Source organism: Chrysemys picta, chromosome 7, assembly GCF_011386835.1.
Source record: "Chrysemys picta bellii isolate R12L10 chromosome 7, ASM1138683v2, whole genome shotgun sequence".
Taxonomy (NCBI): Eukaryota; Metazoa; Chordata; order Testudines; family Emydidae; genus Chrysemys; species Chrysemys picta.
Genome location: NC_088797.1, coordinates 31777216 through 31919806, shown reverse-complemented (window position 1 = coordinate 31919806; position 142591 = coordinate 31777216). Strand labels below are relative to the sequence as shown.

General features: G+C 49.8%; 1 protein-coding gene, 1 long non-coding RNA gene and 3 pseudogenes across 2 annotated transcripts; 1 reads left to right on the top strand and 4 right to left on the bottom strand.

Moving 5' to 3' along the window:
• Positions 1-1743: 1743 nt before the first annotated feature.
• Positions 1744-17127, bottom strand: LOC101931373 (solute carrier family 22 member 6-B-like). The gene is made up of 10 exons (XM_065551116.1): positions 16269-17127; positions 14804-14907; positions 13216-13370; positions 11394-11562; positions 8960-9083; positions 8222-8337; positions 7058-7272; positions 6119-6227; positions 4696-4899; positions 1744-2542 (listed from the first exon to the last, which is right to left on the bottom strand). The coding sequence occupies exons 1-10, from the start codon at positions 16668-16670 to the stop codon at positions 2458-2460; spliced, it is 1683 nt and encodes a 560-aa protein (XP_065407188.1). The 5' UTR covers positions 16671-17127; the 3' UTR covers positions 1744-2457.
• Positions 17128-35166: 18039 nt separating this feature from the next.
• On the top strand, positions 35167-39720 carry LOC135972584 (uncharacterized). Its single transcript, XR_010589072.1, has 2 exons — positions 35167-35593; positions 38571-39720. It is a non-coding gene; the product is annotated as an uncharacterized LOC135972584 (long non-coding RNA).
• Positions 39721-42919: 3199 nt separating this feature from the next.
• LOC101950384 (solute carrier family 22 member 6-B-like) lies at positions 42920-60089 on the bottom strand (annotated as a pseudogene).
• Positions 60090-72062: 11973 nt separating this feature from the next.
• On the bottom strand, positions 72063-90934 carry LOC122172721 (solute carrier family 22 member 6-A-like; annotated as a pseudogene).
• A 38262-nt stretch (positions 90935-129196) lies between these two features.
• Positions 129197-139263, bottom strand: LOC101933043 (solute carrier family 22 member 6-B-like; annotated as a pseudogene).
• Positions 139264-142591: the final 3328 nt, after the last annotated feature.

The following is a 142591-nucleotide window of genomic DNA, read 5'->3' as shown; positions in this document are numbered from 1 at the left end:
GGAGCAGACATACCCCAGCTCGTTTTCATCTCGCTAGCTTGGCTCCCAGAACAGTGACGCTGCAGCAGCACATGCTTCAGGATGGGCTAGTCCTGTGACTAATGACCCAGGGGTCCAGACAGGCTTGTACAGCCTGTGCTGAAGTATTGCTCTGTTACCTGAGCTAGCGAGTGTAAAGCTAGCTCAGATATGACTGCTCAAGCTGTAGTCACCCCTTCAGTCGTGATTTATACTGGTGTAATTGAGTGGTCTGGTGGTTAAAACTAGGCATCAGGATTCTTGGGTTCCATTGTGAGGAATGTGAGGGAAGTAGGGTCTAGTGGTTAGAGCTGTAGGGGCTGAGAATCAGGACTCCTGGGTTTGGTTACCAGTTCTGGAAGGAATGGAGTTTAGTGTGTCTGAGCAGCAGGAATGAGGGTCAGGACTCCTGGGTTCCATTCCCAGCTCTGGAATGGGAGGGGAGGTTAGAGTGTGTTTGTGTTGGGGGGGTAGGGAGTCAGGACTCCCGACTCTGAGGGAAGTAAAATGTAGTGGGCTAGGGCAGGGGAAGCTGAGAATCAGGACTCCTGGGTTCCCTTCCCTGTTTTCAAAACTGAACAAAGGAAATATGCTTTCTGGCATGATGGTGTTAGATGGAGGAACTCACTGATACAGGATTGTTGCCAGCACAGAGTGCCCGAGGCAAAGCAACAGCGGGTCCGTTGCCCGGTGTGCTTCGCGTCAATAAACACACCAGGGGGAGAAGCAAACAAAGTTTATTTGGGATCCCAAAGCGGTGCAAGGAGACAGGCACATCTCAGATCAAGCACATTAACAGGAACAGTTTTTCTTCTTTTATACATTTTGCAGTTAAGCCTCACCCCCCCCCCCCTTTCCCTCTAGCCCTCCCTTTCTCCCCCCCCCCTTCCTCCCTCTACCCCTCCCATCCCTGGTAATAGTTAAGTCATTCTTGGCAGCTATAAGCCTAGCTTGTTAGTAACTTCTTTAAACCGTTATCTTGTCCTTTTTCCCTTCAGCCAGAAACATGCAGGCCTCATTATTACTGCTTGAGCAGGGGGTTGCACACAGATAACTGGTTGCTTACATATTCCAATTGCACCTGGCTTTTGAGGTTGATTAGAGTTTAAACATGGAAGGATAGAGTTTGGTTCACTTAGGCCTAGTGCAGGAAGGCTTCATTGACACTTAGTGGCCTTCCAACCTCCCGAGTTACCTAGGGTGAGGCCTAGTGATGTCAACAGGATGACATTGAGGCCACAACTTAGCAAGATTCAAAGGGAAACTGGACAGCTCTATAGGTAACAGGAATATCAATAATACAACAAAGAGTTTTAAAAGGCATATAAATCTCATGCTTCGGGCCTTAAGCCAATCTGTGACTAGCGGAGCTGTACGAAATTTGTCAACCGAAACTGTTTTGGGATGAAAAATGCAGATTTGGTGACACTGCAATGGTTCATGATTTCATGCTGGTTTTGCTGAATTGTTCGTTTCAGGGAGGGAAATCCCAAAGAAGTCTAAATGTTTTGATTTTTCGATTTGAAACAACTTTGTTTAGAAATTTCCTTGAATTGTTTTTTTATACTAAAAAGTTTAAAAGCAATTTGCAATCAAAGCAAAATGTTTAGTTTGAAACCAATATTTTACTCTTTTTGATTTCCTGAAAATGTTGAACAATTTCATTTTCAGCCAAATCGTGGTTTTCCCTTGATTTTTCGAAATTGCGAGTGAGCTGAAAAATCAATTTCCCCCCCAACTTTAATGACTGTTCGAGATCAGGATGAGACTTAATGTTGGGGTGATTATTTCATATCTGCCCACTGCAGATTTCTTACACCTTCCTCTAAGGCATCTATTGTTGACCACTGTCAGAGAGACTACATGGACCTTGGCTGTGATCAGTCCAGCAGTTCCTATATTCTGACACCATTTGCTGAGCTCTTGGGTACCATATGTTGGATCCCAGCAGAGTGCAACACCAGGTTTAGAACTACATGGAGTATCTAAATAGAGTAATTGATTCATGTCTCCAACCTTGCACAGCAGCAGGTCCCGTGGTATAAATTCCTGCTGTGATTTGGAGGTCAACATGCTGTTTGAAGAGGTTGATTCCCTGCATTAAGTGCAAAATTCAACCCCTATGGAGTTGTCACTGATGCCTGCATAGTACCTCTGGCATGATTAAAAGAGTAAAAGAGATAGGGAGGAGTCTTCAAAAGTGCCTAAGCCCCCACTTTCAAAACTGATTGGGAGCCACATTTTCCAAGGTATTTAGATGCCTAGAGATACAGATAAGTGCCCAGTAGGATTTTCAGAAGTGCTGTGGTAGATGAGGCACTTAACTCTCATGAGAGTGGCTAAGTCACTGGTGAAAATGGAACGTAGGCTCCTAATGCACATAGGCACTTTTCAAAATTGTACCCATAGCCCCTACAACAGTTGCTCATTTTATTTTCCTTAACTGGCTTCCTTGGCTGGGTCTGGCATGGTGGGTTTCAGAAGGATCTTCATTTGTTGTTCTTTATCTCTCAGATGCCTGGGTCTCAATGAAAAAGAATATCAGTAAATATTAACATTTATACAAGCATCAAAAGATGTACTTGGCTTAAAACATGCTTGGAGCTAATGGGGCCAGATCCCACCTGGTGTAAATCAGCCATAGCTACACTGGAGTCAATGGGATCAGAATGACTGGAGGATAGCTAATGTGATGCCAATTTTTAAAAAGGGCTCCAGAGGTGACCCTGGCAACTACAGGCTGATAAGCCTCACTTCAGTTCCAGGCAAATTGGTTGAAACTATCGTAAAGAATAAAATTGTAAGACACATAGATGAACATAATTTGTTGGGAAATAGTCAACATGGTTTTTGTAAAGGGAAATCATGCCTCACCAATCTACTAGAATTCTTTGAGAGGTCAACAAGCATGCAGACAAAGGAGATCCAGTGGATATAGTGTATTTAGATTTTCAGAAAGCCTTTGACAAGATCCCTCACCACAGGCTCTTAAGCAAAATAAACAGTCATGGGATAAGCGAGAAGGTTCTCTCATGGATTGGTAACTGTTTAAAAGATGGGAAACAAAGGGTAGTAATAAATGGTCATTTTTCAGAATGGAGAGAGGTAAATAGTGGGGTCCCCCAGAGGTCTGTTCTAGGATCAGTCCTATTTAACATATTCATAAACAATCTGGAAAAAGGGGTAAACTGGGGGGGGGGGGCAAAATTTGCAGGTGATACAAAACTACTCAAGATAGTTAAGTCCCAGGCAGACTGCGAAATGCTATAAAAGGATCTCACAAAACTGGGTGACTGGGCAACAAAATGGAAAATGAAATTTAATGTTGATAAATGCAAAGTAATGCACATTGTAAAACATAATCCTAACTGTACATATACAAAGATAGGGTCTAAATTAGTTGTTACCACTCAAGAAAGTGCTCTTGGAGTCATTGTGGATAGTTCTCTGAAATCATCCACTCAATGTGCAGTGGCATTCAAAAAAGTGAACAGAATGTTGGGAATCATCAAGAAAGGGATAGATAATAAGATTATTATTATATTTATTATTATTTATATATACATGGGTTATTATTATTTATATAGAGGCAATATGATTTATATAGAGGCAAGGGGGGAGGGATAGCTCAGTGGTTTGAGCATTGGCCTGCCAAACCTGGGGTTGTGAGTTCAATCCTTGAGGGGGCCACTTGGGGATCTGGGGCAAAATCAGTACTTGGTCCTGCTAGTGAAGGCAGGGGGCTGGACTCGATGACCTTTCAAGGTCCCTTCCAGTTCTAGGAGATGGGATATCTCCATTAATTTAATTTAATATGATTGCCTCTATATAAATCCATGGTACACCCACACCTTGAATACTGTGTCCAGATGTGGTCGCCCCATCTCAAAAAAGATTGGAATTGGAAAAAGTTCAGAAAAGGGCAACAAAAATGATTAGGGGTATAGAAGGGCTTCTGTATGAGGAGAGATTAATATGACCGGGACTTTTCAGCTTGGGAAAGAGGTGACTAAGGGGGGATATGATAGAGGTCTATAAAATCATGAGTGGTATAGAGAAAATAAATAAGGAATTGATATTTACTCCTTCTCATAATACAAGAACAAGGGGCCACCAAATGAAATTAATAGGTAGCAGGTTTAAAGCAAACACAAGAAAGTATTTTTTCACACAACGCACTGTCAACCTCTGGAACTCCTTGCCAGATGGCGTTGTGAAGGCCAATACTATAACAGGGTTCAAAAGGGAGATAGATAGATTCATGGAAGATAGATCCATCAATGGCTATTAGCCAAGATGGGCAAGAATGGTGTCCCTAGCCTGTGTTTGCCAGAAGCTGGGATTGGGTGACAGGGCATGGATCACTTGATAACCTGTCTGTTCATTCCCTTTGGGGCACCTGCCATTGGCCACTGTCAGAGGACAGGATACTGGGATTGATGGACCTTTGGTCTGACCCAGTATGGCCATTCTTATCTATCTATCTATCTATCTATCTATCTATCTATCTATCTATCTATCTATCTATCTATCTATCTAATCATGCATATCATTTCTTGTTTGTGCTCTCTCTCTCTCTCTCTCTCTCTCTCTCTCAGTGGACCCATGTCTATATCACAAAGCCTCCACAAGGTGCGTCATGGCTACTGTTCTTGCCTCCCAATAGATTCTACTAACCGTGTCTCCACCTCCTCTATGGTCTCAGGCAATGGCACGTTGAGCGTCTCGGGCAGGAAGGTCGCTGCAATGCCGGAGATGATTGGGGCAGCTCCATAAATGATCAGTGGCAGGAAGAGAATGTATTCCTCCAACATCTTCACCAATGGGGCAATGATGCTGCCCAGGCGCGCCATGGTGTTGCTCAAACCCATGCCGCTCTGCCTGTGAATTTGAAATCATAACAAACAGAGCTATTCGCATAAGCCACAGTGATGAGAAAAATCTGGGCTAAGGAGCTCACAGGCAATAAGCCAAGCAGTACCTCTCAGCCAGGTCCTGTGGACTAGTAGAGTGACTAGGGAATCAGGACACCTGGGTTCTTTTCCTTGCTCTGCCACTGACCCACTGCGTAACCTTGGGCAAGTCACTTCCTCTCTCCATTCATCTTTTTCTCCTCACACCCTCAGTCTGTCTTGTCTATTATGATTGTGAAGAGCAGAGACTGCTGTCACTATGTATCTGGGCAGCACCTGACACAATGGGGCCCTAATGTCAATTTGGGTCTGTGCAGTGCCTTCTACAATGGGGGCCCTGATCTCACTCGGGATCTGTGGAGTGCCTGGTACAATGGGGACCTGATCTCAGTCAGGGTCTGTGCAGCAGTTGGCACCATGGGGCTCTGGGGAGTTCTCTCAGTGCTAACTTAACAAATGGGATCTTTCCTGGGGGCAGGTTACCCCACAAGTGCAGGGTTTCTTGCAGCTGGGACTGGGCTAGCTAGATCTTTGATCTGATGTGGCAATTCCTAGTTCCTAGAAGGGCAATTTTGGGTGGCTAGACTGAGTCGTCTCAGAGGGCCCTCACTTTTCAGATGGCACATCCTCAGCAACTGCAGAGAATCAGGCCCAGTTGCGGTGTCCTAACGTGGGCATCCCCTAAGGTTCCCAAAATCACTAGCAGAGCTGGTCGGGAAATTGTTATCCTGTCCCATGATACATTTTGAGATTTCAAACATTTTTCCCATTCTGAATCAGGACGAACTATTGAAATTTCAAAAAATTTTGTGAATTCAACAGTATAAAAAAAATCTTGGTTTGGGTCCCTCACATCATTTCAACTCAATTTTGAGCATTATAAATTTGTACAAAAAAGGGTTGTTTTTTTAATACAGATTCCAAAACACAAAGTTGTTTCCAACCAGAAGAAACTGAAATTTTTGTTTTGGAAATGTAATTTCCAACCTCACCCCCATTTTTTCTAATTAACACTTTACCGTAAAAAGCTTGGGCTTTGCTTAAATAGCTTTTTCCATCAGAAAAATACGTTTTGATGAAAAATTTCCAACCAACTCTAATCACTGATCACTTGGCTCTGGTCTTTTCCTGTTCCACGGGGCTGCATGTGAAGTTTGAGCTGCACCCTCTGAGTTTGTTCTACATACCTAATCACTGTGGGGTACAGCTCACTCGTGTAGAGGTAGACACAGTTAAAGGAGGCAGCAAGACAGCCTTTTCCAACGACAGCCAAAACGGTGCGCAGGGTCTTCAGATCTTCGGAGAAGGACACAATGGAGGAGGGTTAAGCAGGTGGCAAAGGCTGAAATGCTCAAGAAGGATCAGGAGTCAGTGGGATGTATCCCCAGCCACTGGTGCCGATGGGGCCAGATCCCCAGCTGGGGTAAATCAGCATAGCTGCACTGGAATCAATGGGGCCAGATCCCCAGCTGCTCCTTTGAAGCCAAAAGGGGCAAGAAATCAATGGAGCTGGGCTAATTGACACCAGCTGAGGATCTGTGCCTCATTTTGCCATCTAGAAATAAGAGTGATAGTCCTTTCTGTGTTGTGTCTATTTAGATTGTGAGTTCTTTGGGGCAGGGCCTGTCTCTCCCTTTAGGTCTGTGCAGTACTCGGCACAATGGGACCCTGATGTCATCTGGGGTACGCGCAGGACCTAGCCCAATGATCAAATACTAATAACCATCTACCCAGATTGGTTTGTGAAACTGGGTCTGTCACCCCTCCCAGACAGCGGCTCATCCACTTCGCAACCATCTTGCAACAGGCCAGCCTGGATCAGGCCGAACATGTCTCTCAGGTTGCTTCATGGGGAAGTGCCATGGCAACTGGTGTCGTAAACACGTGTCAGCTGCTTTAATCCCTGGCAGCAGCAGGTGGTTCTGTACCCTCCAGTACCTCAACCACAGAACAGAGCTGTGACGTATCGGTGGGCTTGAGCCCCATTAGCCCTCATGGATCTGCTCTCCTGGCTCCTCTCCCTCCCCTGCAGCTGACCATATCAGCCAGGCTTTGGACCTTTGGTAGGACAAAGGCTTGAACACTTCTGGATCGAACCCTGAAAATCCAGGACACCAAGTAACCACCTTGTGGCACAAAGATGTTGGCTAGGATAGAGAGTCCAGCCAGGATGAGTGTGAAGGCCTGTGTGAACCGGCGCCCGATGAAGCTGATTGTGAAGACTGAGATGAACTTTGCTGGGAAATCAACAGCTCCAAAGACTAGCTGGATCAAGAAGATATTGACACCGAAATTCTGCAGGTCCATGGCCAACCCATAATAGGCAAAGGTGGTGGAGAACCTGGGATGAAGCAGACAGGTATTGATGCATAGAGAGTCCTTATCATTGAGTTTATTTGTTACAAGTGTGTTCCCTTTCAGCAATAGGCCCTGCAAATATGGGTAGACTGCACTAGTGGGTATACTGCACTGTGTTCTGTTCATGGTTGTGAGAGGGGATTAGGGTCCAGTGAGTTAGACTGGGGAGCAGCTGGGAGCCAGAACTCCTGAGTTCTATTTCAAGCTTTGGAAGAAGTGGGGCCTAATGGTTAGAGCAAGAGGGGACTTTGCTCTGTTGTTGAGTCCTAATCCTGCTTCTGGGTAGAATCACCTCCTGATGGTTTTCTCTACATGCTGTCTCCCAGGTGGGATTTACCAAAGTCTAGCTATAACATACTGAATTGTGATCTAGTGGGATATTCAATCAAGGTGAAATTGACTGTCACTGACATGCCATGGGATGAAGTGGAGCGTCAGTGGGGCTTAGTAGAGCTGAGCAAAATTTTTCATCTAGAACTTTTTTCAGCACAAAATGCAGACTCAATGACATCAAAATGCTTAGGGAATTCATGTCCCTTTGGCTGAATTGTTTCAGATAAAGAAAAAAGCCCCACAAAACAAAAACAAAACAAACCAAAATCTAAATGTTTTCAGTTTTGGTTCAAAATGAATGTTTGTCTCAAACATTTCTTTAATTTTATTTTAAAAAATCTTTAAATATTTAAAATCAAAACAAAATGTTTCACATGATTTTTTTTCAACTTTTTGATTAGTCAAAAATTAAGAAAAAAATGGTTTTCTGTTCAACGCAAAATGATTTTTTGTACTGATTTTTCGGAATTGCCTGCGGGTCAGAATATCCATTCTTTGCCCCATTCCTCAGCAAATAGTCGTGCCTGGTTTACTTGCTGCAGGCTGCTTCATATCATAGTCTCAGCTTCCTCTTTGTGCAAGCACAAGAGCCAACTAACCATACAAAGGAGAGGCAGAAGGAGATCCGGCGTACGACTGGGGTCCGCACCAGGTCGATGAAGGTATAGCTGCTCTTTGCAGAGGCTATTTCTTTCTGCATGTTGGATCTCAAGACCTGGGGAGAGAAGAGAATTCTGGGTAACGGCATGGGGCCTCCATCGTGGGAAAGGCCTGGAAACAGAGCAGGGGAATGGGAGGGAATGAGATCCTGGATTATCCAGTGGTGCCAAAATTCTAGTTTCAGAGAAGGCCTCAGTCTAGACAAAATAATGTGTATGTGTAGGAAGGGATGGATTGATGGATAGGGTGTGCATGGGGATGGATGGATAGTTGGATGGATAGAAGCATTTGTATGGGGATAGATGGATAGAGAGGTGTCTGGGGGGGATGAAAGGTAGATGGAGATGAATAGAGAGATTATGTGTATGAGTATATGTTTATAAAAGATGGATACATAGATGGCTGGATAGGTGGTTATGTGTGTACGACTATAGGTAGAGAGATAGATAGAAGATACCTTGTAGGTATGGGAATCCCATTGTACGAGAAAGAAGTCAGAGCATGGTGAGAATTCGATTGCTCAGGGAACACTAAAGCCAGTTGCGCCACTGGTGTACATGTGCAGAGTCCCCATGACATGAGTGCAACCACACTGATTTATATCTGCTTGTCTTGCGTGCCTATATCGGCCGCTGGAGTTGGTGGGAGCTCTCAGCCTCTCTGAGATCCAGTCTTACCTCTGTGTTAAGTTTGTCTCCTTCTTCTTTCTTCCGGTTTATCCGGGCCACTCTCTGGAGCTGCTTCACTGCCTCGTCGGGTCTGCCGGCTATTACCAGCCAGCGGGCAGACTCCACGAACCACCTGGGAAGCAGAAGATATGAAAACACACCTGCACAGAACACGCACATTGCTCTTGTTGAACTGGGATCAGCCCCACTGGAGTACGGTGCTGTTCTTCTACACTAGGGGCAGTGCCCAAAGCCAGTGCAGGGCACAAGCAGTGACAGAGGCAGCAGGGAGCATGTTGTAGAATAGCCTCCGTGGAACCTGCATTCTCTGGTCTATCTCCTCCCCCCCTGCTACCTGCAGCCCCCTGGTGACAGCCAAGTGTTACTGCAACCTGAGCCTCCATGACTGCCAGGAGACTGCCCAGTGGCAGCAGGTGGTATTGCACCTTGCCATGCATCAGGAAGGAAGGATGGTGATAGCCGAGACCTGGCTTCAATTCCCTGCTCCCCTGCAGACTTCTTGTGCGACCGTTGCTAGTCACTTAGTCTGTCTCTGTGTCTGAATCTCCTGATCTGTACAATAGGGTAATAGCACTGCTCTCCCTCAGAAGGGTGTTCTGGTTACAGCTGGTCGGCACTGTTCTGCTGAAATATTTTTCCATTGAAGAATGCGGGTTTGTTCAAACTGAAACTGTTTGCAGGGAGAGGTCGGTTTCAATGAATCTCTTGATTAAAAAAAAAAAAAGAACGTTTCAAAATTTGTCCTTTGTCAAAATTAAAAGTTTCAACAATTTTGTTTCCAAATTTTTGATCATTTACACTAAAAAAAGGGTAAAAAATAAACAAGCTCCAGATCAAAAAGAAAAATTTCAAAATTATCAAAAGGAAACATTTCAACTGACCCAACCGGAATATTTTTTCAGATTTTCAATTCACAAAAGTTTTCCTGGTTTTGACTTTTGGCCAGATTCAGAATGGGAAAACTTTTCAAAGTCTCAAAGACTCTCATGTTTGTTGCCAGCCAGCTCTAGCTGTGACAATAAATATATTAAACATTGTTATGTGCCTAGATACTATGGTGATGGGTGCCAGATAAATACCCATGATAGGTCAGTTCCTCATATTACCCAGCAGTGACATTATGGGTGGAGTAGAGCCCTCTTTGGTTTCACAGGAAATTTTTCACAATATTTTAAATTTTCTTCAACAGAACAAAAGTTTTCATTTTGCTTCCATTTTGGAAGGGGTTTTTTATTTTTTTTTATTTCCTCTCTTTTATTTTCTTTTGCTTTCATTTTTCCACTGGAAAATGGGGGAAAGTGAATAAAAATGGCTCCAAAACAATGAAATGAAAATTTTTGTTGTGTCAAAAAATTAAAAAACTTACAAAGAAATGGTTATTTTTCAGGAAACCCGCGCCTCCCCCGCAAATCCTGAAAACTAAAATAAAATCTTTGCTTTCGTTGCAAATTTCTGAAGGAATTTTGCGGGGAGGGAAAGTCATTTTTCATGGAAAACAAATTTAAGACATCAAATCTTCAATTCTCTCTATTCATACGTTATCCTCTTAGTCTTGCCATTTCCCTAGTTTGCTGAAACAATTCTAGGTATGAAACTCCACAGCTTTCATAGTTCTTTGTTCATTATTTGCATTACCGTAATGCCCTGAAGACCCAGTCATGGGCAAAACCCCATTGTCCCAGGCACTAAATAAAAAGACAGTTGCTGCCCCATACAGCTGATAATCTAAGGACAAGACAAGCAACAAAAGGTTGATACAGATAGAAGAGCACAAGGAAACAGTGAGACAATATTGGTTAGCATGATAGGCAATGGTCTCTGCACACGAGCAGCCTAACCTTCATCAGGTTTTTTTTTAAGCCACACAGCAAGGGAGAGTTAGAAGAAGGACAACGAGGTACCTTTGCTGATGTTTACAGAGGAACTCCTCCCAGGTATGAGGGGCAGCATGATAGAATGCACAAAGGTGCTTGTTTGAAAATTTAGCAAGCGGGCAACGGAGGCAGGCATCCTGGGCCAATCGGAGTTGGGAGTCAGCATTGTGCTAGTGAATGACAGATGGGATAGGTATGGTGCAGTAGGGTGTGAACGGCTTTGAAAATGAAGATGAGTAGTTTATGTATGATGTGATGGAGACCAGGGAGCCAGTGGAGGGCTGCAAAGAGAGAGGTGACATGGACAAAGCGATGAGACAGGGGAATGATCTTTGCAGGAGTGTTTTGAATGGATGTAAGTGGAGGAAGATTACATTTGCCAAGGCCGGAGAAGGGGATGTTGCAGTAATCGAGACGCAAGATTCTGAGAACCAGGATAAGAGATTTGTTTATTCTACATGCTTAAAGTTTTCCTCATTCCTGCATCCAGTGAGAAAAGCAGGGTGGAAGGGGAATGGATCAGAAAGGATAAGGGTGAGCTAACCTACCAGGAATAGATGAAGCAGATGAAATAGGGCAAAGACACCACAAGCTGCAGCCAGCGCCAACTGGGGATGGCGTAAGCCACCCCAGCCAGAATGAACTGCCCGATTGCGTAGCAGTATCCATACATGGTGACCACAACGGCCCGTGTGCGAGTGGGTGTCCATTCCACAGCTGGGGAGAGACACACACAAAGGGAAAATAATCTCTCTGTCCTTGTGCTGATGACCTCCAGTGGTGAGAACAAGCACGAGCGGAGGCAGCAGGAACATGTACAAACAGCCTTCCCCTGGCTCTTTGAGGCTGAGATGAAATAACTCCCCAGAACCTGCATTCCCCGATCCATGCCTCCTTCCCCTGCTAGTTGCATCCCACCTAGTGGTAGTAGGTGGTACTGCACCCTGCTGGAGGTGCTCCATTCCCCCTCGCCATAGCAGCAGCCAGTACTGCGCCCTGCAGGGTTGCAGCAGCTCGAACACCCCACAATGGGACACTTATGCACCCTGAAGTACATCAGCCACAATACACAGCTGTTATGTAATTGAATAAGCTGAGTCCCATTAGCCTCTGATACCCAACTGCCCCTGGGTCCTTCAGTTTCTAGAGAACCTGTATACATTGAATAGTGCAAGGGACTTTCTAGTAATGAGGAGGGCATTCTGTAGCTCCTGGCAGATGCACATGGCCTGTGCCTGTTCTGTAGAAGATGTATTGTGGAATCTCTTTTCTGTTGTGAATCATTGTCATCTGATGACGGCACTCCACTCTAAATAGCTTCCATTCCATTCTTGGGGACTGTAGGGGTTCGGCCGGGGCTCATCCCCCCCCAGGGCGGCTGGGAACTAGGCTGCCTCACTACAGGGACCTGCATGCTATTGGAAGCTGCCGTGTTTTGTAGCTCTCAGGAAGGGGCTGAGCAGACAAATAGGTTTAGGAAACCCACGTCCTGGCTCCGAAGGACCTGAGAGAGGGGGAGACTGCCATCCGCATGTTGGGTGGCAAGGGGGATGCAGGCCCACCCATTCCACTGGGTCCCTAGCAGCAGCAGAAGACCCGTTGCTGTGTTAGTGGGGAGCTAGGCCACAGGCGTCTGGCTTCTCCGGTGGCCGGGCCTCTAGTGAACTCTGGGCAGTGCTTCTATATCGTGATACCCACTTTTCCCAACCTAATGCTAAACATTTCCCAAATCTGGTGGAAAAATTCCCAGGTAAAGCTTTTTACAGTGCACTGGCTCTGGGGTTGGGCTTTTGTACTTTCTGTCCTGCACCCTGACCTCTGGCGGGGGGAGGGGCAAGCTCCACTGGCTCCGCCCACTTTGGCGCCGGAGGGGCTCGTCTCCCTCCGGGGCAGCTGGGAACCAGGCCGCGTCATTACAGGGACCTGCATGCTATTGGAAGCTGCCCTCTTTTGTGGCATCTCCTGTGCTCTGGCGCTGCAGAAGCACACGGAGGTGGGATTGTTCCAGAGAACTCAGTTCTCGTTTAGGTACCACATTTTCAGAAGAGCACAGGCCCAGATTTCAAGGTGCAAAATACCTCCTAAATAATGTGCTCAGGTCTTTGTCAGCTGTGGCAATCAGTGTTCCAAAGGGAGCTGCTGAGTGCTTTGGTAAATCCAGGTTGGAATGGGACCTAGGACTTTTGGAAAATCTAGCTCTCGATTTTTGGTGCTGAGACCTTGGACATGCCACCCATGCAGTGTGTGCTTCTGGTCTCTCTGTGCTCCCACCACAGAGTAATTTATAAGCAGCGGGAACAAGGCACTTCCATCCATCCCCAGTAACCAGCTCATCTTGTGTCTGGGATGGCAGGCGCCAGACACACTTACACAGAGAGACACCGTTCATCAGAATGCCCGAGAAGGCCATTCCGGTCAGGAAACGGAAGATGCAGTAGGCAGTGAAGCTGGGCGAGAAGGCAGTGCTGGTGCCCGTGACAGCCATCTGCAAGTAGCACCAGATCAAGGGAGACCTGCGGCCAAACCTGAACCAAAAAACCAAGAGAACAGGTGAGGGAAACCCAGGATACTGAGGCGAGTGTGTTCAGAGTAGGAGTTAAATCTGGTGCAAGGAAGTATTGGTGCCATTGACTGGCCTGGCTTCCTGGCTTGGGGAAGGGGCAAAGAGGCAGGAGGCCCCAGTTCTAAAACCAGCTCTGTGGCACATGACAAAAGGTTATTAATGAAAATACTTCATGTCAGCCGTGCTGTAGCTGCTATTGATGAGGCCTGCAGGGCTGGATTAAGGCAATCTAGGGCCCTGGCAGTAGGGTTATCCCCTGGCTGGTATTTGAGTGTTAGAAAAAATGCAATCTTGATTTAAAAATATCCAGGTCTGGAGAATACACCACAGCCCTTGGGCCGTTGTTCCAATGGTTAATTCTTTTTGCTGTTAGAAATTTGCACCTTATTTCCAGTCTGAATTTGTCTAGCTTCAATTTCCAGCCACTGGCTCTTGTTAGACCTTTGTCTGCTAGATGGAAAAGCCTCTTATCAGATTGTAGGTACCTATATAGAGAGCCCCATGTTTTTTGCAAATGTGAAATAATATGAAAAAAGGCAAAAAACTCACCCTGCAGTGGCAGCTCCTGTCCTGTGGAGCTCAGGCTGGCTCCCCACTCTGAACGGGGGGGCACCCCGCCAAACCTGAGCAGCACTGCGACCCCGTGTGCCAGGCCACAACATCCTGAGTCGAGAGCCAGGCCCAGCCGCACCGCACAGGACCCCAGGAGCCGCTTCTGTGGGGTGAGTTCAGGGCAGGTTCGGGGGTGCAACACTCACCTCCCTCAGAGCCTCCCAACCCCTGGTGGCAGGACTCAGCCCCCGTCCAGGGCCTCCTAACTCCCAGGGCAAGACCCAATCCCCTACATGGTTAACATTTACAAAACAAAAATAACAAGAATTTCCTCAAAAAATAAAATAAACAATTATTAAAAGAATTCAAGAGGCTCCACTTACAGACTGTGATCAAGTCACCCCTTAACCTTTGCTTCATAGATCGAGCTCCTGAAGTCCAGGGCTGCCCAGAGGATTCACTGGCCTGGGGCAAAGCAATTTCAGGGGCCCCTTCCATAAAAAAAAGTTGCAATACCATAGAATACCATATTCTTGTGGGGGCCCCTGTGGGGCCTGGGGCAAATTGCCCCACTTGCCCCCCCTCTCTGGGCAGCCCTGCTGGAGTCTCTCACTGTAAGGCACGTTTTCCAAGCCTTTAATCATTCTCGTGAGTCTTCTCTGTCCCCTCTCCAACCTACCAACATCCTTCTGGAATTGTGGACATTGGAACTGAACACAGGATTCCAGTAGCAGTCGCACCAGTGCCAAATACAGAGATACCATAACTTCTCTCCTCCTGCTCGAGATTCCTGATTCCCCCAGGAATCAGCCTTGCTCGGCTTCATACCGACGTTGCTCTCACCTGTCTGACAGTCCTCCAAAGATGATGCCTCCCGCCAGGACCCCAGCCATGTAGATGGACTGAGCCATCTGCTTCAGCTGCCGGGAGTCACACACCAGGTCCCACTGTAAGGGAGAGAGAAAACGAAGCTGGGCTCCAGGAGGAAGACTGGCATGTGGTTAAGGCCCCAGAGTGGGGCTGAGATTTTCAGAGCCATTGATGGCATTTAGACAGCCAGTTCCCATAGCAATCCTTACAATTCATTTTAATTTGTTAATTACAAGTCCACAGCTACCTACGTTTAATGGGAAATGTGATCTGCAGGGCATCACAGCCTGAATCTCTCTGAGCCTCAATGTCCATTATCTGTAAAATGAGGGAGGATCATCCTGGTCTCTAGCTTTCTCCCTGTGTAGCACCCAGCACAGCTGGGCCCCATCTCAGTTGTTGTCCACAGAGCACCCAGCACAGTCTCAGTTGGGGTCTGTGCAGTGTCCAGTGCAATGGGTCCCTGATTGGAGCTGGGGTCCATGCAGTATCTGCACAAGGGTTCCCCAGTCTGAGCTGGGCTCTGTGCAGTGCCAGGCACAAAAGGGCTCCACTCTCAGCTTGGGTCTGTGTAGCATCTGGCACAGTGAGTCTCTGAACTCAGCTACGTCTCTGCAGTGCCTGGCAGAATGGGTCCTTTCGATGTTAATGTAGGATCAAACATAATGATCCCATGCGAGGCGGATGGTTTTGAATGGACTGAGTGTTCAAAAGACTGGGATCCCTACTCCTAGCTCTGACACTGACTTGCTGTGACCTTGGGCAAGTCATGCTGCCTCGCTGTGCCTCAGTTTCCCTCAGCTGTGAGATGGGATAGTAAGGTTTAGTCACTATTGTAAAGCCCTTTGAGATCTAGGGGAGAGCAGGGCTAGGTCTTAGCATCATTCACATTCCTTTAATGCGGATTAGTGGATTATGTCCAATTTAATTGAGAGGAAACTGACTGCAAAATGGATGGGGGAACTCCTACCCCAACCAGTGCAACCACAGCTTCCTCCTACTCGTACACTGAAGGAATCAAGTCTCTGTGAATTGTAAAGGCCGTGTCCTGCTTTCCTTTACACCTGTGCAATGGCAGCCACTTGAAGCCGCATGGATTGAAGTCGCCTGAGGGGCCAGAATGTAACTGAGAACAGCACGTGGCCCTGGATGAAATTCTGCACTGACTTAGGCTGAAACCAAGTCGATGTCAATAGACATGCAGGGGCTGTTGCTTGGTGCAAATTTTAAGATCAGATCTAGGAAGAGGAGGATTGATAGATAGATACTCTGACCCTCTCTGCACAGAGGACAGTGAAACTTACTTGCAAAAATCTATGAAAAGGCATAACTCCAACAAAAATATTTTCAACTCATCCACCCCAACTTCCACCCCATGGTTTCAGTATCCTTTTCCCAGCCGGTTACCCGCGCTGCAGCAGGTCTTGCTCTCACGTACCTCTGTAATGATGGTGCTGGTGAAAATGCTCTTGTCGTACACCCACCCATCAGCGCAGGGTTCAGTCTCCAGCTCGGTTAGGTTTGTGACTGTGGCATTGGAGTCTAGGAGCTGCCACTGCATGGTGACAAAGCGGTGACACTTCTCTGGCTGCAGGTTGCTGTCCATGGGGACGGAGACCCTGATGAGGTTCTTGGCAGTGAGCTTTCCAGTGAGGTTGGTGTCAGGAGTGTTGTTGATGTTGATATGGACATGGCAGTGGTGCTCAGAGGTGGCAGCAGTAAAGTTCTGCAGGAGGTTATGGCTGGCCAGCATGAAAAATGGGATAGCCAGTAAGTTCACATAGATGATTTGGAAGCGACCCATCCCCCCGACATGGTCTAAGAGCTCGGCAAAACTCATGGTGCCAGATTGGAAGATTCAGCACTAACCTTCTGGGTTAAGCAAAAACGATGGGGCTCGAATAACGGACGTTACCTGAATAGGTCAATTACTTGTAAAAATTAAACGTTGTGCGATGAAAATATTTACACAGAAAGACGTTAATTTGAATCCAGCTTGTATTCCACTTCACAACTTCAAAGACAGCCATAAAGCGCAGCACTTCTTACAAAAAGTCAGCTGTTGGCAAATAGTGTCCATGGATTCTTGAGGGTGTAGTTTCCAAAGAAGAGGCATTGAGTTATATTCTCCCTAAATAACTGAGTGTGCTAGCACATTGCTTCTCCTTTGTTGCAAAAATTCCCATGCAACCATTCCTAGTTTCCTGTCAGCTGCGGGAAAACTCCACACACCTTTTCTATGAACTGTAGACGCATAAGGGAATGGTTTTGCCAAGCTTAATTCCACGTTGATCCTTGCATTTTACCTCTGGAAAAACAGGTGGGGTTTATATATCGCTCCGAGGGTTATATAAGGCCTTAAGCAGGTCACTTGGTTAAAATTTAACTTTGTTTTGCATAGATTAAGTCCAAAAAAGGGAAAGTCTGAAAGCGATGTGCTAGATACGGTGCTAAATGCTTCCAGTGCAGGGGTGACAAATACGCTGATCCAAGCTGCTAAACCACAATGCCTTTGGGTGAGTATATTATTCACACCACAGGGCTAGAAATTACCTATAGCTAAAAAGGATCCAGATTTAGCTGAGATACCACAAGCCCACCTCTGTCCTGAGTAGAGTGATCAGACAGCAAATGTGAAAAATCGGGATGGGGGTGGGGGGTAATAGGAGCCTGTATAAGAAAAATACCCAATAATTGGGACTGTCCCTTTAAAATTGGGACATCTGGTCACCATAGTCCTGAGTCATCACTATTCTTAAAATACCACCTGGATATACCCAGCTGAGAATGGGGCCCCGTTGTGCCAGGGATTGTACAACCCCATAGTGCGAGCCATCCCTGTCCCAAAGTGCTTACAGTCTAAATAGACAAGACAGACCAAAGGGAGGGTTGTAATTAGCGTAGGTCTGAAAAATTTTAGCAAAAGGTTTTTGCAGGAAATGTTCTGCAGGAAAGTGTCATTTTTGACAAATGTCTTGACTCTAAAACATTTTAAGAAAAAAGATTTGAAGATGAAAAATTGGAGATGACAAATTTCAGGTTTTCAGTTTAAAATGACTTTTTGTTTAGAAATTTGAGCTAATTACAGAAAAAATGTTTGGAAAATACAAAATGGTTGAAAGATAAACAAAATGTTTCAACTGACCCAACAAAAGTGGCGCATACGCTTGTGCTGGGCCCACTACACAGAGACACGGGGCGAGCCAAAATGACTTGCCCAAGTGTCTGTAACTGAGCTGGGGATGGAGCCCTGAATTCGTGAGTCCTCATCTTATGCATTAACTCTGAGGCCATTCTTCCTCACAAGGCGGCTCTTGCTGTGGTGTAGTTGTGATGTCTGACGAGTGACTTGGTATGTCCAGTACTGCCAGAGTCAGCCTAGTTGGCTGATTGGCTTAGTGGAGGTGTCCTTTGTTTCTTACATGCTGCCACTCATGCCTTGCAGCTGAAGTGCTGGGGTCTCAATCAAGCCATTTGGGGTTTTTTAACGAAGGATCATATCTGAGTAAAAAAGAAATGAGATATGATTCTAAGACTGTTGTGTTATGGGTTGTTGTTTGTCTTCGTTCCCAGGTACCAGTGACTGGCATAGATAGATTGATACATATGGGGATGGGGGGATGTGCATGGGGATAGATGGATGGACAGATATTTCTTTTGGGTCATGTCGTATGTTTGCTGGGGGGAGGGAAAAGCTGAGGAGCTCAGCAGAAGTGGGGCAGTTCTGTTCTGTGGGGTTGAGCAGGGCAGTGTGAGCTCACATAGCCAGTCTGTGCCCCGCCCGACAGCTCTGTGAGGGCCCCTGTCTGACCTGGGCAGACTCGGCGGCAGATCTGCAATCTGCACTGCAGAATCAATGGCTCCTGCAGCCTGTCGTGGGGAGGGAAGTAGGAGCGGAGGCTACTGCAGGAGCAGCTACTGAGTGCAAACCCTGGCCCAGCCCATTTCTTCCTCCTTCCTCCAGGGGTGCTGGAACAATTTCTACAGGGGGGTGCTGAGAGCCATTGAACCAAACTGTAAACCCTGTATATGATGGAAACCACTTCAAGCCAGGGGGTGCTGCAGCACCCCGCACAGCCCTAGTTCCAGCACCTATGCCTCCCGCCCTCCTGCAAACCATGGCCCAGCCCCTCTCTTCTTCCTCCTCCCCTGCAAACCAGGGCCTGGCCCCTCTCTTCCTCCTCCCCCCCAATTTCCACCCCTCTCTTGTTTCTGTGTTTCCCTGCAGGGGCCGGCCAGTGCTGCGTAGCTTGCAGGAGCAGTGGTTGAAGGTACAACTGATACCCTGGGGCCCACCACACTGTTGGGGGCAGAGGTGCCGGGATTGCTGGGAGTAGCCAGTGTCAGGGGCTCTATCTCACAGGGGGACTCAGGGACTAGCGTGCAATGTCTGGTACCCTGCAAGGCCAGGTTAGGGCTGGCATTGCCCAGAGGGCAGTGCGTGAGGGATGGAGCTGACACCCAGTTACCACAGGGAACGCCCTTTTGTTGGAAGCAGGGGTGACAGGGCAACTCACAGTCCTGAGCATAGTCCAAGAACTTGGGACTGAGGGGGCAGAATTGCTGTGGGGGTTTGGGACGGTACGTAACTCATTGCTGGGCTGGCCAAGGGGCAGATGTAGGGCTTGGGGTAGAGCTGGGAGGGGAACATTTTCCCCCATCCCTCCTGAGTCTTCAGGATTTTGACACTTTTTTCCCATCTCACGTTTGGACAAAAAATCGCAGTGTCCAAAAAGTTCACGGACCGATAAACCTAAGAAAAAAGTCCAGCTGGGTGACTCAAAACACGCCTTTCAATTTCCACCTTTTTCATCTATTGTTTTTTTCCAGTAGAAATAAAAAAAATGTAAGATGGTCATTTAGAAACTGAAAACAAAACGTTTCATTTTGAAAAGGGATATTCGGACAAGTTAGACACCCCGCCTCCCCCGATCTGTAAATCTGGGATAACAGTCCTGACCTCCTTTGTGAAGCGCTTTGAGAACCATAGCTGCAAAGCCCTAGGCAAGATCTAGGGATTATTAACAGTGGCCATCAAGTGAGTCCTCTTTTTTCCACCCTGTCCTTTATTGGGTCAGGGGGTTTCCTGATTGGTAACTGAAAAAATCACGATCTAATAATCTAACTAAAATCAATTTACAAAAGTTGAGCATAGTTCTGTATGAACCCAACATCAACCATGTGACAGTCTCTCTTCCTAAGAGATCTTTATTTACAAATCAGCTTCAAGTGTTGTTTCATGCTGCATTAAAACCAAAGACATGGGGTTCTCAAACTGTGGGTCATGACCCCATTTTAATGGGGTCACCAGGTCTGGCGTTAGACTTGCTGGGACCCGAGGCTGAAGCAGAAGCCTGAGCCCAACTTCCCAGTGCTGAAGCCCTTGGGTTTTGGCTTTGGCCCCCGTGCCCGGGACGGTGGGGCTCAGGCGGGCTCAGGCTTCGATCCCCCCTCCTGGAGTAATGAAGTTTGAGAACCGCTGAAAGACAATCACAGACTTCGCTAAAGCTGATGGGTGTGCCAACCCCCGTTTCAATTTGTGGAAGAAGCAATTAAGCCCCTCTGGAATCTCAGAGCTACACCCTGCCTGCTGAGGGGTTTCCCGGGTTGCAGACACAGGGGATAGAAGGTTGGTTTTGCAGCCTGAGTGTGCTGGAGGCAGGAAGCCAGAAACAGTTGTGCGAGCCTGACAGGACGCAGAGAGGCAGGGCTTCTTGGTTACAGAGCCTGTTGGTGGGGCAGACTTGGGGATTTCTGAGCAGGGAAACTGTTGACTGTTACTCTCTTCTGTACTCGGGGAAACAGGACTGTGTGCATTCTTTGTGATTTAACTAGATTATATCATGAACTCCAGGTGCGATGCTGGGGCCGAAAGGGCCAATGCAATCCTTAGTTGTATAAACAGGGGAGTAGTGAGTAGGAGCAGGGAGGAGATTTTACCTCTGTGTAAAGCATTGGCGAGACCCAGAGTGGAATAGTGCTTCTGGTGCCCACATTCTTGTAAGGATGTTGAAAAACTGGTGAGGGTGCAACTGAGAGCCAGAGAAACGATTCGAGGGCTGGAGAAGATGCCTGATAGTGAGAGACCTGGGCAGCTCATTCTGTTTAGCTTCTCAAGGAAAAGAAGATTGAGAGGTGACTTGACCACACTGTACAAGGACCTTCATGGGGAGAAAATCCCAGGTACTAAAGGGCTTTTCAGCCTAGCGAGAAAGGCAGAACAAGAACCAATGGCTGGAAGTTAAAGCCAGACACATTCCAATTAGAGGCAACAGTGTTTCCCAGTGCGGATGATTAGCCATTGGAACAAACTCCTGAGGCGAGTGGTGGATTCTCCATCGCTCGATGTCTCCAAATCCAGACTGGCTGCCTTTCTGGAAGATGCTTTAGCCAAACACAAGTTATTTGGGCTCGTACCGGGAATCAGACTAGATTATATAATGGGCCCTTCTGACTTCAAACTCTGTGAATCTATGAAAACCTACCAGGAACATACCTGTCTGTATCATCAATTTTTCCTGCTAATGGAAAAAACTCTACAAGGCCCTGCATATTGGCAAACCACTGGGGCCAAGGGGACAGCACTACAGAGAAAGCTTCACCTCACAGCTTCTCCATCTATGGAGCTTTGTCACCACAGAGCCTCCCAATAAGGAAAGTATTTGCAATTTACAGTGATGGGGTTTGAGCATTATGGGTGTCTAGAGACAGGAGAATGGGGCAAACATAGAGGAGGGAGCTGGAAGCAGCCAGTCGAACCACTGATGCCCAGTGCCATGTGGTCTGAAGGACAGTGTTGCCCTGTGACTTAGAAGACCTGGCTCTGCTGCTGGGTGATCTTGAGTAAGTCATTTTCCCCGCTCTGTGCCTCAGTTTCCCCACCTTTATACAGGGATAACGATACAAACTATTTGAGATCTGCTAATAAAAAGCACTAAGTGCTACATGTCATTATTATTACTATTGTTTGAGCTAGAAGAGCAGCTCAGCCAGCTGTTGTTGTGGCAAGGCCCACTTCTTGCATGTATTTTCCCCCAATCAGTTGCATCTCATGGACCAGCCCTGGGGTCAGAGGTTGAGTAATCACAAGACCCTGTGCTGTGAAATGACTGTGTGTTTATTATAGGGCCATGTTTGCTCCCCAGTGTACAAAGGCTTGTTTTCTCCAGTGCATAGGCTGAAACATAAGCTTTAGGATAGATTCATCCCGGCTGTATTTCCAGTGGGGTCTGTAATCTTTATCCCCCTCTTGTGACAGGCAGGTGCAGAGCATCCTTAGAGCAGCAGGGAGCAGCAGGCTGTAGTACCCCACTGGAGTCTGCATCTCCTGTTCTATGCCTCCTCCCTCTGCTATCTGCAGCCCTCCAGTACTGGTCAGGTGTCCTGCACCATCAGGGCATGCCCCAGTGGCAGCAGGCAGTGCTGCTGTACATCAGCCACATAACACAGTAACGATACCCATGTCGGTGCTGAGTTACATTGGCCCCTGGTCCCAGTCCCTATGCAGCAATTGTGTGGGTATTGGGCATCAAGAAGTGTATGGTTCGGAGTTTGTCCCTGTGCCTTTCAAAGCAGGGGGGAAAGGTTGCATTACAGAAAGCTGATGCCACCTAGGAGGTAAGGGGCATCATTTTACTCCTTGGCATACTCAGAGCATTGGTTAGCCCTGGGGGTGGAGGGTTCCTGCCTGTTCCTGAGAGCTTTGAATCAGCCCACACATTCCTTTCCCAGTAGTTTTCTCTCTTGCAACCCTTGCCCCAAGCTGCAGTGCAGATTTAACCCCCTTCCCTCTGAATCCTTATGTGCAAAAACCCACCTTGTGTGTGGGTCTGAAGGGACAAGGTGTTAACTGTGAGAGTATGTGTAATTGGATGGAGGAATATTTGAAACTGAGCTGCTGCCACCCCCCATTGGATCCAGAAGGCATCTGAGTCCGAGTGCCATCAGCAATCTCCTTGAGCAGAACTTTCTCCTGGTTCTGAAGGGGAATCTTCTCTTTGGGGTCTTCACCCCTCTACATTCGGGACCTTTGATGAAATGGGGGTAGAGAGAGAAATACTAAGGAAGCAGCGATGCAGAACACGCATAAGTGATTTTCCAACCAGCTTGAATACTAAAACGAGGCTCTGACATTATTCCCCAGGGCTGAACTGTGCTAGAAATCTGGTGGGACAGACCCTAGTTCTATGTCCTCTGATAGGTTAAAAAGTTAAATGGCCTGATCCTCAGCTGGTGTAAATGAATGACTCCAGTGGAGTTGTGTCCGTTTAGACCACCTGAGGATCAAGCCCTTCATTAAAGACTCCATTGGGTCTCTTTACCTCTGTGGTAATCTTCTCCCCTTTTTCCCGTTTCCCATTCACTCTGGCGACCCTTTGGAGCACCTTCACTGCTCTGTCAGCTTTACCTGCCAGAACCAGCCAGCGGGCAGATTCTGCGAACCACCTGTTGAAAAAGGATAGTCAAATGTTTCTCCTGCAGAGCCAAGGTCAGTGATGTGACCCACAACTTCAATGGGGTCGTGTAGGCTGGTTGGCCTGGCTCGTTCCCCCCTCCGGGGCGGCGGAGAGCCAGACCACCTCGCTACTTTGGTCAGGTGTGTTGGGGAATTAGCTTGGCTGTGCAGCAGTCACTAGCTCAGGCCCTCAGGGAGGAGCTGAGCAAAGAGGTTCAAAAGCAAACCCCCAGGCTCCTGGCTCTGATTAGCCAGGAAGAGGAGGAGACTGTCACCCGCGAGGTGGATGGCAGGGGGGACGCAGGCCCACCCACACCACTGCATCCCCGCCCGGGGCCCTATGAGCAGCAGAAGACCCGCTGCTGTGTCAGTGGGGGTCCTGACCGCAACACACTGACATTGGCTCTGGCAGTGTTGCAGTCAGACTCGGGTCGGCTGGCCCCAGGCTACTTCCTATCTCTCCCTCTAGAGGTACCTGGGTCTGGACGGCATCCTCCACGGGGTCACACACCATGGGCTCCTCAGGATAGCTGGCGAGCGGTAGGCTTGGCAGCATCTCTGGGCTCAGGCTAGCATCAGGCGTTGCCTGGTCTGACCAGTCCTCGGGTTGGCCGCCGATAGCTGTAGTCTCCCCACCGGGAGCTATGCCACAAGTGTCTGGTCGCTCCGGTGGCTGAAAGCCAAGTGAGTTCTGGGGTCGGGCTTTTATACTTCCTGTCCTGCACCCTGAACTCTGAGGGGCAGGCGCAGGGTTTGCTGGCTCCGCCCACTTTGGTGTCCAGAGATGCTCGTCCCCGTCCGGGGCGGTGGGGAGCCACACGGCCTCACTACAGGGGGTCAGCACGGGCGACCGAGACCAGCTGGAGCTGCCTCTCTCTCTGGCCGAGTTCTCGGAAGCCCTCCGTCTCATGCCCACCAACAAATCTCCGGGCATGGACGGGCTGACCGTGGAGTTCTACCGCGTGTTCTGAGACGTCCTTGGCCCAGACCTCGTCGCCGTCTGGGCCGAGTCCTTGCAAAGCGGGGTCCTCCCTCTCTCGTGCAGGTGAGCCGTGCTCGCCCTGTTGCCGAAGAAGGGGGACCTCCGCGATTTACGGAACTGGCGTCCCGTCTCGCTCCTCAGCACGGACTATAAGGTCGTAGCGAAGGCCATCTCGCTGTGGCTGGTGTCTGTGCTGGCTGACGTGGTCCATCCCGACCAGACCTATACCGTTCCGGGCCGGAGCATCTTTAATAACCTGTACTTGGTCCGGGACCTATTAGAGCTGGGGCGCAGGGATAGTCTGTCGTTCGCCCTCTTGTCCCTGGACCAGGAGAAGGCGTTCGACAGGATGGACCACGGGTATCTCCTGGGCACTCTGCGGGTGTTCGGCTTCGGGCCCCAGTTTGTAGGTTTTCTCCAGGTGGTGTACGCTGAGGCGGAGTGTCTGGTCAGGCTCAACTGGACCCTGACTGAGCCGGTCAGCTTCAGGGGGGGAGTACGGCAGGGGTGCCCCCTCTCGGGCCAGCTGTATGCTCTGGCGATCAAGCCCTACCTCTGCCTCCTCCATCGGAGGTTGGCGGGGTTGGTGCTTCAGGATCTGGAGCTACGGCTGGTCCTGTCGGCATACGCCGACGATGTGCTCCTCATGGTCCAGGACCCAGGTGACCTGGTGTGGATGGAGGCCTGCCAGGCCGTTTACTCGGCGGCCTCCTCCGCTCGGGTCAACTGGGTCAAGAGCTCTAGCCTTCTGGTCGGGGACGGGTGGCAGTCGAGCTCCCTCCCACCCACGCTTCAAGCCATTCGGTGGAGTGCGGTTCCGCTGCTCTATCTCGGCGTTTACCTTTCTGCCACGCATCCTTCTCTGCTGGAGAACTGGCAGGATTTGGAGGCCAGGATGGGTGAGCGGTTGCGGAGGTGGACAGGACTGCTCCGGTGTCTCTCCCTGCGAGGGAGGGCGCTGGTGCTGAACCAGCTTGTCCTGTCCATGCTCTGGCACCGGCTCAACACCCTGAGCCCAGCCCTGGGGTTCCTGGCCAGGCTCCAGAGGACGGCCCTGGAGTTTTTCTGTCCGGGACTGCACTGGGTCTCTGCAGGGGTTCTGGGTCTTCCCCTGGAGGAGGGAGAACAGGGCCTGGTCTGCCTTCGTAGCCAGGTCCATGTCATCCGCCTCCAGGCCCTGCAGAGGCTCCTTTATGGTGCAGGTAGTCCGGCGTGGAGCACGTTAGCGCACGCCTTCCTCCGCCGCCTCCAAGGGCTCCGATACGACCGGCAGCTCCTTTTTCTTCACCCGAGAGGTCTTCCGCGAGACCTCTCGGAGCTGCCGGTCTTCTACCGGGACCTCCTCCAGACCTGGAAGCTTTTTTCGGCGACCAGGTCCATTGTGGCCACTGAGGGCGCGGACCTCCTCGCGGAGCCCCTGCTGCACAACCCCGATCTCCGTGTGCAGGTGGCGGAGTCTCCCTCGGTGAGCCGGAGGTTGGTCCTGGCAGAAACCACCAGGGTCGGAGACCTCCTGGACTACGCCAGGGGGGACTGGGTGGATCCCCGCGCACTTGGCCGGCGCATGGGGCTCTCCACCCTTGCGACCCCTCTGCGTGTATTCCAGGAGGTGGGCGCTGCCTTGTCGCCCCCTTCTCTCAGCTTCCTGTGGCGGGCCCTGTGAGAGGGCGTTCCCGGCCCTGCCCTCACCCCGGGCCCTCCGGACCTTTTTATCGTGCCTCTGTTCTGCGATCCCCCCCGGCTCCCCCGCTCCCATGCTCCGAGCCGGCTGCACGCTCTGCAGGCGGTCCGGTTTCGAACCGCGCCCAGAGTCCATCTGTACACGCTCGTGCTCCACACGTTGCATCTCCTCACCCTCGCGTCCCACTCTGACACTAAATGGCGGGACTACCTACTACCTGTGGAGGGTGAGGAGCCCCGGTGGCCAGCCTTTATTCTATCTTAGTCCCAAGGCCCGCCAGGGACATTGGTTGGCGGCTCCTTCACGGAGCCGTGAGCACGGGCATGTACCTGGTGCGGGTCACCCCAATTCCTGAGGCCTGCCCATTCTGTGGCGTGAGGGAGACCCTGGCGCACGCCTACCTCGAGTGCGCCAGGTTGCAGCCCCTATTCTGGCTCCTCCAGAACCTCTTGTTGAGGTTCTGGCTGCACTTTTCCCCACTCCTGTTCATTTACGCACACCCTATCCGTGGCCCCACCAAGTCGCGAGACCTCCTCGTCAACCTCCTCCTGGCTTTAGCCAAGCTTACCATCTATAATATCAGGGAAAGGCTGTTGGAGAGGGGGTGCTCTGCGACTGTGGGGCCTATTTCCGTACCTCCCTGGTCTCACGTCTCCGGGCAGAGTTCCACTGGGCAGCGTACACTGGCTCCCTCGACACCTTTGAGGAGCAGTGGGCGCTGTCTGGGGTTCTCTGCTCGGTGTCCCCATCTGGCACCCTTATTTTGAACCTTTGACCCTCACTTCACTCCCTGTTTTTTCATTAGTTGTCCCAAGAGATTACTTGGTTCCTGGGTCCAGTGGTCCCTCCCGCTAAGCTGGTGGAGGGGCCTTTAGAAGTGGGTGGGCTTGCAGAAATGCAGAACTCCCCCCCACACCCCCCAGACCGGTGGCAGGACCCGGGCAGTGTGAGTGCAACTGAAAATCAGCTCACGTGCTGCCTTTGGCACGTGTGCCATAGGTTGCCTACCCCTGATCTAGGTGGTGGGATAAGGCTGTGTGATTGTTGCAGAGCCCTAGAGGGCAGGTGTGATGCTGTCTGCACAGAGAATGGCTGTCACACTGTCTCCTGGCAACTGATGGCCTGAGCCCCTCCCCTGCGAGGTGCCAACTCAAGGTGCTGGAGAACAAAGAGATCAGGTGGCCTCCTGGCCTGGGGAAAGAGACAAAGGACAGAGGAGGGGCTGGAGGGGGTTGCAGTTTGGAGCTGGCTGTGGAAATAGAGGGAGGCCCAGCACTGGTGTCTGGGCTTCCTTCCCCACAAGACGGACCAGACTGAGGGGTCCTGTTTTCCATACCTACAAGCTCTGCTTTGACTGTGTTCCCGTTGTCTAATAAACCTTCTGTTTTACTGGCTGGCTGAGAGTCATGGTGAATTGCAGGAAGTATGGGGTGCAGGACCCTGACTCCCCCACACACTGTGACATCCAGCAGCAGCAGGACAGGTTCTCTTCCAGCCCTCTGGGGTGGGTGTTGGGAGTGGGAGGAGCGGAGGGGAATGTGGTTACTCCTATTACCAGACTTTTAGGCCTGGTCTACACTACAACTTTAATTAGGATTTAGCAGCCTTAATTCGAATTAACCCTGCACCCGTCCACACAACGACGCCATTTAATTCGAAATAAAGGGCTCTTTAAATCGATTTCTGTACTCCACCCCGACGAGCGGAGTAGCGCCAAAATCGATTTTAGCAATTCGAATTAGGGTTAGTGTGGCCGCAATTCGATGGTATTGGCCTCCGGGAGCTATCCCACAGTGCACCATTGTGACTGCTCTGGACAGCAATCTGAACTCGGATGCACTGGCCAGGTAGACAGGAAAAGCCCCAGGAATATTTGAATTTCATTTCCTGTTTGCCCAGCGTGGAGAACACAGGTGACCACAGATAGCTCATCAGCACAGGTAACCATGCAGTCCGATAATCGAAAAAGAGCACCAGCATGTACCGTACGGGAGGTACTGGATCTGATCGCTATATGGGGAGAGGATTCAGTGCTAGCAGAACTTCGTTCTAAAAGACGAAATGCCAAAACTTTTGAAAAAATCTCCAAGGGCATGATGGAGAGAGGTCACAATAGGGACTCAGATCAGTGCCGCGTGAAAGTCAAGGAGCTCAGACAAGCCTATCAAAAAACAAAGAAGGCAAACGGTCGCTCCGGGTCAGAGCCGTGGACATGCCGCTTCTACGCCGAGCTGCATGCAATTCTAGTGGGGGGCGCCACCACTACCCCACCTGTGACCGTGGATTCCGAGTCGGGGATAGTCTCATCAGCTACACCTGAGGATTCTGCGGATGGGGAAGAGGAGGAGGAGGAGGAGGACGAGCTTGCAGAGAGCACCCAGCACTCCATTCTCCCCAACAGCCAGGATCTTTTCTCAGCCTGACTGAAGTACCCTCCCAACCCTCCCAAGCCAGTATGCAAGACCACGACCCCATGGAAGGGACCTCAGGTGAGTTTACCTTTTAAAATATAAAACTTGTTTTAAAAGCAAGCGTTTTTTAATGATTAATTTGCCCTGAGGACTTGGGATACACTCACGGCCAGTACAGCTACTGGAAAAGTCTGTTAACGTGTCTGGGGATGGAGCGGAAATCCTCCAGGGACATCTCCATGAAGCTCTCATGGAGGTACCCCAAAAGCCTTGCCACAAGGTTTCTGGGCAGTGCAGCCTTATTCTGTCCTCCATGGTAGGACACTTGACCACGCCATGCTTGCAGCAAGTAATCTGGTATCATTGCATGACAAAGCCTGGCAGCGTATGGTCCCGGTGTTTGCTGGCATTCAAGCAACATCCGCTCTTTATCTTGCTGTGTAATCCTCAGGAGAGTGATATCGCTCATGGTAACCTGGTTGAAATACGGGAACTTAATAAAGGGGACAGAGGTGGCCCTTCCTACTGGGCTGTTTGCCTGTGGCTGAAAAGAAATCCTTCCCTGCAGTTAGCCAAGCGCAGGGCGGGAAATTGGCCCTGAGCTTTTCGCGTTTGGCTAGCAGGGATCTTCCCTGTTACCAGCCACGCGGTGGGGGGAGGGGTACAGCGATCATCCCAGAGAATTCATGGCGGGAGGGAGGTGGCGGGGGGGTTAGTTTGGTTCCTGCAGGGATCTTCCCTGATACCAGCCACGTGGTGGGGGGAGGAATAAAGCAATCATCCAGAGAATTGGATGGGGGGGCTGGTTAGTTTGTTTTCTGCTGCTGCTGAATGTTAACAGGAAAACTGCAGCACTCAACGGGCTTTGCTTGGTATGTGGGAAAGGAGGGCGCAGAAGCCGAAAGACCATGGCTTACCATGGCTGCATGCAAGCCGAATTCTGTTGCCCGGACCTGTGATCTCTAGCAGCAAAGACACAGGCACTCAGTATTAAGAGGCAAAATGCGACCTTGCACAGAAATCACATGTGCTATGTAATGTGAATAGTGTTGGTCACCGTGAAAGAGTATAAGCATTGTTCTGCAAAATGTATCTTTTAAAAAAATTCTCTCTTTTTTCCCCTCCCTACAGCAGCTGCAAATTCCTCAAGCCTCCCTCCTCCGTCCCGAAGGCTATCACAGATAAGGCGTTGGAAAAAGAAGACACGAGACGAGATGTTAGCAGAAATCATGGAATCCACCCGCAGTGACAGAGCTCATCTGAATGAGTGGAAGGACACGGTTTCAAAGTATAGGAAAGAAGCCAGTGAACGTGAGGACAGGAGGGACCAACGTGAGGACAGGAGGGACCAACGTGAGGAGATGAGAGACGCTCGAGATGAGAGGTGGCGGCAGGAAGATCAGAGGAGGCAGGATGCAATGCTGGGGCTGCTGCGTGAGCAAACAGACATGCTCTGGCGTCTGGTGGAGCTTCAGGAACGGCTGCAGGAAAACAGAGTGCCGCTACAGCCCCTGTATAACCCCTCTCCCCCCTCCCCATGTTCCATGTCCGCCTCACCCAGACAAGTAAGAACGCGGGGGGGGGGGGAAGGCTCCGTACCCCTTCTCATTCCACCCCAGTGGACAGCCCAAGCAAAAGGCTGTCATTTTTTTAACCTTTTTTTAGTGGCCTTTTCCTTCCCACCGATCCTCCTCCCAAACCCCACCCGGGTTCCCTCCCTCTTTTTATAATCTATTAATAAAGAATAAATGATTTTTAAATGATAGTGACTTTATTTGGTTTGAAAGCAAGCTGGGGGAAGGGGGAGGGTGGGTTCCTTACAGAGAATGAGTCAATAAAGGGGGCGGGTTTTCATAAAGGAGAAACAAACAGATATTTCGCACTGTAGCCTGGCCAGTCATGAAACTGGTTTTCAAAGCTTCTCTGATGCACAGCGCTTCCTGGTGTGCTCTTCTAATCGCCCTGGTGTCTGGCTGCGCGTAATCAGCAGCCAGGCGATTTGCCTCAGCCTCCCACCCCGCCATAAAGGTCTCCCCCTTACTTTCACAGAGATTGTGGAGCATGCAGCAAGCAGAAATAACAATGGGGAGATTGGTTTGGCTGAGGTCTGAGCGAGTCAATAATGATCGCCAGCGACCTTTTAAATGGCCAAATGCACATTCTACCACCATTCTGCACTTGCTCAGCCTGTAGTTGAACAGCTCCTGACTCCTGTCCAGGCTGCCTGTGTATGGCTTCATGAGCCATGGCATTAAGGGGTAGGCTGGGTCCCCAAGAATAACTATTGGCATTTCAACATCCCCAACGGTTATTTTCTGGTCCGGAAAGTAAGTCCCTTGCTGCAGCCCTTTAAACAGAGTAGTGTTCCTGAAGACGCGAGCGTCATGAACCCTTCCCGGCCAGCCCACGTTGATGTTGGTGAAACGTCCCTTGTGATCCACAAGTGCTTGCAGCACCATTGAAAAGTACCCCTTGCGGTTTATGTACTGGGTACCCTGGTGCTCCGGTGCCAAGATAGGGATATGGGTTCCATCTATCGCCCCACCACAGTTAGGGAATCCCATTGCAGCAAAACCATCCACTATAGCCTGCACATTTCCCAGAGTCACAAACTTTCGTAGCAGCACCTGAGTGATTGCTTTGGCTACTTGCATCACAGCAGCCCCCACAGTAGATTTGCCCACTCCAAATTGATTCCCGACTGACGGGTAGCTGTCTGGCATTGCAAGCTTCCACAGGGCTATCGCCACGTGCTTCTCAACTGTGAGGGCTGCTCTCATCTTGGTATTCTGGCGTTTCAGGGCAGGGGACAGCAAGTCACAAAGTTTCATGAAAGTGCCCTTACTCATGCGAAAGTTCCGCAGCCACTGGGAATCATCCCACACCTCCAACACTATGCGGTCCCACCAGTCTGTGCTTGTTTCCCTTGCCCAGAATCGGCATTCCATGGATAGAACCTGCCGCATTAACAACATGATCTCCAAAGCACCGGAGCCTGCGGTTTGACAGAATTCTGTGTCCGTGTCCGTGTCCATGTCCATGTCCTCATCACACTTGTCGCTGTGCTGCCGCCGCCACTGCCTCCTCGCCTCATTTTTCTGGTCCTGGCTCAGCATAAACTCCACGAGAACGTGCGAGGTGTTTACAATGTTCATGACTGCTGTCTTGAGCTGAGCGGGCTCCATGCTTGCCGTGGTATGGAGTCTGCAGTGTTCACCCAGGAAAAAAGGCGCGAAATGGTTGTCTGCCGTCCGTTGCTTTCATGCAGGGAGGAAGGGAGGGGTGAGGCTGTACCCAGAACCACCTGCGACAATGTTTTTTGTCCCATCAGGCACTGGGATCTCAACCCAGAATTCCAATGGGCGCGGGATACTGCGGGAACGATGGGATAGCTATGGGATAGCTACCCACAGTGCAACGCTCCAGAAATTGACGCTAGCCCCGGTACTTGGACGCACACTGCCGAATTAATGTACTTAGTGTGGCCGCATACATTCGACTTTATACAATCTGTTTCCCAAATTCGAATTATATAAATTCGGATTAATCCCGTAGTGTAGACATACCCTTAGTTTCCAGTCAGCACTGCTAACCGGACACCTAGGTCCCATTTTCTACTTGAGTTTCCAGTCTAAAACTGGATAACTGGCAACAGGGGTGCCAGAAAAGCCTGACGGGGAGAGGAGGGGCAAGCAATCATTTTTAAAAGTGAGAGGGCTAAGCCTTAAGCGGTGGGAAGCAAGGGGTGGGTGGGCTAGAGAGTGGAGAGGAGCTAATGGGCAGGGCCATGTCTGTTGTCCTGCCCAGGTAGGTTGGAGACTGTGGGGATCAGCTGACACAGTATTCCCATCCAAGGTGACATGACAGCCAGTAATGGATTTAGAGTTAGAGGGGCCCCTGGGCCCTGTGCTCAGCTTCATTTTTGGGGCCCCTCCTTGGGACCCAGCCAAGAAAAAGAACATTCTCTCTTATCTCCCCCAACCCCGTTTTTTCATTTTTTTTCTTCATCCTCCTCCTATAATTAATAGCAAGTAAATGAAAATAAAGTGAGGTACCTTGATTGTTCTTGTAGTCTAACTTCTTTTTCCACAGACCACTTGAAAATCGCGGAAGGTCTCGATGGACCACTTAATGATCTTTCCAAATATTGTAAAAAAACATTGGGGTGCGGGATCTCGCCAAGAGCTACGGTGAGGAAGGGGGCTCACGGTTGGGGCAAGAGGTTGGGGTGTGGAGTGCTTACATGGGGCAGCTCCTGTTTGGTGCGAGGGGTTCAGGTGGGAATGCAGGGGGTGCAGGAGCTCCTGTTTGGTGCTCAGGATGGGGGTGGGGATGTGGGGGGGGGTTCAGGAGTCAGGGCATGGGGTGCGGAAGGGCTGGGTATGTGTGGGGGTGCAGGAGTCAGGGCAGGGGGCTCGGGGAATGTGAGGGGGTGCAGAGGCCTGGGTGTGTGTGTGGGGGTGCAGGAATCAGGGCAGGGGAGGTGTGAGGGGATGCAGGGGTCAGGGCAGGGGGGCTGGATGTGTGTGAGGGGGTGTGACGTTATTGATATAATCTGGGACCATATAGATCATTGTTGCAACCAAGGTCCTGTAGTGGCACGCAAATCTTGTATAAAGGGGGTCAAATGGGGTGTCTAAGACAAGGTTATGGTTTACTGGTTATGATTATGCTGTCTATATGTGTGTATCCATTTTGTAGTTGAAGTTATGAATATTGGCTCTATACTGTCTGTATTTCAAACTTATGCTATGCTACTGGGTGACATCCCAGACAAATTGGTGTTAGCTCTGCCTAGCCTGCTTGATGGCCCATTAAGGACCATCAGCTATACAATGGACCCATTGAGAGAAGGCAAGTATGCCTTGAGACTCAGCAAAGTATGCAGGAACTTGCCCATGTGACTCCAGACTCCATTTTGCTGTAATTTTCCACAGTAAGTACAAAGAGGTGTTCTTACACCTGGAAAAGACTATATAAGGCTGATGCCTCATCTCCATCTTGTCTTCAATCCTGCTTCATACCTCTGGAGGAACTTTGCTACAAGCTGAAGCTTTGAACAAAGGACTGAGGACCCATCCCAGCAGGGGATGTATTCCAGAGACTTGATTTGAACCTGCAGTTTATTCTATCGCTGCTGCAAGCCTGAACCAAGAACTTTGCCATTACTGTATGTAATTGATTCCATTTAACCAATTCTAACTCTCATCTCTATCTTTTTCCTTTTATGAATAAACCTTTAGATTTTAGATTCTAAAGGATTGGCAACAGCGTGATTTGTGGGTAAGATCTGATTTGTATATTGACCTGGGTCTGGGGCTTGGTTCTTTGGGATCAGGAGAACCTTTTTCTTTTACTGGGGTATTGGTTTTCATAACCATTTGTCCCCATAACGAGTGGCACTGGTGGTAATACTGGGAAACTGGAGTGTCTAAGGAGATTGCTTGTGAGACTTGCGGTTAGCCAGTGGAGTGAGACCGAAGTCCTCCTAGTCTGGCTGGTTTGGTTTGCCTTAGAGGTAGAAAAAACCCGAGCCTTGGGCTGTAACTGCCCTGTTTGAGCAATTTGTCCCGAGTTGGCACTCTCAGTTGGGTTCCGCCAGAACCGCATTGTCACAGGGGGTGCAGGCATATGGGGGCATGGGGGGGGGTGCAGGAGCTAGGGCAGGGGGCATCTGAGGGGGTGCAGGGGTCAAAGAAGGCTGGGGGAGTGTGGGGGTGGGCAGGGGGCTGGGGTTGATGGTGGGGAGGGCGAAGAAGAGCGGGCCGGGTCAGGACCCCTTTGGACCGTGGGCCCGGCACCATGGTAAATCCGGTACTGGTAATGGGGCAATAACCCTGCTCCTGCCCTGAAGGGTTAAAAACAGACCTGGAGAGGATTGTGGCTGGGGAAAGGCTGACTGGGGAAGCAGCCTCAGCTGGGGCCACGCCACAATTAGGCCACAGCTGGCCTTATAAAAGACCTGCTAGCCAGTGCTCAAGAGTCTCTCTCTAGCTGTTGAGGGAGATGGGCCTGGCTGCTGAGCAGGGGATCTAAAGTGGAGCAGGGCTGGGGAAAGACCAGAGGAGCTGGGGAGCTCCAGCCTGGAAAACCCCCAGGCTACAGGCCTTGTTAAAGGCTGAGAAGGTACAGGGGTTGCGGAGAGGGCAGCCCAAGGGTAGGCAGAGGCAGCAGGTCCAAGCCCTCCTTGCCGATGATGAGTAGCAATTATACTGCAGTCTGCCCCAGTGAGCGGGGGCTAGACGGTGACTGGCAGTAGCCCAAGACTGAGGCGAGGTGGGGTTGGGGGTTGGGGATTCCCTGGGGAGAGGAGAGCCAGAGAGAGTGTGGGATACTGCAGGGGGCAGAACCCCAAGAGAAGGGGCACTGGGGTCCTGGAAGGACATGGGAGGCCAGCAGCAAGCGAGACACCGGCCTGCAGAGGGCGCTCTGGAGGCTGGTGTTGGGGTTACTATGCCTGCCTGAGCCAGAGTTCTTCCATGTTTAAACTCTGTCCTTCCATGTTTAACTCTGATCGACCTTAACAACCAAGGACAGGAATTGGAATGTGTAAATAGCTAGTTAGCAATTACGACCTTGCTCATTTCAGGTACCAAACAATAATGATGAGGTTTGCATGTTTCTAGCTGGGGAAGGGGTAATAAACTAAGGGTAAACAGGACCAAATAACTGTTTAGAGAGAAGTTACTAACAAGCTAGATTTATAGCCCTAGAATGATTTAGTTGCTTAAATGTATGAACATGCCTTTGGTAGAGAGGGGAGGGGGAGTAGAGGAGGGGTGGTACAGAGGGGAAGAGAGGGGGGGGGCTTAGTTGTAAAATGTATAAAGAAGAGAGAAACTGTTTTTGCTGGTGTGCTCGATTTGAGACTTGCCTGTCTCCTTGCACCACTTTGAGATCTCAAATAAACTTTGATTGTTTCTCCACCCCGGTATGTTTATTGGCGTGAAGCACTCCGGGCAACGAATCTCACTGTTGCTGTCCTCGGGCCCCTGTGCCGGCAACAGTCTTGGTGTCCCTGGGTGGGCACGAGGCTGAAATTTAGCCTTGCCTGGATCCCTCCTGCGGCCGACGGATTACGACGACGACCGACGCCCAGAGCTCACCGGTGACTTCATCGGGGGCCTCGGCGGAGATGTGATTTGGTCGACCCCGGAGGGCACAACGGTGCAACGCACTTGATTAGTGGAGAAACAGCTGTGGGCGACGGTGCAGAACCGGACCCTTGGATAAGGTAGGAACAGTCCAGTGGGGACTTTACCTGTTTTGACCTGGGGACGCCCAGTGTCTCCCTAGAGTATGGGGCAGGGACAGAGTACTGCAGGCAGGGCAAGGTGTACGCCCTTAGAATGCATTCTGGTGAACTGGAAAGTGTTTGGATCGGATCCGTTGATTAAAAGTAAATTAAAAGATTCTGTACAGTAGACTGGCCTCAATATCAGCTAGAGGACCAGGAAAGGTGGCCACCGGAGGGATCACTTAATTATAATACGATCCTTCAATTGCTTTTGTTTTGTCAGCGTACGGGTAAATGGAATGAACATATGTATGTACAGTTGTTTATGTTGTTAAGAGAGAGATCAGATCTTTTGCAAAAGTGTAATTTGACTCCGACAGGTTCGGTAGTAACTATTGTTAGTCCTCAGAACCCTCCCCCGGTTGTAATGGCAGAGTCGGTGTCCCCTTCGGCTCCAATACCCCCACCAAAGATAGGGTGCCTGAGGTCCCAGAGATTGCCCCCTCAGTGGGATTCTATCCATTGATTACTGAGACTCGGATAGCCCGTCCTGGAACAGACAATCGCCCAGCCACTACAATGCAGGTTTATACCCAGGTGCCTTTTAACCCAGTGGACCTAGCAGCTTTTAAGGCACAGGCAGGGGAATTCTCTACGAATCCAAGCAAGTTTATCTCGGTCTTTGAAGGGTGTCTGGCTAGCCATAAGCCTGACTGGGATGACTGTAATGTCCTTATGCGGACCCTGCTGTCTGAGGTGGAGCGTAATCAGTTTGTGTCTAAGGCACGAGAGGAGGCACAGCTTAGACATGAGGCAAACGCAGCAAATGTTCCTGTTGCTGCAGTTCAGGTCCCTACAGCAGACCCCCGGTGGAATCCGAACATGCCGGCAGATCTCACCTGTCTCACTGTATACAAGGAGCTCCTATTACATGGTCTCCGACACTCAGCTGTCCGACATAACAATTGGGCTAAGCCGTATGAGCTAGTACAGGAGCCAAAAGAGAGTCCGGTTGCTTTTCTGCAGCGTATTCGGGATACTATCAGGCAACTACTAATGCAAACCCCGATGATCAGGCTACTGAGGCAATTATGAAGGGTATCTTTACCAGCCGTGCCGCCCCTGATATTAAAAGGAAATGCAGAAAAAGGAGGATTTGATGGGCATGATAATGGCACAGATTTTGGAAACTGCAAACAGGGCTTATAGCCTTAGGGAGGGAGAAAAGGAAAAGAGGCAAGTGAAAATGATGGTTGCAGCAGTACAGGCTGGTGGCAGGGGAAGATTTCAGGAAGGTGGAAGGGGCCGGGGAATGAGAGGATGTGGACGTGGGCGCCTTGGCTCACAGGAAAGGCGTCTGGGTCGCAACCAGTGTGCCATATGCCGAAAGGAGGGACATTGGAAAAATGAGTGCCCCGAAAGGGAAGGTACCCCTATGATGGCAGCGGAGGATCAAGAATAGAGGTGTCAGGGGAGACGGACTATCCTGCCCCCGGAACCCCGAGTAAAAATGCGGGTGGGAGATTCAGACATAGACTTTTTAATAGACTCTGGAGCTGCACGAACTGCTGTAAACCAACCCCTTCAGCTGCCTGTGGCAGATTCTCTCACTGTGGTGGGAGCCACAGGGAAAGGAACTAAGTGCCCAGTATATGCCCCAGTGGAGTGTGCTTTGGGAAACAAAACTCTATCTCACAGACTGGTTTACCTCCCCGATTGTCCAACGCCACTATTAGGACGGGATCTGCTTTGTTGCTTAGGTGCCACCCTGCATTTCACTCAAGATGAAATAACCCTCACCTTACCTCCAGAGAATGCCTGGATAATGACACTTGCAATTGAGCCCTCAGCCATGCAAGCCCCAGAGTGGACTCAATGGGAGAAGCGGGTTTTTCCTCTGGTATGGGCATCAGGGATCCCAGCAAAGGCAGCCCATCATACTCCTATTACCGTTCAGTTCTTGCCAGGAGAAGGTCCAGTGCGAATCAAGCGGTATCCGATCAAAAGGGAAGCCAGAGAGGGATTGCAGGAAACTATAGACCAGTTCCTAAAGTGCAGGGTACTTCGAGAATGCCAGTCAGCTTGGAACACTCCTATCTTGCCTGTACAAAAGCCCAATGGCACATACCGGCTGGTCCAGGACCTGAGAGCAGTTAATGAGTGGGTTAAGACTCTACACCCCCTTGTTCCAAATCCGTATACACTGTTGGCCTCTATAGGGGGGCAGTACACCCATTTTTCAGTCCTGGATTTAAAGGATGCTTTCTTCACGATTCCGGTTGACCCCCAGTCTCAGGATATTTTCTCCTTCGAATGGGAGGACAGAAGGAGGGTTAGGAAGCAGCTTTGCTGGACAGTGCTGGCTCAGGGATTTAAAAATTCCCCCATCCTTTTCAGCCAGGCCCTGGCTAGAGACTTGGAGGAGTGGGACAACGAGGACAAAGTCCTCCTCTTGCAATATGTGGATGACTTGTTAATTGCTGCAGTGGGTCTAACCTCTTGCCTTAAAGCCACTGTGAGCCTCCTGAACTTCGTTGGACTTCGAGGATATTGAGTAGCACTGAGTAAGGCTCAGATTGCTCCCCCAGTGGATGGAATCTGACAACGGAACACACTTCACATCCCAAGTTGTTCAGAAGATATCGGATGCCCTACAGATCCCCTGGAAACTTCACACGCCATGGCGACCGCAGGCCAGTGGGGTAGTGGAGCGTACAAATCAGACACTTAAGCCGCACCTCTCAAAGGTTTGCCAAGAGGCTTTCCTTAAGTGGCCTGATGCTTTGCCCCTTGTTCTGCTCCGCATTCGCGCTCTCCCTAAGGGCAGGTTAGGGCTCAGTCCCTTCGAGATTATGTTTGGAAGGGCATGGCCTATGAATGGTACACCGGTTCTGGCAGGGGAGTGGGAAATGGGGTGTGGCTTCTTATCTCAGTACATGTGCTCTCTGTCTGCTGTTCTCTGTTCTCTCCACAGGTATACCAAAGATTTGCAACCTCTCCCGCTGGATGCCCCAATCCACTCCTTGCAGCCAGGTGATTCCGTACTCGTCCGGACCTGGAAGGACGAGCCTCTCCAAGAGAAGTGGAAGGGACCCTACACCGTCCTGCTGGTCTCCCATACAGCAGCAAAGGTTGAGGGACGCAAAAGCTGGATTTATCACTCTCGTCTGAAAGCAGTGCCTGCTCCTGAACGGTGGACCGTCCAGCCTGCAGAGAAGACTGCCAGCGATGATTTGAGACTTAAGCTGTTATTCAGACGACAATAGTGTCTGCTGGGAATGTCCTGTGATCTCTTTGGACAGTCACAGCGCACTCCCTGCGAGACCTCTGAGTGTTGGTTGTGTTTGTTTTCACAGGACCGGCCTAACCTGCTGGCCTGGTCCCTTTTGTTTTTAATCTGCTACTATTGGTAATTGTTATTTTGTGGGTATTTAGGGAATTGTGATTGTTAGGCCCTAGGATCACCTGCCCAATATGAGTTCAGATCCAGGGTCTGCCACAGTGGTGCTCTTTGCCATAGGGACACTCCTCTTGTTAACTCCCGTTTCCCCCCAGGCACATGCGGGATGGAAAGGAATCCCTACTAACTTAGAGACAAACACATATGAGTCCCTGGAGGTTTGCTTTGCCCAAGAGTTTAACCTCTCCAACTGCTGGGTATGCTCCCAAATCCCACACCATGCTGCAGGGCTACCCTGGAGGGTGGTTCCCCAGAATTGGTTAGATATCTGTTGGGGATGGTTCAGTAGGGGGAAAAATGCCTCAGGTACCCCCTTGTCACAGAACTGTACCATTGAGTCCCAGTATGCATTAAGGGACGACCCCTGGAAGCCGCAGGCCAACTCAACATATATCCCTTCCCCTATTAGGTTACGGCCAGTAGCCCCTGGGTTGGTGTGCTATCGACAGTTTAAGTCCAGCAATCACACCTGGTTTGCTGGGAATAGCACCTGTCAGTATTATTTATCCCCTGACAGTGATGTTTCCATCCCTGTCTATGTTCACGGCAAATCCGACTCTACTGCCCGGTTCGGATCGTTTAATGACAGACAAGTAAATAGGTGGAGTAGCGGTTATAATGGCTTGGTAGGGAATGGCCACTCCTTTTATATTTGAGGTACCTCTGCCTGTAAGTGGCTACCGCATCAGTGGTATGGAAGCTGCTATCTAGGATATCTTGCCCCTCCCCTTCGTGTCCTCCCTAAACTGCCCCCTGGCCACGCCAGGCAGCGTAGATCTTTGTATGCCACCCCAGAGCCCATTACAGAAGGAGACAGATTGGGTATGATCTTTCTCCCATCCTATGGGGTAGGACGACAGGCTCAATTTTATCGTAGGCTCTCTGTGTTTCTCACCAAGTATGCCAATGAGACCTTGGCCATAGAGAAAAGCCTTAACTCAGAGCTTTACCAGCTCCGGTTGCTGTCCCTGCAAGATAGACAGGCCTTAGATTATGTTTTAGCCTCCCAGGGCGAGGTGTGTCCTTATTGGGAGTGAATGTTGTACTTATGTCCCAGAAAGCTCACAGGACATTAACAAGCACGTCCTGTCAGCCGAACAGGCTTTTGAGCAGTGGAAGGCTCAGGAAAGAGAACCCACAGTTTTTGATTCCCTTTGGAGTTGGTTGCCTAACCTGGGAGGACTGGGAAATAGCCTTGTGCATCTCCTCCTTACAGGTGTGGTACTGTGCCTGGTCACCCTCCTCCTGATTGCTTGTTTTAAATTGCTCCTCTGTAAGCTTTGTGCCCCCATTCCCCAGAAATCCCAGCATACTCTCTCATTGAGAACCCCAGCTCCATGGCACTCAATCGTATCTTGTCTATAGAATATGAGAACTCAGCCAAAAGCTTGTTGAGTATTCTCAAAGGAGGGAACTGTTGGGGTTACTATGCCTGCCTGAGCCAGAGTTCTTCCATGTTTAAACTCTGTCCTTCCATGTTTAACTCTGATCGACCTTAACAACCAAGGACAGGAATTGGAATGTGTAAATAGCTAGTTAGCAATTATGACCTTGCTCATTTCAGGTACCAAACAATAATGATGAGGTTTGCATGTTTCTAGCTGGGGAAGGGGTAATAAACTAAGGGTAAACAGGACCAAATAACTGTTTAGAGAGAAGTTACTAACAAGCTAGATTTATAGCCCTAGAATGATTTAGTTGCTTAAATGTATGAACATGCCTTTGGTAGAGAGGGGAGGGGGAGTAGAGGAGGGGTGGTAGAGAGGGGGGCTTAGTTGTAAAATGTATAAAGAAGAGAGAAACTGTTTTTGCTGGTGTGCTTGATTTGAGACTTGCCTGTCTCCTTGCACCACTTTGAGATCTCAAATAAACTTTGATTGTTTCTCCACCCCGGTATGTTTATTGGCGTGAAGCACTCCGGGCAACGAATCTCACTGTTGCTGTCCTCGGGCCCCTGTGCCGGCAACACTGGTGAACTAATTCCCTGAATGACCAGCAGGAGGATAATTTAAACAGTCTTTCAGGCTCAAAACAAGGCACAATCAAGCCCCTTTATATGGTGAAAACAGCTGCAGGCAATGGGACTTGCACGCAAGACACTAAGCCATGTGGCTAGGCCAATGTTAACCCTGGCAGATGAAGAGGGCTCTCCCTGGTTGCAAAGGAGAGGGCTAGGCTGTGTATGTTGGAGGCAGGATGCCAGGAGAAGCAGTTCTGAGTGTGACCCAGGGGAGGGCTTTTTGAGCATAGAGCTTGAGGGGTGAGTGGGGGGTAGGGGCAGATGTGGGGATTCAGGAGCAAGGACACTGCCTGTTGCTGTTAGTGTTCAGGGAAACAGTACCCTGTAAATAAACAAGGTTTCACCAAATAATTGATGTGACTTGTATCCTCCTGTAGACGTACGCTTCCTTGCTCACGGTACAAATTCACTGCAGACCACTCTTTCACACACTAGTGCCCTTTTATTTCCCTGTATTTTCCCACCACCCCGTATATACAGCTTTTTACAGTTAACTATCAGTCAGTTAGCCCCCTTAGGGAACAGCTTGCTCTTACAGCTAGCTGGGAGCAACAGGTCCTCACTTTCCTGTTCCTCCCCTCCTTCTTCCTTCCTGCTAGCTTTATAGGCCTTCCTCCATCAAGCTCACAGGTGATTCTCTTTTAGGGCTTTAATCAGCCACAGCCTGTCAGCTCCAATCACTTCCCCTTACTGGAGCTGAGCTAGCAGGGCCTGAGTCAGTGCCTTTTGGCGAGCACCCTGTTTTACACACCCCCCCCTCCCACCCCCATCTTAATAATGGGGACCCCGGACCGCCTTTGGCCTCTTGGCCCTTCCGCCGCTCCCCCGTGGGAGGGTTCAGCGGGGAAGCCTCCCTACTCCAGGCAGGGTTCTCCCCAGTCAACCCCCAGCAACTACCTCAGATGGTTTCTTCATCCCCCTCGCACAGAAGGAGCATTTATCAGGGAGGGGTGGACCTCCCATCCCTGCCTCTGCTCGCAGGTCATCACACCAATCACAGTGCAGCAGGCCCCCTATCCCCAGCTCCTCCTGTGTGTCTGGCCAGGGTTCGGGGGTTAGTTCCACTTCTAGCGGGATCTCCCCCGCCTCAGTTTTCCCCCACTCTCCTTGCGGCTCGGGGCTCTCCTGCCCCTCTGATGGGGGAGGGGGGTAGGCATTCATCCCACCGCTGGGCAGGACCTTCCTCACCTCAATTTCCCCCGTTCATTCCAGTACATCTGGGGCTGCTTCCACAGAGAGTGGGATCAGGGGGCGTTTCCCTGTGCCCCTTCCTTCTCTGGGGGGGTCCAGACTGACGAGCTCCCCCATATATACTTCCTGTGGGTCTCCCTGCTCTGGGCTTTGCTGTCTAGGAGTTTTCTCTTCATTCCCAGGACTAGGGTCATCCTCCTACCCTGGGGCTCTCATTCTCCAGGGATCCACCCCCCCTCCTTTTGGGGTACCCTGTTGTTTCATGCCCAGTAGTGGGGCCCAGTCCTGGCCTAACACTACTGGACACGGTAGTTTCTCCAGGACCCCTAACCATTTCCACCTGAAGCAACCGTTTGCTTCTAGGGGTACCTGGGCTACCGGGCAGGACTTCCTGTCCCCATGTATGCATCCGAGGGCCATTGTTGCCCTTGGAATAAACCAAAATGGCTTGACCAGTGCCTTTCACACCAGCGTGCAGTTTGAGGCGGTGTCGACCGCAGCTGTTTGGGGTCTCCGCCCCACTTTCACAGGCACCGTGGACACCCCCAGCCCCCTGCCTTCGTCCCACCCATTCAGTCCAAGTGCAAAAGTCCACCCAGCCACATTCCATGTCCAGGCAGTCTTGTTTAACGTGTCCCGGCTTCCCAAATCGCTAGCACGTTAGGCGGGCGGGCCTCTCGGGTGCTCCTCGGGGCTCCCCTTTTTTCTCCTTGTCTCTCCCGGGGAGGGAGTCCACAGGCTTCCGTCCCAGTTCTCTGTCTTTCCGTTGCCAGTCCTCCTCCCGGGCTCCCTCAGCCTCTATATACTCGGTTACTCGGATCGCCTCTTTGATGGTGCCTGGCTGGTGTCTCCTCACCCAGGTGCGCACCATCTCCGGGAGGCTTTGCAGGAACTGCTCCAGTATCAGGGAGTCCATTATCTCCTCCAGGGTACACATGTCGGGCCTCAACCAGCGAGTGGCCCAGTCCCTTAACCTCTGGGTGAATGCCCATGGTCGCACAGCAGACATCCACCGGGCCGACTGGAGCTTCTGTCTATACCTTTCTGTTGACAAGCCTACCCGGTCCAAAATGGCTGCTCTCACGGCTTCATAGTTCTGGGCAGCTTCCTCCCCCAAAACCATATAGGCTGCTTGCGCCTCACCAGACAAATAAGGGGCTAGTCGGAGGGCCCAGGTTGCCCTGTCCCATCCGGTCCCCGTGGCTACCTTCTCAAAAGTTCCCAAGAAGGCGTCTGGGTCATGCGCCGTGCTCGCTTTACAGAGTCCCCAGCCCAGCGGCCGGGCACCGTCCCCTGCCCCAGGACTCACCAGCCATTGCAGGAGCTGCCCGTGGACATTGCTTTGCTCCCGGATGAAGTCTTGCAGGCTTTTATGTTGCTCAGCCTGTCAGACCAAAGCGGCCTGTCTTTCTGCTTGGTGGGCCTGCTGGAAAGTCTGCAGGGCTTGCTGGGTCTGTTTCTGTTGCTCTCCGAGCCATTTCAGGGTCTCCTCCATTGCCGGGCCACCAACCGTGCTCGTTGGCTTCAGCAAATCCTGGACAAGCCCCCACGTGCGCTTCCTTGCTCACGGTACAAATTCGTTGGAGACAACAGTGAGGTGATTCACTATTTTTCCATCTCCTGACGTCTTCAAACCAAGGCTGGATGCCTGCCTGTAAGAGCTTTAGCCAAACCCAAGTCGTTGGGCTCAGTGCAGGGGTATCTGGGTGACATTCTCTGACGTGTGATATACAGGAGGTGATACAACAAGATCTATGGTCCCTTCTGGCCTTAAAAGGTATGAAACTATGAAAATGAGTTGTCTGAGGAGCCATTACTTGGGTCTCCCAGTCTTGCTGCTTGTCCCTAGTCTTTTTTGGGCAAGGGGGCATGGAAGCAGCTTGGGTGCTATGTAAAGCCAATTTTGGGCTGTTTTCAAGGGCAAGGTATGGTCCAGAGTGGGGTCTAGTGGGTGAGAGCAGGGGAGAGGGGGCAGGGAGTCAGGACTCCTGGCTTCTATTCCTAGCTCTGGGAGGATTGTGGGGTCAAGTGGGGAGAGCAGGTGGGGCTGGGAGTCTGGACTCCTGAGTTCTATTCCTGGCTCTCGGAGGTGAGTAGGGGTCTAGTTACTAAAGCATGGGGCCTGGGAGTCAGGGTTACTGGGTTTTATTCCCAGATGTGGCTGGGGAGGAGGGTCTCATGGGTAGAGCGGGGGAACTGGGAGTCAGGACTCTTGGGTTCTATTGCCAGCTCTGGGAATAGAGTGAAATGGAGTCTGGTGGGTTAGCGACGCATAGCGGGGACTTGGCGTCAAGGCTCTTGGGTTCTGTTCGCATCTCTACAAGGGGTTTATGATCTAGCAGTGGAAATGGGAGGGACTGAGAGTCTGGATTTCTGGGTTCTATTGCTTATTTGGGGAGGAAATAGTATAGTCTAGTAATACATATTAATGTTTTTAGAAGGTCTCTTTCTATAAGTCTATAATACTAAACTATTGTTGTATGTAAAGTAAATAAGGTTTTTAAAATGTTTAAGAAGATTCATTTAAAATTAAATTAAAATGCAGAGCCCCCCGGACCGATGGCCAGGACCCGGGCAGTGAGAGTGCCACTGAAAATCAGCTTGCGTGCCGCCTTAGGCACACTTGCAATAGGTTGCCTACCCCTGGTCTAGTGATCACACCAGGGGATTGGAAACTGAGATGCTTGGGTTTTGTTCCAAACACCGGGAGGAGTGTTATTTTGTGGTTAGAGTAGTAGTAGAGTATTGATAGCTGGGAGTCTTGGGTTCTGTTCCCAACTCTAGGTGGGGAGTGCGATCTAGTGGTGGTGGTGGGGTGCTGTGAGTCAGGATTCTGGGGCTCTATCCTTAGCTCTGCCACTGACTTTCCATCCATAACCTCGGTCATGTTGCTCTGTGCCTTACTTTGTTATTCTGTAATACCAAGTATTACACCTAACTTCCATGAGGGTGTGAGGCTTGGTTAAGCAATAGGCAAAAAGCCATTTGAGAGCACAGAGAAGAGCAGAGTATGATTGTATGGGATGGCTGTGTTCCCCCCAGTACACCAGAGACTGAGGATGTAACCAGCACCAGCGTCTGTACTTGAACCCTGAGCCTAGCTTCCAAAGAATGCAGAACCTGCCTTCAAGAAGAACACTGCCAAGTGCAACAGAAACTGTTTATTTGCGATAGCATTTTACATAGGTATTTTCTTCATCTCGCTAGTTTGGCTCCCAGAACAGTAATGCTGCAGCAGCACATGCTTCAGCATGGGATAGTCCTGTGACTAATGACCCAGGGGTCCAGACAGGCTTGTACAGCCTGTGCTGAAGTATTGCTCTGGTACCTGAGCTAGCGAGAGTCAAGCTAGCTCAGGTATGACTGCTCAAGCTGTAGTCACCCCTTCAGTCGTGATTTATACTGGTGTAATTGAGTGGTCTGGTGGTTCAAACTAGGCATCAGGATTCTTGGGTTCCATTCCCGGTTCTGTGAGGGGAGTAGGGTCTCGTGGTTAGAGCTGTAGGGGCTGAGAATCAGAACTCCTGGGTTTGGTTACTAGTTCTGGAAGGAATGGAGTCTAGTGTGTCTGAGCAATAGGAATGAGGGTCAGGACTTCTGAGTTCTGTTCCCATCTCTGGCTGGAGAGTAGTGTCTAATGGTTAGCGCAGATGGGGCTCTGAATCAGGACTCCCAGGTTCCATTCCCAGTTCTGGAATGGGAGGGGAGGTTAAAGTACGTTTGTGTTGGGGGGTTTGGGAGTCAGGAGTCCCGACTCTGAGGGAAGTGAAATGTAGCGGACTAGGGGAGGGGAAGCTGAGAATCAGGACTCCTGGGTTCCCTTCCCTGTTTTCAAAACTGAACAAAGGAAATATCCTTTCTGACATGATGGTGTTCGACTGTAGAACTCACTGATACAGGATGATATTGAGGCCACAACTTAGCAAAATTCAAAGGGGAACTGGACATCTCTATGGGTAACAGGAATATCAATAATACAACAAAGAGTTTTAGAAGGCATATAAACCTCGTGCTTCGGGCCTTAAGCCAATCTGTGACTAGTGAAGCTGTGAGAAATTTTTCAACCGAAACTGTTTTGGGATGAAAAATGCAGATTTGGTGACACTGCAATGGTTCATGATTTCATGTTGGTTTTGCTGAATTGTTCGTTTCAGGGGGGAAAATCCCGAAAAACTCTAAATGTTTTGATTTTTCGATTTGAAACAACTTTGTTTAGAAATTTCCTTTACTTGTTTTTTAATAAAAAAAATACTAAAAAGTTTAAAAGCAATTTGCAATCAAAGCAAAATGTTTAGTTTGAAACCAATTTTTTACTTTTTGATTTGCTGAAAATTTTGAACAATTTCGGTTTCAGCCAAAATGTGTTTTTCCCTTGATTTTTTCCAAATTGTGAGTGAGCTGAAAAATCAATTTTTCCCCCAACTTTAATGACAGTTCAAGATCAGGATGAGACTTAATGGTGGGGTGATTATTTCATATCTGCCCACTGCAGATTTCTTACACCTTCCTCTAAGGCATCTATTGCTGACCACTGTCAGAGAGACTACATGGACCTTGGCTGGGATCAGTCCAGCAGTTCCTATATTCTGACACCATTTCTGTACATATTCTTACAGAATTCCCTTAAGAATTGCCACCACGTGACTGTCCTGCAGTACTGGGCCAATCCTCAACAACGTGGATTAACACTTGTTGACAATCTGGCCCGAAAATATTTGCTGAGCTGGATGAAGTGGAGCGTCAGTGGGGCTTAGTAGAGCTGAGCAAAATTTTTCATCTAAAACATTTTTCAGCACAAAATGCAGACTCTAGGACATCAAAATGTTTAGGGAATTCATGTCCCTTTTGCTCAATTGTTTCAGATAAAAAAAAAGCCCCACAAAATCAAACCAAAACAAAACAAAATCTAAATGTTTTCAGTTTTGGTTCAAAATGAATCTTTGTCTCAAACATTCCTTTAATTTTATTTTAAAAAATCTTTAAATATTTAAAATCAGAAGAAAATGTTTCACTTTTTGATTAGTCAAAAATTAAGAAAAAAATGATTTTCTGTTCAACCGAAAATGATTTTTAGTACTGATTTTTCGGAATTGCCTGCGGGTCAGAAAATCCATTATTTGCCCCATTTCTCAGTAAATTGTCATGCCTGGTTTACTTGCCGCAGGCTGCTTCATATCATAGTCTCAGCTTCCTCTTTGTGCAAGCACAAGAGCTGACTAACCATACAAAGTGGAGGCAGAAGGAGATCCGGCGTACGGCAGGGGTCCGCACCAGGTCGATGAAGGTATAGCTGCTCTTTGCAGAGGCTATTTCTTTTTGCATGTTGGATCTCAAGACCTGGGGAGAGAAGAGAATTCTGGGTAACGGCATGGGGCCTCCATGGTGGGAAAGGTCTGGAAACAGAGCAGGGGAATGGGAGGGAATGAGATTCTGGATCATCCAGTGGTGCCAAAATTCTAGTTTCAGAGGAGGCCTCAGTCTAGACAAAATAATGTGTATGTGTAGGAAGGGATGGATGGATGGCTAAATAGAAGGGTGTGCATGGGGATGGATGGATATTTGGATGGATAGAAGCATTTGTATGGGGATGGATGGATAGAGAGGTGTGTGGGGAGATGAAAGACAGATGGAGATGAATAGAGATATTATGTATGAGTATATGTTTATAAAAGATAGGTGTTTATGTCTAGAGATGGATACATAGATGGCTCGATAGGTGGCTATAGGTAGAGAGATTGATAGAAGATACCTTGTAGGTATGGGAATCCCATTGTACGAGAGAGAAGTCAGACCATGGTGAGAATTCCATTGCTCCGGGAACACTAAAGCCAGTTGCGCCACTGGTGTAGATGTGCAGAGTCACCATGACATGTGCAACCATGCTGATTTATAGCTGCTTGTCTCGCGTGCCTATTGGCCACTGGAGTTGGTGGGAGCTCTCAGCCTCTCTGAGATCCAGTCTTACCTCTATGTTGAGTTTGTCTCTTTCTTCCTTCTTCCAGTTTATCCTGGCCACTGTCTGGAGTTGCTTCACTGCCTCATGAGGTCTGCCGGCTATTACCAGCCAGCGGGCGGACTCCGCGAACCACCTGGGAAGCAAGTATCAGGGTGTAGCCATGTTAGTCTGTATCGAGGAAAAACAAGAAGGAGTATGGTGGCACCTTAAAGACTAACAGATTTCTTTGGGCATAAGCTTTCGTGGGTAAAAACCTCACTTCTTCAGATGCATAGAGTGAAAGTTACAGATGCAGGCATTATATACTGACACATGGAGAGCAGGGAGTTACTTCGCAAGTGGAGAACCAGTTTTGACAGGGCCAATTCAATCAGGGTGGATGTAGTCCACTCCCAATAATAGATGAGGAGGTGTCAATTCCAGGAGAGGAAAAGCTGCTTCTGTAATGAGCCAGCCACTCCCAGTCCCTATTCGAGCCCAGATTAATGGTGTTAAATTAGCAAATGAATTTTAGTTCTGCTGTTTCTCTTTGAAGTCTGTTTCTGAAGTTTTTTTGTTCAATGATAGTGACTTTTAAATCTGTAATAGAATGACCAGGGAGATTGAAGTGTTCACTTACTGGCTTATGTATGTTACCATTCCTGATGTCCGATTTGTGTCCATTTATTCTTTTGCGGAGGGACTGTCCAGTTTGGCCAATGTACATGGCAGAGGGGCATTGCTGGCACATGATGGCATATATAACATTAGTGGATGTGCAGGTGAATGAGCTCTTGATGTTGTGGCTGATGTGGTTGGGTCCTCTGATGGTGTCGCCAGAGTAGATATGGGGACTTAGGCCTGGTACACACTAACCCCCCACTTCGAACTAAGGTACGCAAATTCAGCTACGTTAATAACGTAGCTGAATTCTAAGTACCTTAGTCCGAACTTACCGCGGGTCCAGATGCGGCAGGAAGGCTCCCCCGTCGATGCCGCGTACTCCTATCGCTGAGCTGGAGTACCGGCGTCGACGGCGAGCACTTCCGGGATTGATTTATCGCGTCTAGACAAGACGCGATAAATCGATCCCAGAAGATTGATTGCTTACCTCCGGGTCTGGCGGTAAGTGTAGACCTACCCAGAGTAGACAACGAGGTTTGCTATAGGGATTCGTTCCTGGGTTGGTGTTTCTGTGGTGTGGTGTGGTGTGTAGTTGCTGGTGAGTATTTGCTTTAGGTTGGGGGGTTGTCTGTAAGCGAGGACTGGCCTGCCTCCCAAGGTCTGTGAGAGTGAGGGATAATTTTCCAGGATAGGTTGTAGATCGTAGATAATGCGCTGGAGAGGTTTTAGCTGGGGGCTGTATGTGATGGCCAGTGGTGTTTGGTTATTATCCTTCTTGGGCCTGTCCTGTAGTAGGTGATTTCTGGGTACCCGTCTTGCTCTATCAATCTGGGAAGCAGAAGATATGGAACCACACCTGCACGGAACACGCCCATTGCTCTTGTTGAACTGGGATCAGCCCCACTGGAGCACGCTGCTGTTCTTCTACACTAGGGGCAGTGCCCAAAGCCAGTGCAGGCACAAGCAGTGACAGAGGCAGCAGGGAGCATGTTGTGGAATAGCCTCCGTGGAACCTGCATTCTCTGGTCTATCTCCTCCCCCTGCTACCTGCAGCCCCCTGGTGACAGCCAAGTGTTACTGCAACCTGAAGCTCCATTCCTGCCAGGAGATTGCCCAGTGGCAGCAGGTTGTATTGCACCTTGCCATGCATCAGGAAGGAAGGATGGTGATAGGGTGATAGCCGAGACCTGACTTCAATTCCCTGCTCCCCTGTCACTTAGTCTGTCTCTGTGTCTGAATCTCCACATCTGTACAATAGGGTAATAGCACTGCTCTCCCTCAGAAGGGTGTTGTGGTTACAGCTGGTCGGCACTTTTCTGCTGAAATATTTGTCCATTGAAAAATGCGGGTTTGTTCAAACTGAAACTGTTTGCACAAGAAAAGGTCGGTTTCAATGAATGTCTTGATTAAAAAAAACAAGTTTCAGAATTTGTCCTTTGTCAAAATTAAAAGTTTCAACAATTTTGTTTCAAAAATTTTGATCATTTACAGTTAAAAAAAAGGGGTAAAAAAATAAACAAGCTCCAGATCAAAAAGAAAAATTTCAAAATTATCAAAAGGAAACATTTCAACTGACCCAACCAGAATATTTTTTCAGATGATCAATTCACAAAAGTTTTCCTGGTTTTGACTTTTGGCCAGATTCAGGATGAGAAAATTTTTCAAAGTCTCAAAGACTCTCATGTTTGTTGCCAGCCAGCTCTAGCTGTGACAATAAATATATTAAACATTGTGATGTGCCTAGATACTATGGTGATGGGTACCAGATAAATACCCATGATAGGTCAGTTCCTCATATTACCCAGCAGTGACATTATGGGTGGAATAGAGCCCTCTTTGGTTTCACTGGAAATTTTTCCCAATATTTTACATTTATTTTCAACAGAACAAAAGTTTTCATTTTGTTTCCAATTTGGGTTATTACCCCTCCCTCTTTTTTTCCCCTTTTGCTTTCATTTTTCCACTGGTAAATGCGGGAAAGTGGGAAACAATGGCTCCAAAACAGTGAACTGAAAATGTTTGTGTTAAACAATTGACAAATTTAGAAAGGAAGGGTTATTTTTCAGCAATCCCCCACCCCAAAATCCTGAAAACTAAAATAAAATGTTTCCTTTCATTGAAAATTTTTTGAAGGAAACAGGATTTTGTGGTTGGGGGGGGAGCCATTTTTCATGGAAAACAAATTTAAAACATCAAATCTTCAACTCTCTCTATTCATACGTTATCCTCTTAGTCTTGCCATTTCCCTGGTTTGCTGAAACAATTCCAGCTGTGAAACTCCACAGCTTTCATAGTTCTTTGTTCATTATTTGCATTACCGTAATGCCCTGAAGACCCAGTCATGGGGCAGAACCCCATTGTCCCAGGAGCTGAACAAAAAGACAGTTGCTGCCCAAAACAGCTTATAAACTAAGAACAAGACAAGCAACAACAAGTGGATACAGACAGCATGATATAACGCACAAAGGTGCTTGTTTGAAAATTTAGCTAGCCGGCAACGGAGGTAGGCATCCTGGGCCAATCAGAGTTGGGAGTCGGCATTGTGCTAGTGAATGACAGATGGGATAGGTATGGTGCAGTAGGGCGTGAACGGCTTTGAAAGTGAAGATGAGTAGTTTATGTATGATGTGATGAACGGGGAGCCAGTGGAGGGCTGCAAAGAGAGAGGTGACTTGGACAAAGCGATGAGACAAGGAAATGATCTTTGCAAGAGTGATTTGAATGGATGTAAGTGGAGCAAGATTGCATTTGCGAAGGCCGGAGAAGGGGATGTTGCAGTAATCAAGACACAAGATTCTGAGAACTAGGATAAGAGATTTGTCTATTCTACTTGCTTAAAGTTTGTCTCATTCCTGCATCCAGTGAGAAAAGCAGTATGGAAGGGGTATGGATCAGAAAAGATAAGGGTGAGCTAACCTACCAGGAGTAGATGAAGCAGATGAAATAGGGCAAAGACACCACAAGCTGCAGCCAGCGCCAATTGGGGATGGCGTAAGCCACCCCAGCCAGAATGAACTGCCCGATTGTATAGCAGTGTGCGGCCCGTGTGCGGGTGGGTGTCCATTCCACAGCTGGGGAGAGACACACACAAAGGGAAAATAATCTCTCTGTCCTTGTGCTGATGACCTCCAGTGGTGAGAACAAGCACGAGTGGAGGCAGCAGGAACATGTACAAACAGCCATCCCCTGGCTCTTTGAGGCTGAGATGAAATAACTCCCCAGAACCTGCATTCCCCAATCCATGCCACCTCCTTCCCCTGCTAGTTGCATCCCACCTAGTGGTAGTAGGTGGTTCTGCACCCTGCTGGAGGCACTCCATTCCCCCTTGCCATGGCAGCAGCCAGTACTGTGCCCTGCAGCAACTCCAGCCCCCGGGTGGCAGCAAGCAGTACTGCCCTTTGCAGGGTTGCAAACACTCCAGAAGACCCCCCAGCAGCAGCAGGCTGTACTGTACCCTGCAGGTGGAATCTCTGTTCTGTTGTGAATCATTGTCATCTGATGATGGCAGGAGCAGCACCAGGGTTTTTGGTGCCCTAGGTGGGGGTCCTTCCGCGCTCCTGGTCTTCGGGACACTTGGGCGGCAGGTCCCGGAGTGAGTGAAGGATCCGCCGCACAATTGCCACCGAAGACCCGGAGCATGGAAGGACCCCCTGCCACCGAATTGCCACCAAGGGCGGCAAAATGGGCCCCCTCCAAATCCTGGTGCCCTAGGCGACAGCCTAGGTCGCCTAAATGGAAGCGCCAGCCATGGATGACGGCACTCCACTCTAAATAGCTTCCATTCCATTCTTGGGGACCTGAATATTGGAAGCTGCCCTGTTTTGTGGCATCTCCTGTGCTCTGGCGCTGCAGAAGCACACGGAGGTGGGATTGTTCCAGAGAACTCAGTTCTCATTTAGGCACTACATTTTCAGAAGAGGACAGGCCCAGATTTCAAGGTGCAAAATACCTCCTAAATAACGTGCTCAGATCTTTGTCAGCTGTGGCAATCAGTGTCCCAAAGGGAGCTGCTGAGTGCTTTGGTAAATCCAGGTTGGAATGGGACCTAGGACTTTTGGAAAATCTATCTCCCGATTTTTGTGTGTGTGTGCTTCTGGTCTCTGTGCTCCCACCACAGAGTAATTTATCAGCAGCGGGAACAAGGCACCTCTGTCCATCCCCAGTAACCAGCTCATCTTGTGTCTGGGAAGGCAGGCGCCAGACACGCTTACACAGAGAGACACCATTCATCATGATGCCCGAGAAGGCCATTCCAGTGAGGAAGCGGAAGATGCAGTACGCAGTGAAGCTGGGCTAGAAAGCAGTGCAGGTGCCCGTGACAGCCATCTGCAAGTAGCACCAGATCAAGAGAGACCTGCGGCCAAACCTGAGCCGAAGACAACCAAGAGAACATGTAAGGGGAAACCCAGGATACTGAGGCAAGTGTGTTCAGAGTAGGAGTTAAACCTGGTACAAGGAACTATTGGTGCCATTGACTGGCATGGTTTCCTGGCTTGGGGAATGGGCAAAGAGGCAGGAAGCCCCAGTTCTAAAACCAGCTCTGTGGCACATGAGAAAAGGTTATTGATTGAAAATACTTTGTCAGCCGTGCTGTAGCTGCTAATGATGAGGCCTGCAGGGCTGGATTAAGGCAATCTAGGGCCCTGGCAGTAGGGTTATCCCCTGGCTGGTATTTGACTGTTAGGAAAACATGCAATCTTGATTTAAAAATCTCCAGGGCTGGAGAATCCACCGCAGCCCTTGGGCTGTTGTTCCAATGGTTAATTCCTTTTGCTGTTAGAAATTTACACCTTATTTCCAGTCTGAATTTGTCTAGCTTCAATTTCCAGCAACTGGCTCTTGTTAGATCTTTGTCTGCTAAATGGAAAAGCCTCTTATCAGATTGCTGCTCCACTTACAGACACTGATCAAGTCACCCCTTAACTTTTGCTTCATAGATCGAGCTCCTGGAGCCTCTCACTGTAAGGGTATGTTTACACTATGGGATTAATCCGAATTCATAGAATTTGAATTTGGGAAACAGATTGTATAAAGTCGAATGTATGTGGCCACACTAAGCACATTAATTCGGCGGTGTGCGTCCATGTTCCGGGGCTAGCGTCGATTTCTGGAGCGTTGCACTGTGGGTAGCTATCCCATAGTTCCCGCAGTCTCCCCCACCCATTGAAATTCTGGGTTGAGATCCCAGTGCCTGATGGGACAAAAAACATTGTCGCAGGTGGTTCTGGGTACAGCCTCACCCTTCCCTCCCTCCCTGCATGAAAGCAACGGACGGCAGACAACCATTTCGCGCCTTTTCCTGGGTGAACACTGCAGACTCCATACCACGGCAAGCATGGAGCCCGCTCAGCTCAAGGCAGCAGTCATGAACATTTTAAACACCTCATGCGTTCTCGTGGAGTTTATGCTGAGCCAGGACCAGAGAAATGAGGCAGTGGCAGCAGCAGCACAGCGACAAGCGTGATGAGGACATGGACATGGACACGGACACAGAATTCTGTCAAACCGCGGGCCCCGGTGCTTTGGAGATCATGTTATTAATGGGGCACGTTCTATCCATGGAATGCCGATTCTGGGCAAGGGAAACAAGCACAGACTGGTGGGACCGCATAGTGTTGCAGGTGTGGGATGATTCCCAGTGGCTGCGGAACTTTCGCATGCATAAGGGCATTTTCTTGGAACTTTGTGACTTGCTGTCCCCTGCCCTGAAGCACCAGAATACCAAGATGAGAGCAGCCCTCACAGTTGAGAAGCGAGTGGCAATAGCCCTGTGGAAGCTTGCAATGCCAGACATCTACCGGTCAGTCGGGAATCAATTTGGAGTGGGCAAATCTACTGTGGGGGCTGCTGTGATGCAAGTAGCCAAAGCAATCACTCAGGTGCCGCTACAAAAGGTAGTGACTCTGGGAAATGTGCATGTCATAGTGGATGGCTTTGCTGCAATAGGATTCCCTAACTGTGGTGGGGCGATAGATGGAACCCATATCCCTATCTTGGCACCGGAGCACCAGAGTACCCAGTACATAAACCGCAAGGGGTGCTTTTCAATGGTGCTGCAAGCACTTGTGGATCACAAGGGACGTTTCACCAACATCAACTTGGGCTGGCCAGGAAGGGTTCATGACGCTCGCATCTTCAGGAACACTAATCTGTTTAAACGGCTACAGCAAGGGACTTACTTCCCGGACCAGAAAATAACCGTTGGGGATGTTGAAATGCCAATAGTTATTCTTGGGGACCCAGCCTACCCCTTAATGCCATGGCTCATGAAGCCATACACAGGCAGCCTGGACAGGAGTCAGGAGCTGTTCAACTATAGGCTGAGCAAGTGCAGAATGGTGGTAGAATGTGCATTTGGCCATTTAAAAGGTCGCTGGTGATCATTACTGACTCGCTCAGATCTCAGCCAAACCAATCTCCCCATTGTTATTTCTGCTTGCTGCGTGCTCCACAATCTCTGTGAAAGTAAGGGGGAGACCTTTATGGCGGGGTGGGAGGCTGAGGCAAATCGCCTGGCTGCTGATTACGCGCAGCCAGACACCAGGGCGATTAGAAGAGCACACCAGGAAGCGTTGTGCATCAGAGAAGCTTTGAAAACCAGTTTCATGACTGGCCAGGCTACAGTGTGAAATATCTGTTTCTCCTTCATGAAAACCCGCCCCCTTTATTGACTCATTCTCTGTAAGGAACCCACCCTCCCCCTTCCCCCAGCTTGCTTTCAAAGGAAATAAAGTCACTATCATTTAAAAATCATTTATTCTTTATTAATAGATTATAAAAAGAGGGCGGGAACCCGGGTGGGGTTTGGGAGGAGGATCGGCGGGAAGGAAAAGGCCACTAAAAAAATGTTTAAAAAAGCCTTTTGCTTGGGCTGTCCACTGGGGTGGAATGGGAAGGTGTACGGAGCCTCCCTCCCCGCGTTCTTACACGTCTGGGTGAGGAGGCTATGGAACATGGGGACGGGGGTTATACAGGGGCTGTAGCGGCACTCTGTTATCCTGCTGCAATTCCTGAAGCTCCACCAGATGCCGGAGCATGTCTGTTTGCTCACGCAGCAGCCCCAGCGTTGCATCCTGCCTCCTCTGATCTTCCTGCCGCCACCTCTCATCTCAAGCGTCCCTCCTGTCCTCACGTTGGTCCCTCCTGTCCTCACATTCACTGGCTTCTTTCCTATACATTGAAACCATGTCCTTCCACTCATTCAGATGAGCTCTGTCACTGCGGGTGGATTCCATGATTTCTGCGAACCTCTCGTCTCGCGTCTTCTTTTTCTGACACCTTATCTGTGATAGCATTCGGGACGGAGGAGGGAGGCTTGAAGAATTTGCAGCTACTGGAGGGAGGGGAAAAAAGGAGAGAATTTTTTAAAAAGATACATTTTGCAGAACAATGCGTATACTCTTTCACGGTGACCAACACTATTCACATTACATAGCACATGTGATTTCTGTGCAAGGTCGCATTTAGCCTCTTAATATTGAGTGCCTGTGGCTTTACTACTAGATATCACAGACGCAAGTGCGGGCAACAGAATTTGGCTTGCATGCGGCCATGGTAAGCCATTGTCTTTCGGCTTCTGTGCCCTTCTTTCCCACATACCAAGCAAAGCCTGTTGACTGCTGCAGTTTTCCTGTTAACCTTCAGCAGCAGAAAACAAACTAACCACCCCCCCATCCGATTCTTTGGATGATCGCTTTATCCCTCCCCCCACCGCGTGGCTGATATCAGGGAAGATCCTTGCTATCCAAACGTGAAAAGCTCTGGGCCAATTCCCCCCCCCCCCCCACTCTTGGCTAACTGCAGGGAAGGATTTCTTTTCAGCCACAGGCAAACAGCCCGGTAGGAACTGCCACCTCTGTCCCCTTAATTAAATTCCCGTATTTCAACCAGGTTACCATGAGCGATATCACTCTCCTGAGGATTACTCAGCAAGATAAAGAACGGATGTTGCTTGAATGTCAGCAAACACCGGGACCATACGCTGCCAGGCTTTGTCATGCAATGATACCAGATTACTTGTTGCAAGCATGGCGCGGTCAAGTGTCCTACCATGGAGGACAGAATAAGGCTGCACTGCCCAGAAACCTTGTGGCAAGGCTTTTGGAGTACCTCCAGGAGAGCTTTATGGAGATGTCCCTGGAGGATTTCCGCTCCATGCCCAGACACCTTAACAGACATTTCCAGTAGCTGTACTGGCCGCGAATGCATCCCAAGTCCTCAGGGCAAAGTAATCATTAAAAAATGCTTGCTTTTAAAACAAGTCTTATATTTTAAAAGGTAAACTCACCTGAGGTCCCTTCCATGGGGTCGTGGTCTTGGATACTGGTTTGGGAGGGTACTTCAGTCAGGCTGAGAAAAAGATCCTGGCTGTTGGGGAGAACGGAGTCCTGGGTGCTCTCTGCAAGCTCGTCGTCCTCCTCCTCCTCCTCTTCCCCGTCCGCAGAATCCTCAGGTGTAGCTGATGAGATTATCCCCGCCTCGGAATCCACGGTCAGAGGTTGGGTAGTGGTGGTGGCTAGAACTGCATGCAGCTCGGCGTAGAAGCGGCATGTCCGCGGCTCTGACCCGGAGCAACCGTTTGTCTCCTTTGCTTTTTTTGATAGGCTTGTCTGACCTCCTTGACTTTCACGCGGCACTGATCTGAGTCCCTATTGTGGCCTCTCTCCATCATGCCCTTGGAGATTTTTTTCAAAAGTTTTTGCATTTCGTCTTTTCGAACAAAGTTCTGCTAGTACTGAATCCTCTCCCCATATAGCGATCAGATCCAATACCTCCCGTACGGACCATGCTGGTGTTCTCTTTCGATTATCGGCCTGTATGGTTACCTGTGCTGATGAGCTGAGCTATCTGTGGTCACCTGTGCTCTCCACGCTGGGCAAACAGGACATTTAAATTCAAATGTTCACGGGGCTTTTCCTGTCTACCTGCCCAGTGCATCCGAGTACAGATTGCTGTCCAGAGTGGTCACAATGGTGCACTGTGGGATAGCTCCCGGAGGCCAATACCATCGAATTGCGGCCACACTAACCCTAATTGAAATGATAAAATCGATTTTGGTGCTACTCCGCTCGTCGGGGTGGAGTACAGAATTTAAATGGCTTCATTGTGTGGACAGGTGCATGGTTAATTCGACTTAACGCTGCTAAATCCGAATTAAAGTCGTAGTGTAGACCAGGCCTAAGGCGCGTTCTCCAAACCTTTAATCATTCTCGTGGGTCTCCTCTGACCCTTCTCCAACCTACCAACATCCTTCGGGATTGTGGACACTGGAACTGAACACAGGATTCCAGTAGCAGTCGCACCAGGGACAAATACAGAGATACCATAACTTCTCTCCTCCTGCTCGAGATTCCTGATTCCCCCAGGAATCAGCCTTGCTCGGCTTCATACCGACGTTGCTCTCACCTGTCTGACAGACCTCCAAAGACAATGCCTCCCGCCAGGATCCCAGCCATGTAGATGGACTGAGCCATCTGCTTCAGCTGCCGGGAGTCACAAACCAGGTCCCACTGTAAGGGAGAAAATAAACAAAGACTGGTTTGTGATTCAGGCCCCAAACTGGGGCTCAGAAGAGCTGGGATTGATTCCTGGGTTAGGCTGATACTTTCAGAACCATTAATGGCATTTAGACAGCCAGTTCCCGTAGCAATCATTAAAATTAATTTCAATTTGTTAATTAAAAGTCCAAAGCTACCTACGTTTAATGGGAAATGTGATCTGCAGGGCATCACAGCCTGAATCTCTCTGAGCCTCAATGTCCATCATCTGTAAAATGAGGGAGGATCATCCTGGTCTCTAGCTTTGTCCCTGTGTAGCACCCAGCACAGCTGGGCCCAATCTCAGTTGGGGTCCACAGAGCACCCAGCACAGTCTCAGTTGCGGTCTGTGCAGTGCCCAGTGCAATGGGGCCCTGATTGGAGCTGGGGTTCATGCAGTATCCGGCACAACGGTTCCCCAGTCTGAGCTGGGCTCTGTGCAGTGCCAGGCACAACAGGGCTCCACTCTCAGCTTGGGTCGGTGTAGCATCTGGCACAGTGAGTCTCCGAACTCAGCTGGGTCTCTGCAGTGCCTGGCAGAATGGGTCCTTTTGATGTTAATGTAGGATCAAATATAATGATCCCAGGTGAGGTGGATGGTTTTGAATGGAGTGAGCATTCAAGAGGCTGGGGCTCTGACACTGATTTGCTGTGACCCTGGGCAAGTCATGCTGCCTTGCTGTGCCTCAGTTTCCCTCAGCTGTGAGATGGGATAGTAAGGTTTAGTCACTATTGTAAAGCCCTTTGAGATCTAGGGGAGAGCAGGGCTAGCTCTTAGCATCATTCACAGTTCCTTTAATGCGGATTAGTGGATTATGTCCAGTTTAATTGAGAGGAATGGGCAGGGGAATTCCCACCCCAGCGAGTGCAACCACAGCTTCGTCCTACTCGTACACTGAAGGAATCAAGCCTCTGTGAAGCGTAAAGGCCGTGTCCTGCTTTCCTCTACACCTGTGCAATGGCAGCCGCTTGAAGCCGCATGGATTGAAGTCGCCTGGGGGGCCAGAATGTAACTGAGAACAGCACGTGGCCCTGGATGAAATTCTGCACTGACTTAGGCTGAAACCAAGCCGATGTCAATAGACATGCAGGGGCTGTAGCTTGGTGCAAATGTTAAGATCAGATCTAGGAAGAGGAGGATTAATAGATAAATACTCTGACCCTCTCTGCCCAGAGGACAGTGAAACTTACTTGCAAAAATCTATGAAAAGGCATAACTCCAACAAAAATCTTTTCAACTCATCCACCCCAACTTCCACCCCATGGTTTCAGTATCCTTTTCCCAGCCGGTTACCCGCACTGCAGCAGGTCTTGCTCTCACGTACCTCTGTAAGGATGGTGTTGGTGAAAATGCTCTTGTCGTACACCCACCCATCAGCGCAGGGTTCAGTCTCCAGCTCGGTTAGGTTTGTGATTGTGGCGTTGGAGTCTAGGAGCTGCCACTGCGTGGTGACAAAGCGGTGACACTTCTCTGGTTGCAGGTTGCTGTCCATGGGGACGGAGACCCTGAGGAGGTCCTTGGCAGCGAGCTTTCCGGTGAGATTGGTGTCAGGAGTGTTGTTGATGTTGATATGGACCTGGCAGTGGTGCTCAGAGGTGGCAGCAGTGAATTTCTGCAGGAGGTTATGGCTGGTGAGCATGAAAACTGGGATAGCCAGTAAGATCGCATAGATGATTTGGAAGTGACCCGTCCCCCCAACGTGGTCTAAGAGCTTGGCAAAACTCATGGTGCCAGGTTGGAAGATTCAGCACTAACTGTTTGGGTTAAGCAAAAATGATGGAGCTCCAATAACGGATGTTACCTGAATAGGTCAATTACTTGTAAAAATTTAATGTTGTGTGATGAAAATATTTACACAGAAAGACGTTAATTTGAATCCAGCTTGTATTCCACTTCACAACTTCAATGACAGCCATAAAGCACACACTTCTTACAAAAAGTCAGCTGTTGGCAAATAGTGTGCATGGATTCTTGAGGGTGTAGTTTCCAAAGAAGAGGCATTGAGTTATATTCTCCCTAAATAACTGAGCATGCTACCCTGTTGCTTCTCCTTTGTTGCAAAAAATTCCCATGCAACCATCCCTAGTTTCCTGTCGGCTGCGGGAAAATGCCACACATCTTTTCTATGAACTGTAGACACATAAGGGAATGGTTTTGCCAAGCTTAATTCCATGTTGATCCTTGCATTTTACCCTCTGGAAAAGCAGGTGGGGTTTATATATCCCTTGCAGGGTTATATAAGACCTTAAGCAGGTCACTTAGTTAAAATTTTACTTTGTTTTGCATGGATTAAGTCCAAAAAAGAGAGTCTGAAAGCAATGTGCTAGATACGGCACTAAATGCTTCCAGTGCAGAGGTGACAAACACACTGATCCAAGCTGTTAACCAGATTTTCTTTGGGTGAGTATATTATTCACACCACAGAGCTAGAAATTAACTATAACTAAAAAGGATCCAGATTTTGCTGAGATACCACAGGCCCACCTCTGTCCTGACTAAGGTGATCAGACAGCAAATGTGAAAAATCGGGACGGTGGTGGGGGGTAATACGAGCCTGTATAAGAAAAAGACCCCAAAATTGGGACTGTCCCTATAAAAGGGGAACATCTGGTCACCCTAGTCCTGAGTTGTCACTATTCTTAAAATACCAACTGGATATACGCAGCTGAGAGTGGGGCCCTGTTGTGCCAGGGATTGTACAACCCCATAGTGCGAGCCATCCCTGTCCCAAAGAGCTTACAGTCTAAATAGACAAGACAGACCAAAGGGAGGGTTGTAATTAGGGTTACCATATCCAGCAAATAAAAAAAGAGGACCCTCCATGGGCCCTGGCCCCGCCCCGCCCCGCCCTAACTCCGCCCCCTCCTCCTTCCCACTCCCAGCCACGAGGAAAGGGCTGCCCCAGCGCTACCGGCTTCACGGTTTGCTGGGCAGCCCCCAGACCCTGCGCTCCCGGCCGGCGCTTCCCCAGCGCAGCTGGAGCCCGGGAGGGGAAGCGCCCAGCCGGGGGCGCAGGGTCTGGAGGCTGCCCGGCAAACCGTGAAGCGGGTAGCACTTGGGCTTCGGGCAGCCCCCTTGCCTCCGGACCCTGCGCCCCCAGCCGGGCACTTCCCCTCCCAGGCTCCGGCGGCGCAGGGTCCGGAGGCATGGGGGCTGCCCGAAGCCGGTAGCGCTCGGGCAGCCCGGCTCCTAAACAGAGTCGGGGAGGAGCAGAGCCGCCGTGGCTGGAGGCTCTGCTCCTCCCCTGACTCTTCGGCTCTGTTTAAGAGCCGGGCTGCCCCAGTGCTACCGGCTTCGGGCAGCCCCCATGCTTCCGGACCCTGCGCCGCCGGAGCCCGGGAGGGGAAGTGCCTGGCAGGCAGCTGGGGTCCGGAGGCAAGGGGGCTGTCCGAAGCCGGTAGGGCTCGGTCAGCCCGGCTGTTAAACAGAGCCAAAGAGTCAGGGGAGGAGCAGAGCCACCATTTTCCCGGACATGTTTTGCTTTTTGGCAATTCCCCCCGGACGGGGGTTTGAGTGCCGAAAAGCCGGACATGTCCGGGGTAAAAGAGGACGTATGGTAACCCTAGTTGTAATTAGCGTTGGTCTGAAAAAATTTAGCAAAAGGGTTTTTGCAGGAAATGTTCTGCTGGAAAGTGTCATTTCTGACAAATGTCTTGACTCTAAAATATTTTAAGAAAAAAGATTTGAAGATGAAAAATTGGAGATGACAAATTTCAGGTTTTCAGTGTAAAATGACTTCTTGTTTAGAAATTTGAGCTAAGTATAGTAAAAAATGTTTGGAAAATACAATATGGTTGAAAGATAAACAAAAAGTTTCAACTGACCAAATAAAAGTGGTGCATACGCTTGTCCTGGGCCCACTACACAGGGTGAATTTTGTTCTGTCCTGGTTCTCGTAGGAGCAGACACCAGGTGTCCGGTGCTATCAGAGGCACCTTTATAAGATTGACTGGAGAGTAACTTGCCTCTGCTCCTTAGTCTGCTGGGATCATTCAGACCTGAAGTGGCTATTTACACAGCGAGACAGAATTGACTGAGATGCCGGAAATGGCCAGGCCGGTGAGGAAGCGGAGGACGCAGTACGTGGTGAAGTTGGGGGAGAAAGCAGCACAGATGCCTCTTACCACCATTTGCAGGTAGCACCAGATCAGGAGGGCTTTCCGGCCCAACCTGCAGCACAGAGAACAGAGTTAATGGGGGTGCGGGGAGATCAGGAAGCTGGTCCAGGGCAGAGAAGTTGGAGGCTGATATGATTGCACTCTATTGCACCCATTACTCCTACTTTGGTGATCTCAGCTGCCTTTAAGCACTGTTTGCAATGGAGAGTGCTTGAACCAAAATTCAGGGTTGGGAATTAATTTGAATGCATGACGTTATCCCAGTACACTTCTGCAGGTGCCCCTCAAGCCCGAACTGTAGCCCTCCTGCTGTTCCAGCCCTGGCCTCCCCTCCCCCAGCTCTGTGATGCCCCTCAACCTTAACCCTGTTCCGTTTGCCAATTCGTATCAGTTGTGACCTGCAGCATTCCCAGTAATCCCTCCCCAGGGCCACTACACAGTCCTGACCTGCAGGCAGTAGGTACATAACCATTGTGACATGTTTTTGGAGCTGGGGTTGGTGTGGCTCCAGCTCACACTAGCACCATGAAAGCGTGTGGCACTCGGAGTTGCAGCCTCACCATCTCACCTGTCCGCGAGGCGTCCAAACACAGCTGACCACAACAGCCCTGTAGAGCGACTGCGCCATTTGCCGGAGTGTCCTGGACACTCACCCCAAATCCCGCTGCACGGGGGGGAAGAAAACAGAGACCAGAGAGAGCAGGAAGATTTCAGGGCACACACTGCCTGAGTTGGAACTTTTTGGAAGTGCCTATGGGTGGCGGGGAGAGGAGGTTGGACATGCTGTAGCCTGCTCTGTAGAGAGGGTACTTTGATCCCCGGGTCTCGATATTTTGCTCCAGGCAGACACAGAGGTGGGAAGAGGTGGCTTTAACCCGCACTTGTGCTCCCCCTTTCTGGACCCTACTTAGCCCTGGGGTATATGTAGAGTGGCCTCAGAGCTGCTCCAACTTTCACTCTTCCTCCTGATGCCCCAGGGAAGTAAAGCTCAGTGCAATCAGTCTACACCCCCCATGCTGGGGAGCTGGGAGTGGAGCATTTTTACTGGCCTTCCCACAGGGTTTCCACCCCCCCCCCCACAACTGGAAAAGCACCACGTTAAAGATGGATTCCAGTTTAGGTGACATGATAACATGTCACTGTAAGACTTCATTACCAACTTGCCAGCACACAGGTATACGGGAAGACTTACAGGTAAAACAGAGCCATCTGCAGTCAATTGTCCTGGTTAATGTGAGTCATCAAGATTCCAAACCACCATTAATGGCCCACACTTTGCATAATTACAATAGGCCCTTAGAGTTATATTTCATATTTCTAGCTTCAGATACAAGAGTGGTACATTTTATACAAATAGGATGATCACACTCAGCAGATTATAAGCTTTGTAATGATACCTTACAAGAGACCTTTTGTATGAAGCATATTCCAGTTACATTAGCATATTTTCATAAAATCATATAGAGTGCAACGTCACAGGAGGTGGCAACCCTACTAGCTTGTGTGGTCAGTTATATCTGTGCCAAGGGGGAAAAACAGTCTGCCAGATCACAACAGTAAGAGATTTGGTGGAAGGACTGTCTCTCACTGTGTGTATATATAGAGCCTAGTGCAACATAACAGTTTTCAAGCTATTGTGTTGTATTAGCATAGCACATATAGATCCTAAAGGCAATCTAGGGCCCCATTGTGCCAGGTCCTGCCCAGACCCCAACTGAGATCAGCGCCCCAGTGTGCTATACCCACATAGTTAGAGACAGTCCCAAAGAGCTTACATTCTAAATAGACAAAGGACGGGAGAGGAAACAGAGAGGAAGTGATTTGCCCACAGCAGATCAGTAGTGGAGCTGGGAATAAAACCTGGGTCTCCTCCTCTCTCAGCCCAGTACCCTAGGCACTGAGCCACACTGCCTCCCTATGACAGCACTGCCTGGGCTATACAGAGTCAGGTTTCTCTCACCTCAGTTATAATGGTGTCAGTGAACAGGCTCTTACCATAGGTCCACCCGTCTACACACGGCTCAATATCCAGCTCTATGGTGTTGGTGCTTGTGGCATTTGGGTTTAGGAGCTGCCACTGGGTGGTGACAAACCGCTGGCACTTCTCCGGCTTCTGGCTCCTGTCCATGGGAATGGAGACCTGGAGCAGATCTTCAGCAGGTAGGCTGGCTGTGAGATTCGCATGATGGGTGTAGTTGGCCATGATGCGCACTTGACAGTGATGCTCTGGGATCCCATCAGTGAAATTCTGCAGGAGGTTATGGCTGGCCAGCATTAAGAGCGGGATGGCCAGGAATGCCACACGCATGACTTGAAAGCGTCCCATGCCATCAATGCAGTCCAGAGTTTCTGGAAAACTCATGGCTCTCGCGTGGCGCTGTGTAGATCAAAAAAAAAAAAAGACCAAAGATGGATGAGAAGAATACACTCTTCCCCTGTGTTAGCAAAATATCTCAGTGGTTTGGCCAAAAAATAACTGCTCAGTGGTGCTGATTCACACCATAAAATGGAAGTATGGCCACTTGGGATGCTTATGCTGAACATCTTGCAAGGTATGTGCTTCCCAGCAAATCGTCCCTTAATACCACAGGTTAAAATTGCAGAAGGTGGCAAGTTGGCTTAATAACTTTGCAGGTTGCCACCTGCATTAAGTGTCTGTTGTTTTTCCTGTTGCTGCAGAAATCCCAGGTTAACTGGTCCCAGTTTGCAGTGGCAAACAGTTCAGTCCCAAGTCAGTGAAAAGACACCTGTTCCAGGAATGCTAGATGGATTTTCTGCCAGGATTGAATCCCTGCTAATCCCCAGGTTTTACTCTCTTGCAAACAGACTCATTGGTATATAAAGGCTTGATGTGCTCAGGCAGTTAAACTTTTACTTTGCTTATTTGGTGGATTAAGTCAGATAGGAAAATGTTTGACATGATTTGGCACAAAGGGCAGTGCTGGCAAAGGAACAAGTCTGCAGAGCATAGGGGACAAGAATGATGACCTTGGTTAGTATATTACAGTTATGGGATGGGTGTAGCATGGACTGAACTCTGGGCTGGATTCTGTATCATTTACTGCTGATGGAAACCTGGACTATTTGCTCTTGGGAGATTTTCGAAAGCGCTTTAAAAAAGCACCCAGGTCCTCTTACTTTTTAGTCCTTAGGAGAGGAAATACCTCTTCAACACAAGATGTAATTAGACTATGGAATTCAGTGCCACAAGAGGCATTTGAAAGTTGACTTCTGAGGCTGAATTCCAGACTATTTTTGGCCTGTATAGCAGTTCTAGCTGTTCCTCCAAGATGAGATCTCATTTTCGGTTAACACCACATGTGTGTTGGGGTCCATAATTCTTTGACAATAGGCTGTGCCTTTCTCTCAGAAGACAGGACGAAAGGCTCCCTAAATGAACGGTCATAGTGAGAACACAGGAATTGCCAGACTGGATCAGACCTGGGGTTACTTTAATCCTGGGGACAGTGGCCAGCAGCAGATGTTTCAGAGAAAGGTGTGAGAATGCCAGAGTAGTCAGATGTGGGATAATCTTCTGGCCCTATCAAAATCTCATCCTGATTTTGAATAGTTAAAGGTGGAGGTTTAAATAGTTGAAGCAGGAGGTTTAATATCGCTTCCCTTGGCATTAATTATGGCAACTTTAGATACTCTTAATATCCATATAAATGTCCAGTACCTCTTTGCATGGTGCTAAATCCTTGGCCTTAATGACCTTCTGTGCCAGTGAGTTCTACACTCAAATTATGCCAGGGCTTGGAAACAGGTAGTACACACCCATCCCTCTCCTGACATGTCTCTGGAGGTACTATCATGTTCTCCATAACCTCAGCTTGGATTTTAAAAATTAGTAAATTTCCAGTAGTGCTGGTCGGGAACCAGAATTTTTATTCTGTGGAAAATACTGACAATTCCGAATCGGAACAAAAAGCCCAAACGTTGAAATTTCCTGCAGAATAACAATTCAGAAACATTTCAGTTTGTAACCATCAGAATGTTTAGTTTCGATAGAAATGTTGGATATAGGACTGGAAGGGATCGCCTGGGTCACTGAGTCCAGCCCCAGCTATTGCAGGCAACCCAGGTATCTAATGCTGATCAAAAATTTATTGAGCTCCATATTAAAACTATTTCAGAACCTGCCTCCTCTGATGTTTAGCAACCTTCTTCTCATTTCTAGCCTCAGCCAGGGGCAGCTCCAGGCACCAGCGCAGCAAGCGCGTGCCTGGGGCGGCAAGCCGCGGGGGGGTAGCCTACCGGTCGCTGTGAGGGCGGCAGTCAGGCGGCCTTCGGCGCTGGTATGCCGAAGCCACGGGACCGGCAGATCACCTGCAGAAACACCGCCGTATCCACGTGACCGCAGGCATGCCGCTGAAGGCCGCCTGACTGCTGTGCTTGGGGCGGCAAAAAACATAGAGCCGCCCCAGCCTCAGGTTGTTCCTGGCCAGTTTATCCCCATTTGTTCATGTGCCAAAATAGGCCCTTAGGTTCAATAGCTCTTCTCATTCCTTGGTGCTTACCTCCCACCCCTAGTGTGTGTGTGTGTGTGTGTGAGAGAGAGAAAAACGAACAATTGGATTCCCTCTTAGCCTTCATTTTCCTAGACTAAACAAGCCTGGCTCCTTTAGTCTCTACTCGTAAGATGGACTCTCCACTCCTCTGATCAGCCTAGTAGACTTTCTCTACAGCTGCTCCAGTTTGAAATCATCTTTCTTGAACATCGTTGTTTCATAGTGTTGATTTTACCATTTTGTTTCATGTTGTTTCGAAGTGTATATTATATTAGGATATTAAATATAATATACTTGATATAGGCCTGATATTAAATATAACCTAGAAATCTAATATAAAAGTAATATTTTAATCAACAAGTTCCCACACAACATTAAATGTCAACAAAGCCATATTTTTCAATGGAAAACTTCTGTCAGAAATGTTTCCATCATCACTAATCCCCAGTGAGAATGCGGGATACTGCAGGGGGCAGAACCCCGAGAGAAGGGGCAATGGGTTATCTCAGATGCTCAGTGGAGGATAATTTAAACAGTCTTTCAAGCTCAAAACAAGGCACAATCAATCCCCGTTGTATGGTAAAAACAGCTGCAGGCAATGGGACTTCCACCCAAGACACTAAACCATATGGCTAGGCCAGTGCTAACCCAGGCAGATGAATAGGGCTCTCCCTGGTTGCAAAGGAGGGGGCTGGACTGTGTATATCGGAGGCAGGAAGCCAGGAGAAGCAGTTCTGAGTGTGACCCAGGGGAGGAAGCAGAGAGACTGGGGAGGGCTTTTTGGGCAGAGAGCTTGCGGGGGGTGGGGAGCCAGGGGCAGATGTGGACCTGGTGCTGTTAGTTTTCAGGGAAATGGTACCCTGTAAATAAACAAGGTTTCACCAAATAATTGACCTGACTTATGTCATCCATTCCTGCAAGGCCCTGAATATTGGACTAATGTTTGGGCCAAAAGAGCAATAATAGAAAAGGGAAGAGCAGAACTCCCTTGCTCCTGTAATCATTCAAACAAACTGCACTTTACTGCAGCTGACTGCAGGGTGCACATCTAGCAGCAAGGAAGGAAGGTCACCCCTACAGAATGGGGGCCTGTGTCCGGGAAAGCAGTGGCGACTCTGAAAAGGAGCTAGGGGTGGACAAATAACTCAACATGAGCTCGCAGTTCAATGCGGGTACAAAAATAGCTCTTGTGTTCCTTGGCTGTATAAACAGGGGAGCAGTGAGGAAGAGCAAGGGGATGATTTTACCTCTGTGTCTAGTATTGGTGAGACCAATACTGGAATGCTGCGTTCAGTTCTGGGGAGTGCTTTTTAAAAAGGATGCTGAAAAATTGGAGAGGGTGCAGAAAAGAGCCAGAGAAATTACTCAAGGGCTCAAGAAAATGCCTGACAGTGAGAGACTTGAAAGCTCAGGCTGTTTAGATCAAGAGGTGAGTCTATGACAGTGTAAAGCACCTTCATGGGAGGAAAATACCAGGTACTAAAGGGATGTTGAGGATGCTTTCAGCCCAGTTCCAGGTGGAGTTTAAACCTAGCAGAGAAAGGCAGAACAAGTTCCAAAGGCTGGAAGCTGAAGGCAGACCAACTCCAGTTAGAAATAAGACACCTTTATTTCACAGTGAGAATGATTCACTATTGGATCAAACTCTCAAGGGAAGGGGTGGATTTTCCATCTTCTGACGTCTTCAAACCAAGGCTGGATGCCTTTCTGTAAGAGCTTTAGCCAAACCCAAGTCACTGGGCTCAGTGCAGGGGTATCTGGGTGACCTCCTCTGACCTGTGATACAGGAGATGATACAAGAAGATCTATGGTCCCTTCTGGCCTTAAAAGGTATGAAACTATGAAAATGAGTTGTTGTCTGAGGAGTCATTACTTGGCGTCTCCCAGTCTTGCTGCTTGTCCCTAATCTTTTTTGGGCAAGGGGGTAAGGAAGCAGCTTGAGTGCTATCTAGAGCCAATTTTGGGCTGTTTTCAAGGGCAAGCTATGGTCCAGAGGCTGCAGTGGTTGATCATTTGCTTGTTGTGTTGGACGAAGGTCAGATGCTGATGACTGGATCTGTAGGCCTTTCACAGCCTTAGTCACAAGGCATTGTTAACTCAATGGCTCATACTAGCAGTCACACACCCCTCAACTCCCTGTTGGGCCCAGAGGGCATTTCTGGGTGAGCAGTCATCCATTCATGTGGAATGACATGGGGTCAGGGGCGGCTCTATGTATTTTGCCCCCCAAAAACGGCAGGCAGGCGGCTTTCGGCAGTGCGCCAGTGGGAGGTCCGCTGGTAACGTGGATTCGGCGGCATGCTTGCAGGAGGTCTGGCGGTCCCGTGGCTTCGGCGTACCCACCGCCGAATTGCCGCCAAAGCCGCAGGACTGGCAGCCCTCCTGCAGGCATGCAGCCAAAGGTTGCCTGACAGTTCGCCGTGAGGGCGGCAATCAGGCTGCACCCCCACGGCTTGCCACCCCAAGCACGCGCTTGGTGCGCTGGTGCCTGGAGCCACCCCTGCATGGGGTTATTTTCTGTGCTTCATTGAGCTGTGTGGGGCAAGGGGGACTGCAAATTGGGATTCCCGGCTTCTATTCCTAGCTCTGGGAGAGGAGTGGGGTCTAGTAGGTGAGAGCAGTGGGGAGAGGGCAGGGAGTCAGGACTCCCGGCTTCTATTCCTAGCTCTGGGAGGGTTGTGGGGTTTCGTGGGGAGAGCAGGTAGGGTTGGGAGTCTGGACTCCTGAGTTCTATTCCTGGCTCTAGTGACTAAAGCACGGGGTCTGGGAATCAGGGCTACTGGGTTTTACTCCCAGATGTGGCTGGGGAGGAGGGTCTAATTGGTAGAGCGGGGGGACTTGGCGTCAAGGCTCTTGGGTTCTGTTCCCATCTCTACAAGGGGGTTATGATCTAGCAGTGGAAATAGCAGGGACTGAGACTCTGGATTTCTGGGTTCTTTTGCCTATTTGGGGAGGAAGTAGTATAGCTTAGTGTGATCAGAGCAGAGGAATGGAAACTGAGGTGCTTGGGTTTTGTTCCAAACAATGGGAGGAGTGTTTGGTTACCAGTTCTGGAAGGAATGGAGTTTAGTGTGTCTGAGCAGCAGGAATGAGGGTCAGGACTTCTGAGTTCTTTTCCCAGCTCTGGCTGGAGAGTAGTGTCTAATGGTTAGAGCAGATGGGGCTCGGAGTCAGGACTCCTGGGTTCCATTCCCAGCTCTGGAATAGGAGGGGAGGTTAGAGTGTGTTTGTGTTGGGGGGGTTGGGAGTCAGGAGTCCCGATTCTGAGGGAAGTGAAATGTAGCGGACTAGGGGAGGGGAAGCTGAGAATCAGGACTCCTGGGTTCCCTTCCCTGTTTTCAAAACTGAACAAAGGAAATATCCTTTCTGACATGACGGTGTTCGACTGTAGAACTCACTGATACAGGATGATATTGAGGCCACAACTTAGCAAGATTCAAAGGGGAACTGGACAGCTCTATGGGTAACAGGCATATCAATAATACAACAAAAAGTTTTAGAAGGCATATAAACCTCATGCTTCGGGCCTTAAGCCAATCTGTGACTAGCGGAGCTGTGAGAAATTTGTCAACCGAAACTGTTTTGGGATAAAAAATGGAGATTTGGCGAGACTGCAATGGTTCATGATTTCATGTTGGTTTTGCTGAATTGTTGGTTTCAGGGGGAAAAATCCCGAAAAACTCTAAATGTTTTGATTTTTCGATTTGAAACAACTTCGTATAGAAATTTCCTTGAATTGTTTTTTAATAAAAATTACTAAAAAGTTTAAAAGCAATTTGCAATCAAAGCAAAATGTTTAGTTTGAAACACATTTTTTATTCTTTTTGATTTGCTGAAAATTTTGAACAATTTCATTTTCAGCCAAAACGTGTTTTTCCCTTTATTTTTCCAAATTGCGAGTCAGCTGAAAAATTCATTTTTCCCCCAACTTTAATGACTGTTCAAGATCAGGATGAGACTTAATGGTGGGGTGATTATTTCATATCTGCCCACTGCAGATTTCTAACACCTTCCTCTAAGGCATCTATTGCTGTCCACTGTCAGAGAGACTACATGGACCTTGGCCGTGATCAGTCCAGTAGTTCCTATATTCTGCCACCATTTCTGTACATATTCTTACAGAATTCCCTTAAGAATTGCCACCACCTGACTGTCCTGCAGTATTGGGCCAATCCTCAACTACGTGGATTAACACATGCTGAGGATCTGGCCCGAAAGTATTTGCTGAGCTCTTGGGTACCATATGTTGGATCCCAGCAGAGTGCAACACCGGGTTTTGAACTCCATGGAGGAGCTACATAGAGTAATTGATTCGTGTCCCCCACCTTGCACAGCAGCAGGTCCCGTGGTATAAATTCCTGCTGTGATTTGGAGGTCAACATGCTGTTTGAAGAGGTTGATTCCCTTCATTAAGTGCAAAATTCAACCCCTATGGAGTTGTCACTGATGCTTGCATATTACTTCTGGCATGATTAAAACAGTAAAAGAGATAGGGCGGACTCTTCAAAAGTGCCTAAGCCCCCACTTTCAAAAGTGATTGGGAGCCACATTTTCCAAGGTATTTAGGTGCCAAGAGATACAGATAAGTGCCCAGTGGGATTTTCAGAAGTGCTCAGATAGGTGAGGCACCTAACTCTCATGGGAGTGGCTAAGTCACTGATGAAAATGCAACATAGGCTCCTAAGGCACTTAGGCACTTTTGAAAATTGTACCCATAGCCCCTACAACAGTTGCTTGTTTTTCTTTCCTTAAGTGGTTTCCTTGGCTGGGTCTGGCATGGTGGGTTTCAGAAGATCTTCATTTGTTGTTCTTCATGTCTCAGATGCCTGGGTCTCAATGAGAAAGAATATCAGTAAATATTAACATTTATACGAACATCAAGAGATGTACTTGGCTTAAAACGTGTTTGGAACTAATGGGGCCAAATCCCACCTGATGTAAATCAGCCATAGCTACACTGGAGTCAATGGGATCAGATTATCTAACTATCTATCTAATCATGCATATCATTTCTTGTTTGTGCGCTCTCTCTCTCGCTCTCTCACAAAATTCCCACAAGATGCATCATGCCTACTGTTCTTGCCTCCCTATAGATTCTACTAACCGTGTCTCCGCCTCCTCTATGGTTTCAGGCAATGGCACGTTGAGCGTCTCGGGCAGGAAGGTCGCTGCAATGCCGGAGATGATTGGGGCAGCTCCATAAATGATCAGTGGCAGGAAGGGAATGTATTCCTCCAACATCTTCACCAATGGGGCAAGGATGCTGCCCAGACGCGCCATGGTGTTGCTCAAACCCATGCCGGTCTGCCTGTGAATTTGAAATCATAACAAACAGAGCTATTAGCATAAGCCACAGTGATGAGAAAAACCTGAGCTAAGGAGCTGACAGGCAATAAGCCAAGCAGTACCTCTCAGCCAGGCCCTATGGACTAGTAGCGTCAGGACACCTGGGTTCTTTTCCTTGCTCTGCCACTGACCCACTGCGTAACCTTGGGCAAGTCACTTCCTCTCTCCATTCATCTCTTTCCCCTCACACCCTCAGTCTGTCTTGTCTATTATGATTGTGAAGAGCAGAGACTGCTGTCACTGTGTCTGGGCAGCACCTGGCCCAATAGGGCCTTAATCTCAATTTGGGTCTGTGCAGTGCCTTATACAATGGGGATCTGATCTCAGTCAGGGTCTGTGCAGCAGTTGGCACCATGGGGCTCTGGTGTGGTCTCTAGGTGCTAATTTAAAAAATGGGATCTTTCCTGGGTGCAGGTTACCACACAAGTGCAGGATTTCTTGCAGCTGGGACTGAGCTAGCTAGATCTTTGATATCATGTGGCAATTCCTAGTTCCTAGAAGGGCAATTTTGGGTGGCTAGACTGAGACGCCTCAGAGGGCCCTTACTTTTTAGATGGCACATCCTCGGCAATTGCAGAGAATGAGGCCCAGTTGAGGTGTCCTACGTAGGCATCCCCTGAGGTGCCCAAAATCACTAGTAGAGCTGGTCGGGAAATTGTTTTCCTGTCCCATGATAAATTTTGAGATTTCAAACATTTTTCCCATTCTGAATCAGGACGAACCATTGAAATTTCAAAAAATTGTTGTGAATTCAACAGTATAAAAAAAATTTTGGTTTGGGTCCCTAACATCATTTCATTTCGATTTCTATTTATGAATTTGTACAAAAAAGGGTTATTGTTTTTTAATACACATTCTAACCAGAAAAAAATGAAATTTTCATTTTGGAAATGTAATTTCCAAACCCCCCCCCACCCGCCCATTTTTTCCAACCAACCCTTTCCCGTGAAAAGCTTTGGCTTTGATGAAATAGCTTTTTCCGTCAGAAAAATACATTTTGATGAAAAATTTCCAAACCACTCTAATCACTGGTCACTTGGCTCTGGTCTTTTGTTGTTCCACGGGGCTGCATGTGAAGCTTGAGCTGCACCCTCTGAGTTTTTTCTACATACCTAATCACTGTGGGGTACAGCTCACTCGTGTAGAGGATGACACAGTTAAAGGAGGCAGCAAGACAGCCTTTTCCAACGACAGCCAGAACGGTGCACAGAGTCTTCAGATCTTGGGAGAAGCACACAATGGAGGAGGGTTAAGCACGTGGAAACAGGCTGAAATGCTCAAGAAGGGCCAATGGGATGTATCCCCAGCTGGTGTCAATCAGCATAGCTGCAATGGAGTCAATGGGGCCAGATCCCCAGCTGCTCCATTAAAGCCAAAGGGGGCAAGAAATCAATGGAGCTGGGCTAATTGACACCAGCTGAGGATCTGTGCCTGATAGTCCTTTCTATGTTGTGTCTATTTAGATTGTGAGCTCTTTGGGGCAGGGCCTGTCTCTCCCTTTAGGTCTGTGCAGTGCTCGGCACAATGGGGCCCCTATGTTATCTGAGGTCTGTGCAGCACCTCGATCAAATACTAATAACCATCTTCCCAGATTGGTTTGTGAAACTGTGTCTGTCACCCCTCCCAGACAGCGGCTCATCCACTTTGCAACCACCTTGCAACAGGCCAGCCTGGATCAGGCTGAATATGTCTCTCAGGTTGCTTCATGGGGAAGTGCCATGGGCAACTGGTGTCATAAACACGTGTCAGCTGCTTCAATCCCTGGCAGCAGCAGGTGGTTCTGTACCCTGCAGTACCTCAGCCAGAGAACACAGCTGAGACATATCCGTGGGCTTGAGCCCCATTAGACCTTATGGATCAGCTCTCCTGGCTCCTCTCCCTCCCCTGCAGCTGACCATATCAGCCAGGCTTTGGACCTTTGGTAGGACAAAGGCTTGAACACTTCCGGATCTAAGCTTGAAAATCCAGGACAACAAGTAACCACCTTGTGGGACAAAGATGTCGGCTAGGATAGAGAGTCCAGCCAGAATGAGGGTCAACGCCTGTGTGAACCGGTACCCGATGAAGCTGATTGTGAGGACTGAGACGAACTTCACTGGGAAATCAAGAGCTCCTAAGACCAGCTGGATCAAGAAGATATTTACACCAAAATTCTGCAGGTCCATGGCCAACCCATAATAGGCAAAGCTGGTGGAGAACCTGGGTGAAGCAGATAGGTATTGATGCCTAGAGGGTCCTTATCATTGAGTTTATTTGTTACACGCATGTTCCCTTTCAGCACTAGGCCCTGGAAATGTGTTTAGTGGTTGGAGTCAGGACGCCTGGGTTCTCTTCACTGCTTTGGGTGGCAGTGTAGTCTATTGGGTAGACTGCAGTGTGTTCTGTTCATGGTTGTGGGAGGAGATTAGGGTCTAATGAGTTAGACTGGGGAGCAGCTGGGAACCAGGATTCCCAGGTTCTATTTCCAGCTTTGGAAGAAGAGTGGGGCCTAGTGGTTAGAGCAAGAGGGTGACTTTGCTCTGTTATTAACTCTCAGAGAGGAATGGGGGCCAATAGCTGGAACAGGACACCCTAGGCACCAAGGATTCCTGGGTTCTTTTCCCAGCTCTGCACATGGGATGTGTCCTAGGACTAGGACTAGGTGACTATAGGAGCCAGGACTCCTGGGTCCTATTCCTGCTTCTGGGTAGAATCACCTCCTGATGGTTTTCTCTACATGCTGTCTCCCAAGTGGGGTTTACCGAAGTCTAGCTATAACATACTGAATTGTGATCTAGTTGGATATTCAATCAAGGTGAAATTGACTGTCACTGACATGCCATGGGATGAAGTGGAGCGTCAGTGGGGCTTAGTAGAGCTGAGCAAAATTTTTCATCTAAAACATTTTTCAGCACAAAATGCAGACTCAATGACATCAAAATGTTTAGGGAATTCATGTCCCTTTTGCTGAATTGTTTCAGATTAAAAAAAAAAAGCCCCACAAAACAAAAACAAAACAAAACAAAATCTAAATGTTTTCAGTTTTGGTTCAAAATGAATGTTTGTCTCAAACATTTCTTTAATTTTATTTTAAAAAATCTTTAAATATTTAAAATCAAAACAAAATGTTTCACTTGATTTTTTTATCAACTTTTTGATTAGTCAAAAATTAAGAAAAAAAAATGGTTTTCTGTTCAACCGAAAATGATTTTTTTGTACTGATTTTTCGAAATTGCCTGCGGGTCAGAATATCCATTCTTTGCCGTATTCCTCAGCAAATTCATGCCTGGTTTACTTGCTGCAGGCTGCTTCATATCATAGTCTCAGCTTTCTCTTTGTGCAAGCACAAGAGCCGACTAACCATACAAAGCAGAGGCAGAAGGAGATCCGGCGTAGGACAGGGGTCCGCACCAGGTCGATGAAGGTATAGCTGCTCTTTGCAGAGGCTATTTCTTTTTGCATGTTGGATCTCAAGACCTGGGGAGAGAAGAGAATTCTGGGTAACGGCATGGGGCCCCCATGGTGGGAAAGGCCTGGAAACAGAGCAGGGGAATGGGAGGGAATGAGATTCTGGATCATCCAGTGGTGTCAAAATTCTAGTTTCAGAGGAGGCCTCAGTCTAGACAAAATAATGTGTACATGTAGGAAGGGATGGATGGATGGCTAAATAGAAAGGTGTGCATTGGGATGGATGGATAGAAGCATTTGTATGGGGATGGATGGATAGAGAGGTGTGTGGGGAGATGAAAGATAGATGGAGATGAATAGAGATTATGTATGAGTATATGTTTATAAAAGATAGGTGTTTATGTCTATAGATGGATACATAGATGGCTCGATAGGTGGCTATAGGTAGAGAGATTGATAGAAGATACCTTGTACGTGTGGGAATCCAATTGTACGAGAAAGAAGTCAGACCACGGTGAGAATTCCATTGCTCAGGGAACACTAAAGCCAGTTGCGCCACTGGTATAAATGTGCAGAGTCACCATGACATGAGTGCAACCATGCTGATTTTATAGCTGCTTGTCTCGCGTGCCTATATCAGCCAATGGAGTTGGTGGGAGCTCTCAGCCTCTCTGAGATCCAGTTTTACCTCTATGTTGAATTTGTCTCCTTCTTCCTTCTTCCGGTTTATCCTGGCCACTGTCTGGAGCTGCTTCACTGCCTCGTCAGGTCTGCCGGCTATTACCAGCCAGCGGGTGGACTCCGCGAACCACCTGGGAAGCAAGTATCCGGGGGTAGCCGTGTTAGTCTGTATCGACAAAAACAAGAAGGAGTCTGGTGGCACGAACAGATTTATTTGGGCACAATCTTTCCTGTGTATTAACCTCACTTCTTCAGATGCATAGAGTGAAAGTTACAGATGCAGGCATTAAATACTGACAAATGGAGATCAGGGAGTTATTTCGCAAGTGGAGAACCAATGTTGACAGGGCCAATTCAATCAGGGTGGATGTAGTCCACTCCCAATAATAGATGAGGAGGTGTCAATTCCAGGAGAGGAAAAGATGCTTCTGTAATGAGCCAGCCACTCCCAGTCCCTATTCAAGTCCAGATTAATGGTGTTAAATTTGCAAATGAATTTTAGCTCTGCTGTTTCTCTTTGAAGTCTGTTTCTGAAGTTTTTTTGTTCAATGATAGTGACTTTTAAATCTGTAGTAGAATGACCAGGGAGATTGAAGTGTTCACTTACTGGCTTATGTATGTTACCATTCCTGATGTCCGATTTGTGTCCATTTATTCTTTTGTGGAGGGACTGTCCAGTTTGGCCAATGTACATGGCAGAGGGGCATTGATGGCACATGATGGCATATATAACATTAGTGGATGTGCAGGTGAATGAGCCCTTGATGGTGTGGCTGATGTGGTTGGGTCCTCTGATTGGTTCCTGGGTTGGTGTTTCTGTGGTGTGGTGTGGTGTGTAGTTGCTGGTGAGAATTTGCTTCAGGTTGGGGGGTTGTCTGTAAGCGAGGACTGGCCTGCCTCCCAAGGTCTGTGAGAGTGAGGGATCATTTTCCAGGATAGGTTGTAGATCGTGGATAATGCGCTGGAGAGGTTTTAGCTGGAGGCTGTATGTGATGGCCAGTGGTGTTTGGTTATTGTCCTTCTTGGGCCTGTCCTGTAGTAGGTGATTTCTGGGTACCCGTCTTGCTCTGTCAATCTGGGAAGCAGAAGATATGAAAACACACCTGCACGGAACACACGGATTGCTCTTGTTGAACTGCGATCAGCCCCACTGGAGCACGGTGCTGTTCTTCTACACTAGGGGCAGTGCCCAAAGCCAGTGCAGGGCACAAGCAGTGACAGAGGCAGCAGGGAGCATGTTGTGGAATAGACTCCATGGAACCTGCATTCTCTGGTCTATCTACTCCCCCTGCTACCTGCAGCCCCCTGGTGACAGCCAAGTGTTACTGCAACCTGAAGCTCCATTCCTGCCAGGAGACTGCCCAGTGGCAACAGATGGTACTGCACCTTGCCATGCATCAGGAAGGAAGGAGGTGATAGGGTGATGGCCGAGACCTGACTTCAATTCCCCGCTCCCTTGTCACTTAGCTTGTCTCTGTGTCTGGATCTCCTCATCTGTACAATAGGGTAATAGCACTGCTCTCCCTCAGAAGGGTGTTGTGGTTACAGCTGGTCGGCACTTTTCTGCTGAAATATTTTTCCATTGAAAAATGTGGGTTTCTTCAAACTGAAACTGTTTGCACAGGGAAAGGTTGGTTTCAATGAATCTCTTGATTTTTTTTTAAAAAAATGACTTTTGGCCAGATTCAGGATGAAAAATATTTTCAAAGTCTCAAAGACTCTCATGTTTGTTGCCAGCCAGCTCTAGCTGTGAGGATAAATATATTAAACATTGTGATGTTCCTAGATACTATAGTGATGGGTGCTAGATAAATACCCATGATAGGTCAGTTCCTCATATTTCCTAGCAGTGACATTATGGGTGGAGTAGAGCCCTCTTTGCTTTCACTGGAAATTTTTCACAATATTTTAAATTTTTTTCAACAGAACAAAAGTTTTCATTTGTTTCCATTTTGGGAGGGGTTTTTTTATTTCCTCTTTTATTTCCTTTTGCTTTCATGTTTCCACTTTAAAATGGGGGAAAGTGGGGAAAAAATGACTCCAAAAAATTGAAATGAAAATTTTTGTTGTGTCAAAAAATTAACAAACTTAGAAAGAAATGGTTATCTTTCAGCAACCCGCCCCACCCCCTGCCATCCTGAAAACTAAAATAAAATGTTTGCTTTCGTTGCAAATTTTTGAAGGAATTTTTTTGGGGGGAAAGTCATTTTTCATGGAAAACAAATTTAAGACATCAAATCTTCAACTCTCTCTATTCATACGTTATCCTCTGAGTCTTGCCATTTCCCTGGTTTGCTGAAACAATTGCAGGTTTGAAACTCCACAGCTTTCAAAGTTCTTTGTTCATTATTTGCATTACCGTAATGCCCTGAAGACCCAGTCATGGGGCAGAACCCCATTGTCCCAGGCGCTGAACAAAAAGACAGTCGCTGCCCCAAACAGCTTATAATCTAAGGACAAAACAAGCAACAAGTGGATACAGACAAAAGAGCAAAAGAAAACAGTGAGACAATATTGGTCAGCATGATAAGCAATGATCTCTGCACACCAGCAGCCTAACCGTCGTCAATTTTTTTTGTTTTTAAAGCCACACAGCAAAGGAGAGTTTGAAGAAGGATTTGAAGACGGACAATGAGGTACCTTTGCTGATGTTTACAGGGGAACTCCTCCCAGGTATGTGGGGCGGCATGATAGAATGCACAAAGGTGCTTGTTTGAAAATTTAGGAAGCGGGCAATAGAGGCAGGCATCATGGGCCAGTCGGAGTTGGGAGTCAGCATTGTGCTAGTGAATGACAGATGGGATAGGTATGGTACAGTAGGGCGTGAACGGCTTTGAAAGTGAAGATGAGTAGTTTATGTATGATGTGATGAAGAACGGAGAGCCAGTGGAGGGCTGCAAAGAGAGGTGACATGGACAAAGCAATGAGACAGGGAAATGATCTTTGCCGAAGTGTTTTGAATGGATGTAAGTGGAGCAAGATTGCATTTGCCAAGGCTGGAGAAGGGGATGTTGCAGTAATTGAGACGCAAGATTATGAGAACTAGGTTAAGAGACGTTTCAGAGTAGCAGCCGTGTTAGTCTGTATCCGCAAAAAGAACAGGAGTACTTGTGGCACCTTGGAGACTAACAAATTTATTTAGGATAAGAGATTTGTTTATTCTACTTGCTTAAAGTTCGTCTCTTTTCTGCATCCAGTGAGAAAAGCAGGTTGGAAGGGGAATGGATCAGAAAGGATAAGGGTGAGCTAACCTACCAGGAGTAGATGAAGCTGATGAAATAGGGCAAAGACACCACAAGCTGCAGCCAGCGCCAATTGGGGATGGCGTAAGCCACCCCAGCCAGAATGAACTGCCCGATTGTGTAGCAGTATCCATGGTGCCCACAACGGCCCGTGTGCAGGTGGGTGTCAATTCCACAACTGGGGAGAGACACACACACGCACACAAAGGGAAAATAATCTCTCTGTCCTTGGGCTGATGACCTCCAGTGGCGAGAACAAGCACGAGTGGAGGCAGCAGGAACATGTACAAACAGCCTTCCCCTGGCTCTTTGAGGCTGAGATGAAATAGCTCCCCAGAACCTGCATTCCCCGATCCATGCCTCCTTCCCCTGCTAGTTGCAATCCACCTAGTGGTAGTAGGTGGTACTGCACCCTGCTGGAGGCGCTCCATTCCCCCTCGCCATGGCAGCAGCCAGTATTGCGCCCTGCAGCAACTCCCACCCCTGGTGGCAGGAAGCAGTACTGTACCCTGCAGGGCTACAGCAGCACCAGTCCCCCAGTGGCAGCAAGCAGTACTGCCCTTTGCAGGGTTGCAAACACTCCAGAAGACCCCCCAACGGTAGCAGGCTGTACTGTATCCTGCAGGGTTGCAGCAGCTCTAACACCCCACAATGGCACACTTATGCACCCTGAAGTACATCAGCCACAATACACAGCTATTATGTAATTGAATAAGCTGAGTCCCATTAGCCTCTGATACCCAACTGCCCCTGGATCCTTCAGTTCCTAGAGGACCTGTATACATTCTATAGTACAAGGGACTTTCTAGTAATTAGGAGGGCATTCTGTAGCTCCTGGCTGATGCACATGGCCTATGCCTGTTCTGCAGAAGACGTATTGTGGAATCTCTGTTCTGTTGTGAATCATCATCATCTGATGACGGCACTCCACTCTAAATAGCTTCCATTCTTGGGGTCTGTAGGGGTTCATCCCTCTCCGGGGTGGCTGGGAACCAGGCCGCCTCACTACTTCGGTCCAGTGAGTCAGGGAATTAGCCTGGCTGTGCGGCAAACAGTCGGCACCTCAGGCCCTCAGACAGGGGCTTAGCAAACAGTTCAATAATGGTCCCAGGCCCTGGGTCAGGGTGGGGCAGCAAACAGTCAGTGGCTCAGGCCCTCAGGCAGGGGCTGAGTATACAGTTCAATAATGGGCCCAGGCCCTGGGTCAGGGTGGGACAGCAAACAGTCAGGAGCTCAGGCCCTCAGGCAGAGGCTGAGGAAACAGTTCAATAAGAGGCCCAGGCCCTGGGTCAGGGCGGGGCAGCAAACAGTCGTCACCTCAGGCCCTCAGACAGGGGCTGAGCAAACAGTTCAATAACAGACCCAGGCCCTGGGTCAGGGCGGGGCAGCAAACTGTCAGGAGCTCAGGCCCCCAGGCAGGGGCTGAGCAGACAAATAAGTTTAGGAGTCCCAGGTCCTGGCTCTGAAGGCCCTGGAAGAGGGGGAGACTGCCACCCACACGTTGGGTGGCAGGAGGGACACAGGGCCACCCATTCCACTGTGTCCCAGCCTGGGGCAGAAGACCTGCTGCTGTGTCAGTGGAGATCCTGACCGCAACACACTGACATTGGCTCTGGGTGTGTTGCAACCAGACTAGAGTCGGCTGCCCCTGGGCTACTTCCTATCTCCCCCTCTAGAGGTACCTGCATCTAGACAGAGTCTTCCAAGGAGTCAAGCACCATGGGCTCCTCTGGGTACCTGGCAGGCAGTAGGCTTGGCAGCTCCTCTGGGTAACTTGCCACAGACGAGTTTACCAGCTTCTCCGGGGTCTGGTCGGCATCTGGCCAGTCCTTGGGTTGGCTGCAAACTTCAGGAGTCTCCCAACTGGGAGCTAGGAAACAGGCGTCTGGCTTCTCTGGTGGCCGGGCCTCTACTGAGCTCAGGGGTTGGGCTTTTGTACTTCCTGTCCTGCGCCCTGACCTCTAGGAGGGGGCGCAAGCTCCACTGGCTTCGCCCACTTTGGTGTCTGGAGGGGCTCGTCCCACTCCTGGGCAGCTGGGAACCAGATCGCCTCACTACAGGGACCTGCATGCTATTGGAAGCTGCCCTGTTTTGTGACATCTCCTGTGCTCTGGCACTGCAGAAGCACATGGAGGTGCGATTGTCCCACAGAACTCAGTTCTCATTTAGGCACTACATTTTCAGAAGAGGACAGGCCTAGATTTCGAGGTCCAAAATACCTCCTAAATAACGTGCTCAGATCTTTGTCAGCTGTGGCAATCAGTGTCCCAAAGGGAGCTGCTGAGTGCTTTGGTAAATCCAGGTTGGAATGGGACCTAGGACTTTTGGAAAATCTAGCTCCCGATTTTTGGTGCTGAGACCTTGGACATCCCACCCATGGGTGTGTGCTTCTGGTCTCTCTGTGCTCCCACCACAGAGTAATTTATTAGCAGCGGGAACAAGGCACTTCTGTCCATCCCCAGTAACCAGCTCATCTTGTGTCTGGGATGGCAGGCGCCAGACACACTTACACAGAGACACACCATTCATCATAATGCCCAAGAAGGCCATTCCGGTCAGGAAACGGAAGATGCAGTAGGCAGTGAAGCTGGGCGAGAAGGCAGTGGTGGTTCCCGTGACAGCCATCTGCAAGTAGCACCAGATCAAGGGAGACCTGCGGCAAAACCTGAGCCAAAAAGAACCAAGAGAACACATGAGGGAAACCCAGGATCCTGAGACAAGTGTGTTCAGAGTGGAAGTTAAACCTGGTGCAAGGAACTATTGGTGCCATTGACTGTCATGGCTCCCTGGCTTGGGGAAGGGGCAAAGAGGCAGGAGGCCCCAGTTCTAAAACCAACTCTGTGGCACGTGACAAAAGGTTATTGATGAAAATAGTTCATGTCAGCTGTGCTGTAGCTGCTATTGATGAGGCCTGCAGGGCTAGATTAAGGCAATCTAGGGCCCTGGCAGTAGGGTTATCCCCTGGCTGGTATTTGACTGTTAGAAAAACATCCAATCTTGATTTAAAAATCTCCAGGGCTGGAGAATCCACCGCAGCCCTTGGGCTGTTGTTCCAATGGTTAATTCCTTTTCCTGTTAGAAATTTGCACCTTATTTCCAGTCTGAATTTGTCTAGCTTCAACTTCCAGCCACTGGCTCTTTCTCTGCTAGATGGAAAAGCCTCTTATCAGATTGCTGCTCCCCGTGTAGGTACCTATATAGAGAGCCCCATGTTTTTTGCAAATGTGAAATATGAAATAAAGCTAAAAACTCACCCTACAGTGGCAGCTCCTGTCCTGTGAAGCTTGACCTGGTTTCCCCACTCTGAATGAGGGGGGGCACCCGGCCAAACCTTAGCAGCACTGCGTCCCCGTGTGCCAGGCCACAACAACCTGAGTTGAGAGCAAGGCCCAGCCGCACCGCACAGGACCCCAGGAGCCGCTTCTGTGGGGTGAGTGCTGGGCAGGCTCGGGGGTGCAACACTCACCTCCCCCAGAGCCTCCCAACCCCTGGTGGCAGGACTCAGCTCCCCTCCCGGGCCTCCCAACCCCCAGGGCAAGACCTGATCCCCTACATAGATAACATTAACAAAACAAAAATAACAAGAAATTCCCCAAAAAATAAAATAAACAATTATTAAATGAATTCAAGAGGCTCCACTTACAGACTGTGATCAAGTCACCCCTTAACCTTTGCTTTATAGATCGAGCTCCTGGAGTCCAGGGCCGCCCAGAGGATTCAGGGGGCCTGGGGCAAAGCAATTTTGGGGGCCCCTTGCATAAAAAAAAGTTGCAATACCATAGAAAACTATATTCTCGTGGAGGCCCCTGTGGGGCCTGGGACAAATTGCCCCACTTGCTCCCTCCCCCCCCCCCCCGGGCAGCCCTTCTGGAGTCTCTCACTGTAAGGCACGTTTTCCAAGCCTTTAATCATTCTCGTGGGTCTTCTCTGACCCCTCTCCAACCTACCAACATCCTTCTGGGATTGTGGACACCGGAACTGAACACAGGATTCCAGTAGCAGTCGCACCAGTGCCAAATACAGAGATACCATAACTTCTCTCCTCCTGCTCGAGATTCCTGATTCCCCCAGGAACCAGCCTTGCTCGGCTTCATACCGACGTTGCTCTCACCTGTCTGATAGTCCTCCAAAGATGATGCCTCCCACCAGGATCCCAGCCATGTAGATGGACTGAGCCATCTGCTTCAGCTGCCGGGAGTCACACACCAGGTCCCACTGTGAGGGAGAGAGAAAACGAAGCTGGGCTCCTGGAGGAAGACTGGCTTGTGGTTAAGGCCCCAGACTGGGGCTGAGATTTTCAGAGTCATTAATGGCATTTAGAGAGCCAGTTCCCATAGCAATCCTTACAATTCATTTTAATTTGTTAATTACAAGTCCAAAGCTACCTACTGAGGAAGTAGAGCAAGGCCTAACAGGGTTTGGGAGGGGATTTTAATGCAAACAGGTTTTTTTTTGTTGGCTAGAGTCAGGCTAACTGTAACCCTAATAACACAAGATTTGTAGAAGTGAGAATTGTGTAAGGCAAGTAAAAAAAAACTGTAGAAAGTTGTTGCGACCTTGTGTAAATAATATAAAATGTAGACTAAAGTCTAAATAAATAAAGAAAAGAAAATATCAAAATGACCTATGTGTAAACAAAATGCAGCTGTTGCTCATTATTCTCATGTAATAGGTTTGGCCCTCAGTGGGGCTGTGGGATGTCCCACCACCTCGCTCTGGTTCGGCGGTAGTCCGGGGCAACAGGCACACAGTTAGGGGCTCAGGCCCATAAGCAGGGGCTGAGTCCAGAGGTCCGAAACCCAGGCCCTTAAGCAAGGGCTGAGGCAAAGTCTACAGCGGCCCAGGCCCTAAGTCAGGGCGGGTCAGTAATCAAATAGTCGATCAGCGGCCCAGGCCCTTAAGCCGGGGCTGGGTCAGTTATAGCAGCCCAGGCCCTCGGTCAGGGCAGGCAGCAAGCAAATAGTCAGTCAGAGGCCCAGGCCCATAAGCAGGGGCTGGGTCGGGGTTTGTAGCAGCCCCCAGCCTCTCTATTCCAGGGAAAAAAGGGGGGAGTCTGCCACCCAAGGAGTGGGTGGCAGGGGGGACGCAGGCCCTCCCACTCCACTGCGTCCCAGCCCGGGGCCCTAGCAGTGACAGAAACTCGCTGCTGTCAGTGGGGATCCTGGCCGCAACACACTGACATCGGCTCTGGCAGTGCAGCAGCCAGACTGGGGTCGGCTGCCCCCGGGCTACTTTCACACTCCCCCTCGTATGATACCTGGGCCATCTTGCTGTCATCGGTGCTCTCCACCAGCATTGGCTCCTCTGGGTAGGTGGCGAAGGGCAGGCTCGGCTCATCCTCAGGGTAACTGGCACGGGGCAGGCTCATCTTCTCCTCAGGGTAACTGGCACGGGGCAGGCTCATCTCCTCCTCAGGGTAACTGGCACGGGGCAGGCTCATCTCCTCCTCGGGGTAACTGGCACGGGGCAGGCTCATCTCCTCCTCGGGGTAACTGGCACGGGGCAGGCTCATCTCCTCCTCAGGGTAACTGGCACGGGGCAGGCTCATCTCCTCCTCGGGGTAGCTGGCACGGGGCAGGCTCATCTCCTCCTCGGGGTAACTGGCACGGGGCAGGCTCGTCTCGTCTTCGGGGTAACTGGCACGGGGCAGGCTCATCTCCTCCTCGGGGTAACTGGCACGGGGCAGGCTCATCTCCTCCTCGGGGTAACTGGCACGGGGCAGGCTCATCTCCTCCTCGGGGTAGCTGGCACGGGGCAGGCTTGGTCAGTCCTCCTCGGGGTAGCTGGCACGGGGCAGGCTCGGCTCCTCCTCGGGGTACCTGGCAAGAGGTAGGCTCAACCAGCCTGGTGACTCAGCAGGCCGGTCGCGGCCTGTGGCTGTTTCCCAAGCGGGAGCTCGGCCACGGACATCTGCTCTCTCCGCCGGCCTGGGCTCCACTGAGCTCTGCAGGCGAGCTTTTATACTTCCGGGTCGGGGCCGTGACCTCGGAGGGGCGGGCGTCGGACCCGGTGGCTCCGCCCACGTTGGGATTAGGGGAGGTTCGGCCCTCAGAGGGGCTGTGGGGTGTCCCACTGCCTCGCTATACACACCCCCATCAAGGCTGGCTCCCGTCCCTCGGGGCCAGACCCGTCTAACTCTCCCACGTGGGACAAGAAGTCCGCGTTCGCGTGGTCCTTACCGGCCCTATGGCGGATGGTATAAGCATACAGCTGTAACGCCAGGTACCACTGCGTTAACCACATATTATTGTTCTTCATTCGGGCCAACCACCGAAGCGTAGCGTGGTCCGTGACTAGTATGAAGGGGGCCCTTAGGATGTAATAACGCAGGGCGTCACAGGCCCATTTCACCGCTAGGGCTACCTTCTCTATTACCACGTAGTGTCTTTCTCACGGGAATAATTTTCGGCTGAGATATATAACGGGGTGCACCAAGTCCATGGCCACCCACTCGAATGGGGTCTCCATAATGGGCATGGAGACTAGTGGGGCTGGGGCCGTCCGTGGGGGAGCAGCAAACTGGCACTCCGGGCAGGAGCTACAATAGTTTCGCACCTCCTGGTGCACTCCAGGCCAGAAGAACCAGGACAGAATCCGTGCGTGGGTTTTCTCTTGACCCAGGTGCCCGGCCGCGGGGACGTCGTAGGCGAGCTTCATCACCGCTCGTCGGTGGCACCGGGGCACCATCAGTTGTCTCTGGACCTCCCCGGTACGGGAATCTCGGTCGACCCGATAGAGGCGGTCACGCCGTAGCTCGAACCGGGGGCATCCCTTGGCCCGGGCGGGATCAATCAGCTCATCGTCTACCGCAGCCAACTGTTCCTAGGCCCTGCTCAGGGTGGGATCCTCCCTCTGGTCTCGGCAGAAGTCCGTAGCGATCTGAGGGTCGTCTGTCAGCATTAGTGGGAGGTCTGTAGGCCCTCCTTCCTGGCTCCAATGTCCCGCCTCTTCAGTCTCCTCAAGGGGGTCGTCGCGGCAAACCCCTTCCAAGGCGGGGGTGATATCGGGGCTCTCCTGCGAATGGGAGCCTAGGACACCCGGGAACTCTGGCCAGTCCCACCCCAAGATCATGGGGTAAGCGAGTCGCGGGGCCAGGCCCACCACCATGGTCCGCGTGACTCCGTCAATGGTCAGTGGGACTTGGGCACTGGCGTAAGGTCGAACGTCCCCATGGATGCATTGCAGAAGGTTCCGCACCTGGGGGTCTTCAGGGAAGCCCAGGCTTTGGCGGACTAGGGTTTGTCCACAGCCCGAGTCAACCAGGGCTCGGGTCTGGCAATCCCCAACAACGACAGGCACGGTGACCTTGGCGGCCTGCGGGGGTCGGGCACGGTTGTCCCCGGTGCACACGTGCCCAAAGCTGCAGTCCATCTCAACAAAGTCGCGTTGGAGATGCCCACGCTTCCCACAAGAGAAACAGAGCCCGATTTCTGGTCGCCCGGGTCGGGCTGAGCCCCGCACTGGGTTCCTAGGGGGACTCTGCGGGCCACTGCCAGTCCCGCTCTCGGGTCCTGTGGGGGCAGGCCGAGGGGGACCCTCGGGATGTCGATACCAGGGCTCCTGACTCCTCGGGGGATTCTGTGGTTCGACTCAGGGGTTTGCCCGTCTCTCGGGGTTGGGGCGATCAAGCCCTGGAGGGTGGCCCCGCATACCCGGCCCCACCAGGGTTTCTGCTGCCAGGAAGTCCTCCATGAGGGCGACGGCAGCCAATACAGTTGGAGGCCGGTGGTGGAGGACCCAAGCCCTCCCCCGGGATGGGAGGATATGAATGAACTGTTCCAACAGAACTTGCTTGGTGAGCTCCTCGGGGTTCCGCCTTTCGGGTTGTAGCCGCCGACGACACAGGTCCCTCAGCTCCTGGGCCACCAACCGAGGCCGGGCGCCCGGGGTGTAGGACAGAGCCCGGAACCGCTGCCGGAAGGTTTCGGGGCTGATGTCTAAGGCGTCTAAAATTGCCGCCTTTACCCGGGTATAATCTCTGGCCTCCTCCACAGATAAACCCCGGTAGACCGTTTGCGCCGTCCCCGTCAAGTATGGTGCCAGGAGGGTGGCCCACTGGTCCGGTGCCCATCCGGCAATGTGTGCAACTCTTTTGAAGGTCGCCAGAAAGGCTTCGGGGTCATCCTGGGGTCCCATTTTGGTCAGTCTTACAGGCAGGGTGAATTGGGGAGCCCCGTCCGGATCTCCCGGCGGAGGCCGCACGGGCTGGGGCCGGGCCGTTGCCAACTGCTGTAAGCATTGTTGCTGGAACTCCCGATTTTGCACCATCAGGTCCTGTATCAGTTGCTGCTGTTGGGCTCCCAGCTGCCGGACAAGCTGCTGGTGCTATTGGAGCTGGGCGGCCTGCTGCTGCTGTTGCTGCTGGAGCTGGGCCGCCTGCTGTCGCTCCTGGCTCTCCGTCAGGAGCTTGAAGAGCTTGGTTATATCCATGTCTCCTGTGGGGGACCGCTCCCCCCAGACCCCTTCTCACAGGGGTCAAGGGCTCGTGCCCACATTTCTGGGCAAGAGATCCCCACTTCTGGTACCACGTGTAGTAGGTTTGGGCCGAGGTTCGGCCCTCAGCAGGGCTGTGGGGTGTCCCACCGCTTCACTCTGGTCCGGCGGTAGTCCGAGGCAACAGGCACACAATTAGGGGCTCAGGCCCATAAGCAGGGACTGAGTCCAGAGGTTCGAAACCCAGGCCCTTAAGCAAGGGCTGAGGCAAAGTCTATAGTGGCCCAGGCCCTAAGTCAGGGCGGGGCAGTAATCAAATAGTCAATCAGCGGCCCAGGCCCTTAAGCAGGGGCTGGGTCGGGGTTTGTAGCAGCCCCCAGCCTCTCTAGGCCAGGGAAAAAAAGGCGGGAGTCTACCACCCAAGGAGTAGGTGGCAGGGGGGACGCAGGCCCTCCCACTCCACTGCGTCCCAGCCCGGGGCCCTAGCAGCGACGGAAACTCGCTGCTGTCAGTGGGGATCCTGGCCGCAACACACTGACATTGGCTCTGGCAGTGCAGCAGCCAGACTGGGGTCGGCTGCCCCTGGGCTACTTCCACACTCCCCCTCGTATGGTACCTGGGCCGTCTTGCTGTCGTTGGTGCTCTCCACCAGCATTGGCTCCTCTGGGTAGGTGGCGAAGGGCAGGCTCAGCTCGTCCTCGGGGTAACTGGCACGTGGCAGGCTTGGCCAGTCCTCCTCGGGGTAGCTGGCACGGGGCAGGCTTGGCCAGTACTCCTCGGGGTAGCTGGCAAGAGGTAGGCTCGACCGGCCCGGTGACTCAGCAGGCCGGTCGCGGCCTGCGGCTGTTTCCCAAGCTGGAGCTCGGCCACGGACGTCTGCTCTCTCCGCCGGCCTGGGCTCCACTGAGCTTATACTTCCGGGTTGGGGTCGGGGGCCGTGACCTCGGAGGAGCGGGCACCGGACCCGGTGGCTCCGCCGACATTGGGATTAGGTGAGGTTCGGCCCTCAGCGGGGCTGTGGGGTGTCCCACCGCCTTGCTACATGTCTGTAACAAAAGGTATAAATGTTTGCTGTTATTGTTTACCTGTAGAGAGACCTGCATAGGAGGGGGAGACCCTGTGTCCTAGTGCACTCTCTCCCTCTACGCAATTGCTTGAGATAATAAAGTATCTGACTTTGCTGCACCCAGCCAAAAGAGTAAGAACTCTGTTTTTCTCCGACACTACGTTTAATGGGAAATGTGATCTGCTGGGCATCACAGCACTAACCTCTCTGAGCCTCAATGTCCATCGTCTGTAAAATGAGGGAGGATCATCCTGGTCTCTAGCTTTGTCCCTGTGCAGCACCCAGCACAGCTGTGCTCCAATCTCAGTTGGGGTCCACAGAGCACCCAGCACAGTCTCAGTTGGGATCTGTGCAGTGCCCAGTGCAATGGGCCCCTGATTGGAGCTGGGGTCCATGCAGTATCCGGCACAAGGGTTCCCCAGTCTGAGCTGGGCTCTGTGCAGTGCCAGGCACAACAGGGCTCCACTCTCAGCTTGGGTCTGTGTAGCATCTGGCACAGTGAGTCTTCGAACTCAGCTGGGTCTCTGCAGTGCCTGACAGAATGGGTCCTTTCGATGTTAATGTAGGATCAAATATAATGATCCCACGTGAGGCGGATGGTTTTGAATGGAGTGAGTGTTCAAGAGACTGGGACCCCTACTCCTAGCTCTGACACTGACTTGCTGTGACCTTGGGCAAGTCATGCTGTGAGATGGGATAGTAAGGTTTAGTCACTATTGTAAAGCCCTTTGAGATCCAGGGGAGAGCAGGGCTAGCTCTTAGCATCATTCACAGTTCATTTAATGCGGATTAGTGGATTATGTCCAGTTTACTTGAGAGGAAACTGACTGCAAAATGGACGGGGGAATTCCCACCCCAACCAGTGCAACCACAGCTTCCTCCTACTCATACACTGAAGGAATCAAGTCTCTGTGAAGCGCAAAGGCCGTGTCCTGCTTTCCTTTACACCTGTGCAATGGCAGCCACTTGAAGCCGCATGGATTGAAGTCGCTTGGGGGGCCAGAATGTAACCGAGAACAGCACGTGGCCCTGGATGAAATTCTGCACTGACTTAGCCTGAAACCAAGCCGATGTCAATAGACATGCAGGGGCTGTAGGTTGGTGCAAGTTTTAAGATCAGATCTAGGAAGAGGAGGATTGATAGACAGATACTCTGACCCTCTCTGCCCAGAGGACAGTGAAACTTACTTGCAAAAATCTATGAAAAGGCATGATTCTAAAAAAAATATTTTCATCTCATCCACCCCATGGTTTCAGCATCCTTTTCCCAGCCGGTTACCCAACAAAAATATTTTCAACTAATCCACCCCAACTTCCACCGCATGGTTTCAGTATCCTTTTCCCAGCCGGTTACCCGCACTGCAGCAGGACTTGCTCTCACATACCTCTGTAATGATGGTGCTGGTGAAAATGCTCTTGTCGTACACCCACCCATCAGCGCAGGGTTCAGTCTCCAGCTCGGTTAGGTTTGTGACTGTGGCGTTGGAGTCTAGGAGCTGCCTCTGCATGGTGACAAAGCGGTGACACTTCTCTGGCTGCTGGTCGCTGTCCATGGGGCCGGAGACCCTGAGGAGGTCCATGGCGACGAGCTTTCCGGTGAGGTTGGTGTAAGGAGTGTTGTTGATGTTGATATGGACCTAGCAGCGGTGCTCAGAAGTGGCAGCAGTGAAGTTCTGCAGGAGGTTATGGCTGGCCAGCATGAAAACTGGGATAGCCAGTAAGATCGCATAGATGATTTGGAAGCGACCCATCCCCCCGACGTGGTCTAAGAGCTCGGCAAAACTCATGGTGCTGGGTTGGAAGATTCAGCACTAACCTTCTGGGTTAAGCAAAAACGATGGGGCTGGAATAACGGACATTACCCGAATAGGTCGATTACTTGTAAAAATTAAACGTTGTGCGATGAAAATATTTACACAGAAAGACGTTAATTTGAATCCAGCTTGTATTCCACTTCACAACTTCAAAGACAGCCATAAAGCGCAGCACTTCTTACAAAAAATCAGCTGTTGGCAAATAGTGTGCATGGATTCTTGAGGGTGTAGTTACCAAAGAAGAGGCATTGAGTTATATTCTCCCTAAATAACTGAGTGTGCTACTACGTTGCTTCTCCTTTGTTGCAAAAATGCCCATGCAACCATTCCTAGTTTCCTGTCAGCTGCTGGAAAACTCCACACACCTTTTCTATGAACTGTAGACGAATAAGGGAATGGTTTGGCAAGCTTAATTCCACGTTCATCCTTGCATTTTACCCTCTGGAAAAGCAGGTGGGGATTTATATATCCCTCAGAGGGTTATATAAGGCCTTAAGCAGGTCACTTGGTTAAAATTTTACGTTATTTTGCATGGATTAAGTCCAAAAAAGAGTGTCTGAAAGCAATGTGCTAGATACGGCACTAAATGCTTCCAGTGCAGAGGTGACAAACACACTGATCCAAGCTGCTAAATCACATTGCCTTTGGGTGAGTATATTATTCACACCACCGGACTAGAAATTAACTATAACTGAAAAGGATCCAGATTTAGCTGAGATACCACAAGCCCACCTCTGTCTTCAGTGGGGTGACCAGACAGCAAATGTGAAAAATCTGGACAGGGGGTGGGGGGTAATAGAACCCTGTATAAGAAAAAGACCCAAAAATTGGGACTGTCCATATAAAATTGGGACATCTGGTCACCCTAGTCCTGAGTCATCACTATTCTTAAAATACCACCTGGAGATACCCAGCTGAGATTGGGGCCCATTATGCCAGGGATTGTACAACCCCATAGTGCGAGCCATACCTGTCCCAAAGCGCTTACAGTCTAAATAGACAAGACAGACCAAAGGGAGGGTTGTAATTAGCAGTGGTCTGAAAAAATTTAGCAAAAGGTTTTTGCAGGAAATGTTCTGCAGGAAAGTGTCGTTTTTGACAAATGTCTTAACTCTAAAAATGGTTGAAAGATAAACAAAACGTTTCAACTGACCAAACCAAATTTTTTTTTTGAATTTTGAAATATTTTGAGATTTCAACTTTTCATCCTGATTCCAGGCTGGAAATATTTTTGGAATCTCAATGAATTTCCTCTGGATGGAAAACCTGCCCTGCTCTATTATTATCTTCCTTTTACAGATGGGGAAAGTGAGGCACGGGACGAGCCACAATGACTTGCACAAGTGTCTGTAACTGAACTGGGGATGGAGCCCTGAATTCGTGAGTCCTCAGCTTATGCATTAACTCTGAGGCCATTCTTCCTCACAAGGCTCTTCTTGCTGTGGTGTAGTTTTGATGTCTGATGAGTGTCTTGGTATGTCCAGTACTGCCAGAGTCAGCCTAGTTGGCTGATTGGCTTAGTGGAGGTGTCCTTTGTTTGTTACATGCTGCCACTCATGCCTTGCAGCTGAAGTGCTGGGGTCTCAATCAAGCCATTTGGGTTTTTTTAACTAAGGATAATATCTGAGTAAAAAAGAAATGAGATATGATCCTAAGACTGTTGTGTTATGGGGGGTTGTTTGTCTTGATTCCCAGGTACCAGTGACTGGCATAGATAGATTGATACATATGGGAATGGGGGAATGTGCATGGGGATAGATGGATGGACAGATATTTCTTTTGGGTCAAGTCGTATGTTTGCTGGGGGGAAGGAAAAGCTGAGGAGCTCAGCAGAAGTGGGGCAGTTCTGTTCTGTGGGGTTGAGCAGGGCAGTGTGAGCTCACATAGCCAATGGCGGCTGCAGCCTGTCGTGGGGAGGGAAGTAGGAGCGGAGGCTACTGCAGGAGCAGCTACTGAGTGCAAACCATGGCCCAGCCCATTTTTTCCTTCTTCCCCCAGGGGTGCTGGAATAAATTCTGCAGGGAGGTGCTGAGAGCCATTGAACCAAATTGTAAATCCTGTATATGATGGAAACCACTTTAAGTCAGTGGGTGCTGCAGCCCTAGTTCCAGCATCTATGCCTCCCGCCCCCGTGCAAACCAGGGCCTGGCCCCTCTCTTCCTCCTCATACCCCAATTTCCACCCCTCTCTCTTGTTTCTGTGTTTCCCTGCAGGTGCCGGCCAGTGCTGCGTGGCTTGCAGGAGCGGTGGTTTAAGGTACAACTGATACCCTAGGGCCCACCACACCCTTGGGGGCAGCGGTGCTGGGATTGCTGGGAGTCGCCAGTGTCAGGGGCTGGATCTCACAGGGGAACGGTTTGAAGGGACTCGGGGACTGGGGTGCAATGACTGGTACCCTGCAAGGCCAGGTTAGGGCTGGCATTGCCCAGAGGGCAGTGCGTGAGGGAGGGAGCTGACAACCAGCTACCACAGGGAATGGCCTTTCATTGGAGGCAGGGGTAACAGAGCAACTCACAGTCCTGAGCACAGTCCAAGAACTTCCCCTCCCCAGAAAAATGGGATGGGACTCCTGCTCCTCCCCCGTCCTTTCTCCCTCATGTAACAGCTGGCCTGGAAAGGGGCTGTGGGAACCTTACTGCACCTGCCCCCTTCTAGGTCTGGGAGAGGGTGGTGAAGAACTCCTGCAGCTGCAGGAGGAGCAGAGATGGGGCTGGGGGGCAGAATTTCTGTGGGGTTTGGGACGGCACGTAACTCACTGCTGGGCTGGCAAAGGGGCATAGGTAGGGTTGGGGGTAGAGCTGGGAGGGGAACATTTTTTCCCATCTCTCCTGAGGCTTCAGGATTTTGACATTTTTTCCCATCTCACATTTCGACAAAAAAATCGCAATGTCTAAAAAGTTCGCGGACCGATAAACCTAAGAAAAAAGTCCAGCTGGGTGACTCAAAACACGCCTTTCAATTTCCACCTTTTTCAAGAATTTTTTTTCCCAGTAGAAATAAAAAATTCAAGACGGCCATTTAGAAACTGAAAACAAAACGTCTCCTTTTGAAAAGGGATATTCGGACAAGTTAGACACCCCTCCTCTCCCATCTGTAAATCTGGAATAACAGTCCTGATCTCCTTTGTAAAGCACTTTGAGAACTAGGGCTGCAAAGCCCTAGGGATTATTAACAGTGGCCATTAAGTGAGTCATTTTTTTTTTCTCCAAACTGTCCTTTATTGGGTCAGGGGGTTGCCTGATTGGTAAATGGAAAAATCACAATCCAATAATCTAACTAAAATCAATTTACAAAAGTTGAGCATAGTTCTGTATGAACCAAACATCAACAATGTGACAGTCTCTCTTTCTAAGAGATCTCTATTTACAAATCAGCTTCAAGTGTAGTTTCATGGTGCATTAAAACCAAAGACATGGGGTTCTCAAACTGTGGGTTGTGATCTGTCTGTATCATCAATTTCTCCTGCTAATGGAAAGAACTCTACAAGACCCTGAATATTGGCAAACCAGTGGGGCCAACGGGACAGCACTACAGAGAAAGCTTCACCTCACAGCTTCTCCATCTATGGAGCTTTCTCACCACAGAGCCTCCCAATAAGGAAAGGAAAGTATTTGCAATTTACAGCGATGGAGATTGAGCATTATGGGTGTCTAGAGGCAGGAGAATGGGGCAGACATGGAGGAGGCAGCTGGAAGCAGCCAGTCGACCCACTGATGCCCAGTGCCATGTGGCCTAAAGGACTAAGTGTTGCCTTGTGACTTAGAAGACCTGGCTCTGCTGCTGGGTGATCCTGAGTAAGTCATTTTCCCCTCTCCATGCCTCAGTTTCCCCACCTTTATACAGGGATAATGATACTTCCCTCTTTTGTAAAGCACTTTGAGATCTGCTAATAAAAAGCGCTATCTAAGGCAGGGGTAGGTAACCTATGGCACGCGTGCCGAAGGCGGCACACAAGTTGATTTTCAGTGACACTCACCCTGCCCGGGTCCTGGCCACTGGTCCGGGGGCTCTGCATTTTAATTTAATTTTAAATGAAGCTTCTTAAACATTTTAAAAACCTTATTTACTTTACATTCTATAATATACAACTAAACTATTGTTGTATATTATAGACTTTAGAAAGAAACCACCTAAAAACATTAAAATGTATTACTGGCACGCGAAACCTTAAATTAGAGTGAATAAAGGAAGACTCGGCGCACCACTTTTGAACGGTTGCTGACCCCTCATCTAAGTGCTACATGTCATTATTATTACTACTGTTTGAGCTAGAAGAGCAGCTTAGCCAGCTGTTGTAGTTGCAAGGGCCAGCCACTAGGGGGCAGACAGGCTCACATGCACTGTTGCATGTATTTTCCCCCAACCTGTTGCATCTCACTGGACCAGCCCTGGGCTGTGTGTTCATTATAGGGCCATGTTTGCTCCCCAGTGTACAAAGGCTTGTTTTCTCCAGTGCATACGTTGAAACATAAGCTTTGGGACAGATTCTTCCCGTGTGTATTTCCACTGGGGTCTGTAATCTTTATTCTCCTCTTGTGACAGGCAGGTGCAGAGCATCCTTAGAGCAGCAGGGAGCATTTTCAGAAAACCCTGGACTCTGGGCTGTAGTACCCCACTGGAGTCTGCATCTCCTGTTCTATGCCTCCTCCCTCTGCTATCTGTAGCCCCCCCCAGTAGTAGTCAGGTGTCCTGCACCATCAGGGCATGCCCCAGTGGCAGCAGGCAGTGCTGCTGTACATCAGCCACATAACAGTAACGATACCCGTGTCGGTGCTGAGTTACATTGGTCCCTGGTCCCAGTCCCTGTGCAGCAGTTGTGTGGGTATTGGACATCAAGAAGTGTATGGTTCAGCGTTTGTCCCTGACTTCTTTCAAAGCGGGGGGAAAGGTTACATTACACAAAGCTGATGCCACCTAGCAGATAAGGGGCATCGTTGTACTCCTTGGCATACCCAGAGCTTTGGTTAGACCTGGGGGTGAGGGTTCCTGCCTGTTCCTGCAAGCTTTGAATCAGCCCACACATTCCTTTCCCAATAGGTTTCTCTATTGGGACCCTTGCCCCAAGCTGCAGTGCAGATTTAACTCCCTTTCCCCTGAATGCTTGTGTGCAAAAACTGGCCCTCTGTGTGGGTCTCAAGGGACAAGGTGTTAACTGTGAGAGTATGTGTAATTGGATGGAGGAATATTTGAAACTGAGTTGCTGCCACCCCCCATTGGATCCAGAAGGCATCTGAGGCCGAGTGCCATCAGCAAGTCTCCTTGAGCAGAACTTTCTCCTGGTTCTGAAGGGGAATCTTCTCTTTGGTGTCTTCACCCCTCTTCATTCGGGACCTTTAATGAAATGGGGGTAGAGGGAGAAATACTAATGAAGCAGCGATGCCGAACACGCATAAGTGATTTTCCAACCAGCTTGAATACTAAAACGAGGCTCTGACATTATTCCCCAGGGCTGAACTTCCCTAGAGGAACAATACAAGGGTAGTACACCACTGAAGAGCCCCATAGGCTAGTGGTTGATGCTCTGGGTGGGGACTCAGGAGACTGAGTTCTAATCCCAACTCAGCTGTTGACCCGCTGTGACACTGGGCAAGTCCTGTCTCGCCTCTGTTCCCCCCACTCATTGTCCATTTAGACCAGCGAGTCCCTGGGAGCTCGCCCAGGCCCCGCCGTGCCTTCTGAACATTCCCCCACATTTTGGGGACCTCTGATTTAGACGGTCAGATCTTCAGGATGAATCTGTCTTACTGTGCGTTTATGGGCACAACAGGGGCCCCCAATCTAGGATGGAGTCTGTGCAGCGCCTGGATAGCTACCTATCTTTCAACATACATGCCCAGTCTCTTTCCACTCACTGGAAGCCAGACCGCCTTGCTACTTTGGTCATCTGTGTCAAGGAGTTAACTTGGCTGTGTGGCAAACAGTCAGCAGCTCCGTCCCTCAGGCAGGGGCTAAGCAAACAGGTTCAACGGCAAACCTCCAGGCTCCTGGCTCTGAGCAGCCAGGGAGAGGGGGAGACTGTCACCCGCGAGGTGGGTGGCAGGGGGGACGCAGGCCCACACTCCACTGCATCCCAGCCCGGGGCCCTAGCAGTGGCAGAAGACCCGCTGCCGTGTCAGTGGGGATCCTGACCGCAACACACTGACATGGGCTCTGGCAGTGTTGCAGCCAGACTCGGGTCTGCTGCCCCCGGGCTACTTCCTATCTCCCCCTCTAGAGGTACCTGGGTCCAGACGGCATCCTCCACGGGTTTACACACCATGGGCTCCTCAGGATGGCTGGCAAGCAGTCGGCCTGGCAGTTCCTCGGGGTAATGGACGAGTGGTAGGCTTGGCAGCATCTCTGGGCTCGGACTAGCATCAGGCATTGCCTGGTCTGGCCAGTCCTCGGGTCGGCCGCCAATCGCCATTGTGGAAACAGAGAAAGAACTGACAGGAAGGGGATGCAATACATGACAGTTCGTTAGCAAGAGTCAGGCTAACTGTAACCCTGATAATGCGAAATTTGTAGAAGCGAGGATTGTGTGAGGTGGGTGAGAAAGAACTGTGTAAGAAGTCATTATGACCTGGTATAGATAAGGTGTAGAAGACCTTGTGTAGATAAGGTATAGAAAATATTGTGTAAGCAGAGTCAGGATGAGCTCTACCCTGACATCTGGTGGTGAATTATGGCGAGTGTGGAAAAGAACTCCAGGGGCTGATCTTGTTTGCATAGGCACACCCACTCGCCTGGCATGAAACCACAGCAACTCAAAGTGGTTACTTTGGCTGGTGTGGGATCCCCAGTTTCTCTGTTATTGGGGCAGGAAGAATAAAGTTTTGTTACCCTGATTCTGTGAATCAAGGCCAGTGGAACTGTTGTATGACAGAAGGACTGAGTGAGTCATTCACCATTACCTAAGTAGCATTTGCTTGTCAAGGGGCATGGGTTACAAAACCCAGTGAATTGAGAGAGGATGGGGACAGGCATTTGTACATGATGGTATGGTCCTCTCCCTGAGGGGGTTGAAACACCAATTGCACTACCTTCTCTCTCCACTGTTGAATGTCAGAGCTAACTTTGATTCCCTTAGGAGTCTAGTTACAGACTGCTGAGCTGAGTTCACTTTGGGCCAATAGTGCACCAGCACTGGGGCTCCCCTACTATACTACTAGCTGAAATCACTAAGAGCTGAAATCACAAAAGAGCTAAAGCTATTTAAGAGCTGAGATCACTGAGGCTGTGTTAACTAGTGGGGAAGCCTGAAGCTAACTTAGCTTAGCGGGGGTGAGCGGAGTGGAGCGGCTGGAGGAGCAGCTAGCAGAGCAGAGCCTTGTGGGAGCGGCCCAAGGGAAGGCTGGAGCAGAGCGGAGCGGCTCACAGGTCGGTGAGCGGAGTGGCTCACAGGTCGGTGAGCGGAGCGGAGCGGAGCAGCTGCCAGAGCAGTTCGTGGGACGGCAGGAGTGGGGCTGCGGGTGGAGTGGAGCAGTTCGTGGTGAAGGCTGCGGCGGAACCCCACGGAGAAGCAGCCGGTTGGCCTCGGATCACGTAAGGTGCCCCTTAACACCCTGCTCACCCCCCCCCCCTTTGAACTCTGGGGCTGCACTGATCATGGACAGAGACTTTGGGGGGTTGTCGGACTTTTGGGACTTTTGTGATTCTTGGGTTGCTGGACCCAAGAGACTTTGGGATTGGTGGACTTTTGGGACTTTGGTGATTCTTGGGTCGCTGGTATCAAGAACCAACGGGAGAGGACACGGCCCAATTTGCTGGGGTGGGTCTTCGCTCATGGTTTGGTCTAAGAACTCTAGTTGTGGTGTTTTTCCAATTTAATGCTGATGTTGTTTACCTCATGTTATTAAACATTTTCTGTTACACTCAGACTCCGTGCTTGCGAGAGGGGAAGTATTGCCTCTTAGAGGTGCCCAGGGGGTGGTATGTAATTGTCCCAGGTCACTGGGTGGGGGCTCGAGCCGGTTTTGCATTGTGTTATTGAAACGGAACCCCTAGATACAGAACCCGGCCCTTGTTGCTGCCAACTTAGATGGGCAGAAGGGTTACACTTGTATGTTGGCAAGAGTCAAAACAAGTGAGGAAATGAGATATCAAGATGGCCTATGTATAAACAAAATGCAATTGTTGCTCATTATTGTCTGTAACAAAAGGTATAAATGCTTGCTGTAATTGTTTACCTGTTGAGAGACCTGCTTAGCTCTCTCCCTCTGCGCAATTGTGAGAGTTAATAAAGCATCTGACTTGCTATACCTAAACAAATAGTGAGAACTCTGTTTTTCTCCGACAATTTGGGGGCTCGTCCGGGATGGCAACGCCCACAGAGGCACCGGCAGCTGCTATGGATCGTTCCCCTTTGAACCCCATGGCGCCACAATAGAGGTAGGAGACCTTTTGAAATCTCTATTGGGGTGTCGGAGGAGGACTGTCCGTGGGGCCATCTGTCCCTGTTGGGCTCACGCCATCCGAACTTATTGACTGTGCAGCAAGGTCAGATGCTGAGCGGCTTAGGGGAATTGTTGCCGCCCCCTGTATGCATATGCTAGGTGCATAGGGTTTGCACCTGTGTTGAGGGGTTGTTACCGCCTCAGGAGGGGTTTTTACCGCCTCGAGTGATGCATCGAGGTACTTGGGAATAGTACCTGGAGGTACTTGGGAATAGTACCTGGAATAAGGCGCGTGTGTGTGTGTGTGTGTGTGTGTGTGTATGTGTGTACACACCAGTGTGAATTGAGTGTTACCGGAAGACGCCCAGAGTACTCTGCGAAGTCTTTTGGCTCGTGACCAGAACTACTCTAATGCAAGCCCGGTAACTAGAGGATCTTTTAGGAGATCCGACCCACGGTGGGCTAACTCGGCCTGGCATCGTCTGGCGAGGAGGCTACCTGGGTCTAGGAGTGTGTGAACCCATCTTCCCTCCCCTTTTCCTCTCCGTGTGAGCCACTGACAGTCTGATCATCTCACTGGATGCAACAGAGTAAGCGGCGCCATCTCTCTGAGACTAGCCGACGCTCTTTGCTGAAGGGAGGTGTAGGAGGGTCGTGGCCATCCTCGTTAGTCTCTCCTGTGTGAATACCCTGTAGGGAGAGATCCTTAGTTTATGTGCCGCTAGCGCGGACAGGGCATCCTCCTCCCTGTGTGTGTGATTGGAAAATGGGTGGGGGACAGTCTAAGGATTCCCTCTCACCCACTAAGGGTACCCCAGCTTATTTCATGTACGTACATTATGGTACTAAAACCTGCAGGTATTTAGAGAATTGAAATCATTACACGCGTGAAAATTCATCTAAACAATGCCCACTAGAAGGTACCTTCAATCTAGATAAGATCATACATCTCAGAGGAGCTTTTAATCACCAAAAAGCCTCTGACACACAATGGGAGCAATTTGTCTATTGAGGAAAGGAACGGGTTAATTTGAAATTCAGCTTGGTCCAGAGATAAAGAGAAAGTTAATCTGCGTTCAAGGTCAAGAATCAATGCAGACCAGGCTAAGTACAAAGAAAAACTGCTTTCGGCCCCAGCTGACTGTGAAAAAATATAGACATAGTCAAACCAAAGGCAATACAAGTTACAGTGCTGAGATTACATTTGCAAAGCTTAACTGTCCAGTGAGATCCAACAGTCTGCCTTTGCGACCCTGGAGCTGGCGTGGTTTGGGGAAGCTGAAGAAGCCACAGGCAGCCGGCCTGGACTGGAATCACTGAAAAGACGCCCCAGGAGACCTCAGGGTGTAAAAGAACTGCCCTCCCAAGAGAGGAAGCAAGTTGGAGATTGCACAGCACTTTCTCTGAACGTTACACACAGACGTGGCCAGTCTGGACGTACGTGTGTGAGTATGAAAGTGTGCCTACTCTCAGCTGCAGTAAGTCTGAGAACCGGAGAGGGATTTAGCATTCCTCTTTCCACCCCAGCTGACCGGGAAGGGTGTCAGGTGGATCTACCCCAGTCGTAGCAGGACTGGGCAATAGAGAAGTTGGAGAAAAGGGAAGAGTTGTGTACTTGATAACTAGAATTGAGCAATTAAGAGCATAGATCATGAACCAGGCAGCAACTCAAACCTACGCCCAGGGCAAGTTGCAAGCCTTGAGACAGGACTTCCAGGCAGAAAAGGAAGCACTGGCTAAGCAAGTACCAGTCCTTCAGGGACTTGTCAGAATTTAACCATTTGTGTTTGCATATGCTGTAAGAGCAGTGTGTTTGCCACAAGAGGAAATTGAATCGTTAAACGCCAATGGGCCATGCGTTTTGCCCAAGTGGCAAGCCTCACAAGGGAGGACTCGGGTAGCCTTGTGAGTAAGAATGTTTAAGAGAAGAGACCAGGAAGGGTGGGGGCTAGTTGAGAAGCCCACCCTCCTATCTAAATTGGTAGTGAAAAAGCTGGTGCCCATGGAAGGGACGGTTCAGTGAGAAAAGCAGGATCGGGCCCAAGCGGGCAGGCAATAGATAGAGAGATTGGAGAACAGGTTGGAAACTTTGAGGGCATAGTGGAAGGAAAGGAGTAAGTAATTATAAGCATGGGGATTTCAAATCCCCAGGATAATAATTGAAATGGTAAAATGTGTGTAAGACAGAGTCTTTGTACCAAGGTGCAAGGCTCTCCTTTCTTCTGCTGAATAAAGCAACTCTTCCTTATCCCTGTCTGGCTGTTATTGGCTCTCAGCTAGGTGGACCCGATATTTTGGTGACAGTTACTGTCGACTCCGGTTAATGAATTTCTGTCTTATACATTTAGGTGTTAGGTGTGTGGACGGAACTGAGCCTCTCATTTGTAATTCCTCAGAGTGGAAGCCATCGCGTGCAATGAAGCTCTGAGGTCGAATTGGAATCCTTCTGTCCCGTCCCCTGTAGCGGTCAGTATTAGTAGAAATTCCTGTAATAGGATCCTACTAGGCCATAATTCCCTCTGTTCTCTGTGTAATTCTCTGTTAGAGTATCAGCAGGCAGATGGGTGGGTCTCTGGTAAAACCCTCTAAGGATAGCCCTTTGAATTATATGTTAAGTAAATGGCCTTTACCCAGTGTTCAGGAAAGAATAAAGATTTGAATTTGTTTTTGGGTAACAAAATAGCAGATAAAAGATCTGGTAAAAAGAGAGAGAAGGACAGTGCCCCTGGCTCTGTGTGGTCGAGCTGTCACTTTACTAGGGGTGCATGGAGATTTTGTAAGCACAAAAGAAACAGTTACACCTTGTGTAGAAATTGATGTGGCTAGTGTTGTGGAAATTGAATTGTGGAGAGGATGTGCATTTTCCCCAGAACATGTGCAGTGTATATTGTAGCAGAGGTAAAAGAAATGCAAACCTACCAATATAGGTTGTGTTGTCTCTTTCAGATCACTGGGTGTTTGAAAGCAGGAGTTAGAAGTAAAAGGCAATCAAAGTCTGGGAAAGTTAATTGTGTCCCTTTTTACATAAGAATTTTTAAGCTGTGGATAGCTTTGGATCTGGAAGCAAGCCAGAAAGCATCTGTATTAATGCAATTTTCTAACTAATAAGGTAGAAGTCACTGAAACCTGGGCTGCCTATGAAACAAATACAAGGAAATATGGGGTAATTCCTTTGTTTTGTCTAAAATCAACAAGAGTATGTGTGTATATAAAGGAAATATTTTAAACAATGACTGACTGCCCAGAAGGGGTAGACCTCTGTTCTTTTGTCTTTCAGATCATCAGAGAAAACGGATGCCAGCTGAAGAGCATTCAATGTACCATGCATTTACTGGTACAATAGGAATTATTTTTGTGTTCTTTGTCCTGTCTTGTGGTGTTTGTCTTGTGGCCAGAATTGTTGGGTTTAATATTTTCATAAGACAGTCTAGTTCAAAATTAAATAGAAGGGTTAAATAAAAAAAAGCAGATACTTGTTTTTATTCAACTTGGAATACAAAAAGTGTTTGGATAAATCAGGAAAATGTGATATACTAAAGTCTAATACAGTTGCTTAAGTAAGAAAAAGAAACTTCATTGGCCAGATTTTTTTTTTTAATTGAAAAAATTGTTGTTAAAATTTGCATACCAACAGTCTTTGGAAGCAAGGACATGGAAGGTTAACCCACTCCCCATATTGCCCATGGGATCCTTCTGGCTACTTCAGATTTCTAGCTAGAGGGCTGGGGAGGGAGGAAAGCTATTGGACACCTGAGGTTGTACCGAGTGGACTCCTCAAAAGTGGGTGTGCTTGTCCTGGTTTGTTGCTCCAAAGCTCTGTAATAAAGTTATTTTACTGGAAGGGTGTACATGGCATACATTGAATAATAAGACTAATGTACTGTATAATGGCAATGTGTATGTGTTCATTGTTGGGAAAAGGTGTATGAGTGAAAAGTGGAAGTTTCCTTTGTAGGTTAAAAGAAGCCAAGAAGGGGAGAAGGAAAAAGAACAGAACGAGTTAACTGAGGAAAAATAGCTAGCAAGCTCAGTCCAAAGATAAGATGCTGGCACCATCCAAGGACACTGCCCACAGCTAAGACTTGGCTGATAGCCAAGAAAAGGGGGGCCTGAATGTGCCCAAGCAACTATGAGATCTGCAAAACACTGCCAGGCATTAATGAAATGTGTTAGGTTTCTTTTCTCACAGATAAAAGAAGTGCTACCCAAAGACCCTAGCAGCCCTGCCATTCATTGAAACAAGGAGACTGAGTCTACGTAAAGTCCATCAATGAAAAACTGCTTTGGCTCCACACTGGAAAGGCCCTTTCCAAGTCCTGTTAACCACCACCACCACCACTGTGAAGTGCCAAGGACTACCTGCCTAGACCCATGCTTCTCACTGTAAAAACACCCCTCCACCTCGGGAGGACTCTCCGACTGATGATAAGCCTATTTCTCCTTCTAGCTCTGCTGTGTCTTCTGGACAGCAGGAAAAAGAAAGAAAGAAAAAAAAAAGACAAGGTGAAGTGCTAGTAACCTCTCCCTTGTCCACTGACAGACCTACTGTGCCTCTGGATTTTTCTAGAAGAAGCAAAACCATTACAGGGTGATGTGCTAGTAACCTCTCCCCTGTATGATGCTAAACCACACTGTTTCAGGAAAAGAGAAGAAGGAACACTTGCTTCACTGAAACCACAAAGTCCAGGGATTCCTGACTACAAGAGACATTAAGAACTGACCCTGGTGAAGAAACAAAGAATTATACACTGGCAGGAAGAAACTTGTGGGACCCATGCTTGGGAACGTGGTATTGATTGGATTTTGGGGTTTATTCTACAGGCTGCGCCCTGTGTTTTGGATAAGTCCTTCAGCATGTATTGCCCTCCCTAATTGGATTTTAAATGATAAGTACCAAAGGCACCTTGTTGCCATTGCCCCTGCCATCTCCTCCATTACACTATTACCCCTGTAACACATCCAAATACAGACAATGCCATATATTTGATAAAACCAATGACTAAGGCCTTCACACTTTAGTGATTTATTTAAATATTGTTTGAAAAAATATATTTTTAAGGTTCAGGATATCCCATATAAGCGAACAATTGAATGGATCAGTGGAGATAAAAGTATATGATATCACTACCAGTGAACCCCAAGAATTTATAATTGCTCACAGGGGGCTGCCATTAGATTAGCACAACAGAGGGCTTGGGTTATTTCCTCTAGAAAGAAGAGAGACTTGACCGGATCCCTTTGGGATGGGGCCAATAATGCAGCAGCAGTTTGGAATATTTTTAAGAACCAAGAACATGATGAGAAATTGGGGCAACTAGAGAAGGCCATTGGCCTTGTTTCTGGAGCACAACTAACCCAGGTACAGGCTGGAGTTGATGAGTTACATGTTATTTCCGCCCTTAGTTGAATGACCCAGAAGTTGCTGACAGAGATGGTATTGAATATCACTGAGGCTGGGAAGGCATTGCAGTGGGATCTAGAATGCTCAGAGATTCAGGATTTCTTGAATGACCAGCTAATGGCCATTCGGAATGATCTAGAGCACCAGGCTTGGCCCACTGCCCTTACAGACACATCAGGAGTACCATCTGATCTGTGGCCATGGAGACATACTTGGAAACTTTCTGGGTGGAAGTGTGGACGTTCTCAGTGCTCCTTCCAAGCATATGGACCGGTTCAGGGGGTGTGGGCTCCCACATACCGAATCCTGCCGGGTCCATGGGGAGGATGCATGTGGGATTGGGTAATTCACCGAGACATCTGGGAAATTAGACCTCCTGGTATGCCCAATCGATTTTTAGTCAGTGCTCCTGGGATTACATCTGACATTTGGATGGGGTTAGGGAGTCAATGGACATTTTGGCCGTTACAACCCCCACAGCTTCAGTGTATCCGTAAACTGAAGCCAGGAGAAGTTGTTACTCTTCATGACTACGTTTGCTGGGAGGGTAGGGGACAAGGAACTACCCTGACAGGACACTTATTTTTTAAGCTAATGATAGCTGTGTGTATGTTAAAGCCACCACATTGCAAGACATACATTTTAATCTCATTACCACTGCAGGCAATCATATTATTTACTGGCCTGCAGATAGAATTTTGCAAGTAGTCCTTAGGTTCCAGATACCCTTTAATTGGACTAGTTTAGTACCTGATCGATTTCAAAATTTGCTTTCACTGTTACCAGAGGTTCAGAAAATCTCTGAAGTACAAGGGCAAATTCACATGCTTCAAAATATGTATCAAGTTAAAAAGTATGCCTTTCAGACAGCTTATAGAGTATCCACCTTATGTACTAAGTATGATGTATTGTGTTATATGACTAAGATTGTACAACAACCCCATCATATTATCGCTATGGGAATGTTATTGCTTGTGTTGTGCAGGAGTATGTTATTGTTGTTGTAAAGGACGTAATAATAGTAATACCTTTCATGTCCATGCTCATCATGCATTGTTATTACATCCAATCAAAACCCCTAAGGTTGAAGCATCTGATGTAGAATCTGAATTCAGAGATTTAATGCAAATAGAGATTTGAAAATGTTTGTTGTACTAGTAGTACAAAAGGGGGGGTTGTGGAAACAGAGAAAGAACTGACAGGAAGGGGATGCAATACATGACAGTTCGTTAGCAAGAGTCAGGCTAACTGTAACCCTGATAACGCGAGATTTGTAGAAGCGAGGATTGTGTGAGGCGGGTGAGAAAGAACTGTGTAAGAAGTCATTATGACCTGGTATAGATAAGGTGTAGAAGACCTTGTGTAGATAAGGTATAGAAAATATTGTATGTTGGCAAGAGTCAAAACAAGTGAGGAAATGAGATATCAAGATGGCCTATGTATAAACAAAATGCAACTGTTGCTCATTATTGTCTGTAACAAAAGGTATAAATGCTTGCTGTAATTGTTTACCTGTTGAGAGACCTGCTTAGCTCTCTCCCTCTGGGCAATTGTGAGAGTTAATAAAGCATCTGACTTGCTATACCTAAACAAATAGTGAGAACTCTGTTTTTCTCCGACACTGTCATCTCCCCACCGGGAGCTATGCCACAAGTGTCTGGTCTCTCCAGTGGCTAAGAGCCAAGTGAGCTCTGGGGTCGGGCTTTTATACTTCCTGTCCTGCGCCCTGACCTCTGAGGGGCAGGGGCAGGGGCAGGGGCAGGGTTTGCTGGCTCCGCCCACTTTGGTGTCCAGAGAGGCTCGTTCCCCTCCGGGGCGGCGGGAAGCCAGACCGCCTCGATACAGAAGCGTCATTTAAAATTAAATTAAAATGCAGAAACCCTCCCCCTCCCCTGGACTGGTGGCCAGGACCCGGGCAGTGTGAGTGCCACTGAAAATCAGCTCACGTGCCACCTTTGGCACGCGTGCCATAGGTTGCCAACCCCAAGCTAGGTGGTGGGATAAGGCTGTGTGATTGATGCTGAGTCCTAAAGGGCAGGTGTGATGCTGTCTGCACAGAGAATGGCTGACACACCGTCTCCTGGCAACTGATGGCCTGGGCCCCTCCCCTGCAAGGTGCCAACTCAAGGTGTTGGAGAACAATGAAATCAGGTGGCCTCCTGGCCTGGGGAAAGAGACAAAGGACAGAGGAGGGGCTGGAGGGGGTTGCAGTTTGGAGCTGGCTGGGAAATAGAGGGAGGCCCAACACTGGTGTCTGGGCTTCCTTCCCCACAAGACGGACCTGACTGAGGGGTCCTGTTTTCCATACCTACAAACTCTGCTTTGACTGTGTTCCTGTCGTCTAATAAAACTTCTGTTTTACTGGCTGGCTGAGAGTCACAGTGAATCGCAGGCAGTGGGGGGTGCAGGACCCTGACTCCCCCACACTCCGTTACATCCAGCAGCAGCAGGACAGGTTCTATTCCAGCCCTCTTGGGTGGGTGTTGGGAGTGGGAGGAGCGGAGGGTAACGTGGTTACTCTTATAACCGGACTTTTAGTTTCCAGTCAGCACTGATAACCGGACTCCTAGGTCCCATTTTCTACTGGAGTTTCCAGTCTAAAACTGGATACCTGGCAACAGGGGTGCCAGAAAAGCCTGAGGGGGGGAGGAGAGGCAAGCAATCATTTTTAAAAGTGAGAGGGCTAAGCCTTAAGCGGTGGGAAGCAAGGGGTGGGTGGGCTAGGGAGTGGAGAGGAGCTAATGAGCAGGGCCATGTCTGCTGTACTACCCAGGTAGGTTGGAGACTGCGGGGTTGGGGGGGAAGAGATCAGCTGACACAGTATCCCCAGCCCAGGTGATGTGACAGCCAGTGATGGATTTAGAGTTAGAAGGGCCCCCAGGCCCTGTGCTCATCTTCATTTTGGGGACCCCTCCTTGGGACCCAGCCAAGAAAAAGAACATTCTCTTATCTCCCCCGACCCCCATTTTTTCACTTTTCCCCCCTTCATCCTCCTATAACTAATAGCAAGTAAATGAAAATAAAGTGAGGTACCTTGATTGTTCTTGTAGTCTAACTTCTTTTTCCACAGCCCACTTGAAAAATCGTGGAGGGTCTCGACGGACCACTTAATGATCTTTCCAAATATTGTAAAAAAACATTGGGGTGTGGGGTCTGGCCAGGAGCTAGGGTGAGGAAGGGGGCTCATGGTTGGGGCAGGAGATTGGGGTGTGGAGTGCTTACCTGGGGCAACTCCTGTTTGGTGTGAGGGGTTCAGGTGGGAATACGGGGGGTGCAGGAGCTCCTGTTTGGTGCTCAGGATGGGGGTGGGGATGTGGGGGTGTTCAGGAGTCAGGGCATGGGGTGCGTAGGGGCTGGGTATGTGTGGGGGTGCAGGAGTCAGGGCAGGGGGCTGGAGTGTGTGAGGGGGTGCAGAGGTCAGGGGGCTCGTGGTGTGTGGGGTTTGCAGGAGCCAGGGCAGGGGGCATCTGAGGGGGTGCAGGAGTCAGGGTGGGCAGTGGGCTGGGGGTGATGGCAGAGAAGAGCGGGCTAGGCCAGGGCCCCTTTGGACCGTGGGCCCGGCGCCATGGGAAATCCGGTAGTGGTACCTATTGGGTTCTGGGAAGTGGGCGCCCACTGCTAAAGGATCCCCCCCCCGCCTAAGGGGAGGATCTACAGGACCTGAAACCCAACTGATTAGGGGGGACAACTAAGGCCTTGGCTACACTTACCCGGTAGTTCGACGGCTGGAAATCGAACTTCTGGGTTCGACTTATCGCGTCTAGTCTGGACGTGATAAGTCGAACCCGGAAGTGCTCGCCGTCGACTGCGGTACTCCAGCTCCCCGAGAGGAGTACCGCGGAGTCGACGGGGGAGCCTGCCTGCCGAGTGTGGACCAAGGTAAGTTCGAACTAATTCGAACTAAGGTACTTCGAACTTCAGCTACGTTATTCACGTAGCTGAAGTTGCGTACCTTAGTTCGAATTAGGGGGGTAGTGTAGACCAAGCCTAATGAAATAACAGGGACAACCAGGTTTGCGTAGAAGGTCCTGGCCCTCTCGCACATCTCCGCCGGATCCGTGAGGGGGGTGCGGTCCTCTGCCAGGAGGCAGGTGATGTGGTTCTTGGCCCCCCTCTTTTTCTCCAGGACGTAGAAGCGGAAGCCGCGATCCATCTCCTGAAGGAGGCGGATGCAGGATCGAACAAAAGCACCCCGGGCCCGTTAATCTTCGGGGGCCCGGAGCTCCTCCCGGCACACTCCGCAAAGAGATGGATCCTCACGGCTGGCGGCCAGACGCCTCTCTAGCTCTAAGACCTCCTGTTCTAACTGCTGTATCACCGCATCCCTCGGTCGTCTGGCGCTCCGGGTTTAGTCACGGGAGAAGAGCCAGGCACGCACCTTTCCTAGGTCCCACTACCGCCGCGCCGAGGGAAAGGCACGCTGCTGCCCTCGCCAGAGCAGCGAGAACTCCCGGAAGGACGCCACGAAGCCCACATCCTCCAGCAAGCTGTTGTTAAAATGCCAATAGGCCGGCCCCGGCCTGTCCGCACAGAGAGAGGCCGTCACGGTGTCTAGATGGTGATTTGAAAACGGGGCCGGCCAGATGTTGGAGGAGTGGGCCCGTGAAAGGTGGAAGTGTGACAAGTAGATGCGGTCCAACTAGGAGTGGCATGACCGATGGGCTTCCATCTGGATATAGGTAAACGTTGAGACATCGTCAGGGTGGTAGTCGCGCCAGACGTCCATCAGGGAGTGATGTTCGACAATCTCCCAGAGCTCTGCTTGGTCCCCGAGCGGTCCCACTCCTCGAGGGTGGCGTTCACATCCCCGCCCAGGATCAGGCACTCACAAGGATCCAGAGCCAAGGAAGGCGGACGCCTGCTGATAAAAACGCAGCTGCTCTGGGCCCGATGTCGGGGCAGAGACGTTAACAAGGTTGACCACGAGCCCCTCCATATGGACCCGGAGGTGCAGCAGGCGGCCCGGCACAGCCTCGGCGACCCCAAGCACCTTGGGCCGTAGGTCAGGGGAGAACAGGGTCGCCACTCCAGCCGTACGAACTGTGAGATGGCTAAAGTAGACCCTGTCTCCCCACTCCAGCCGCCAGCTGTCTTCGGCGGCCGGATCCATATGGGTCTCCTGCAGGAAAACCACAGAGTACCCCCCCTCCTGAAGGAAGGAGAGCACCTGGCTCCTGCGGAGTCCCATCCTACAGCGCCAGGTGTTCAATGTTGCAAAGATGATAGGTGCCATGAGGAGGGCTGGGGGGAATCCTCGCCAGCAGGGTTGCTCACGGTCCCCATTGGGCCACACAGCAAACCGTGACCCACCCCGAAGGTGAGCAAGGAATCAGGGAAGAGGCAGACCCACTGGTAGGCTGCGGCACCCTGCTTCCTGGTCCTTTTACCCTCCCCCATGAGGGCCCTCGCTGCCCGGAGGATTTAATGAAAATCCCTCCATCGCTTGAGGGGGAGCAGCACCTTATTGCGGGAGCCACAGACGTCTTCTAAAAACTCCTGCAGCTCTTCTTGCAGCGTATGGGGGGGTGGGGCCCCTGGCACAGCCCCCTGGCCCACCGAGACAGGCGGGCAAGGGGCAGACCCTCAACGTGGCGCCCGATGGGTCAGCGCCACATGGCCCGCCTCAGACCCCGGCTCAATGGGGGGCAGTGGAGGGAAGATAGCAGCCCCTAGTGGTTCGGGACTGGGAAACACAAAGGCTGCTCCCTGGCGGTCATCCTCTGGGAAAGGGAAGGAGATGGCCCCAGGGGCAGCAGTGGCATCGCGGGAGGTGGAGGGGATAGGGACGAGGTCAGGAGTAGGGTTGGGGAGAGGGACAGAGGCGGGATCCTGGGCCACAGGAGCTGGACTGCCGGGAGGTGGCTGCTCTCAGTCGGGCTCAGGGGTCTGAGGAGTAGGGAGGGGGTCCCCAGTGATGCCGGGCTCAGGCTCAATGGCAGCTGTGACAGCCACGGCGTCAGGAGGTGGATAATCTTCAGTGGGGCCTCTGCCCGGGAAAGAACTTGGTTGCCCCACGCCAACGAGGGATACCCCTGGTAACTCGGGTCCCGGCCGTGAGGCACCGGCTGTCGCCTCAACAGGCTTGGCGGGCGTCAGCAGGGTGCCACCCTCGGCCAAGCAGGTTGAAGAGTCCAGGGGACCCTCGGAGGCGGGAGTGGAAGCAGTGGTTATGGGGAGGGAGCACGGGGAAGGGGGAGCCGGGGTGAGGTCGCTTAGGTGGAGGCCCGCTGGCAGAGGATAGTCCACCCCATGGGTGACTGGGGTCAAACCCAGGGCCTCGATCTCCTCATATATGGAAGAGAGCTCACCCCCCACCTCTCTGGGGTCCTCCCCACTAGCGCCCGAGGTGACGCTTGCCTCGGGCATTGAAGGGGGTTTAACCGGCAAGGGGCAGGAGGGGCTTCATCAGGGGCCTCCGCGAGGAGGGACTGTGGAGGATGGATGTTGGTACCCTCCGGTGCTGCCACGTCTTCCCCAGCCGGCACTGGGGATATAACATACCCATGGGCAAGGCAGAAAACTCAGTGTCTGTGGCCCCCTTCCTGGTCTTCCGGGGGGTCTCCGCATTGGATGACAGGAGCAGAGTTCGAGCCTTCCGCTCGCCCCGCTTTCCCTGTACTAAGGTCCAGCCCTCCATGGCATTGCCTGCGGGCCGGGTGACAGGGGTTGGGGCGGGGGGCAGGGATGATGGCTCGGGGACTTGAGGAGCTAACAGTGGGGTGGCACAAGGGAGGGAAGATTCTCCCTGGGGCGGGCCCTCTACCAAGCCTGGTGATACCCCCGCTGCACCCTCCTCCATAGGCTCCGCCAGATTGCAGGCAGCGGAGGCAGGGCTCTCCCGCTTGTCTGGGCGCGCTGGGGGAGGTACCCCTGGGGCCTGAGCAGGAGCAGTGGTGGGCTGAGAAGGAGGAGGGGCGGCTCTGGGCACCGGGCAGCCAGAGGCGCCGGCGATGACGGGGTCGGCACCCTGCCGGGGCTGGGAGATCCCGGGCGCTCCTCTGTGCCGGGTCAAGGGGCAGTTCCTCTGGACGTGCCCCATCACCCAGCAGAGGTAGCATCGGGCCACCCCTGTAGAATAGGGCACCCGGTAATGGGCCCCCTTATAGGGGACCAGGAAAGACCCCTTGAGTGCCTCTCCGCCACACGCCGCCGGCGGCAGTTGAAGCTGCACCTGCTGGCAGAACAAGAGGACGTGACGGAGGGCGGGGTCTTTGCAGCCCAACGAGAGAGGGCTAACAACAGAAATGAGTTTCCCCAGGGTAGAGAGGGCGGGTAACAGGGCGGCATTGGGAATGAAGGTAGCAGAGTCATAACTAGGTATTTTTGCGCCCGAGGCAAGAATATAAAATTGCGCCCTCCCCCAGGGCCGGCAATTCAGCAGTGGGTTCCTCAGTCCCTCTCGGAGGGAAAGGCCTGCTGCCGAATTGCTGCCGAAGAATGAATGAAGGGGCGGTGTTAGAGCCTTTGATTTTGGGGGTCAACCCATGATTTTTGACTGCTTAGGCTGATAATGTTGCTTCCGAGATGGTCTTTGGTTCCAGTGCAGTTCCAATCCTGAGAGGGACTCACAGGTTAAGAGAGGAGGGAGGTACTGGATATCAGCAGTGGCCAATAGGGATCAGCATGTGTCCTGAGAATGCTGGGAGTTCAGGTTTGCAGGGCAGATCAGGGTGGCAGGTTTGTAGAAATTTTGGTGGTGCCCAGAACCTGCCCCCACCCAAACTCTGCCCCCCCATCCACCCAAGGCTCTGGGAGGGAGTTTGGGTGGGGGAGGAGGTCTGGGGTGCAGGCCCTAGGCTGGGGCAAGGCATTGGGGTGCAGGCTCTGGGAGGGAGTTTGGAGATGGGAGGGGTGCAGAGGGATGGGGGCTGTGGGTTGTGACTGCAGATGAGGGGTTTGGGGTGCTGGAGGGGCTCAGGGCTTGAATTGAGGGTGCAGTGGGGGTGTGAAAGCTCTGACTGGGGGTGTGGGCTCTGGGGTGGGGCAGGGCTCAGGATGATTTTGGGGTACAGCCAGGCTGCTCTGGGACAGGGGCCAGAGAGGACCCCCCCCACCCCAGCCCTTTCCCTGCCAGCAGCAGCAGGCTCTGGGGGAGGAGGCCACCTTTCCTTCCCCCCCCAGCAGCACACTCATCCCCACCACTGTCACTGCATGTGCTCCTAGGGCCCCTCTCAGGTCCAGGAATCTCCCTCACCTCCCCCATGATGGCTGCTGGGGGGTGCTGCTGTTGCCCCTGACTGTAGCCTCACTGGGGGGTGAGGGATGGGGCTGCCTCCTTGCCCAGCATGGGACAGGAGCAATGACTGCAGGCGGAGGGGGGGGGGGCCTGTGCTACTGGAGGGTCCCATTGAAAAATGACAGGGTATAAGGGGGAAGGGCAGGCTCAGAGTCAGTCTGCCCTGGCAGTGAGATGGGGGGGCACTAGTACCCCGCTGCAGCAGTTGCTGCAGGGAGGCAGCATGGAAGAGCTCTGCTCCAGATCCAGGAAGGGGGGCGGGGGGAAAGCAAGTCAGGGCCAGGGGACACGCGGGGGAAGGCGGCAGGTGGGGTCGGGGGGAGATTACCCTGGTTATAAATCTCTGTGCCAGTGGCTTTTTTTTCCTCCACCACTTTTTGCGCCCGAGGCAAGTGCCTCACTCACCTTGCCCTTGTTACAGCGCTGGAAGGGAGGGACGGAGGTTAGGACCACATGGACACCCAAGTCCTCCAGCGCCTCCAGGGGGACGAACACCCCCCCCACCGCCAGGCCCTTCTCCATCACCTCCTGGGCGGCGGCCTCCAATGCTAGGAAGAAGACGACCTTGCCATACATTTTGGAGGCCACCACTATGGCCGTTGGCCCCCCCACCCTCGCCAATGCCGCACGTAGGTCTCCACATGGGGCGAGGCGGGCACCAGGAGGCAACGGAGGCCGTGCTTCCTGGTCAAGGTGGGGAAGGGGCCCCGGCCGCTATAGATGGTAGCAGAGGTGGTGGTCGCGAGAGATGACGTAGCAGCAGGTGGGGGGCCACCGCCAGCTGGGTGTACGCCCTGGGGGCCAGGGGAGGGGCACCCACAGAGCTGGTGGAGGGAGCAGCGGAGAAGGACATTGCGGCCGGTGGCGGGGCTGCGGCAGTGGGGGTAGCCCCTGCCATGGAGGGCCTAGACTTCTTGGCGGGGCTCTTTCCTTTCTTTTTGCCCAGGCCTTTTCTGCCGGCTGGGGGGGGCTCCCCCAGAATCAGAGGGGGCGAGGGACTTGGCAGCAGCGGAGGTCACCCCATAGCCTGCCGCTGCCAGCGCCTCAGCGGGGGCAGTGTCAGGTGGTTCGGCAGCGGCGGTTGAGGTAGAGGATAGGGGGGGATGTCGGGGGGGCAGGCAGGGGAGGGGAGGCGGGGCCTGCCCCAGGGATCCCACCTGCCATGTCTCCCACCGTGATGAGCGGAAAGGGAGGGGAAAAAACACCGGAGAAAGGGTGGGGGGGGAAAGGGGAAGCAGGTTAACCACTCCTCCCCGCTAGGCTGCGGGTAGGGGAGGAGGGTGCCGAAATAGGGGGGGCAGATAAGGGGGGTGGGGTCAGTCACCAACTCAGGATTGGAATCCGGCTCCTCTAGCTGCACTAGGGGAGGGGAGGGGTACAATAGCAATGGGGGGTGCAGTGTAATAGGGGCAAACTCAAACAGCAGAGGGGCACAAGCGCATGGAAGGGAGCATGGGTGCACGAGGGGAGGGGCCAATCAGGGCAAGGGGGGGCCACAGGGGGAGGGGGAACAACCAGGCTGGGAGTGGGGCAGAGGAACCAAGGGGCTAGCTTCAGAGCTGGGGTGGGACAAACAAACAAAGCTGCAGAGGGAGATGGGCAGGGCAGACAAACAAACTGAAGCTGGGGAAGGGCAAAAGGCTGTAAGGGGCAAATGGGGCAGGCAGCAAGAGGCAAAGCTGGGGGGCCTGTTGCAGAGGGGAAGGGGTCAGTCTGGGGTGGGTACGTGCACCCACAAGTGCTTGCGCAAAGTCAATGTTCGGGCTGGCAGCTGCTGCTGCAGACCCAAATGGTGGAAATGGGCGTGGCAGGCCAGGCAAGCAGCTGAGTCCTAGAGGCAGGAGCTGAGGCTGATGGTAAGTGGCCAGGGGGGAGGGGGGATACAGATGGACCAGGCTACACCCCCTGTGACCCCACAAACCCAGTCTAAGCCCCCCATCACAAGAGCACAGTTCAAGAGTTACTCAGTCAATGGTCCCCTCCACAGTGGTCTCCAGAGTCCTGTGTGCTCCCCTAGGTGCCAATGGTCCTGTTAATCCTCTTTCTCCTCCAGGCTCCAGCAGCTCCAGGACCCCTGGTGGCCAGGCAGAAAGGACCCCTCACAGGTGGTAGTGGGGTCCTGGCTTCTCCCTCCAGAGGTGGGGAGAGGAGGGGCTGGGCAGCAAGGCCCCCCCATCCCTCACTCAGCAGTGGCAGTAGCAGTCCAGGAAAGGAGCACTCCAGACAGCAGTAATAGCCAAGGAAGAGAGAGAGAGGGAAGAAGAGCTCCAACCAGCAGGGCAGCCTGAAGATACTGAGCACTCCCTGAAGGGTTAAAAACAGCCCTGGAGAGGACAGTGGCTGGGGAAAGGGTGATTGGGGAAGCAGCCTCAGCTGGGGCCATGCCACAGTCAGGCCGCAGCTGGCCCTATAAAAGGGCTGCTAGGCGGTGTTCAAGAGTTTCTCTCTAGCTGTTGAGGGAGATAGGTCTGGCTGATGGGAGCTGAGCAGGGCATCTAAAGTGGAGCAGGGCTGGGGAGCTCCAGCCTGGAGCCACTCCCCCCCCCCCCCGGCTACAGGCCTTGTTAAAGGCCGAGAAGGTACAGGGGTTGCAGAGAGGACAGCCCAAGGGTAGGCAGAGTCAGCAGGTCCAAGCCCTCCTTGCTGATGATGAGTAGCAATTATACTGCAGTCTGCCCCAGTGAGCAGGGGCTAGATGGTGACTGGCAGTAGCCCAAGACTGAGGTGAGGTGGGGATAGGGGGTTGGGGATTCCCTGGGGAGGGGAGACCCAGTGAGAGTGTGAGATACTGCAGGGGGTAGAACCCCAAGCGAAGGGGCACTGGGTTCTGGGAGGGACATGGGGGCCAGCGGCAAGTGAGACACGGGCTTGCAGAGGGTGATCTGGAGGCTGGTGAGCTAATTCCCTAGACAACCAGTAGGAGGTGCTGTGGCGGTGAGTCATCGCCTTGCTATAAGCTCCCATTCATCTCAGCAATGGGTTATCTCAGATGTTCCATGGAGGATAATTTAAACAGTCTTTCAGGCTCAAAGCAAGGCACAATCAAGCTCCTTTATATGGTGAAAATGGCTGCAGGCAATCGGACTTCCACCTAAGACACTAAGCCATGTGGCTAGGCCAATGTTAACCCATACAGATGAATAGGGCTCTCCCTGGTTGCAAAGGAGGCAGCTAGGCTGTGTATGTTGGAGGCAGGACGCCAGGAGAAGCAGTTCTGAGTGTGACCCAGGGGAGGGTTTTTTGGGCACAGAGTTTGCAGAGCAGGTGGGGAGCAGGGGCAGATGTGGGGATTCAGGAGCAAGGAAACTGCCTGCTGCTGTTAGTGTTCAGGGAAACGGTACCTTGTAAATGAACAAGGTTTCACCAAATAATTGACCTGACTTGTATCATCCATTCCTCATGCTAACAGAAACAACCCTGCAAGGCACTGAACATTGGATAATGCTTGGGCCAAAAGAGCAACCATAGAGAAGGGAAGAGCAGGGCTCCTGTAATCATTCAAACAAACTGCATTTTACTGCAGCTGAATGCAAGGTGACACATCTAGCAGCAAGGAAGGAAGACCACCCCTACAGAATGGGGGCCTGTGTCCGGGAAAGCAGTGGTGACTCTGAAAAGGAGCTGGGGTGGACAAACAACTCAACATGAGCTCGCAGTTGAATGCGGGTACAAAAATGGCTCTTGTGTTCCTTGGCTGTAGAAACGGGAGCAGTGAGGAAGAGCAAGGGGATGATTTTATCTCTGTGTATAGCACTGGTGAGACCAATACTGGAATGCTGCGTCCAATTCTGGGGAGTGCTTTTTAAAAAGGACGCTGAAAAATTGGAGAGGGTGCAGAAAAGAGCCAGAGAAATTATTCAAGGGCTCAAGAAAATGCCTGAATACTCAGGCTGTTTAGATCAAGAGGTGAGTCTATGACAGTGTAAAGCACCTTCATGGGAGGAAAATACCAGGTACTAAAGGGATGCTGGGGATGCTTTCAGCCCAGTTCCAGGTGGAGTTTAAACATAGCAGAGAAAGGCAGAACAGGAACCAAAGGCTGGAAGCTGAAGCCAGACCAACTCCAGTTAGAAATAAGACACCTTTATTTCACAGTGAGGATGATTCACTATTGGATCAAACTCTCAAGGGAAGGGGTGGATTTTCCATCTTCTGATGTCTTCAAACCAAGGCTGGATGCCTTCCTGTAAGAGCTTTAGCCAAACCCAAGTCATTGGGCTCAGTGCAGGGGTATCTAGGTGACATTCTCTGACCTGTAGGCCTTTCACAGCCCAAGGCCTGGTCTACACTATGACTTTAATTCGGATTTAGCAGCGTTAAATCGAATTAACCCTGCACCCGTCCACACAACAAAGCCATTTATTTCGAAATAAAGGGCTCTTAAAATCAATTTCTGTACTCCACCCCGACGAGCGGAGTAGCGCCAAAATGGATATTGTCATTTCGAATTAGGGTTAGTGTGGCCGCAGTTCGATGGTATTGGCCTCCGGGAGCTGTCCCACAGTGCACCATTGTGACCGCTCTGGACAGCAATCTGAACTCGGATGCACTGGGCAGGTAGACAGGAAAAGGCCCGCGAATATTTGAATTTCATTTCATGTTTGCCCAGCGTGGAGAGCACAAGTGACCACAGATAGCTCAGCTCATCAGCACAGGTAACCATACAGGCCGATAATCAAAAAAGCGCACCAGCATGGACAGTACGGGAGGTACTGGATCTGATCGTTATATGGGGAGAGGATTCAGTGCTAGCAGAACTTTGTTCGAAAAGACGAAATGCCAAAACTTTTGAAAAAATATCCAAGGGCATGATGGAGAGATGCCACAATAGGGACTCAGATCAGTGCCGCGTGAAAGTCAAGGAGCTCAGACAAGCCTTTCAAAAAACAAAGGAGGCAAACGGTCGCTCCAGATCAGAGCCGCGTACATGCCGCTTCTACGCCGAGCTGCATGCAGTTCTAAGGGGGGCCACCACCACTACCCCACCTCTGACCGTGGATTCCGAGGCGGGGATAATCTCATCAGCTACACCTGAGGATTCTGCGGACGGGGAAGAAGAGGAGGAGGAGGAGGAGGACGAGCTTGCGGAGAGCACCCAGGACTCCGTTCTCCCCAACAGCCAGGATCTTTTTCTCAGCCTGACTGAAGTACCCTTCCAAGCCAGTATCCAAGACCATGACCCCATGGAAGGGACCTCCGGTGAGTTTACCTTTTAAAATATAAAACTTGTTTTAAAAGCAAGCGTTTTTTAATGATTACTTGGGATGCATTGGCGGCCAGTACAACTACTGGAAAAGTCTGTTAACGTGTCTGGGGATGGAGCGGAAATCCTCCAGGGACATCTCCATGAAGCTCTCCTGGAGGTACTCCAAAAGCCTTTGCAGAAGGTTTCTGGGCAGGGCCGCCTTATTCCATCCTCCATGGTAAGACACTTTACCACGCCATGCTAGTAGCAAGTAATCTGATATCATTGCATGACAAAGCCTGGCAGCATATGGTCCCAGTGTTTGCTGGCATTCAAGCAACATCCGTTCTTTATCTCGCTGTGTTATCCTCAGGAGAGTGATATTGTTCATGATAACCTGGTTGAAATATGGGAATTTAATTAAGGGGAAAGAGGTGGCCGTTCCTACTGGGCTGTTTGCCTGTGGCTGAAAAGAAATCCTTCCCTGCAGTTAGCCAAGCGGTAGGGGGCGGGGTCCATTGGTGCTGAGCTTTTCGCTTTTGGCTAGCAGGGATCTTCCCTGATACCAGCCATGTGGTGGGGGGAGGGGTAAAGCGATCATCCCAGAGAATTGGATGGGCGGGGGGTTAGTTTGGTTTCTGCTGCTGCACGTTAACACGAAAACCGCAGCACTCAGCGGGCTTTGCTTGGTATGGGAAAGGAGGGGGCTGCTTTTATGAAGGTTGCAGAAGCCGAAAGACAATGGCTTACCATGGCCGCATGCAAGCCAAATTCTGTTGCCCGGCCCTGCATCTGATCTCTAACGCCAAAGCTGCAGGCACTCAATATTAAGATACAAAATGCGACCTTGTACTGAAATCACACGTGCTATGTAATGTGAATAGTGTTGTTCACCATGAAAGAGTATAAGCATTGTTCTGTAAAATGTATCATTTTAAAAACTTCTCTCCTTTTTTTCAACCCTCCCTCCAGCAGCTGCAAATTTTTCAAGCCTCCCTCCTCCGTCCCGAAGGCTATCTCAGATAAGGTGGCGGAGAAAGAGGACGCAAGACGAGATGTTCATGGAAATAATGGAATTCACCCGCAATGAAAGAGCTCATTTTGAATGAGTGGAAGGACACGGTATCTAAATTTAGGAAAGATGCCAGTGAACGTGAGGTCATGAGGGACGCTCGAGATGAGTGGTGGCAGGCTGCAATGCTGGGGCTGCTGCGTGATCAAACGGACATGTTCCGGCATCTGGTGGAGCTTCAGGAATGGCAGCAGGATAACAGACAGCCGCTGTATAACCTCCCTCCCCACTGACCATGTTCCATATCCTTCTCACCCAGATGTGTAAGAATGTGGGGGGGGGGGAGGCTCCGGGCACCCTCCCACTCCACCCCAGTGGACAGCCCAACCAAAAGGCTGTCATTATATTGAATTTTTTCAGTGGCCTTTTACTTCCCTCTTGTCCTCCTCCCAAACCCCACCCAGGCTACCTTGTCTGTTCTCTCCCTATGTTTATAATCAATTAATAAAGAATACATGATTTTTAAATGATAGTTACTTTATTTCCTTTGAAAGCAAGCTGGGGGAAGGGGGAGGGTGGGTTCCTTACAGAGAATGAGTCAATAAAGGGGGCGGGTTTTCATGAAGGAGAAACAAACAGAAATTTCACACTGTAGCCTGGCCAGTTATGAAACTGGTTTTCAAAGCTTCTCTGATGCACGGCGCTTCCTGGTGTGCTCTTCTAATCGCCCTGGTGTCTGGCTGCGTGTAATCAGCAGCCAGGCGATTTGCCTCAGCCTCCCACCCCGCCATAAAGGTCTCCCCCTTACTTTCACAGAGATTGTGCAGCACACAGCAAGCAGAAATAACAATGGGTATATTGGTTTGGCTGAGGTCTGACCGAGTCAGTAACGATCGCCAGCAACCTTTTAAATGGCCAAATGCACATTCTACCACCATTCTGCACTTGCTCAGCCTGTAGTTGAACAGCTCCTGCCTCCTGTCCAGGCTGCCTGTGTATGGCTTCATGAGCCATGGCATTAAGGGGTAGGCTGGGTCCCCAAGAATAACTATTGGCATTTCAACATCCCCAACGGTTATTTTCTGGTCCGGGAAGTAAGTCCCTTGCTGCAGCCGTTTAAACGGAAAAGTGTTCCTGAAGACGCGAGCGTCATGAACCCTTCCCGGCCAGCCCATGTTCATGTTGGTGAAACGTCCCTTGTGATCCACAAGTGCTTGCAGCACCATTGAAAAGTACCCCTTGTGGTTTATGTACTGGGTACTCTGGTGCTCCGGTGCCAAGATAGGGATATGGGTTCCATCTATCGCCCCACCACAGTTAGGGAATCCCATTGCAGCAAAGCCATCCACTATGACCTGCACATTTCCCAGAGTCACTACCTTTCATAGCAGCACCTCAGTGATTGCTTTGGCTACTTGCATCACAGCAGCCCCCACAGTAGATTTGCCCACTCCAAATTGATTCCCGACTGACCGGTAGCTGTCTGGCATTGCAAGCTTCCACAGGGCTATCGCCACTCGCTTCTCAACTGTGAGGGCTGCTCTCATCTTGGTATTCTGGCGCTTCAGGGCAGGGGAAAGCAAGTCACAAAGTTCCATGAAAGTGCCCTTATGCATGCGAAAGTTTCGCAGCCACTGGGAATTGTCTCACACCTGCAACACTATGCGGTCCCACCAGTCTGTGCTTGTTTCCCAGGCCCAGAATCGGCGTTCCACGGCTATAACCTGCCCCATTAACAGCATGAGCTCCAAAGCACGGGGTCCCGCGGTTTGATAGAATTCCATGTCCATATCCTGATCACTCTCGCCGCTGCGCTGCTGTAGCCTACTCCTCGCCACCTGGTTTTGCAGGTTCTGGTTCAGCATAAACTACACGATAACGCACGAGGTTTTTACAATGTTCATGACTGCTGTCTTGAGCTGAGCGTGCTCCATGCTTGCCGTGGTATGGCGTCTGGACTGTTCACTCAGGAAAAAGGCACGAAACAGTTGTCTGCCATTGCTTCCCTGGAGGGGGGGGAGGATATACCCAGAACCACCCGCAACAATGTTTTTGGCCCCATCAGGCATTGGGATCTCAACCCAGAATTCCAATAGGTGGAGGAGACTGCAGGAACTATGGGATAGCTACCCACAGTGCAATGCTCCAGAAATCGACACTAGCCCCGGTACATGGACGCACACCACCGAATTAATGTGCTTAGTGTGTCCGCATACATTCGACTTTATACAATCTGTTTAAAATTTCAAATTATATAAATTCGTATTAATCCCGTAGTGTAGACATACCCCAAGTCACAAGGCGTTGTTAACTCAACGGCTCATACTAGCAGTCACAGACCCCTCAACCCTATTTCTGGGAGAGCAGTCATCCATTCATGTGGAATGACATGGGGTTATTTTCTGTGCTCCATTGGGCTGTGTGGGGCAAGGGGGACTGCAAGTTGGGATTCCTGGCTCTGGGAGGGGAGTGGGGTCTAGTGGGTGAGAGCGGGGGGAGGGAGCAGGGAGTCAGGACTCCCGGCTTCTATTCCTAGCTCTGGAAGGGTTGTGGGGTCTAGTGGGGAGAGCAGGTGGGGCTGGGAGTCTGGACTCCTGAGTTCTATTCCTGGCTCTCGGAGGTGAGTAGGGGTCTAGTGACTAAAGCATGGGGCCTGGGAGTCAGGGTTACTGGGTTTTATTCCCAGATGTGGCTGGGGAGGAGGGTCTCATGGGTAGAGCGGGGGAACTGGGAGTCAGGACTCTTGGGTTCTATTGCCAGCTCTGGGAATAGAGTGAAATGGAGTCTGGTGGGTTAGCGATGCATAGCGGGGACCTGGCGTCAAGGCTCTTGGGTTCTGTTCCCATCACTACAAGGGGTTTACGATCTAACAGTGGAAATGGGAGGGTCTGAGAGTCTGGATTTCTGGGTTCTATTGCCTATTTGGGGAGGAAATAGTATAGTCTAGTGCAGAGGTCAGCAACCTTTCAGGAGTGGTGTGCCAAGTCTTCATTTATTCACTCTAATTTCATGTGCCAGTAATACATTTTAATGTTTTTAGAAGGTCTAAAATGTTTAAGAAGCTTCATTTAAAATTAAATTAAAATGCAGAGCCCCCCGGACCGGTGGCCAGGACTGGGCAGTGAGAGTGCCACTGAAAATCAGCTTGCGTGCCACCTTCGGCACACGTGCCATAGGTTGCCTACCCCTGGTCTAGTGATCAGAGCAGGGGATTGGAAACTCAGATGCTTGGGTTTTGTTCCAAACACCGGAAGGAGTGTTAGCTTGTGATTAGAATAGTAGTAGAGTATTGATAGCTGGGAGTCTTGGGTTCTGTTCCCAACTCTGGGAAGGGAGTGGCGTCTAGTGGTAGTGGTGGTAGTGGCGGGGGTGCTGTGAGTCAGGACTCTGGGGCTCTATCCTTAGCTCTGTCACTGACTTTCCATCCATAACCTCGGTCATGTTGCTCTGTGCCTTACTTTGTTATTCTGTAGCACGGGTACAATAATATTCACCTAACTTCCATGAGGGTGTGAGGCTTGGTTAAGCAATACACAAAAAGCCCTTTGAGAGCACAGAGAAGAGCAGAGTATGATTGTATGGGATGGCTGTGTTCCCTCCAGCACCTCAGAGACTGAGGATGTAACCAGAACCAGCGTCTGTACTTGAACCCTGAGCCTAGCTTCCAAAGAATGCAGAACCTGCCTTCAAGAAGAACACTGCCAAGTGCAACAGAAACTGTTTATTTGCCACAGCATTTCACATAGGTATTTTCTTTGTACAGTAAATAGATGCTTTTGCCCCAGGTCTAGGTGGAGTTTAAACCCTACATGGATCCGGATGAGCCACATTTTGATCCTCTTAACTGGATTTTTTTTTTAACATGAAAATGTGCATTTTATTAACACAAAGCATGGGGACAAGGAGACACATTCTCAAATCCAACCAAGGCAGCTGAGTTAGGGTCTGTCTATGCTGCAGTCAGAGGCTGCAATTGCAACTGGAGCAGACATACCCCAGCTCGTTTTCATCTCGCTAGCTTGGCTCCCAGAACAGTGAAGCTGCAGCAGCACATGCTTCAGGATGGGCTAGCCCTGTGACTAATGACCCAGGGGTCCAGACAGGCTTGTACAGCCTGTGCTGAAGTATTGCTCTGGTACCTGAGCTAGCGAGAGTAAAGCTAACTCAGGTATGACTGCTCAAGCTGTAGTCACCCCTTCAGTCGTGATTTATACTGGTGTAATTGAGTGGTCTGGTGGTTCAAACTAAGCATCAGGATTCTTGGGTTCCATTCCCAGTTCTGTGAGGGAAGTAGGGTCTAGTGGTTAGAGCTGTAGGGGCTGAGAATCAGGACTCCTGGGTTTGGTTACCAGTTCTAGAAGGAATGGAGTCTAGTGTGTCTGAGCAGCAGGAATGAGGGTCAGGACTTCTGAGTTCTGTTCCCAGCTCTGGAATGGGAGGGGAGGTTAGAGTGTGTTTGTGCTGCGGGGGTTGGGAGTCAGGACTCCCGACTCTGAGGGCAGTGAAATGTAGTGGGCTAGGGCAGGGGAAACTGAGAATCAGGACTCCTGGGTTCCCTTCCCTGTTTTCAAAACTGAACAAAGGAAATATCCTTTCTGGCATGATGGTGTTAGATGGTGGAACTCACTGATACAGGGTGACATTGAGGCCACAACTTAGCAAGATTCAAAGGGGAACTGGACAGCTCTATAGGTAACAGGAATATCAATAATACAACAAAGAGTTTTAAAAGGCATATAAACCTCATGCTTCCGGCCTTAAGCCAATCTGTGACTAGCGGAGCTGTGTGGAATTTGTCAGCCGAAACTGTTTTGGGATGAAAAATGCAGATTTGGTGACACTGCAATGGTTCATGATTTCATGCTGGTTTTGCTGAATCGTTCGTTTCTGGGAGGGAAATCCCAAAGAAGTCTAAATGTTTTGATTTTTCGATTTGAAACAACTTTGTTTAGAAATTTCCTTGAATTGTTTTTTTATACTAAAAAGTTTAAATGCAATTTGCAATCAAAGCAAAATGTTTAGTTTGAAACCAATTTTTTACTCTTTTTGATTTGCTGAAAATTTTGAACAATTTCATTTTCAGCCAAAACGTGGTTTTCCCTTGATTTTTCGAAATTGCTAGTGAGCTGAAAAATCAATTTCCCCCCCAACTTTAATGACTGTTCGAGATCAGGATGAGACTTAATGGTGGGGTGATTATTTCATATCTGCCCACTGCAGATTTCTTACACCTTCCTCTAAGGCATCTATTGTTGACCACTGTCAGAGAGACTACATGGACCTTGGCTGTGATCAGTCCAGCAGTTCCTATATTCTGACACTATTTGCTGAGCTCTTGGGTATCATATGTTGGATCCCAGCAGAGTGCAACACCGGGTTTAGAACTACATGGAGGATCTAAATAGAGTAATTGATTCATGTCTCCCACCTTGCACAGCAGCAGGTCCCATGGTATAAATTCCTGCTGTGATTTGGAGGTCAACATGCTGTTTGAAGAGGTTGATTCCCTGCATTAAGTGCAAAATTCAACCCCTATGGAGTTGTCACTGATGCCTGCATAGTACTTCTGGCATGATTAAAACAGTAAAAGAGATAGGGTGGACTCTTCAGAAGTGCCTAAGCCCCCAGTTTCAAAAGTGATTGGGAGCCACATTTTCCAAGGTATTTAGGTGCCAAGAGATTCCGATAAGTGCCCAGTGGGATTTTCAGAAGTGCTCAGGTAGATGAGGCACTTAACTCTCATGAGAGTGGCTAAGTCACTGGTGAAAATGGAACGTAGGCTCCTAAGGAACATAGGCACTTTTGAAAATTGTACCCATAACCCCTACAACAGTTGCTCATTTTTCTTTCCTTAACTGGCTTTCTTGGCTGGGTCTGGCATGGTGGGTTTCAGAAGGATCTTCATTTGTTGTTCTTCATCTCTCAGATGCCTGGGCCTCAATGAAAAAGAATATCAGTAAATATTAACATTTATACAAGCATCAAGAGTCGTACTTGGCTTAAAACGTGTTTGGACCTAATGGGGCCAGATCCCACCTGGTGTAAATCAGCCATAGCTACACTGGAGTCAATGGGATCAGATTATCTATCTAATCTATCTAAATGACTGGAGGATAGCTAATGTGATGCCAATTTTTAAAAAGGGCTCCAGAGGTGACCCTGGCAACTACAGGCTGATAAGCCTCACTTCAGTTCCGGGCAAATTGGTTGAAACTATCATAAAGAACAAACTTGTCAGATACATAGCTGAACATAATTTGTTTGGAAATAGTCAACATGGTTTTTGTAAAGGGAAATCATGCCTCACCAATCTACTAGAATTCTTTGAGGGGTCAACAAGCATGCAGACAAAGGAGATCCAGTGGATATAGTGTATTTAGATTTTCAGAAAGCCTTTGACAAGATCCCTCATCACAGGCTCTTAAGCAAAATAAGCAGTCATGGGATAAGAGAGAAGGTTGTCTCATGGATTGGTAACTGGTTAAAAGATAGGAAACAAAAGGTAGGAATAAATGGTCAGTTCTCAGAATGGAGAGAGGTAAATAGTGGGGTCCCCCAAGGGTCTGTTCTAGGATCAGTCCTATTTAACCTATTCATAAACAATCTGGAAAAAGGGGTAAACAGTGAGGGGGCAAAATTTGCAGATAATACAAAACTACTCAAGATAGTTAAGTCCCAGGCAGACTGCGAAACACTATACAAGGATCTCAGAAAACTGGGAGACTGGGCAACAAAATGGAAAATTAAATTTAATGTTGATAAATGCAAAGTAATGCACATTGTAAAACATAATCCTAACTGTACATATACAAAGATAGGGTCTAAATTAGTTGTTACCCCTCAAAGAAGTGATCTTGGAGTCCTTGTGGATAGTTCTCTGAAATCATCCACTCAATGTGCAGTGGCATTCAAAAAAGCGAACAGAATGTTGGGAATCATCAAGAAAGGGATAGATAATAAGATAGAAAATATCATATTGCCTCTGTATAAATCCATGGTACGCCGACACCTTGAATACTGTGTCCAGATGTGGTCGCCCCATCTGAAAAAAGATTGGAATTGGAAAAAGTTCAGAAAAGGGCAACAAAAATGATTAGGAGTATAGAAGGGCTTCCGTATGAGGAGAGATTAATAAGACTGGGAATTTTCAGCTTGGGAAAGAGGTGACTAAGGGGGGATATGATAGAGGTCTATAAAATCATGAGTGGTATAGAGAAAATAAATAAGGAATTGTTATTTACTCCTTCTCATAATACAAGAACAAGGGGCCACCAAATGAAATTAATAGGTAGCAGGTTTAAAACAAACACAAGAAGGTATTTTTTCACAAAACGCACTGTCAACCTCTGGAACTCCTTGTCAGAGGGTGCTGTGAAGGCCAATACTATAACAGGGTTCAAAAGGGAGCTAGATAGATTCATTTAAGATAGGTGCATCAATGGCTATTAGCCAGGATGGGCAAGAATGGTGTCCCTAGCCTGTGTTTGCCAGAAGCTGGGATTGGGTGACAGGGCATGGATCACTTGATAACCTGTCTGTTCATTCCCTTTGGGGCACCTTCTATTGGCCACTGTCAGAGGACAGGATACTGGGCTTGATGGACCTTTGGTCTTACCCAGTATGGCCATTCTTCTCTATCTATCTAATCATGCATATCATTTCTTGTTTGTGCAATCTCTCTCTCTCTCTCTCTCTCTCTCTCTCTCTCTCTCTCTCAGTGGACCCATGTCTATATCACATAGCCCCCACAAGGTGCATCATGGCTACTGTTCTTGCCTCCCAATAGAGTCTACTAACCTTGTCTTCACCTCCTCTATGGTCTCAGGCAATGGCACGTTGAGTGTCTCGGGCAGGAAGGTCGCCGCAATGCCGGAGATGATTGGGGCAGCTCCATAAATGATCAGTGGCAGGAAGGGAATGTATTCCTCCAACATCTTCACCAATGGGGCAATGATGCTGCCCAGACACATCATGGTGTTGCTCAAACCCATGCCGGTCTGCCTGTGAATTTGAAATCATAACAAACAGAGCTATTAGCATAAGCCACAATGATGAGAAAAATCTGGGCTAAGGAGCTCACAGGCAATAAGCCAAGCAGTACCTCTCAGCCAGGCCCTGTGGACTAGTAGAGTGACTAGGGAATCAGGACACCTGGGTTCTTTTCCTCGCTCTGCCTCTGACCCACTGTGTAACCTTAGGCAAGTCCCTTCCTCTCTCCATTCATCTTTTTCTCCTCACACCCTCAGTCTGTCTTGTCTATTAGGATTGTGAAGAGCAGAGACTGCTGTCACTATGTATCTGGGCAGCACCTGACACAATGGGGCCCTAATCTCAATTTGGGTCTGTGCAGTGCCTTCTACAGTGGGAGCACTGATCTCACTCGGGATCTGTGGAGTGCCTGGTACAATGGGGACGTGATCTCAGTCAGATCAACTGTGCAGCAGTTGGCACCATGGGGCTCTGGGGTGGTCTCTAGGTGCTAACGTAACAAATGGGATCTTTCCTGGGGGTAGGTTACCCCACAAGTGCAGGGTTTCTTGCAGCTGGGACTGGGTTAGCTAGATCTTTGATCTGATGTGGCAATTCCTAATTCCTAGAAGGGCAATTTTGGGTGGCTAGACTGAGACGTCTCAGAGGGCCCTCACTTTTCAGATGGCACATCCTCAGCAATTGCAGAGAATCAGGCCCAGTTGGGGTGTCCTAACGTGAGGATCCCTTGAGGTGCCCAAAATCACCAGTAGAGCTGGTCGGGAAATTGTTTTCCTGTCCCATGATACATTTTGAGATTTCAAATATTTTTCCCATTCTGAATCAGGACCAACTATTGAAATTTCAAAAAATTTTGTGAATTCAACAGTATAAAAAAAATCTTGGTTTTGGTCCCTCACATCATTTCAACTCAATTTTGACCATTATAAATTTGTACAAAAAAGGGTTGTTTTTTAATACAGATTCCAAAACACAAAGTTCTTTCCAACCAGAAAAAACTGAAATTTTCGTTTTGGAAATGTAATTTCCAACCTTCCCAGTATTTTTTCTAATTTACACTTTCCCATGAAAAGCTTGGGCTTTGATTAAATAGCTTTTTCCGTCAGAAAAATACATTTTGATGAAAAGTTCCCAACCAACTCTAATCACTAGTCACTTGGCTCTGGTCTTTTGCTGTTCCACGGGGCTGCATGTGACGTTTGAGCTGCACTCTCTGAGTTTTTTCTACATACCTAATCACTGTGGGGTACAGCTCACTCGTGTAGAGGTAGACACAGTTAAAGGAGGCAGCAAGACAGCCTTTTCAAACGACAGCCAGAACGGTGCGCAGGGTCTTCAGATCTTGGGAGAAGCACACAGCAGAGGAGGGTTAAGCAGGTGGAAAAAGGCTGAAATGCTCAAGAAGGGTCAGGAGTCAGTGGGATGTATCCCAGCCCCTGGTGCCGATGGGGCTAGATCCGCAGCTGGTGTAAAACAGCATAGCTGCACTGGAATCAATGGGGCCAGATCCCCAGCTGCTCCATTAAAGCCAAAAGGGGCAAGAAATCAATGGAGCTGGGCTAATTGACACCAGCTGAGGGTCTGTGCCTCAGTTTGCCATCTAGAAATAAGAGTGATAGTCCTTTCTGTGTTGTGTCTATTTAGATTGTGAGCTCTTTGGGGCAGGGCCTCTCTCTCCCTTTAGGTCTGTGCAGTACTCGGCACAATGGTACCCTGATGTCATCTGGGGTCCTTGCAGGACCTCACCCAATGATCAAATACTAATAACCATCTACCCAGCTTTGTTTGTGAAACTGGGTCAGTCACCCATCCCAGACAGCGCCTCATCCACTTCGCAACCATCTTGCAATAGGCCAGCCTGGATCAGGCTGAATATGTCTCTCAGGTTGCTTCATGGGGAAGTGCCATGGCAACTGGTGTCGTAAACACGTGTCAGCTGCTTCAATCCGTGGCAGCAGCAGGTGGTTCTGTACCCTGGAGTACCTCAGCCACAGAACACAGCTGTGACGTATCCGTGGGCTTGAGACCCATTAGCCCTTATGGATCAGGTCTCCTGGCTCTTCTCTCTCCCCTGCAGCTGACCATATCAGCCAGGCTTTGGACCTTTGGTAGGACAAAGGCTTGAACACTTCCGGATCGAACCCTGAAAATCCAGGACACTAAGTAACCACCTTGTGGCACAAAGATGTTGGCTAGGATAGAGAGTCCAGCCAGGATGAGGGTCAAGGCCTGTGTGAACCGGCGCCCGATGAAGCTGATTGTGAAGACGGAGATGAACTTTGCTGGGAAATCAACAGCTCCAAAGACCAGCTGGATCAAGAAGATATTGACACCAAAATTCTGCAGGTCCATGGCCAACCCATAATAGGCAAAGCTGGTGGAGAACCTGGGATGAAGCAGACAGGTATTGATGCATAGAGAGTCCTTATCATTGAGTTTATTTGTTACACGCATGTTCCCTTTCAGCAATAGGCCCTGCAAAAGTGGGTAGACTTCATTAGTGGGTAGACTGCACTGTTTTCTGTTCATGGCTGTGAGAGGGGATTAGGGTCTAGTGAGTTAGACTGGGGAGCAGCTGGGAGCCAGAACTCCTGAGTTCTATTTCCAGCTTTGGAAGAAGTGGGGCCTAGTGGTTAGAGCAAGAGGGGACTTTGCTCTGTTGTTAACTCTCAGAGGAATGGGGGCCAATAGCTAGAACAGGACACACTAGGCACCAAGGATTCCTGGGTTCTTTTCCCAGCTCTGCACATGGAATGTGTCCTAGGACTAGGAATAGGTGACTATAGGAGCCAGGACTCCTGAGTCCTATTCCTGCTTCTGGGTAGAATCACCTCCTGATGGTTTTCTCTACATGCTGTCTCCCAGGTGGGATTTACTGAAGTCTAGCTATAACATACTGAATTGTGATCTAGTGGGATATTCAATCAAGGTGAAATTGACTGTCACTGACATGCCATGGGATGTCAGTAGAGCTTAGTAGAGCTGAGCAAAATTTTTCATCTAAAACTTTTTTCAGCACAAAGTGCAGACTCAATGACATCCAAATGTTTAGGGAATTCATGTCCCTTTGGCTGAATTGTTTCAGATAAAAAAAAAAGCCCCACAAAACAAAAACAAAACAAAACAAAACAAAAATCTAAATGTTTTCAGTTTTGGATCAAAATGAATGTTTGTCTCAAACATTTCTTTAATTTTATTTTAAAAAATCTTAAAATATTTAAAATCAAAACAAAATGTTTCACTTGATTTTTTTTCAACTTTTTGATTAGTCAAAAATTAAGAAAAAAATTGTTTTCTGTTCAACGCAAAATGATTTTTTGTACTGATTTTTCGGAATTGCCTGCGGGTAAGAAAATCCTTTATTTTCCTCAGTGAATAGTCGTGCCTGGTTTACTTGCTACTGGCTGCTTCATATCATCGTCTCAGCTTCCTCTTTGTGCAAGCACAAGAGCCGACTAACCATACAAAGCAGAGGCAGAAGCAGACCCGGCGTACGACAGGGGTCCGCACCAGGTCGATGAAGGTATAGCTGCTCTTTGCAGAGGCTGTTTCTTTCTGCATGTTGGATCTCAAGACCTGGGAAGAGAGGAGAATTCTGGATAATGGCATGGGGCCTCCATGGTGGGAAAGGCCTGGAAACAGAGCAGGGGAATGGGAGGGAATGAGATTCTGGATCATCCAGTGGTGCCAAAATTCTAGTTTCAGAGGAGGCCTCAGTCTAGACAAAATAATGTATATGTGTGGGAAGGGATGGATCGATGGATAGAGAGAAGGGTTTGCATGGGGATGGATGGATAGTTGGATGGATAGAAGCATTTGTATGGGATTGATGGATAGAGAGGTGTCTGCGGGAGATGAAAGATAGATGGAGATGAATAGAGAGATTATGTGTATGAGTATATGTTTATAAAAGATGGATACATAGATGGCTGGATAGGCGGTTATGTATGTATGACTGTAGGTAGAGAGATTGATAGAAGATACCTTGTAGGTATGGGAATCCCATTGTACGAGAAAGAAGTCAGACCATGGTGAGAATACCATTGCTCAGGGAACACTAAAGCCAGTTGCGCCACCGGTGTACATGTGCAGAGTCCCCATGAAATGAGTGCAACCAGACTGATTTATATCTGCTTGTCTTGCGTGCCTATATCGGCCGCTGGAGTTGGTGGGAGCTCTCAGGCTCTCTGAGATCCAGTCTTACCTCTGTGTTAAGTTTGTCTCCTTCTTCCTTCTTCCGGTTTATCCTGGCCACTCTCTGGAGCTGCTTCACTGCCTCGTCGGGTCTGCCGGCTATTACCAGCCAGCGGGCAGACTCCACGAACCACCTGGGAAGCAGAAGATATGAAAACACACCTGCACAGAACACGCGCATTGCTCTTGTTGAACTGCGATCAGCCCCACTGGAGCACAGTGCTGTTCTTCTACACTAGGGGCAGTGCCCAAAGCCAGTGCAGGGTACAAGCAGTGACAGAGGCAGCAGGGAGCATGTCATGGAATAGCCTCCGTGGAACCTGCATTCTCTGGTCTATCTCCTCCCCCCGCTACCTGCAGCCCCCTAGTGACAGCCAAGTGTTACTGCAACTTGAGCCTCCATTCCCACCAGGAGACTGCCCAGTGGCAGCAGGTGGTACTGCACCTTGCCATGCATCAGGAAGGAAGGATGGTGATAGGGTGATAGCCGAGACCTGGCTTCAATTCCCTGCTCCCCTGCAGACTTCTTGTGTGACCGTTGCTAGTCACTTAGTCTGTCTCTGTGTCTGAATCCCCGCATCTGTACAATAGGATAATAGCACTGCTCTCCCTCAGAAGGGTGTTGTGGTTACAGCTGGTTGGCACTGTTCTGCTCAAATATTTGTCCACTGAAAAATGCGGGTTTGTTCAAACTGAAACTGTTTGCAGGGAAAGGTTGGTTTCAATGAACCTCTTGATTTTAAAAAAAAAAGAACGTTTCAAAATTTGTCCTGTGTCAAAATTAAAAGTTTCAACAATTTTGTTTCAAAATTTTTGATCATTTACACTAAAAAAAAGGGTAAAAAATAAACAAGCTCCAGATCAAAAAGAAAAATTTCAAAATTATCAAAAGGAAACATTTAAACTGACCCAACCGGAATATTTTTTCAGATGATCAATTCACAAAAGTTTTCCTGGTTTTGACTTTTGGCCAGATTCAGGATGGGAAAACTTTTCAAAGTCTCAAAGACTCTCATGTTTGTTGCCAGCCAGCTCTAGCTGTGAGGATAAATATATTAAACACTGTGATGTGCCTAGATATTATGGTGATGGGTGCTAGATAAATACCCATTATAGGTCAGTTCCTCATATTACCCAGCAGTGACATTATGGGTGGAGTAGAGTCCTCTTTGCTTTCACTGGAAATTTTTCACAATATTTTAAATTTTCTTCAACAGAACAAAAGTTTTCATTTTTCTTCCATTTTGGAAGGGTTTTTAATTTTTTTTTATTTCCTCTCTTTTATTTCCTTTTGCTTTCATGTTTTCACTTGAAAATGGGGGGAAGTGGGGAAAATATGGCTCCAAAACATTGAAAAGAAAATTTTTGTTGTGTCAAAAAATTAACAAACTTAGAAAGAAATGGTTATTTTTCAGGAAACCCGCCCCTCCCCCCCAAATCCTGAAAACTAAAATAAAATGTTTGCTTTCATTGCAAATTTTTGAAGGAATTTTGGGCGGGGGAGCCATTTTTCATGGAAAACAAATTTAAGACATCAAATCTTCAACTCTCTCTATTCATACGTTATCCGCTTAGTCTTGCCATTTCCCTGGTTTGCTGAAACAATTCTAGGTATGAAACTCCACAGCTTTCATCGTTCTTTTTTCATTATTTGCATTACCGTAATGCCCTGAAGATCCAGTCATGGGGCAGAACCCCATTGTCCCAGGCACTGAACAAAAACACAGTCGCTGCCTCAAACAGCTTATAATCTAAGGACAAAACAAGCAACAAATGGATACAGACAAAAGAGCACAAGAAAACAGTGAGACAGTACTGGTCAGCATGATAGGCAATGATCTCTGCACACGAGCACCCTAACCTTCGTCAGTTTTTTTTTTAAGCCACACAGCAAAGGAGAGTTTGAAGAAGGATTTGAAGACGGACAATGAGGTACCTTTTCTGATGTTTACAGGGGAACTCCTCCCAGGTATGAGGGGCAGCATGATAGAATGCACAAACGTGCTTGCTTGAAAATTTAGGAAGCGGGCAACGGAGGCAGGCATCATGGACCAGTCGGAGTTGGGAGTCAGCATTGACAAGCAACAAAAAGTTGATACAGACAGGAGAGCACAAGGAAACAGTGAAACAATATTGGTTAGCATGATAGGCAGTGGTCTCTGCACACCAGCAGCCTAACTGTCATCAGGTTTTTTTGTAAGCCACACAGCAAGGGAGAGTTAGAAGAAGGACAACGAGGTACCTTTGCTGATGTTTACAGGGGAACTCCTCCCAGGTATGAGGGGCAGATGATGGAATGCACTAAGGTGCTTGTTTGAAAATTTAACAAGCGGGCAATGGAAGCAGGCATCCTGGGCCAATCGGAGTTGGGAGTCGGCATGGTGCTAGTGAATGACAGATGGGATAGGTATGGTGCAGTAGGGCGTGAACAGCTTTGAAAGTGAAGATGAGTAGTTTATGTATGATGTGATGAAGAATGGCGAGCCAGTGGAGAGCTGCAAAGAGAGAGGTGACATGGACAAAGCGATGAGACAGGGGAATGATCTTTGCAGTAGTGTTTTGAATGGATGTAAGTGGAGGAAGATTGCATTTGCCAAGGCCGGAGAAGGGGATGTTGCAGTAATCGAAACGCAAGATTATGAGAACCAGGATAAGAGATTTGTTTATTCTACTTGCTTAACATTTGTCTCATTCGTGCATCCAGTGAGAAAAGCAGGATGGAAGGGGTATGGATCAGAAAGGATAAGGGTGAGCTAACCTACCAGGAGTAGATGAAGCAGATGAAATAGGGCAAAGACACCACAAGCTGCAGCCAGCGCCAATTGGGGATGACGTAAGCCACCCCAGCCAGAATGCACTGCCCGATTGTATAGCAGTATCCATACATGGTGACCACAATGGCCCGTGTGTGCGTGGGTGTCCATTCCACAGCTGGGGAGAGACACACACAAAGGGAAAATAATCTCTCTGTCCTTGGGATGATGACCTCTAGTGCTGAGAACAAGCACGAGTGGAGGCAGCAGGAACATGTACAAACAGCCTTCCCCTGGCTCTTTGAGGCTGAGATGAAATAACTCCCTAGAACCTGCATTCCCCGATCCATGCCTCCTTCCCCTGCTAGTTGCATCACACCTAGTGGTAGTAGGTGGTACTGCACCCTGCTGGAGGCGCTCCATTCCCCCTCGCCATGGCAGCAGCCAGTACTGCGCCCTGCAGGGTTGCAGCAGCTCTAACACCCCACAATGGGACACTTATGCACCCTGAAGTACATCAGCCACAATACACAGCTGTTATGTAATTGAATAAGCTGAGTCCCATTAGCCTGTGATACCCAACTGCCCCTGGGTCCTTCAGTTCCTAGAGGACCAGTATACATTAAATAGTGCAAGGGACTTTCTAGTAATGAGGAGGGCATTCTGTAGCTCCTGGCTGACGCACATGGCCTGTGCCTGTTCTGTAGAAGATGTATTGTGGAATCTCTGTTCTGTTATGAATTATCATCATCTGATGATGGCACTCCACTCTAAATAGCTTCCATTCCATTCTTGGGGACCTGCATTCTATTGGAAGCTGACATGTTTTGTGGCTCTCAGGCAGGGGCTGAGCACACAAATAGGTTTAGGAAACCCACGTCCTGGCTCCGAAGGACCTGGGAGAGAGGGAGACTGCCACCCGCAGGTTGGGTGGCAGGGGGGATGCAGGCCCACCCACTCCACTGCGTCCCAGCCCGGGGCCCTAACAGCGGCAGAAGACCTGTTGCTGCATCAGTGGGGATTCTGACTGCAACACACTGACATTGGCTCTGGGTGTGCTGCAGCCAGACTAGGGTCGGCTGCCCCCGGGCTACTTCCTACCTCCCCCTCTAGAGGTACCTGCGTCTGGACAGAGTCTTCCCAGGAGTCAAGCACCATGGGCTCCTCTGGGTACCCGGCGGGCGGTAGGCTTGGCAGCTCCTCTGGATAACTTGCCACAGACGAGTTTACCAGCTTCTCCGGGGTCTGGTCAGCATCTGGCCAGTCCTCGGGTCAGCCGCAAACTGCAGGAGTCTCCCAACTGGGAGCTAGGCCACAGGCGTCTGGCTTCTCCAGTGGCCGGGCCTCTAGTGAACTCTGGGCAGTGCTTCTATATCGTGATGCCCACTTTTCCCAACCTAGTGCTAAAAATTTCCCAAATCTGGTGGAAAAATTCCAAGATAAAGCTTTTTACAGTGCTTCTATATCCTGGGAACTTTCCCAAAACTTGGGAATTTGTGAGTAAAATGTTTCAACTTGGGAAATTGGGAATTTTCATTCAAAACATTTTACTCAAAAATTCCCAGTTTTTGGGAAATTTCCCAAGATATAGAAGCACTGGCTCTGGGGTTGGGCTTTTGTACTTCCTGTCCTGCACCCTGACCTCTAGGGGGTGGGCGCAAGCTCCACTGGCTTCGCCCACTTTGGCTTCCAGAGGGGCTCGTCCCACTCTGGGGCGGCTGGGAACCAGGCCGCCTCACTACAGGGACCTGCATGCTATTGGAAGCTGCCCTGTTTTGTGGCATCTCCTGTGCTCTGGCGCTGCAGAAGCACACGGAGGTGGGATTGTTCCAGAGAACTCAGTTCTCGTTTAGGTACCACATTTTCAGACAGGCCCAGGTTTCAAGGTGCAAAATACCTCCTAAATAACGTGCTCAGGTCTTCGTCAGCTGAGGCAATTGGTGTCCAAAGGGAGCTGCTGAGTGCTTTGGTAAATCCAGGTTGGAATGGGACCTAGGACTTTTGGAAAATCTAGCTCCCGATTTTTGGTGCTGAGACCTTGGACATCCCACCCATGCGGTGTGTGCTTCTGGTCTCTGTGCTCCCACCACAGAGTAATTTATCAGAAGCGGGAACAAGGCACCTCCGTCCATCCCCAGTAACCAGCTCATCTTGTGTCTGGGATGGCAGGTGCCAGACACACTTACACAGAGAGACACCGTTCATCAGAATGCCCGAGAAGGCCATTCCGGTCAGGAAACAGAAGATGCAGTAGGCAGTGAAGCTGGGTGAGAAGGCAGTGCTGGTGCCCGTGACAGCCATCTGCAAGTAGCACCAGATCAAGGGAGACCTGCGGCCAAACCTGAACCAAAAAACCAAGAGAACAGGTGAGGGAAACCCAGGATACTGAGGCAAGTGTGTTCAGAGTAGGAGTTAAATCTGGTGCAAGGAACTATTGGTGCCATTGACTGGCATGGCTCCCTGGCTTGGGGAATGGGCAAAGAGGCAGGAGGCCCCAGTTCTAAAACCAGCTCTGTGGCATGTGACAAAAGGTTATTGATGAAAATACTTCATGTCAGCCGTGCTGTAGCTGCTAATGATGAGACCTGCAGGGCTGGATTAAGGCAATCTAGGGCCCTGGCAGTAGGGTTATCCCCTGGCTGGTATTTGACTGTTAGAAAAAATGCAATCTTGATTTAAAAATCTCCAGGGCTGGGGAATCCACCACAGTCCTTGTTCCAATGGTTAATTCTTTTTGCTGTTAGAAATTTGAACCTTATTTCCAGTCTGAATTTGTCTAGCTTCAATTTCCAGCCACTGGCTCTTGTTAGACCTTTGTCTGCTAGATGCAAAAGCTTCTTATCAGATTGCTGATCCCCATGTAGGTACCGATATAGAGAGCCCCATGTTTTTTGCAAATGTGAAATAATATGAAATAAAGCTAAAAACTCACCCTGCAGTGGAAGCTCCTGTCCTGTGGAGCTCAGGCTGGTTCCCCACTCTGAATGGGGGGGGCTCCCGGCCAAACCTGAAGAGCACTGCGACTCCGTGTGCCAGGCCACAACACCCTGAGTCGAGAGCCAGGCCCAGCCGCACCGCACAGGACCCCAGGACCCGCTTCTGCAGGGTGAGTGCAGGGCAGGCTCAGGGGTGCACTCACCTCCCCCAAAGCCTCCCAACCCCTGGTGGCAGGATTCAGCCCCTCTCTAGGGCCTCCAAACCCCAAGGCAAGACCCGATCCCCTGCATAGATAATATTAACAAAACAAAAATAACAAGAAATTCCCCAAAAAATAAAATAAACAATTATTAAAAGAATTCAAGAGGCTCCACTTACAGACTGTGATCAAGTCACCCCTTAACCTTTGCTTTCTAGATTGAGCTCCTGGAGTCTCTCACTGTAAGGCACATTTTCCAAGCCTTTACTCATTCTCGTGGGTCTTCTCTGACCCCTCTCCAACCTACCAACATCCTTCTGGGATTGTGGACACCGGAACTGAACACAGGATTCCAGTATCAGTTGCACCAGTGCCAAATACAGAGATACCATAACTTCTCTCCTCCTGCTCGAGATTCCTGATTGCCCCAGGAGCCAGCCTTGCTCGGCTTCATAACGACATTGCTCTCACCTGTCTGACAGACCTCCAAAGATGATGCCTCCCACCAGGACCCCAGCCATGTAGATGGACTGAGCCATCTGCTTCAACTGCCGGTAGTCACACACCAGGTCCTACTGTAAGGGAGAAAGAAAATGAAGCTGGGCTTGTGGTTAAGGCCCCAAACTGGGACTCAGAAGATCTGGATTTGATTCCTGGCTTAAGCTGATATTTTCAGAACCGTTAATGGCATTTAGACAGCCAGTTCCCATAGCAATCAGTTGAGGTCTGTACAGTGCCCAGTGCAATGGGGCCCTGATTGGAGCTGGGGTCCATGCAGTATCCGGCACAAGGGTTCCCCAGTCTGAGCTGGGCTCTGTGCAGTGCCAGAATGGGTCCTTTAGATGTTAATGTAGGATCAAATATAATGATCCCACGTGAGGCGGATGGTTTTGAATGGAGTGAGCGTTCAAGAGACTGGGACCTCTACTCCTAGCTCTGACACTGACCTTGGGCAAGTGATACTGCCTCGCTGTGCCTAAGTTTCCCCCAGTTGTGAGATGGGATAATAAGATTTAGTCACTATTGTAAAGCTCTTTGAGATCTAGGGGAGAGCAGGGCTAGCTCTTGACATCAGTCACAGTTCCTTTAATGTGGATTAGTGGATTGTGTCCAGTTTAATTGAGAGGAAACTGACTGCACAATAGACGGGGGAATTCCCACCCCAGCCAGTGCAACCACAGCTTCCTCCTACTCGTACACTGAAGGAATCAAGCCTCTGTGAAGCGTAAAGGCCGTGTCCTGCTTTCCTTTACACCTGTGCAATGGCAGCCACTTGAAGCTGCGTGGATTGAAGTCGCCTGGGGGGCCAGAATGTAACTGAGAACAGCACGTGGCCCTGGATGAAATTCTGCACTGACTTAGGCTGAAACCAAGCCGATGTCAATAGACATGCAGGGGCTGTAGCTTGGTGCAAATTTTAATCAGATACTAGGAAGAGGAGGATTGATAGATAGATACTCTGACCCACTCTGCCAAGAGGACAATGAAACTTACTTTCAAAAATCTATGAAAAGGCATGATTCTAACAAAAATATTTTCAACTCATCCACCCCATGGTTTCAGTATCCTTTTCCCAGCCGGTTACCTGCACTGCAGCAGGTCTTGCTCTCACGTACCTCTGTAATGATGGTGCTGGTGAAAATACTCTTGTCGTACACCCACCCATCAGCGCAGGGTTCAGTCTCCAGCTCGGTTAGGTTTGTGATTGTGGCATTGGAGTCTAGGAGCTGCCACTGCATGGTGACAAAGCGGTGACACTTCTCTGGCTGCTGGTTGCTGTCCATGGGGACGGAGACCCTGAGGAGGTCCTTGGCAGCGAGCTTTCCGGTGAGATTGGTGTAAGGACTGTTGTTGTTGATGTTAATATGGACATGGCAGTGGTGCTCAGAAGTGGCAGCAGTGAAGTTCTGCAGGAGGTTATGGCTGGCCAGCATGAAAAGTGGGATAGCCAGTAAGATCGCATAGATGATTTGGAAGCGACCTATACCCCCGACGTGGTCCAAGAGCTCGGCAAAACTCATGGTGCCGGATTGGAAGATTCAGCACTAACCGTCTGGGTTAAGCAAAAACGATGGGGCTCGAATAATGGATGTTACCTGAATAGGTCGATTACTTGTAAAAATTAAACGTTGTGCGATGAAAATATGTACACAGAAAGACGTTAATTTGAATCCAGCTTGTATTCCACTTCACAACTTCAAAGACAGCTATAAAGCGCAGCATTTCTTACAAAAAGTCAGCTGTTGGCAAATAGTGTCCATGGATTCTTGAGGGTGTCGTTTCCAAAGAAGAGGCATTGAGTTATATTCTCCCTAAATAACTGAGTGTGCTACTATGTTGCTTCTCCTTTGTTGCAAAAATTCCCATGCAACCATTCCTAGTTTCCTGTCAGCTGACGGAATACTCCACACACCTTTTCTATGAACTCTAGACTCATAAGGGAATGGTTTTTCCAAGCTTCATTCCACGTTGATCCTTGCATTTTACCTCTGGAAAAACAGGTGGGGTTTATATATCGCTCGGAGGGTTATATAAGGCCTTAAGCAGGTCACTTGGTTAAAATTTAACTTTGTTTTGCATGGATTAAGTCCAAAAAAGAGAGAAAGCAATGTGCTAGATACGGTGCTAAATCCTTCCAGTGCAGGGGTGACAAACACGCTGATCCAACCTGCTAAACCACATTGCCTTTGAGTGAGTATATTATTCACACCACAGGGCTAGAAATTACCTCTGGCTAAAAAGAATCCTGATTTAGCTGAGATACCACAAGCCCACCTCTGTTCTGAGTAGAGTGATCAGAGAGCAAATGTGAAAAATCGGGACGGGGCGAGGGGGTCATAGGACCCTGTATAAGAAAAATACCAAAAAATTGGGACTGTCCCTATAAAATTGGGACATCTGGTCACCCTAGTCCTGAGTCGTCACGATTGTGACTTTATTGATATAATCTGGGACCATATAGATCATTGTTGCAACCAAGGTCCTGTAGTGGCATGCAAATCTTGTATAAAGGGGGTCAAATTGGGTGTCTAAGACAAGGTTATGGTTTACTGGTTATGATTATGCTATCTATATGTGTGTATCAATTTTGTAGTTGAAATTATGAATATTGGCTCTATACTGTCTGTATTTCACACTTACGCTATGCTGCTGGGTGACATCCCAGACAAACTGGTGTTAGCTCTGCCTAGCCTGCTTGATGGCCCATTAAGGACCATCAGCTATACAATGGACCCATTGAGAGAAGGCAAATATGCCTTGAGACTCAGCAAAGTATGCAGGAACTTGCCCATGTGACTCCAGACTCCATTTTGCTGTAATTTTCCATGGTAAGAACAAAGAAGTGTTCTTACACCTGGAAAAGACTATATAAGGCTGATGCCTCATCTCCACCTTGTCTTCAATCCTGCTTCATACCTCTGGAGGAACTTTGCTACAAGCTGAAGCTTTGAACAAAGGACTGATGACCCATCCCAGCGGGGGATGTATTCCAGAGACTTGATTTGAACCTGCAGTTTATTCTATCACTGTTGCAAGCCTGAACCAAGAACTTTGCCATTACTGTATGCAGGGCTGGCTTTAGGCCGATTCAGCCGATTCGGCTGAATTGGGCCCCGCGCCAAGAGGGCCCCGCGCCGCAGCTCTCCACCCCGCCCCCAGCTCACTTCCCCCTCCTCCCCTCCCCTGAATGCTCCGCCCCCTGCTCCTCCCCCGCCCCTGCTTCCTGCGAATCAGAGGTTCGCGGGAAGTCTGAAAAGAAGCAGGGGCGGGCAGGCAGCACCAGGTAAGCTGGGGTGGTGGGGGGTGTGAGAAGGGCTCCGGGGAGGCGCGGCGCGGCCCAGTGCAGCCCCGGCCAAGCACCTCCGGCCCCAGCAGCTCCGGCCCCGGAGTGCAAGTCTGGCCTGCTCAGCTCGGCTCCGGCCCAGGCCCCGTGGCCCGGTTCGGGCCTGGCCCTTGTCCGGCCCCCAGCTCGGCTCCGTCCCGGCCCCCGCGGCTCAGTTCAGCTCCGGCCCGGCCCGGCTCGGCTCCGGCCCGGCCCCCCGGCTCAACTCCAGCCTGGCCCCGGCAGAGCGGCTCGGGCCCGGCCCCCGCGGCTCGGCTCCGGGTCCAGCCCGGCCCCCGCGGCTCGAGCCTGGCCCCAGCTGAGCGGCTCCGGGTCCGGCCCGGCCCCCGCGGCTCAGCTCCTGCCCGGCCCTGGCTGAGCAGCTCCAGGCCAGACCCAAGCCCCACGACCCCGGCTGGAGCTCCGGCCGGAGCGGGGCCCGATTCCTGGGTGTGGGACTTGCGGCAAGCCACGCCCCCAGGAATCGGGCCCCGCTCTTGCTAAAGCCGGCCCTGACTGTGTAATTGATTCCATGTAACCAATTCTAACTCTCATCTCTATCTTTTCCCTTTTATGAATAAACCTTTAGATTTTAGATTCTAAAGGATTGGCAACAGCGTGATTTGTGGGTAAGATCTGATTTGCACATTGACCTGGGTCTGGGGCTTGGTCCTTTGGGATCAGGAGAACCTTTTTCTTTTACTGGGGTATTGGTTTTCATAACCATTTGTCCCCATAACGAGTGGCACTGGTGGTAATACTGGGAAACTGGAGTGTCTAAGGCCTGGTCCCCACTAAGTCCCCACTTCGGAGTAAGGTACGCAAATTCAGCTACGTTAATAACGTAGCTGAATTCGAAGTACCTTAGTCCGAACTTACCGCGGGTCCAGACGCGGCAGGGAGGCTCCCCCGTCGATGCCGCGAACTCCTCTCGCCGAGCTGCAGTACCGGCATCGACGGCGAGCACTTCCGGGATCGATCCCAGAACATCGATTGCCTGCCACCGGACCCTCCAGTAAGTGAAGACGTACCCTAAGGAGATTGCTTGTGAGACTTGCGGTTAGCCAGTGGGGTGAGACCGAAGTCCTCCTAGTCTGGCTGGTTTGGTTTGCCTGCCACTCATTCCTTGCAGCTGAAGTGCTAGGGGACTCAATCAAGCCATTTGGGGGGTTTTAATGAAGGATAATATCTGAGTAAAAAAGAAATGAGATATGATCCTAAGACTGTTGTGTTATGGGTTGTTGTTTGTCTTGGTTCCCAGGTACCAGTGACTGGCATAGATAGATTGATACATATGGGGATGGCGGGATGTGCATGGGGATAGATAGATGGACAGATATTTCTTTTGGGTCATGTCGTATGTTTGCTGGGGGGAGGGAAAAGCTGAGGAGCTCAGCAGAAGTGGGGCAGTTCTGTTCTGTGGGGTTGAGCAGGGCAGTGTGAGCTCACATAGCCAGTCTGTGCCCCGCCCCACAGCTCTGTGAGGGCCCCTGTCTGACCTGGGCAGACTCGGAGGCAGATCTGCC

Excerpts from the sequence above, each read along its gene's own strand:
- LOC101931373 (XM_065551116.1), bottom strand. The coding sequence starts at position 16,670 with ATGAGTTTTGCCGAGCTCTTAGACCATGTCGGGGGGATGGGTCGCTTC. Across the intron at positions 6,228-7,057 it reads CAACATCTTTGTGCCACAAG|ATCTGAAGACCCTGCGCACC; the intron begins GTGGTTACTTGG and ends CCTTCTCCGAAG. Across the intron at positions 2,543-4,695 it reads ATAGAGGAGGTGGAGACACG|ACCCAGGCATCTGAGAGATA; the intron begins GTTAGTAGAATC and ends TTTTTCATTGAG.